Source organism: Pituophis catenifer, unplaced genomic scaffold (assembly GCF_029215685.1).
Source record: "Pituophis catenifer annectens isolate HBS135680 unplaced genomic scaffold, rPitCat1.0.hap2 SCAF_3, whole genome shotgun sequence".
Classification (NCBI taxonomy): domain Eukaryota; kingdom Metazoa; phylum Chordata; class Lepidosauria; order Squamata; family Colubridae; genus Pituophis; species Pituophis catenifer.
In genome coordinates, this window is record NW_027256883.1 from 39,863,280 (window position 1) to 40,007,458 (window position 144,179).

The 144,179-nt window shown below is 37.7% G+C and overlaps 2 protein-coding genes across 2 annotated transcripts; one reads left to right on the plus strand and one right to left on the minus strand.

Annotated features, from left to right (window-relative positions):
* Window positions 1-2,865: 2,865 nt before the first annotated feature.
* On the minus strand, window positions 2,866-53,643 carry RAB2A (RAB2A, member RAS oncogene family). The gene is made up of 8 exons (XM_070940529.1): window positions 53,182-53,643; window positions 32,154-32,225; window positions 30,189-30,256; window positions 25,933-26,015; window positions 23,643-23,735; window positions 21,849-21,960; window positions 16,651-16,719; window positions 2,866-5,403 (listed from the first exon to the last, which is right to left on the minus strand). The coding sequence occupies exons 1-8, from the start codon at window positions 53,225-53,227 to the stop codon at window positions 5,308-5,310; spliced, it is 639 nt and encodes a 212-aa protein (XP_070796630.1). The 5' UTR covers window positions 53,228-53,643; the 3' UTR covers window positions 2,866-5,307.
* A 17,597-nt stretch (window positions 53,644-71,240) lies between these two features.
* CA8 (carbonic anhydrase 8) lies at window positions 71,241-118,400 on the plus strand. Its single transcript, XM_070942262.1, has 8 exons — window positions 71,241-71,358; window positions 74,345-74,536; window positions 77,787-77,911; window positions 100,047-100,142; window positions 111,249-111,311; window positions 112,982-113,030; window positions 117,693-117,805; window positions 118,149-118,400. Exons 1-8 carry the CDS (start codon window positions 71,298-71,300, stop codon window positions 118,398-118,400), a joined length of 951 nt encoding a protein of 316 aa, XP_070798363.1. The 5' UTR covers window positions 71,241-71,297.
* The last annotated feature ends 25,779 nt before the right edge of the window (window positions 118,401-144,179 follow it).

The window sequence follows — 144,179 nt, forward strand, 5'->3', positions numbered from 1 at the left end:
TAACAGGCCGTGGACCAATATTGGTCCACAGCCCGGTGTTGGGGACCTGCTTTACACCATGGAAAAAACGTTGGTTCATGAAAGTTTATTGGTTTCACACACTTGTGCTTTTTGCTGAACGAAACAAAAATACCTTGCTTTATACACTTACCAATACAGCAGGGATGGGAATAGATTAGTATGTACCATTACTGTTCTAATTTGTATCTGATCACTGACTTGAAAATGGTGTATCATTTCCCATGGCTTATGCCCAGAGTCATTTGCAGAATCATTATAGAATTTGTGAACATGATCCAAAGTTTAAGTCCAGCAGGTCAAACTTTTGAAAAATTTCAGAAACTATAAAGAACAAGCTAATTCAGAACACAACAAAACACTTTATACAAAGATGAATCTAAAAAGAAGTAATTCCTCAGAATATGAAATTAGAAATCAAATCTGAGATAGAGGACAAAAACGTATTCCTTTAACCCATTTGTTTTAACAGAAGCACATTTCAGAGAAAGATGGAACAGGTGTGCCCCAACAAACCAACCCACTTAAATCCTAAACCTTTTTTACCCTCTTAAACATTGATTCCTAAAAAAAAAGTATTTATTATATATTAATGTAAGTTGTTACATTCATGGAAATATAACAGCAGTAATTATTGTAGGCTATAATCTGATGTGAATCTTCTATTTTATAAATATAACAATGAAAATGATAAGTATTAGTTGAACAGCTGGGGAAGAATCTGATATTCCCATCTCAAAAATCTGTTCATTCTAATCTGACAGTCCATGAAGATTGTAATGCATCTGATGAGTTTCAGTGCAAGCCTTCCCCTTTGTGCAAAGGGAGAATAATACCAGATTCAGAAACTAACAGAAAAATGCATTTCAATTGTCTTGAAGTATTGATTCTTATCAGCCCAGGATACTTATGAATATTGAAAGGTGGAAAAGAAACCCGATCTCAGACACCTGAAACAGAATTTATATTGCTTTGTCTGGTACACTTAAAATACACCCTAATTATGTTTGTTTCATTGCCTCCTGATGTATTTTCTTGGGAAAATCATAGGCTAAAATAGCAAGATGGTTTAATGGAAGGAAACAACCTGTCCATAATTCATAAATACTTGTACAATTTTTATTTACATTTATGTTATGCAACTGACAGTAATATATGGGAATGCATAATGTGAAAATTGCTTACAGAAATTCATGTTTTGTCTGCTAGGACAAAATATCTATTTCCAGTATTTAAAGGCTTTAAAAATCTGCTTAAGGCCCATTTTCAATTATTAAATTGAAAAAACTAAAATGTAATTGAACCTTTCAGCCTGATCTTAATGAGATTTTATCTTTCAAAATCTGTTATCTGAAATGTTTTTAGAAATACATCATTGCTTAACAGAACCACTTCCCCACATAATTATTTTATTGTCTATGGCCAAGTGTTAGCAAGAATATTTTTTATGTTTTGACTCAAGGCAATCTTATAATTTTTTTTTTTAAACTCAACTGATAGAGAAAATAAATCTGACTTGGGCACTCCCACTGTAGTTAAAGTAGGATAATATAGTGTTTCTTGCATTTGCCAAGAGTCTGTTCCTTCTTATCCACAATATTTAACAGTGTTTGTAAGAAGTCCAAAAATAATAAAATCCATCCCAAGAACAGAAGTGATAGATCCATTACATACTACTTTTTGTCATGGTCTTGGCTTTGTTAAGAGTATTTTAGTAGTTTTTATTAGCAACAATTTGGTTTCTTTCATGCATAGCAAACCTAGTACTGTAGACAGTTCATCAGCTGCTTGCATAGTACAGTATCAACGTGGATTATTTACAAACTATACTTCAATATCACAATAGAACAAAATATATTAACAAGGCTGCAAGGAAATTCTACACCTTAGAAAGAAAACCTTTACTGTATTGTCTGAGTAAAATATCAATAATTTCCATTCAAAATGAAAATGTATTTCCATAAATGTAATTTAGCTTTCATATTTGGCAATTTTTGAATTTTTCCAAGTGCCTCATTTTTAAAAATAAAAACATAAAACAAGTAAGTGATGAAGTTTAAACTAAATACCATGCCAGGCACCATCCTTAAAGGATATCTCTATTGTATTTAAAATAAATACGATAAATAAATGGAAAAAAGCACTGTCAAAACAACTTTTTTCAACATTTTATCCAGTTTTCCTAGTGATAGTCCAAATTGCTGTACCAATTTCTATAGAGATTAAACTTTAGAAAAGTTCCATACAATTAAAATGGAGCAGATTGCTAAGTATATACTGAAATACCTTATTCTAGGAATGATCAACAGTAAGCAAATAGGGTACTTCCAATGCCTTATCAAAGTTTCTTTAATGTAAAGGTATTTTCAACACCTGTAACACTATGGCTGCTAAAGCATCATTTTCAATATAATTCTGTATTGTTTTTGAAATGGAACAGGGAGAAAGGGAGGGAAAAGGGAAAAACGTTTGCTTGTAACAAAGGCAGAATGAGAATGAGAGAGATGAAGCAAATATAAATTTTGAACATATAAACATTACTTCAGGTTTTAAGTAGCTTCCAAATGTTGATAATGGTATAAGTAACATGTATTGGTCATTTCTCTCACTTTTGTGAAACACTGCATTAAGCAGCTAGATCTGTTACATCTGAAATTTGTACCATACAAATCCAGTGATTAGAAACAACTAATACACAATACATTGCAATATAATAGAAAATTCAGAGATTTCTATTTCAAATATGTATGTGTACTGTATATATTATACATACACAGAGAGAGCATATTAGATGTGATGTACAATACTAAAATGCCATATCGAATGAAAACGTCACAAAACAATGTGTGTAGTAGGGCTCAGAAACTGTATTAGCCTACCATATACAGTTGCTTAAAATGTTTGATGAAAGAACAAGATTCAAAAGGTACAAATTCTCTATTTCAAATTATTCATCTTCATAACTGTTCAAATTTTGCAAGGGAACACTGTACCTTAAGAGAAGTAAGAAAAACATCACACAAAATATTTCAGTATGGAACATCTGATTCATCACATACAGATTAAGAAACTCAATTTTCATGGCCAACAAACTCAGATCTTTTAAAGTATGAGCTTGTTATTACATTTATAGAAAATGTACATTGAATAGTAGAGTTGAGATGACAGGAGACGGCATCAAAGAAAAAACAGCACTAGTATTCCTATCATGAACAGTAGCCCCAAATCATGCATGCATGTTCAACCTATAAAATCCTTGTATTCTGCATGCTGCTTTTAGGTCTTGGGTCAATTCCACATATACTGGTGAATTAACCCTATTATCCCTAACCCAGCATGGCAGATGAAGGGATTTGCAGTTGAACTAAATGTGTATATGTCACACATTTCTATCATTGCCATACCCAGCCCTTTATAGACCAATGTTAAGGAGAATGGAACATTCCCTAATGAATAAAAGCATGTAATCGTATCTCCAAGAAATCTGTTTCATGATTGTCATGAAGCTAAAAGGCTTCTCTGGGCACCTTAGAACAGGTGGGCATCCTGTGGGCAGCATAAAGCCAATTCAGTATTTTTATTGCAGCTTCTAAAATCCCTCAGATCATATCACTAAAATTTGATGGTAAGGTGCTGCACTTCCCATTACTGGTTAAAAGAAACATCAAAATCCAAGAAAAAGAGGTAAATTAAGGCTTGTGTAGAAAAGCTTTTTAGAAAAATCCACCGTATTAGCATACACATGTACACAAAACTCACCTTCACGCAGCCTGGACTGTGGCCCATCCAGTTACACTGGTACTGTCCTAACACCTACACTTGTGACTATCAAAAATGTGCAACCTTTGGACACAAATACTATTTGCTATATCTTTGTGATATGATAAAAATGTAATAATATATTGTTTGGTTATTGAATGTCTATCAAGAAGTTGTAACATTAAATTAGAAATTATTTTCAATTCCATTTGAATATGTCCATCATGTCATATTCTCTCTCTGGTTCTAAATTGGAAATGTTAGTTGGGTGATTTTTAAAAAAACAATTAGCAACACTGTTGGCTAAAGAAAAGGCATTCTCACTTAATACAAAAGTCCTATCCATCTTTCCTTGTTTAATATATGATTACCAGAAACTTATTTTGCACAGAGGAAAATAAATGAAAACTATGGAGAAAATGAAAATAAAATCACCATGTGGAGTGCAGCACTAAAGTATTTTCAATTTTGTCTTCAATCAAGTATTTGCAATCTGGCAATTTTATTGTCACACCTCCTTCACAATAGACAAGATGTTTACCATATTAAGATTACATGTTGCCACAAAAAAATTAAAAAAAGCCCAAACCAAAAGAAAACCAACTTTACACAGTTACTGTACATCTAAGCTGAAAAACTGTCCTTGATGAAAAACATTTACCTGTAAGTGAAAATGGAAATAAATTTAAGATCAAACTCTTCATAATGTACCATTTGGAGTTTCAATGTTTTCTCTATTTTCATTCATAATATGTTTAACCTACACATTTAAGGCAAACAGCTAATCCATTTCTGAAGAGGTGTTATGGAAGTTGTGAGCAAATAGCAAACATTTGGCATTAAAATAGGTAACACATATGTAGCTTCTAATAATATACATAAAGCATTTTTGGGGAGGTGGGGACTCTAGAATGACAAGACAACAAACATGCTAACATATCAATAAAGTTTAAAATTCAATATCTAAGCAATTTCTAATAATGCTTTGCACTTCCAAGCTCTAAATGTATTGAATTTATGCAAATGCATTAAAGAATTATAGCTTGGCAAATACATCCAAGCAGGTTGTTAAACTATATATACAGAAAGTAAATGATAAATACAGGATTAAGAATCCCTTTTTTTCCAGAGCTGAAAATGGACAAAATTGAGGACAGTTCTACAATAGTAAACATTAGGTAACCACAGTAGCTGGGCCACCTAACTACATAAACTGAATAAAGTACTCAGATGACTTTGTAGTGTTTAATACAGTTCGTAGTCAAGGGCACAAGACAATATTTGACAAAAATAATCACAACAATGGACTTCAAAATTAAATGGAAATATAGATATGAATACAATCTCCAAAACCTGTATTTTAAGGGAACGTTAACCATTTATTCAAAGTTGTACAAGATTTGAAGAATAAAGTCTTCCGCAACATGATGCCATCTTACAATAATTTCGTGTCATAGTTGAAACTGAGTGGAGAGAGGGGAGGATGAAAGTTAGTAGGTCTCATCAGGCAGCTAGGAAGTAAAAATAGGTTCAACAGCAGCCTCCTCCAGCTTGTTGTCCTCCTTGATTGCCTGCAAGTGTTGCATTAGTAGCAGCATGCTGAGGGCCGATTTTAATGCCATTTGCCTGAAATAAAAGTGGAATGCACATTACTGATTTGAAACACTGACATGGAGTTTGAAAACATTCTATTTGTGATTTATGAACAAGTAAGTTGTTCTTTCGTTTTCATGTTAAACAAGCTGTAATTATAAATTTTAACAAAGGAAATGATACGATTTATTACATTACTTCTATTTTTAAAACAATTTTAACTGAATTTTAATAAATTCAGTACCAAAACACAACAGTCTTGCTATTATAAATTCATTTAATATATACAAGCATTTACACATGAAACAGTTTCAAACTGCTTTATACCTAGAATTCCTCAACATTTCTAATAAACTCTTATTCACATCAAAAGAAAGTTCCTAGTTCCATTGCTCTCACACAAATGCTTTCTTCTTCTGAATGCATTTCTTTCTATGTTGAGTCAGCTGTTCAGGCTAAGGGCATACAAGTGTTCTGTGTCATCAATAATTTCTATGATCCCCAAAGACGTGGCAACTTGCCAAGAACCACACAGAGAGTAGTTCTTTCATTCATCAAACTCACACTTATATCTTAACCCTCACTCCCTCAAGTGGATTGTACCTAAAATACAGCACTTTAAGAAAAGTAATACAGTAGCTTCAGAAATTAAGCTCTTAAGGAAACTTTGCGTCACAGTAAATCTCAGATTTATAGTGCTTGGCAGTTGTTCTGCAACAGTAGTAGCCTTGGGGTTTCTGGCACTAGCTTAGTATTGACAGCAGCTGATGTGGTTTCTTTTTGCTCTTTGACTCCTCTTTAATAAAAAGCATGCCCTATGGCTCATTGGTTTTGCCCCCTCTGGGTGGTAGCAACTTTTTGAGGAATCAAGTAGCCAGAGGTGGCACTGAGCCAAGTAAATAGCATGCACTGTTGGCTCCTGACAGCATATTGTAATCAAATCTTCATAAGGCATCGTAAAGCAGTCAGATGCTGTATGAAACTTGACAGATACAACAAGCATTCTTTTTCAAGAGCCATGATTGCTGTCCAATATATATGCTATCAACTATAAGCTAAAGAACATCTGGTATAAAGTTAAGAGAAATCTGGGGAATGAGTAAACAAATAGAAAAAGATGCTATATTGTAAATTTTCCTTCCCATTTTAATTTGTTCATTCAATTTAAGCTATACTCACCATTTTAGTGAGTATCATGGAAGCCTTAATTTTACTGGGCACAATGGCCCACTTGATAATATATTTGGACCCTGAATTAACATACATTCAAAGCCTTCATAAATAAGCACAGGTTTTTTTATTTTATTCATTCATTCAAATGTGTCATATCAAACAATGATACTCTTATGAGGAGGTTCTTTTGTGTTGTACACTATCTTCCACAAAACATTGTACCTTAATAGACAAAATATGCTATGAGCTTCAAATATTTATAAATTATGAATTATTAGAAATTGCTTATATATTAATATTTTCACAAGTATTTATTTTATTATGAACTTCATATTTTGTGAATATTTATTCGTATTTAGATATATGAGTATATTCAAAAAAACTATCACTGTAAGCTATAAGCTATCTTGCAAAAACACAAAACTTTAAAAAAAGATGTACAACAGATGATAGACTAATACAGGTAGTCTTTGACTTACAATAGTTCATCTAGTGACTGTTTAAAGTTACAACAGCACTGAAAAAAAGGACTTATAATTATTTTTCAGTTACAACCTTTGCAGCATCCCCGTGATCATATGATCAAAATTCAGGTGCTTGGCAACTGGTTCATACTTATGACTGTTGCTGTGTCCCAAAGTCATATGATCACTTTTTCTGATCTGAGAAGCAAAGTCAGCGGGGAAGCCAGATTCACTTAACAACCAGGTTACTAACCTATCTATTGCAATGATTCACTTAACAACTGTGGCAAGAAAGGTCGTAAAATGGGGCAAAACTCACTTAACAAATGTCTTACTTAACAACGGAAATTTTGGGCTCAATTGTGGTCATAAGTTGAGGACTACCTGTAGAGGGGAAATACAGATTCCTGTCAAATATATACCCCAAAAGCTCACTCAATGAATTTGGGCCAATCTCTTTCTCATACCCATCTGCAGCACAGAGGTGATGTGGAGAAAAACAGAAGGAAGGACCATTATGTATGCCAAACTGAGTTACTGAACCAAAAGTAGTATAATTACAAATAATGAAAATAATAAAGAACTACAGGCTAGGTAAAAGTCACATCTTATTAATGTTTTTGCCTTAACAATTAATCCTCACATTCTACTGTATCTCACAATATTTATTCAATAAAAGGGAAAACAGGAAAACATACCTTCTTACTTATTATTTCATTTAATGAATAGAATTAATAGGACATACCCTCCACTCTACAGATAAAATCCCTAGTATTTCTGGGTATAGAAAAAAGGATTTAAAAAAACTATACTTTTTAAAACACTTAAAACTACTAAAGAAATACATTAGGCAAATTCAGGTTTTCCTTCCTTCCTTCCTTCCTTCCTTCCTTCCTTCCTTCCTTCCTTCCTTCCTTCCTTCCTTCCTTCCTCCCTCCCTCCCTCCCTCCCTCCCTCCCTCCCTCCTCATTGCTTTAAGTACAACTTTCCATGCTATAGAAAAGTTATAGTTTGGGACAAGATGCGATGTTCTCAAAACATATGTTCAAAACCTTAGATATATGAGATAAATTGTGTGGTTCTTTGAATTCTAGCAACTAATTAATCAGCTGAGCCCACAGAGCTATACACAAAAACCACAGTCCATGGCATTTGCAGCCCATGGCAATCTGTCATTTTCAATTATAGAAATAGATTGAGATATTATGGTATGTCTTTTAGAGAACACAGTAGGCAACAATGCAACATTCATTCATTAAAATAGCTAGACAAAACTAATGTATATACTTATTATCTTATATAGGTATTAAGGATGCATTCCTAACCATATTTATTTGGAAATAAATTCCATCATCATGTCTTCTAATACTAGAAAGATTTCAATTTAACATCTTATTTCAATAGTATTAAACAAATTTCAACTGGGTTCCCATACAGATAAGTAAAAGTGATTTTGAAAGATGTTTGCCTTAAAAAAAAGTAACTATAACTTAAAAAATTTTCTTTGGATGAATTATGTTGATTCATGAATAAGGAGTCAGTTTATAATCCATTTAAATTACAGGACAATGCCATCCTGTTTTATCACCTAAGGCTGTCAAAAGATACTGTTCAGGAGCTGTGTAGCTAAACAAAATTAATTCTCAGAAGGGAGCCATTTTCAGAGCCAGAGGTTGAGAAACCAGGAAAACAAAACAAATCTGGCCACCAAGCCAAAGAGATTAAACAGGCTGATATCCGGAGTAGTCTGTGAAGTGGGAAATTTCAGAAATCTAGATTTACACCAAGCTAGGGCAAGATAATAGAACCAAAACATTAACTGTTTATAGTTCTCATGAATTAGAAAACAAACTTTATATCCCCTGAGTAATGGCTACTTCTATGCTCTCACAAGAGTTTGTGAATCTGAGTGTCTCTAGTTCCACAAAGTCTCTATAGTAAACTTCATTTTATTTCACTGTCCTGTATTTTCTGAACCTGCACTCTCAGAAGCATTCTCTTTGGGCTGCAAGAGAAACTCAAGAAAAGGAGGAATCTACCAAGATAGAATGCTCCACTCCTCAGGGACCCACAGAATTCAATTTAGGTATGTACCCAGTGGTGGGATTCTGCCAGTTCTAGGCGGTTCGGCCGAACTGTTTGTTAAATTGCTGGCTCGCCCCGCCCCTTGGCACCACTATTTTTTGCCAATAAATAGTGGTGGGCGAGGGGCGGGCGAGCCAGCAATTTAACAAACTGTTCGGTGTTTTTTTGTAATTTTATTGGCCCGCGGAGCTTCAGCATAGGCTAATTAGCCCGTTGATTAGGGCCTCCCGACTCTCAGCTGATTTGCTCTCAGCTGTTTTGTGGAGGGCTCTGCTGCTTGCTTGCAAAGAGTGCTGGAGCAAATTTTTTTTCCCCTAACTATGCTGAAAAACGAAACTGAAAGTAAAGCAGGCTGTTGGCTTTGCTGTTGCTGCAACGTTGGAAAATTAGGCAGGCAGATTTCTTTTCTTTTTCCTCACCAAAAAAGGTAGGTGCAAACAATGGGAAATTTAGGGAAAAAGAGGAGAGTTCAAGTTTTTAAAACACAAAACAAAAAAAGCTCTATTTAACTAGGGATTTGTAATAATTGAGATACTATTAATTGTATATTGTGCTGAAAGCAGAAATGGTTAAGTTGTGGTTTGGAGGAATATACGGGGGAAATTATTTGGTTTATTATTATTGGTAAATATAATTAATTGATTTGTAAGAAATTGGATTGCATGGAAATAATTGGAATATTCATGTTCATATTGATTAATATACAAAAAAGATAGTTATATAACTAATTGATTTATATTAAAATGTTGAATTTATATTAAACAACTGTAATATTACATAATTAACCAATGTGAAGATGGATATAAAAATAGATGACAATGGGAAGGGGTATAATATAGAATAGAAGGGAAAAAATGAATTTGATTAAGATTAGAGATGAGGATGAAGGGTAATATTGGTTTTTTTAAAAAATAGATAAGGAATAAATATGGCAAAAAGGAAATATAGAAATTGTAAATTTAATTGAAATGACTGAACACTGTTTAAATTTGTGAACCGGCCAAATACTCTGTTCAAAGAAAATACATTGTATGTTTGTATGTGTGTTTCTAATTATTGCTATTTATTCATATTTGTTCTCTTTTATTCTTTAAAGTTTAACAATTCATTCTTTATCTTAATATCTTTATATTTGTTTGGGGTTGCCTTTCTTCCATTTCATCTTTTTTACTGTACAGCAATCTTTCTCCTCAAACCTACCACCTCTCTCTTTTCTTTCCTTTTTACTTTCTTTCCCCCCCTTCTTCTCCTCCCTACTTCCTCTTCCTTTCTCCTTCTCCCCTCTTCCTTCCTCTCTTCCCCTCACTCCTCCTCTAATTTCCCTTCCCTTCCTTCCTCCCTTCTCTTCCTTCCCTCTCTCTCCTTCTTTCTTCCATCTCTCTTCTCCTTCCTTCATCCCTCTCTATTGCTGTATCCTTTTGTGTATATGGATTACTCAGAGGGCTGAAAAAGTTATTTTTGACTGGTCCTCGCACTTTTGACCACTCCTCGAACTTATGACTGTCCTCACATTTTACGTTTCTCGCCCTATCTTGTCACCATGGTGAAGAGAAGCAGTTGTGAAATGAGTGACACGGTTAAGAATGCTACAATGGGCATAAATGATGATCAGTCATAAGTGTGAGGACCGGTCAAAAGTGCGAAGACCTGTCAGAAATCCCTTTTTTCAGCCCTCTGGGTAATCCTTTTGTGCATATGGACTACTCAGAGGGCTGAAAAAGTTATTTTTGACTGGTCCTCGCACTTTTGACCAGTCCTCGAACTTATGACTGTCCTCACATTTTACGCTTTACGTTCTTGTCACCGTGGTGAAGAGAAGTAGTGGTGAAATGACTGACACGGTTGTTAAGAATGCCGCAACGGGCATAAATGTGAGGATGGTCATAAGTGCGAGGACCAGTCAGAAATGACTTTTTTCAGCCCTCTGAGTAGTCCCATGCACATAGCCACGCCACCCGGTCATGACCACTAAGCCACACCCCAACTAAGCCACGCCCACATAACCGGTTGTTAAAAAAATTGAATCCCACTACTGTATGTACCCAAGTTAGATTCTGTGGGCAACATACAGCTAGTTCTTGATTTATGACAATAGGGACCAGAAAATTCATTATGTGGTGCAGTCATTAAGTGAAGCATCATGTGACCATACCCAATTTAATGACCTTCTTGCTTCAGCTGTTAATTGAATCATCATAGTTGGTAGTTGAGACACAATGTGACTGTGATTTTCCCTGCTGGCTTCCCCCTTGACTTCGCTTGTTGGAAACCAGCTGGGAAGATCACAAACGGTGTTCATATGACCATGAAATGCTGTGAGCATCATAAATGCATGACAATTGTGGATGGCTAGGATGTAGACCAGAAGTCCCCAATGTTTCCGGCCTTGGGTCCTGGTGGGAGAGAAGGGATGGTTCCATGCAAGCGGCTGGCAAGCACACGCATGCAGCTCCATTTGTGTGAGCAGTGTACTCACATGCCTGCTGCTCACTTAAATGGAGCACATGAACACACGCTCGTCCACTGCTTGCTCAAGTGAGGATGTGTGCACGCACATGCTCACCAGCAGTTACTGCGGCCCGGTTGCAAACACTTCACAGCCCACTAGTAGGCTCCAGCCCACAGGGTGAGGACCCCTGATGTAGACCATTTAAGCATTCTAATGGGTCAGGTATTGATTCCCTCTTCAGAAGATGCTTTAAAAGTTCTTTTGATGGCAAGGAACTTGTTTCCACTAAATAATCTATTTCTACTCAGAGCAATTGAGCTTCTTTAATTTGTAGGCAATATTTGCCACTCACCAAAAAACTATTGGGATCTCCACCATAAAGCCTGTTTCAAGTGAAACCTTTTGTAATGACTTCATCCGCTCCTTCACTTGGACTTTCCAGCCGCTTCCCCCCGCCGCAGGGAAATGGAACTGACCAAATGGTTCCATCCCAGGCGCCTGAGCTTGGGCCGTTTCCTGAGACCCTGGCACACGACTTGACCGAAGACCTGGTGGCCGCCTGGGAGAGTGCGGCCGCCAGAGCTTTGGACCACGTCGTGCCTTTGCGGCTCTGACCCGATGCCGATCTCAATTGGCTCCTTGGTTCTCCGAGGAGCTGAGAGAGATGAAGCGTCGGAAAAGACGCCTAGAGAGCATCTGGAGGACTAGTCAATCCGATTCTGACCGGACACTGGTGAGGTCTTACATCAAGACCTACTTAGTGGCGATAAAAGTGGCGAAATCTAACCATTTTTCCGCTCTTATCGCATCTGCAGAGAACCGCCCAGCTGCTCTGTTTAGGGTGACCCACTCCCTTCTTCGGGGTGGGGGGGAGTGCAGGAAGATCCGTTGCAGGGTCAAGCTGAGGATTTTGTGCAATTCCTGCATGATAAAGTTGCTCGGATTCGGGAAGGCTTGGACTCCGACTGGATGAGTCCAGGGGAGGAGACAAGGGTAGATCTTGAGAATATTATCTGGGAGTTTGATCCTGTGGCTCCTGAGGATGTGGACAGGGTTCTGGGTAAGATTGGTGCCCCCACATGTTTATTGGACCCGTGTCCCTCCTGGTTGGTACTGGCTTCCCGGGAGGTTATACGAGGCTGGCTCCAGGGGATTATAAGTGCTTCTTTGAGTCAGGGTGCCTTTCCTGCCGCCTTGAAAGAGGCGGTGGTGAGGCCCCTCCTCAAGAAGCCTTCCCTGGACCCGGCTGAATTAGCTAACTACCGTCCTGTCTCCAACCTTCGTTTTGTGGCGAAGGTTGTTGAGAGTGTGGTGGCACGACAGCTTCCCTGGCACCTGGATGAAGCTATCTATCTGGACCCGTACCAGTTGGGCTTCAGGCAGGGGTACAGCACAGAAACGGCATTGGTCGCGTTGGTGGATGATCTCTGGAGGGCTCGGGACAGGGATTGCTCCTCTGTCCTGGTCCTATTAGATCTCTCAGCGGCTTTTGATACCATCGACCATGGTATCATGCTGCAATGGTTGAGCGGGTTAGGAATAGGGGGCACCATCCTGCGGTGGCTCTACTCCTTCCTCTCCGACCGTTCAGTTTGTGTTGGCAGGGGGGCAGAGGTCGACCTCGAGGCGCCTCGCATGGGGAGTGTCACAAGGGTCGGTTCTCTCACCCCTTCTTTTCAACATTTATGTGAAGCCGCTGGATGAGATCATCCGTGGTTTTGGGGTGAGAGTCCATCAGTATGCTGATGACACTCAGCTGTACATCTCCACCCCAGACCACCCCAACGATGCCCTTGATGTGATGTCTCGCTGCCTGGAGGCCATGCGGATCTGGGTGGGGAAAAATAGGCTCAGATTCAACCCTTTCAAGACCGAGTGGCTGTGGCTTCCAGCATCCCAATATAGTCAGTTGGTGCCATTTCTGACTATTGGGGCTGAATCTCTGCCCCCCCCCCCACAGAGAGGGCTCGCAATCTGGGTGTCCTCCTGGACGCACAGTGGTCTTTAGAAGAGCATATGACGGCCGTGGCCAGGGGGGCTTTTTATCAGGTTTGCCTGATTCGCCAGTTGCAACCCTTTCTGGACCGGGACGACTTGCGCACGGTCACTCACACCCTTGTCACCTCCCGGCTGGACTACTGTAATGCTCTCTACATGGGGCTCCCCTTGAAGAGCACTCGGAGGCTCCAACTGTCCAGAATGTGGTCGCGCGGGTGGTTATGGGCGCAACTCGTTGTGCCCACGTGACACCCCTCCTGCACAAGCTGCACTGGCTCCCAGTGGTCCTCCGGGTGCGATTCAAAGTGCTGGTTACCACCTTTAAAGCGCTCCATGGCATAGGACCCGGGTACCTTCGAGACCGACTTCTGGCACAAATAGCCTCCCACTGGCCAGTCCGCTCCCACAGAGAGGGTCTCTTCAAGGTGCCATCAGCCAAGTTATGTCGGCTGGTGACACCCAGGGGGAGGGCCTTCTCTGTGGGAGCCCCTGCCCTGTGGAATGAACTGCCCCCGGAAATGCGTAAGAACTCCGACCTCTGTGTATTTCGCTGTGCCCTCAAGACCCTGCTGTTCCGCCAGGCCGGACTATCAATGTAATTATTTTAAATTGGGTATTTTAAATTTTTGGGGTTTTAAATCTGAGCCGAAATTATGTAATAATTTTAATTATTTTTAATTGATGTCTGTCTTTGTGCTTTTAATAGGCTGTACACCACCCTGAGTCCTTCAGGAGAAGGGCGGTATAGAAATAAATTATTATTATTATTATTATTATTATTATTATTATTATTATTATTATTATTATTATTATTATTATTATTATCATCCCATTGACAACTTCATCTGAGATCAAAGGAAACAAGAGATTGGTTCTACCGGTCTGGAGAATTCAAGACTGAAATGTCAATAATAACCGGTGCAGCCTAACAATCATTGCACACCTCTACTGCACCAAAATCCCTGCCAAATAAAATAGCTTCTACTTTGGTAGTGTTCTACATTTCGGATGATGAAATGTAGTTTCTAGGAAACTGACTGACAGTAGGTGTAGTTTATATTTCTAAGTTTGGCAAAGTATGTTTTCTAAAATACTATAAAGATGTCTGTGTAAGCTGCTTATAGTTTTGATAACTACAATAAATTAGGATATTTCTCAGAGGCTGATCTTATTAAAAAGGTTTGAGCGTTGAACTTTGAAAAAAATTACATCAAGAGGAAATTGTACAATTTTTAAAATAAAAATTCTATTGAGGGCTCTACTGTACTATCTGTGATTAGGAGGTGGAGCAGTGGATAAAGTCTTTGTTCAGAATTTTGTTGAGAAAGCATTTTAACATCACCAAATTGGGCTCGCACAAAAAGTAACTTTGTCCTACTGGAAACATTTCGCAGGATCAAGAAACATGATGAGGTCATAAGGACGCTGAAGTAGAAATTGGTCAGCTCTTTGGATTCCAAACATGCAGTGGAAAATCCTGTATTTTTTGGCAATAACTTTACAACCCTTCATCCTGGGTATTCAATAGTCCTCCTGACTGGCAATGTTGCTGATAATGGGAGGAATGGAAAACCACCTGACCAAGAGATGCTACGAAGTGGGAATCATGCAGTTTCAGCTATGATCATGGAAAAAGTGGGAACAACCAGATGTAACTGAATCTTTTCCCTATGGCTGAGAGTTGAGGCCTGGTTTCCTGAACAGTAGAATCAGAAATTAGTAGACAAACATCTGTAGTCTCTTCCTGTGACCCATTTCCTGTTATACCTGTGGAGATATGATGGATCTTAGCAAAAGTAGTATCCATTTTACTAGCAGTCTCTACATCAATAATAGCTTTTGTTTTTACAGGAGCCTCTCTAGAGATCTGTATGGTAAATTGAAACAAGACTTTTCCTTATTTATTATCATACATTGGTCTCTTTCAACTCTTTTACCTTAAGACAGAAACCTCAAATGTGCTAGTTCTGCAGCACAATAACTGATGTTAGAAATCCCTCTGAATGGTACTACTCACGGAACAACTTAACAGGGCATGACATATAGAGAGATCTTACATCTAAGTCAATTAGGTATCATCGGTCAGTATATTTTAAGGGGCATTTAAAGTGGCAGCTAAGTTTAAAAATATTCATTCTCCTGTTTGGAGACTTCCATGGTTGGTGGAATTTTTTAACAAACAGAATCCATGATCTTAAAACCATAGGAAGAGGGACATTTTCAGATTCAGGGTCAAGATTAAGAAAGCAAAAAATGAACCCATAAGAATTATGCAAGCAGATATGTGGATGAATTCAAAATCATCAGAGAATTCAGATCACTGCAAGGAAGGAAGGCTGAAGAAAAGGTTCAAAATGGTGTTTGTCTAAGATGTACGTAAGGTAGAAATGCAATCTTTCTATATGGTGAGTCTTGGAAATTCCCATGTTGTCATAGGTCTTTGTGTTGATGAATCTGTGAAAGTGTCCCTGGTCCTGTGAATCCTGTTGCAAGATGATATTGCATCTACAAGATTTCATCTCAGGAAACATCTATGAAACGTGGGGGAAGTCACTCTGTCCATCAAGATCAGTTATTATATTCTTTGCAAAATAGCCTCTGCTTGACACTATGTTCTACTGAAACTCAAAATCTGCAGGTGGTTTCTGTACCTGATTTTCAAAATCCATCAGGATAGGCATGACAGCTATATAAAATACAGGTTCAAAAACCAGGGACTTCAGTGTATTTTCCATGGTTGTACTCAGCCCAAAGTAAGATGTTTCTTAATCTAAGAAATGCATATGGTTAATTTTTCACTTGCACCTCTATTTTTCTTAAATGTAACAGGGAAACGCCTGCTCGCGCCTCTGTCAATTAAAGCACAGATCGTAGCCCTCAGCCTACCACTCCTTAAAATTAACAATTTTAACTAAATAGTCGCTAAATTACACAAGACACAAGGCACTCAAGTCTAGTCACCAGCGACTGAGTGAAAAGACTGACCATGCGTAGAAGGAGGAGGCGGAACCAAGCTGTGGAAGAAAATTTGATTGGCACTCAGTCTGTCTAATGGCGAAAAGGAAATCCCAATGAGTGGAGTGTCGGAACAACGAGGAGGAAAAAACCTACCTCATTATTAATGTCAAAAACTCCTTCCTGTATTTTTTCATAGATTTCCTTTGCTGTGTTAATAAATGCCTGAAAGAAAATAGAAACATTTGAAATAAATACAAAATATATTTCATTTACTTCTTCAATGGCCTATTGTGTGTTTGTTAACCTTAGAAATCTTTTTGCTTAACTTTTGGTTAAGTTGCCGCTAAACAAGGATTACCTGTTCTGTTAGACTGTGATAACCTTTCACTTGGTCACTGTATGTCTTCTTCTGGTTTTTTGATGAAAGTGGAATTCTTCATTTGGAGGTTCTTTGAATCACGAGAAATTTCAACACTGCTAGTTCCAATGGACTAGTTTGACAGTAATTCCCAGGTTACTAATGAAATCTAGCGATAATCTTAAAATCTTTTCAAATGTTTAACTGTTTAACGTACAAAAAATGTAGCATCAGCAGGCAAAGCAAATTAATCTGTCCAACCAGCAGAGAATCAAGCATTAATTTCAAACAAAAAAAATTTGCTGTGAACCATGCTACTTATTTACAAACAAAGGAATAGTAAGAGTCTAGAATGCATAATATTGATAACCCAGTTGAGGAGAGGAAGAGGAAAGATTCTGCAATATATATATACAAATCTGAGGAGGACTTGATGGGTAGATTATTAGACCAATGTGACCAATGCTGCTCTACTTTATTCCAGGTGATATCCTTTGACCATCTAGCCTATTATGATATGACTTGGCAGCAGTTCTACAGGAACTCAAGCAGAAATCTTTCATGTCTATCCTTTTGTAGCACAGCAGGGAAAGACAAATTAGTTGTTCGAAAGGGGAGTAGGGGATAATTTTTGCTTTCTTGCCTTAATACATTTTCAAAATATAAATAACAACATGATCTTTGTTGTAGATCCAGTATTTGGATGCTTCATCTGGAAATCCAGTATCAGGCAAACAAATGTATATACTAAAAATATTGTTTCTCTCTCTCTCTCTCTCTCTCTCTCTTTTATAGTCACTAAATTCTAGTATATATTCAGGTGTGCTATACCTGATTGCAAATCTAATTTAAATACTAAAAAATAAACAGGGTTCATGATGGAGAACAAATCATACCTTTCCTAATTTCTACTCTAGAAGCATTTGACTGCTGAACTTGCCACCAGAGCTTTGTTTCCTAATTAACAGGACTGATATGTTTTCACCTTTAAAGGCCTTACAGCTCCCTAGAGTAATCAATCTACTGCAGCTCAATTACTGCACCAAGTGCATACTACAGCCAGTGAAGGAGATTCAAATATTTTCAGCCATGAGTAGAAAGATATGAATATGCATAAACTGTAAGTGGATGATCGAATCATCACAGAGGGTCATGAAAATTTGCAGCAACATAATGAGAAGAATTAATCACTACAGCTTCAGAGGACATGTAGGAAGCAAGATAGTTTTCAGACATGAACTCGGAAATGAATTGTTTGATGACCGTGAACTGATCTATAGTCTATAGAAATAATTGTTTTCAATATTAGAAGGGGGGTTGCAATAATTAAATTAACTATTATGGGGGCATAAATGTTCAAATAATTTAAAACTACAGCTCAAACTTTTAATTTTCTCACAGCTATAATCTCTTAAGAGATTTTCTATTTTCTAAAACAGAACAGAACAGAACTTTATATCAAAGCTCACATATATATACACATCAATCCGTTGCTTATTTAAAAATACACTGCTGACAAATAATCGGCAGTCCACTATCTAACATGGTTGTTCCTCCCAAAGGTGCTTTTTCAGGAGGCAACTGGACTTTCTTGTTTTTTCTTTGAAGTCATTTTGCTTCTCATCCAAGAAGCTTCTTCAGCTCTGACAGGATAGTGGGGAATGGATTTATATTTCTTGCAATTGGAATGGATTTCCAGAGGAAAAATTGCAGACTACAGGAACCAGGAGCACTACTCAGGTGACCCTGAGGACACAGATAAACCTCCAAGTGCTTCAACGACTCTCCTCCAGTTGCCTCCTGAAAAAAGCATCTTTGGGACAATCATGACCTGGATGACTGAGAATCTCTAGACTTTTAGCTGTGTAATTTGTAATAAGCATCCTTTGAATGGTGTGTGAGTAGAAATGGATTTCCAGAGAAAAAAAATGCAAACAGCAAGAGTCAGGAGCACTACTCAGATGACTTTGAGGACACAGATAAACCTCCAAGCACTTCAACAACCCTCTAAAAGGATGCAAATGACCAGCTGTCTGCAAGGAGCTGGGTCCTTCCATTCCCCACTATCCTGTCAGAGCTGAAGAGGCTTCTTGGATGAAAAGCGAAATGTCTTTAAAGAAAAAACAAGCAAGTCCAGTTGCTTCCTGAAAAAACACCTTTGGGAGAACCATGACCGAGATGACTGAGAATCTCTACAGACTTTTAGCTAACATGGTACGTTTGTCATTCTGGAATATGAGGATTTCCTATATTTTTCTGCAGCAAGAAAGTAATTTGAAAATAATCTATGAACTGGATGACCCTGAGATTCCCCTTTCCATTCTGTTCTGACTACTTCTAAAATAGGCAAAATGTAAATTGCATAGAGAACGATAAATTGGCCTAAACGACAGGGAGGGTGTATTAGATACTGGTCCTTTTTGTTTGCAGAGAATCAACTTTGAGATTCCTGAATTTTCAAAGGTCTGAATCAAGGCACTGGAATATACTATGTGTTTATTTTATTTAAGTAAGTCTAGATTTTGGTCAATGTACTGAGAAATAGTCCTGTTGAAAAATAATGTTCCTTCCAATTTATTTTCCTTTAAATTGGTTTATCATGCAAGTCATAATTAACATGCATGGTGAAGATACTGTTAGCTTTCATTGAGTTACCCTATCAAGAATTGTAGGATACAAATTGCTAAGCAATTTCTATTGCTAAGCAAAACCGTTTATAACATTTCTTGCTACAGTTGTTAAGCGAATCACTGCAATTGTTAAGTGAATCTGGCTTCCCCATTGACTTTGCTTGTCAGAAGATGACAACAGGTGATCACATGACCTTGGGACACTGCAATTGTCTTAAATATGAACCAATTGCCAAGCATATAAATTTTTATCACATGATCAAAATTCTGATCATGTTGTAACTTCAAACGGTTACTAAACAAATGGTTGTAAGTCAAGGATTTCCTGTACATAGACTGAGAAAGACACTGATCTCTTGACAGTAGGATTATATATTAATCCTAGTCAACATGCACTAAAGAACCCTTTTAACATAAGGGAGAATTGTATACTCAAGATTGTATCAGTGTATCAAATTACTTTGAAAATGCAGAACAATAATTCAAAATATGTGAATTTTACAAATTTTAATGTGGGAATAATATTTGCCTAATTTTTAAAGGCAATACCTGCTGAAGTTTATTTATTTAAAACATTTGCATAGTTGCCCATTTTAAATACAACTCTGGGCAGCTTACAACCAATAAAACAATAAACTTGAAAACTTGGGAAAATAAACAAAGATATAATTTAGGATACTATTAAGTTTTAAAAAATACATCTGTCTGATACTGAAAAAGACAGATTCCTTAAGCTTTTTATGTAACATGCTGCCATCTGGTGGCAATATATAGTTGATTAGATTTATAGTACCAAATCAATCATAAAGTAACAAAAAAAAACTTAATAGTTTATTTTTGAAATGAAAAAGTTTCATTTTACAAATATTACTTTGCATCAAAACTCCAAAATTTCACCCAACATTTTAAATTAAACTGGATAGGTTTTCCTGGATACAAAATAGATTTAAGACAGCAATGTTACGTTGTTTTTTTTAATGTTACATAATGTTCTGCTATGGATTGCACCAGAGGGTAAACAAATTTTGTTGTAAATATGATGTACAATGACAATAAAGGCTATACTACTATACTAATTTCAAAATCAGAACAAGCCATTTTGTTTGGGGTCTGCCATATTATTTTGAATCAGCCACCTCTAAGATGAACCTAATTGTGGAAGTTTTTGGTAATTCCTGATTCAATGAAGTAAAATCCAGAGCAAGGGCAAGATCAGCACATCAGCTCTTTCCTTAACATTGTAGTTCTCAGTGTGTGGCATATTTTGCCAGTCAGCTAATGCATCTTCCTAGCATAATCCATTCGGTCCCTCCCCAGAAAAATGTTTTAGCCAAGACTGTTTTTGTATATTTTATAGGAGAAAAATAAGGGATTGCATATAAGAATGCAAAGTGACATCCATATTTCTCCCTTCTTTGGATAAGTGGTTTATTTACAAATGGTTATCTGCTGTTGACCTGAATACTGTACAAATCTCAATGTTTGCCTCCTGACTGTCATCCAATTTTGATCAAAGTCTTTTGTAAACAACAGATCAATGGACTCTTAATGCAACTTGTGATTTACATTGGAGATTCTGTTGAAAATCATTCCTCCACTCCTTGGTGAAATATAACTCAGTAAATTTTGATTTAATGTGCCATCTAAACAATAGAAAAGAATAGCTTTTGTAGTTTGATTTCTGGCTTTTCTATTCTCTCTCTTTAGGTTTTATTTTTAATCACCAGCATTTATTCTACTTCCTCTGAGTAAAAAACCTGAAGAGGTTTTTTAACTGTTCTGAGGAAACCTATGGCTCTGTGAGAACTTGATGGTGTTGCATGACACACTAAATGTAAAAAAAGGAAAAGAAAAAATAATTCACACTTGTCAATTGGCAAATTTTCTAAGGTACAGTAGAAAAAGCAGGGCTTTTCAGCTGACATTCAGATCCTCTCCCTACCCCTAGAGCACTTGGCAGAATAAAGTTTGAAGTAGCATGGAAGATAGCATGCTATAAACAGCTATTCAGGTCCAAAGTAGGGAAAGTGCTTTTAAATTTGGCATGATCATGTTCACTATATCACTCAATGCTCCTTAAAAAAAACCACACTGTTTTGTGTATTCACAAATTAGCTATGTGGTCTCAGGGTACACATTTGAGGTAAGTAGGCATTAAGGTATCAGCGAAAGGATTGAGACATGGCCAACAGCTGCACAATCTTACAATCTGCAGAGAATGCTTCATTTCCTTCTGTGGCTTTCAATAGGATCCTGGTATGATTCAATAGTTCAGGAAAAATATTTTATCTTTATTTCAAAGATATTTTTCAATATTTTTCTAAACTTAGAATTTTCATCTATAAAAAAATACTCAAAATTACCTCTTCTACATTTGAAGCAGTTTTGGCAGATGTCTCCATAAAGATAAGGCCATGCTCTCTTGCAAATGCTTCACCTTCTTCTTTTTTCACTTCTCTTCTAGACTCTAAATCACTAAGGGAAAAAAATTAATAGAGAAAGATCAGAATTACTTAGCTGTATCTGTTTATAATATTTAGGTAAGATTACAATTATGTCAAATTGTCTTATCTCAGATAGTATTATTTTTCTGAAGTCCAGAATTATTAAATTGCAAATATATTCACTACTGTTATTAAAAAATCCAAGTGGAAAGCTTTAAAATTTGCCAGAATTGCCAGTATTGATACTTAACAAAAGACATGCCTCTTCAAACAAACTAATGGTTGTTCATTATTTTAGCTAACTATTTCCAAACAATTGCCTTTGCCAGGGTATGAGATACAAGTAGCAATAATAAAACAAATCCTGTCTACAAGTTTAGCCTTCAGATGTAGTTATGAAATTCTAATTTTAATGGAAAATTATAGACATTTAGCATACCTATATTTAGCTGAATTAAATGTTAAGTGAAATTAGATCAAATTTAATTATCTTACTACTTTTCAAGGTTTGGTTATTTTAAATTTGGTATGTAGAATTGCCCACATCACCAAAGTTTAAGGAACTATTTTAGCTGCAACAATACTGCTTACATATTTGAAGTAAGATTAAAATCAACATTATGGAATTTTCTGCTCCCTGTCATTTTGTGCCATTAAGGATATTTATGGATATCCTTAAACTAGTAGGTTCACATTTCAGGTGTCATGCTTAATAATTTAGGATCTAAAATACTTCCTTACTATTGCCCAACCAAGTACTCTGACTCCTCCTTAAAACAGCAAAAATGGCACCGCTTTCATTAATTGTCTCCTAAAATATTTATAGGATATAGTACAAAGGCAATCCAATGTTTCTTTCATCCTGGCTTATTAACCATGAATTATTATAAACTATGGACACACTACAGAGTCTGTGATCTCTCTAACAGGCTACATTTTAAGAGAGTAGTTTGGCTATACGGAAGAAGTAAAATCTACTCACTCTGTCAATAGATTTGTTTTAATCAGAAAAAAGTATTTATTATTAAAGCAGGCCAGATTTTGGCAATTGCTAAAGTTATAAAACAATGTTTTAAAACAAAAACAATGAAGAATGATAGTAGAAGCCAGAGCAAGTTATAGAAACAAATTCAGCCTACTGAACTGCCAGCAACAAAAAAGTCATGTTAATGTTTCAAAATTCAAATAGCAAATCAACTAGCATAAGGAAGAAGATTAGGAATATGATGATTTTATTTAGTTGCAAGAACTGTTGAGGCAGGAAGCTAGCTAGCTAACTATAAAATAAAGGGCAGTTAATATTTTGCATAGAGAAAATGTAAAATATTTTAATTAAACCACTTTTAATAGCCTCCAGATGAGAGTTAAGTTTTTTAATTTTATCATTGTATTTGTTCCATACTTTCTGCAACCGAGAACCAGTTTGATCTAATGGTTAAGGCACCGAGCTAGAAACTTGAAGACTGTGAATTCTGGTTCCACCTTAGACACAAAAGCTGGCTGGGTCACTTTGTGCAAGTCACTCTCTTTCAGTCCAATTCACCTCAGAGGTTGTTGTGGGGGGAAAATAGGATGGGGAAGGAGTATTAGGCATCTTCTCAGCCTTAATTTATTTATAAAATTGGAATAAAAAAAATCTAAACTATAAATTTATATATCTATACAATAGAATTACAATTATCCTAATGTACACCATTTCAGAAAACAAAGTACCTTTTGTTTCCAATTAGCATAATAACCATATTGGAATTAGAATGCTGGCGGGCATCTTCTAACCATGTTGTCAAATGGTTGAAAGTATCCCTCCTGAAAAGAAACTAAAATGTAAATGAACGCCAAAAAAAAAAAAAAAAAGACCCAATAAAATATCTCAAAAGATTAATATTTAGAGTTTATATTCCATATAATTGATATCAATCCTAAGGAACTTACAAATCAAAACTAATTACCATATTTTTCGGTGTATAAGATGCACTTACCCTTCCCCAAAAGTGGGTGGAAATGTCTGTGTATCTTATACAGAAAATGTTGTTGAAGCCCCCCAACCCACCTGCAAGCCCCCTCTCCCCCTTTGGCCTCTGCCTCCCAGCAATTTGCCTCCTCGCAGCAAAGAGCAAATAGCCAGGTCAGCTTCAGCACAGCCTGATATAGCAAGAGCAGCTGATTGGCGGTTAGATCTGCCTCCGGCTGATACGGCCTATCAGCTGTTCCAGGCTGCGGGGATTGCCACCGCCCATCGCCATTGCCACCTATCGCCGCCACTGCGCGCCCCATTTTTTGCTTCCACATGTCCCATTTTCAGCCTCTGCGCACACCATTTTTGGCCCATTCCATGCGGTGGGGATCCCCGCCTGGCACGGGCCGAAAATGGCTTGCGCAGAGGTCAAAAATGGGGTGCATGGAGACGGCAATAGGTGGCAGTGGCAATGAGCGGCGACAGTGGCGATGGGCAGTGGCCATCCCCGCAGCCTGGAACAGCTGATAGATGGTATTCCAGGAGGGAGATCCAATCACCAATCAGCTGCTCGTGCTAAATCAGGCTGTGCTGAAGCTGACCTGGCTATTTGCTCTTTGCTGCAAGGAGGCAAACTGCTGGGAGGCAGAGGCAGATTTTTTTTTCTTGTTTTCCAAAAGCTAGGTGCGTCTTATAGTCCAGAGCATCTTATAGTCTGAAACATATGGTAATAACTTGGGAAAAACCAAACACTCTTCACCCTTCTTAAAAAGGCCTTACATTTTGAATTTATATAAAATGCAACCAAATAACACAACTAGAATCAGCACAAACTACCATATTTTTTGGACTATAAGACACACCGGAGTATAAGAAATACCTTAGTTTTTGGGGAGAAAAATAAGAAAAAAACTGATTGGGGGTGGATCCGCTTCCTGGAATACCCCCAATCAGCTGTTGTTCCCAGACGTGAACTTTAGCAACAGGTTCGTTGGTTGTGAGCTCTGTGCCTTGCTTTTTTTTTTCAGCCTTTCAAACCTCTGTTTCAGAGGCCCTTTTATCAGCTTCTCAAACCTTCCTTTCAGAGGCTTTTTTTCAGCCTCTCAAACCTCCCTTTCAGAGGCCTTTTTTCAGCCTATCAACGGAGGTTTCAGAGGCTTTTTTTCAGCCTATCAACGGAGGTTTCAGAAGCTTTTTTCAGCCTATCAACAGAGGTTTCAGAGGCTTTTTTCAGCCTATCAACGGAGGTTTCAGAGGCTTTTTTCAGCCTCTCAAACGGAGTTTTCAGAAGCTTTTTTCAGCCTATCAACGGAGGTTTCAGAGGCTTTTTTCAACCTCTGAAGTCTCCATTTGAGAGGCTGGGCGGGGCTACATTTGGTCTATAAGACGCACCCAAATTTTCACCCTCTTTTAGGGGGGGAAAGGTACGTCTTATACTCCGAAAAATACAGTATTTAGAAATCATTCTTGCTTTGACTGATATGATAAAGGAACAAGACTCAATATTTAAAATTCTTTTCATTCTGGTGCTTTATAATCTGAATAACATAAAAACTCTCAGCACAATATGATATTAAAATATAACCTAATCTAGACAGAAAAGTAATCTACTACGTGATACACACACACACACACACACACTCCCTCCCTCCCCACAGTGTCTATGTAATCTTTAACCAAAAAACACCTAGCATTCATCTGGTTGGGAATTCTGAAAAGTATAAATGCTTAAGAATGTAACAGCAGAACACTGTGAAATCATGTCTCGAATTACAAGCTTTATCAGCTACACAGAAAATCCACTTCAGAATTAAGTATTCGCCTTAGCCACATTAAATATTGTCTCTAAAACTCAACATGAATATACAGATTCAGTCCTGCAAAATTTGAGTGTACTTTGACAATAGATATAATCCATCTTAATAAAGCTTAAAATAGGTCCACTGATAGCAATAAAATTTAAATAAAGCATGAACTAGTAGACCACCAACCCAGTATACTTTACAAGAGTACAAGAGTCTAAATCACACTAAACTGCAAGATTCTCACCTTGTAATGTCATACACTAGTAAAGCACCTGCTGCCCCTCTGTAGTATGACCTTGTGATGGAACGGAAGGACTCCTGCCCAGCCTGTAGTAAAACAAGAGCAACAGTTCCTTATTCCTCATGTGTGAGAAGTATCAGTTTACTTAACTATACTATGAAATTTATTTTACTGAGATTGGGAACAAAATAAACAGCCACTATTTCTTGAAAATAAGACTTACATATTTTAAAAAATCTACAGCATCATTAGGGGAAAAATCAAGAACAAGACCTCTAAACCTTTTTTGGCAATCCCTGACAACCCAATTTACTGAATGGCTTCACAATACATGAATCATTATTAGAGTACAGAATGGACTCCTAGCAACTAAGCTCTGAAGACAAATTTGAAAGGAAGCAAATAGCCCAGCGCTTCACATTTGAATTCAATATCTCCCTCCCTGGGGCAGCTGTTGACACTAGAATAAATAAAGCCCATTGTAAATAAATGATGAATGACATCTTTACGCCCACCATCTGCTGGAGTAAAAGTTGTATGAAGGCCAAGGATGCAGATTTTATCCATTATATCATACATTGCAACCAGATTTCAACAATCTTCAGATGGGTTTTTTTCTCCATCATTTTATTATGAAAAGCAACAGTTTTGAATTTGATTTTATATATGTCTGTTATCATTTAAATAACATCCTGTACTTCTGAAACAAAGCTTATCCAGAGAATAAACACACACATATACACACTGGAAGAATGGCAAGCACAGAAAACGTACAAAACATCTTGTGTATAAATTGATCTTTCAAATAAATGATCCAGAGGTCTATATAAACTAATTATCAGTATAGCTTGGCACAGCTATGCAAAATATGTAACAGATGTTTAACCCATAATGTAATTTATAGAGTATTTATAAATACTGTAAATATAGAGATGAAAAAATGAACAGAATCCACATCAATATCAGAAACTGCTTGTTGTCTGTTAGCAATACTAAATCATGTAGTGATGTAAACAACATATAGAAGAAAATATATTTCTAACATCATCTGTAGAAAAGATATGACAGTTTGCTTTTTAACCCTAGATAAATTATAGTGAAATAAATTAAGGACATTTAGCAATCAATATTAAATATGCCAAGTTTATGTAGCTTGTGAAGTCTCAGGCTAGTCAGAGCAGGGCAGTTACTTCATAAGGTCTGTTATATAATATTAGGCAATTGGTGCGTATTATAGAAACTTGTATGATATTAGGTCTGCATACAGCTCTGATATGACATGAAGATATTTACATAAAACATGCAATGTCAGAAGTCAATGATCATATATGAACCATACTTCATGATTTATATCCAGGTCAACTCTATGTTACAATTTATTGCACTTCTCTGTTTTGCTGTTTTAATTGTAAGTTTGATATTGTTAAGATTTCTAATTGCAAATTATAAGACTTAGGACAGGAATAATGCTGTAGTCTTGACTACATAACAGCAGTTTTGTACTTGAAACAGAGTTGCATGGAGCTTTGTACACAAAATAGCTAAAAACAAAATATTATGAATATCCTTATTCCTAAAAATAGTAATCTCTAGCAATAGCAATTAGACTTATATACCGCTTCACAGTGCTTTACAGCTCTCTCTAAGTGATTTACAGAGTCAGCATTTAGTCCCCAACAACTTGGCTCCTCAATTTACCCTCCTTGGAAGGATGGAAGGCTGAGTCAACCTTGAGCCTGGTGAGATTTGAACTGCCAAATTGTAGGCAGCCGGCAATCAGCAGAAGTAGCCTAAAGTACTGCACTCTAACTACTGCACCACTGTGCATTTTACATGGTAAAATTTTAAAGAGACCTTCTAGGTAAATAGAGGGACCTAGATACAGATAAGCCCTGACTTATGACAACAATAGGAATCAGAAAATTCATCATTATGCAGTGCAGTAATTAGGTGAGGCATGTTTTTACTACCTTTTTGCCATGATTGTTCAACAAATCACTTGCAGACATTAGGACATCACATGACTGTAACTTGAAACCTCCTGTCACTAAGCTTGCTGGGAAGGTCACAAGGTAGCAATCATATGACTACAGGACACTGTAACCGTCATATGTGCAAGATAGTTAGCAAGTGCCTAGATTGTGATCACATGACTGCAGGGACCCTGCAAAGGCCAAGTGGGAGGACGTAAGTCCGTTTTTCAGTGCCACTGTAACTCTGAACAGTCACTAAATGAATGTTCGTAAAGTAGTTGTAAATGGTCGTAAACCTATATGTATGAAATAAAATACAATTTTGAAAACTTGAAAGATAAAGGCAATATCTTAAAAAACCAGAAATGAAATCAAATATACCCTCTTTCCCCTCCAGGTGTAGGATTTTTAAATAACTGAACAAGGCAGAGTGAATCTGTTAATTTAATGTTTCTTAAAGCAAAATGTTAGTCCTGTTAAAAATTGTCATTTTCTCATTTCTTGTTGAATTTGATACATCTATGAACAGAAACTTCACACTAAATCTTACTTTTGTATTACTTGATATTGTGAAATTATTAGAAACTGAACTATTAATGCAGGATCCACATGGTCAGTCATAAGGACAAGAGAATTAGCTTTCTGAGCTTTAGGACTCATGCTGGAGCCCATCCTCATGGAACTTCTCTCTACTGGAATGTGTCTTTGGACTACTCTATACATCATATTTATGAGGTGCCTGACTGGGTGTGGCTTCCTATTGGCTGGCTATTGGCTGTTATTTCTTTGTGCTATCAAGTCCTCCTAAGTATCTGATAAACTGGTGGTAAATTAGCCCTGCTGTTGACTGACAAGGGACCTATTTCTCAGGCTTCAATCATTTCCCTGGCTATCTTTTTAGCTGCTCGGCCAAAAATCTTAGTAGCTGAGAAATTAAATGTATGTCTTTGTTCACTGCAATGTCAGGCTACTAATGAGTTCAGGTCTCCTGATCTGACACTCGCTTCTGTTCTTGCAGTCTGGTGGTTAGCTTCCTGCCCATCTATCCTACATAGTCACAGGGGCAATCCATGCAGGGGATCTGATAGATTACATTAGAAGTATTGCCCATCTCCAAGTGATCTTTGCAAAGCATGATTTGTCCTCAAATAGCAGCTTCTGAGCAATATGCAATGCCCACTTGCAGATTTCGAAAGCTGCTTTGTACTGCTTCCGACCCATATTGGATCCTGCAACATTATCCTGGGATATGTATATTTGCCTTCATTCATGAAGTATTGCTCTAATATTAATATAGAAGATACATTAATAAATGTGAGCAATTTAGTAGCTTTCCACTACAGCAATGGACAATCTGTAATCTTTACCTACTTACTCGATCTTTTTTTATGCATCTCTCATATCCATCCAGGTTATATTGTAAAAGCTACAATTTAATTCTGTTTGGAAATAGTCTTCCAATATTGGTGGAAATTGTGACCCTTGCTCACTTTCACAACAACCCTGCCTTGCTAATTCCAAAGCCCAATAGCTAAAGGGAAATCTAAGGCTTGGTCCTGTTTTCTCTTCCAGCAATTCTAAGCAGTTATTTGATGGAAAGAGGAAGCAACAAGATTTCTATGCTCTTCCCAATGTCCTGCTGTAAACTTCCAGTTTCTTGTTATTAGAAGAGTTTCTTGTTATTAGGTGCAGAAAGCAACACACAAATACTTTTTCTGTTTCTTTTTATAGCTAAGAACCGTGAGTTGACCATTATGTATTTATTTTTTTAAAAAATCAGAATGGAAAAAAAAATCAAAACAATTTTTAAAGTATTGTTTTAAAGTGAAAGCCTTTTTGCCAACTGCACTGAAGTAAATGATGCAATACTACTGAATAAACTAATTCTATAATGTAGCTGCTTAAAACCTCTTCATTCCAGTAAATATGTTTAACTTACTACAGCCCCTAAAACAAAACATGCTAATTCAGACCATAGGTAGACAAGACAAAAATTGAACAATCATTTCCTACTCTTTTTAAAGCCTAGAAGTAGCAAGTTAAAAATAATTTCACAATCATCATCATTACCACCACCAACACTCCAAGTATAAAATGAAGCCACTGTCTATCCTGACAGTGGATAGATAGAAACTATTGATTCATAATGTTTCCAGCTTAACAAGTGCAAAATCAAGGACCAGTTTTGCTAATCTGGAGGACCATATTATTTTTGGTAACTTCTATTTTTTTAAAATAACAATCTGAATTTGTCTAAAAAATTCTTGCAGGAAGATTTTTACTTACTGTATCCCATATCTGAAGTTTTATCTGCTTCCCATCAATGGTTATCATTCGAGCACCAAATTCTACACCTGAATAATGAAACAAAATAAATGAAACCCATCGTTTCTTAGTTTTGACTAACTATATACAAAAACAATCAGAAAAATACACAAAATTGTAAAAGAAAATGAAATAAAGATCTACATTAGTCTTTCAAAAACATTGCAATACTGTTCTCCAGTTGCTTCAGTATTCCAGTTCCTTTACACTATTTGATACAGATTTGCTAAGTTTCCATTCATGCCAGACATTGTAGTCTAGTTTTTAGCACTAAGATGGCTCACACTCAAACCCACTACTATAGCATGAAGAGGCCTTACTAATCATTTCTACTATTTTCTATTTCTAGTATTTTACTTGAATTTCATTTTAAATTGTGTTTTACTCCTATTCAAATTTCATTTTAAATTGTTTCTACCAAACTTTTGTAATAATTGTTTCTGGAGCGCTGCATTTTGATATGGCCCAAGGGCTAATCAATAAATAAAGATTAGATCATTTCTAAAGGACATATAATTATGACTTTGCCTTTATCTCTGCAGGCTACTGTAGAGGCAACTTATATTCATTTTAGCATTAGACTGACATGCAAATGAATGAAGATGCCTTACTGATGATGTTAGTGATAACATGAATTGGGATCTGTCTAGTTCTAGCTTACAGCTTGAAGCTGTAGCATGTATGCTCTCCCTCAGGAGAATGAGCACAGCCTACCATGACATTTTGGGATTGGACTCCAAGACAGAAAAAGTAACTGGCTTCCACAGAAGGATCTCTCTTCATAATACCTTCCTGGCTCATTCTGAAACTCTTGTCAAAGCTTATGTATGGCCATAGTTCCTATTATTTTTATTACTCCCTGAGTATGTGCCACATTCAATTCCTCTTCTGAGAGGCAAAATGCAGCTAGGAGAGTTCACTAATTGTGAGCAACAATGAGACAGTATAGGACTCAGTCATTGCGACAATACAATAGTTTAAAATAATTTTCACTGTTTACAAGCTTAACTGTTATGTATTTATGTGTGCCTATGTATGTGTGTGGGGGGGAGAAGGACTCTCTGAGTGATTACAAGTAGTCCCAGAGAGACTTATGACAACAATTGAGCCCAAAATTTATGTTGTTAAGTGAGACATGTGTTAAGTGAGTTTTGCCCCATCCTACAACCTTTCTTGCCACAGTTATTAAGTGAATCATTGCAGTTGATTAGTTAGTAACCCGGTTGTTAAGTAAATCTGGCTTTCCGATTGACTTTGCTTGTCAGAAGGTCGCCAAAGCTGATCATATTGACCTTGGGACATAGCAACGGTTGTAAATATGAACCAGTTGCCAAGCACCTGAATTTTGATTACATGATCATGGGGATGTTGCAAAGGTCATAACTGTGAAAAATGGTCATACATCACTTTTTTCAGTGCTGTTGTAACTTTGAACAGTCACTAAACGAAATGTTGTAAGTCAAGGACTCCAGCAAGTCTCCTCCAAGTACAAGTCTCCAGCAGACAGCAACATATTCAATTGCCATCTTCCTATTTTTCTGGTCATTTTAGTTAAGAATAAAAAGAGTTCCCCAGATTTACCATAACTTGGAAAGATTATCCTGGCTTGTTATTTTCTCACATACCATAGTTTTGGTTCTCAAAGGAAATGATAAGCTATCATTTCCAGTTTATTTGCTAAGCACATGCTTCCTGGCTCAAGCAAAAATCACACAGTAGAGCAGATGAATCAACAGTTTGCCCACAGTAAACTAAAATTCCCTAGAATTCTCATACAACTATGAAAAACAGTAGCTATATACAAATGTAATTATAATTGTGGAAATAATAATTGTTCAGTATATACCTAAATTACATATCAAATGGATTAGGAACCATTTATGTACAAATGTTTCATCTTTCATCATTTACCTACTAAGGACTTACCTATAGTAAGGTCATGAACTGGTTGAAACCTTTTGTCTGTAAACTGCAACAATAAACATGATTTTCCAACACCTGAAAAACAGGAATTTCAAGAATCTGCAGTTATACAATATTTGCAGAGATGAACGTATTTAAAGATACACACCCATTAAAGCATCTGTTTCTGAAGTTTAGAAAGGCTATTGCTAAATCTTAATCTCAAGCAAATCATTTTAATGATTTAAACATATTAACAAAAAAAAAGTGACTTAGAACTCATTATTCCCATGATACTACGATAGTTAGAATCCACATATATACAGGTATACCTTAAGTTACGACCATAATGGAGACTGCCCATTACGGCCGGAAGCCAGGACAAATATTAAATGAACTGCCTCACATTAAAACCAACCATCCCTACTCTCCCTAGTGCAGTTGTTAGTGCAATGAATGTGCAGGTGATTAAAATGAGCATGGGGTGCCTTGGATATGCGGAGATCCTGGAAGGCCTAGTACAGACATAAGCCCACCTGCTTTGGGCCTCCCCACCTCAATTGCCAATCGCTCACTTACTTTTTACCATAGGCCTCCATCTAGAAATTTTGTCACATTAGGAATGAAAGCAAGCTGCTCCGTCCCCAGTGTCCCTAGACACCATGGCTGTGGCCCAGAAGCAAGTGCCAGGCTGAAGTGTAAAGGAAAGGAATGAAGCAAGTAAAGAAAACCTTTCTGCAGCTGTTTGTTGGGAGAAGTTGAAGAGAAAAATCAGCTCAAAAAATTTAGCTGGCTAGAGCAGATCATATGCAGCAATAGAAGTAGGTCCTTGGAAATATTTTTGCTATTTGTATGACTGCCTGTAGGACCCAGTTAGGACTTGGCTTTAGAGTCCTAGCTAGGTTTTAAAGGCAGTTAGACAAACAGCAAAAAGTTTTTAGGGGAGTTCTAACTGGCTCCTCAAGGAAAAAAGTTGCAGAAAATTTTTCTTTGCTTGCTTCATTCCTTTACTCTACTCTTCAGCATGGAGTCAAGATAAGTAATTTATAGATTTTGTCACCCTCTTTCCAGGCATGCAGGAAGTTTAGTAAATTAAATTGTTAGAGGGGATAGAGATTGGAGGACAGAGGTGGGGAATTTAGTTTCAACACCTAAGGGGATTGGGGGAGAAAAAGATGAACAAGTTTGCCTCTCTCAGCCTTTTTTGTTTTATGTTTTTGTTTTCTTCAAGAAATGTCAATGGGGGGGGGGATAGAGGGTGTTTAAAACAAGAGCAAGATTTTGGAAAGTTCATCCTGAAGCCACTGCTTTAGTATGCAGGTTCTGGTTTCCCAAATCCTAGCAAGAGGCAGAAGAACCTTGCAGTTTTCCAACAGCCAGCTGTATGGGGCAGAAAGCTTTGAAAGCAGCCACCATTTCTGCAAGGAATTGGAGAGTGTTCGTGAGGCATGGGAACAAGCCCAAGTCCTGTGGAATCCCTTTGGGATGGGATTGGGAGAGAGGTGAGGAGCTTGGCTTTGCAGCAGGACTACTGAGTGTACTTTCTATTTGCTGGTAAGGGTGCAAAAGGTGTTCTTCATTTACTTTTCTTTGGATTTAGCAGGTTTTTTTTTTTAAAAAAAGAATAACTTAACTTTAGAAACTCCACATTACCCTTTTGTATCTGGTAAGATTATTATCCATTTTTTGAATGGTAAAGCTAAATAATGGAAAAAAAAACCCATAAATCAAACAGAACCACTGTTTCCAATTTTTAAAGACTCTCCTTGTAAACAAAAAACCCTAAACTCTTACACCTGTTAACCAGTCTTGACCCCAATTCTTTTATAAATAATACTGAATTATATACAACAATCAAATAAATTATATTTTCGTTTTAAAAAACGAAAGGTGGAATTAACCTTCGGCACAAAGGTTGGGTCCAGGCAGAGAACAACACAGTCCGCATGGAACACACAGAGGTCCTCCCGGATGGAGAGGGCCGCCATCTCCGAGATGCGGCGAGCCAAAGTAATTGCTACCAAAAAGGCAACTTTGCACGTTAAAAGCCGAAGACTTATTGACCGCAAAGGCTCGTATGGAGAGGTCGTGAGCGAGTTAAGGACAACAGAGAGGTCACAAGTCGGGTATCTATGTAGAACAGGAGGGCGGAGATTCGTAGCACCTCGCAGGAAACGGTGGATCAAAGGGTGCTGGGCCAGAGAGGAGAGCGATCCAAAGGACAGAATCGACGAGATTGCCGCTACTTGCCGTCGCAATGTATTGGGTGAAAGCCCCTTGGCAAGGCCCTCCTGTAAGAAAACTAGGATATTGATGATCGAGGCTTGAAGCGGTGGAACCCTGTTTCGCTGACACCATGCACAAAAGGCCCACCAGGTGGCCGAGTAAATTCGGTTCGTAGACGGTCTTCTGGAGGACTGAATAGTATGAATCACATCTATAGGAATGTTGACCTCCCCTAGGACACACCGCTCAACCACCAAGCGGTCAGACGTAGCCACTGCAAGTCCGGGTGTTTCACGGCCCCCTGAGTCAGTGCGTCCTCCGGTTGAGGAAGCTGCCAAGATGGGGCTATTGACAGAGACACCAGGTCCGCAAACCAGGGTCTGCGTGGCCAATGCGGGGCCACAAGTATGATCTCCGCCCGTTCCAGCAACAATTTGCGGATCACCCGGGGAATCAGAGAGACCGGGGGGAAGGCATATAGAAGCCCCGGGGGCCACGGGGAGCGGAGAGTGTCGATGGCCTCTGCATGGGACGACGGGTACCGCGAGATGAAATGCGGCAGTTGAGCATTGTCCGCTGTGGCAAAAAGGTCGATCACCGGAGTCCCGAAGCGTGTTGTGACCTGGCGAAAGATGAGCGGGTGGAGACGCCATTCCACATGGTCCAGTCGCTGACGGCTTAGCCAGTCCGCTTGAATATTGGTGACGCCAGCAATGTGTTCCGCACGTAACGAGGCGAGGTGAAGCTCCGACCAGAGACCCAATTGTAACGCCTCCGACATCAGGGAGAGGGACCGTGTACCCCCTTGTCGATTTACATGGGCCTTCGCTGTGACATTGTCCGTCAGGACCAAGACGTGGGAGCTGGCTACGAGGTGATGGAAGGCTCGAAGTGCCAGGTAGATCGCCCGCAGTTCCAGCCAGTTGATGGGATGACGGGATTCTGCGCTGGTCCAGATGCCCTGAGCGACTTGGCCCAGACAATGAGCCCCCCATCCTTGAAGGCTGGCGTCTGTCATTACCACTATTCTCTGTGGGTCAAAAAAGAGACAACCTCGAGAAAGAGCCCGAGACCGCCACCATTTCAACGACCTGACTACCTTCCTGGGGACGGGAAAGGCCACGCAGGAAGTGCCCCTGCCCGCCTTCTGTAAGGGCAAAAGGAACCACTGAAGTTCCCTTGAGTGCAGCTGGGCCCAGGGAACAATGGAGATGGCGGATATCATTTTCCCAGGAGCCGTGACAGGACAAGGGGAGACACCGTCTGAGACCGTTCAACTAAAGAAACCAGGGATCTCAAACTATCCTGCCGCTCACTTGATAGGTAGACCCGTCCCGCCACCGAATCTATTAGAGCCCCCAGATGTAGTAAACGAGTAGAGGGGACTAAGTGGCTCTTCTCCAAATTAATGGAGAAGCCATAAGCAGCCAGAATCTGGAGTGTCAGTTGTAGGTCAGAAGAAGCCTGCTGCTGGGTGGAAGACAATATTAAAATATCGTCTAAATAGCAGAGTAGACGAACAGATTTAGACCTAAGAGAAGCTGCCAAGGCAGCCAGTACCTTGGTAAAGGTACGAGGGGCCGACGACAGGCCAAAGGGTAGAGCCCGATACCGGTAATGGTGCCCCCCGTAGCAAAACCTAAGGAACCTCTTATGGGAAGGGAGGATGGGGATATGTAGATAGGCCTCGGTGAGGTCTATAGAAGAGAGGAGATCGCCCCTCCTAACACCGTCAAGGATGGATTTCAACGACTGCATCTTAAACTTACGGTACGCGACATACCGGTTGAGACATTTAAGGTCCAGAATAGGTCTCCACCCCCCCGAAGACTTTGGAACAAGAAAGACTGTGCCTTGCTCAATCTCGGGCACCGGTTGAATGGCCCGGATTGAAAGAAGATGCTGAACCGCCAAGTCCATAAGGGACCGTTTTTGGATGTCATTCGAAAGCGGGCAGCGCACAAAGAACCTCGGAGGGGGGGAGAGAAATTCAATGGCCAAACCAGATCGAAGAGTGGCCAGGACCCATTTATCCGAAGTGGTACCTTCCCAAACAGGGGCGAAAAGGGCCAATCTGCCCCCAATGGGAGGACCCGGGATGCAGTTAGCGACGGCGTCTGGAGAAACGACCCTCTCCCCCTCGTTTGGAAACAAAGGTCCTACCTCTGGGCGCCCTGTCTTGAATGCCCCGCTGCCTAGGCTGAAAACCCCCGTGCGGCTGAGCAGAAGGAACAGAAAAAGAGGACCCCTCGTAGGGACGAGCCGGTGGACGGTACAAGTAAGGATGGAACCTTGCATCACCCCTACGGAAGACCGCCGGAAGGACTTTCTTTTTTGTCCTTGGTCTCTGTAAGGAAGGCGTCGAGAAGGTCCCCGAAGAGCTTGGAACCAGAAAAGGGGACTGACGCCAGACGCCATTTATGCCTGGCATCAGCTTGCCAGTAGCGAAGCCATACTAGATGCCGGGTGGTAACAGAAGAGGCGAGGGACTTGGCTGCAAAGCGGGCGGCATTAAGGGAGGCATCTGTCGAGAACTGAGTGGCAGCGATGATCTTATTCAGTTCCTGTCGGACCCGAACATCCTCAGTGGCCAAAGTGTCTTGCAAATGACGAAGCCAAAGAAGCGTCGTCCGGTTGAAGAACCACGCTGTAGATGCCGCACGGATGGCCCAGGCGGCCCCTTGATGTGCTCGTTGCAAAACCTGCTCCGCCCGACGCTCTTCAGGACGGAGGCCTTCATCCGAAGTTCCAGGAACCGGGGCGTGCGGCAAGAGGGCGGCCACTGGAGCATCGACGGATGGAACCTGGAGAAGGTCCGCCAGATCCGGAGCCACGCAGTAGTTCCGTCGGTCCATAGAGGTGGGTGTTGGGACCGATGCAGGAGAGGACCACTGCTTCCGGATGACCTCAAGCAACAAAGGGGGGGGGTAGGAATGATGTCCACAGGCCTGGATGGTTCGGCAAAGAGTGAATTCAGAGCCCCTTGAGAGGTCGTAGGGGCAGGCTGTGCCGAGGCAGGGGATCCCAGTTGAGCCGTGAGAACGGCCTTGTGCAGTAAAGATTTGAATAAAGCTTGGGGAAAAAGGCCCGTAAAGGCAGGCTGATCTGGAGGAAGACCCTCATCCTCTGACAGATCCAATTCATGAGAAACTTCCTCGGCCAGTGACGAAGCATGACTCGAGACAGACGCAACGGGTGAATCCGGGGCATCTATGGAAAGAACATCGTCTTGTAAGACATCCACCTGAGAGGTAGAGAGGCCGGAGCGGATAGAGGCAGCTCTGCTGACGGGCCCAACCTGGGATGCCAAGGATTGTTGCACCGCTGTGGCAATCCATTGATGAATTTGTTCTGGTGAGATGGAATCATGCTGTTGTGCTGCACCAGGGTTGGATACGGTTGGGGGAGGGGCTGAAACTGTCCCAGATGAAACGGGCAACGCAGGAGGAGGCGTGCCAGAAGACGTTGCCGGAACAGGATCCGAAACAGCGGCGGCACCCCACAGAGCGTCGGGTTGAATCACTGCAGGGCAGTCCTGGAGGGAAAGTTGATCCACTTGAACCCCAGGGGCAGCTGCTAATGTAGCCTGTGGAGAGACCGTAGTCATCTCCTTGAGTGATTGCTGATGCCCGCTGGCCTTGGCACATAGTTTTTGTAGTACTTTATCCCGGCGAACCTCTGCACGAGAAGAGCGGGTGTGAGAGGAGGACTTGTGATGGGGCCTAGCAAGGGAACCAGAAGACGCCCCCTTATTGGCAGAAGAGGCCCCTAAATGCGGTGGATCCTCCGGGCGCCCTGCTTTGTGGCAGTGCTTCGATTTATGCGAAGCCTTGGGCATGGCTGTGGGCAGAGAGCAGAAAGTTATTAAGCAGCCCAGAAGGCACAGGGTAACCTGGAGGCCTCAAACAATAATACCCTGGCAAAGGTGAGAAGGCTTAGGTGCTGAAAACAAGCCAAATCCGCCCAAAAACGGGAGCGCTGAAAAACTCCACTTGAAATAAGCAGGCACAGGGCTGTAGCAATGGAAAATTGCCTTTTGACAGCAGCGGTGTGAAGCGCGATTAAAGGTGGGGGGGCGCGAAGCTCCACCGATGCAAACCACCGAGATAGAAGAAACGGCTGTGCTAACAAGACAAGGGGGCATTGAAAAACCCCTCCAAGCCGTATATAATGCTGCTGATTGGATTCGAGGCTACAAGAAATGGGGCGCTGCCAGGAATTTCAAATGACAGCCGACAAGTGGCTCAGCAGTTTTCGCGCCCTTTTCGGGCAACGCAGCAGCCGAGGGGAACGGCTAGACAGATTCTACCCCAAAGCTGATGTTTCCGAAGGGCAGCTGAAAGGCTCTCTTCACAAACAATTAGTTGGGGGCGCGAGGCTCCACTAGACGGCTCCGAAAGGCCAGGGAGAAAAAGAGAAGCCGAAAATCAAGCCGATTAAACGGGCTGCAAATGGCCGCCGGGCGAAAGTGAGGGGAGCGCGAAAAACTCCGCAATTGCCAAACTGCCCCAGAAACTCGAGAAAAAACGGGAGCGAGAAACTCCACCAGCCCCTCAAAGATACTAGGTCAAAAAAAAAAAAAAGGAAAAAAAGGGGAAATCCCAGGAAAGGGCAACAGCCCCCCCCCCCATATAACCAGAGGCTAGTTACAGGGGGAAGACTTACTGTAAGCTGAGAGTCACGGAAATCCAATAACAATCCAGAGTCAAGCCAATAAAATCCACAATAGTAAGATGAAATCTAAGTCCAAAGAGGTCCAGTAACAATCCAAGTCAAAACCAACAGAGCCAACCATAAAATGCGATCAGAAAGGATAGAAATAGCAAGAGAAGCAGTCCCACACGCCTGTCTAGGCTGACAGACTGAGCCAAAAGCTGGGTCTGCCCAGTAACAAGGGCGGGACTTAACAACTTTGACAGGCTCAGTCTATCGGCTTAGTAGACGACCAAACCTCATCCTGGCTGCTGTCTCCACCCACAATGGAGAACAACAAAACCTGCCATATTGAAAAGTGGCTTTTGTCAGCACCAAGGCTACATTTTTTGGTTGAAAGTGAAGGTACTCTGTTTCTACATAATTCCCTCTAGAGTTCAAGACCCACATTTGGAAACAACATCCTAGCTTGAGCTTGAAAAGAAAAATATAAAATTTCGTATCTTTTCCCAAACACTGACTGGTGTGTCATGATAATTACAAAATGTACTTTTCAGCTTCTAAGCTACTCTCTCTGATGTTTTCCTTATGCAGGAGAAAAAAATGATAAAAAACGTAGATCTCTTTCTCCCTCGCTTTCTCTCTCTCACACACATATGGATACAGACCAAAATGATGATTCACTTTCAGAATGTCAAATTGGTATATTTGGTCTTGATTGCTTCATAATAAATAGTGTCCTGAAATAATAAAAATGCTCTCCAAAATAGTCCAATTATATTTAGAAGTTAGTAAATCCACTGCACATGCTTTCCTATCATTGCTTCCAGTATTATAATTACAATTATTTTAAATGTTTCTGGCATGGTTTTGTATATTATTTTTTAGAACATGGCCTCTAGAATGACTAAAAAGCAAGTATGGGAGGCAGCCTACAGTACCTATGTATTTTATTTCATGCAAGATCTAGTGCTACTATATACAAACAACTGAACCACCCCGTGATACATAATACATTTATTCTTAATTATAAAATGTGTACAAATAATTCCAAAAGAGAGCGATAAATGATACTTATAAAAATGTTTCAATTTATAATTTTGTTAAATTGCAATACACAAAACAGCAATGAAGTAGGTCACCTATTTAAATAAATTTAATTTAAAAAGAACAAACAAACTCTCTAGAGTATACCTTACAGGTGCCATAGTCAAATTTTTACTTAGTAGAGGAATTTAGTAAACTATTCCCAAACAAGCAACCATCTCATCACTGTTTGCAAAAAAACCTTAGCAGGAAGAATCCATTACTGCTCTAATCAGACTGTTAATAGCTCTTACCATCAAAAAAATTCTCATACTATTAAGTTTGAATCTTCTTTTAATTTTGAAGAGTATTTTATCTTCTTTAAGTCTTATGTTTTGCAAGTTGAACATGTGTTGCTTCTTTAAGCCCGTGGTTCCCAAATCATGTGCCATAGTAGTCCAGCGAACTCACCAGGATGCCATAAGGTATTTTAGTACTTAATAAACAGAAGAGCTCCATGAGAATGTTTGGGAACCTCTGCTTTAAGCCATTCTTCATGAGGATAAATTTCCAACCTCATAATCCCCCTTAAAAGTCCATTCCAGCTTTACTATGTCCATTTCAAGTGGACACAGTACTCCAAGTACTCTAACCAACCCAGAGTATAACACAGCTATTACCTCATATAATTTTGCTATAATACTTTTGTTAACGCAGACCAAAATTGTACTAGCTGTTTTACTGCAGCATCACACTGGCTGTTCACGTTCAACTGACCATTCATACAGATATTGCCACAAAACTAAGACTCCACAGTTGTAAACCTATACAATTATTTTTTTTCCTAACTAAATGCAGCACTTTATTACTTTTGAACACTATTATGTTAGTTGTGACCTCACTCAATACTTTCTTTTAAATCAATGCAGAACCATTTACAAGTCCATCAAATCTCACAATCCTCTAGCCCAGGGATTCCTAAACTTTTTACCATCATACTTTCCTTTAGTGTAATTTTAATATACACACCTCCCCCCAAAATTCAAACTGCAAAATAAACACAAAGGAACAATGACAATACAATGAAACTGGGAAAAGAAGATTTATTATAGCAATGTAATTAAAAGATTCCTCATACTTCCCCTGGACACTGTCTGTGTCTTCCCAAGGGGGTATATCTCACAGTTTGGGAAAGCCTGCTCTAGCATTATGTTACACTGTTTGCAAGGTTATGATGAAAGTCTTGTTATATGGTTTATTACACAGCATTCCCTTGGTTAACAAACTCCATCATAAAAATAGATAAGGCTATTCTGGCACAAGTTATTCTTTAGAAACCATGCTGCCTCTTGATAACAGTAGCATTCTCTCTTAATGCTTCAAGACATACTGCTGGACAAAGTATTTTAATTCCCTTTCTAGAACAAATTCTAAACTAACTGGTTTGTGGTTCTGAAATTACTTCAGCCTGTATTTATTTAATTATCAAACTTGTATGCCATCCTTCTTGTCAAAGGCAACTGTAACAACCTGGAATGTAATTTGTCTCTCCATAGAGATCTAAATTCATTTAAAATAGCAAGACAGACTCTTACTATAACATGAACAATCCAGAGACTTTTTTCTCTCTGTCCTGACATTAGGAAAGGCTTTTTGTCTTCTGAGACATCCCAGAAGGAAGATATTAAGAAGTTCCATTTTCTCTTTATCTCCATCATTATGACTTCCCTGCTTTCCTGATGCAACAGATTAACAGCTTTGAATTCTTCTAAAATTTAATATACTATTATTATTGGAATTTCTCAGCAGCCTGGTCTTAGTGTGAGCTTTATTTTTTCTATTCTATCTATTCAAATTTCAGATAATCCTTTTACTCCTCCCTTACTACCCTCCTTTTCCATTTTCTATGTATTTCTTTTTCTGCTTCAGTCAATAGGTATTGCTATTCATCCATGTGGGCCTGCTAAAATTTGTCTCACTTTAAACTGTTTTAGAAACAATTTGTGCCTATTCCTTCAGTATCTTGTTTCGGGAGATTTCCCAACCTTTTTTGACTTATCTTTAAGATTTCAAGTCATGGCATGATGTCCACCTTTTTAAATCTTAAAATCTCTCTTCTTGAAGGCCAAGGTATATGACTGACTTTGCTCAGCTTTTCATTAGTTATCTTGAACTCCAATATGACATGATTGCTTTCCCATGAGTACCACACACCTCAAGTCCATTGACTAATTCCTCTCTGTTGGTCAGGATTAGATCCAGGATAGCTGAAACCCTTGTTTCGTCTTGCAATTCTGAGAAATGAAATTGTCAGGAAGAGAAATCAGAAATTTGCTGGGCTTCCCATTACTAGTTATATTAATTTTTCAGCAGATATTAACACTGTAGTCTGCCTCTTTGAAAACTTGGGACGTGATTTAAAAATCTAAATCCTTTAAATTTATTATTATAAAATTTATAAAATTTATTATTATAAATTTAAATTTATAATAAAATTCCCAAGTAGATATGTCTTTGTTTTTTAGGATTTTTAATCTTATTCAGAAGTTTTCAACAAAAGTTCCATGTTTTAAGCCTTATTTTTGGACACATAGCTTATTTACATACAAAATTACTCCACCACCATTTTATTGTGCCTGTCTCCTGAATAAACGTCATTTAAGTTTTAATCATATCCCACCAGATTCCTCTGATGTTATCAGGTCATATTTGTTTTAAGATTTCTAGTTTTGTTTCTTTTTCTTTTTTTGCTTCATATCCATATTATGCATACTGAATACAAACACTGGAGACTTGAGGGTGTCACTATTTCTTGATGTCCCTACTACAAAGTACTCTTTCCTGCTTTCTGATTCCCCCATCACCATGTGCAATCACATTTCTAATATCTAAGACTTCTCTGAATGCAATTTTGTCTCCCTTTCCATTTGGGGCTTAATTCAAGACTACCCTAATTTTCAAAGCTTCTGTCAAACATACTTTTCCCTTAGCTTATTTTTGCCTAAGAATCCCTTCTACAATTCTGACATCATCCTCTCCATATCTAGTTTTTCATTTTCAGAACACCACTTCCCTTCCTGTTCCTTGAACCTTAACAGGAAAAACAAATGAACAATCACTTCAAGAAAGAATTTTGTCATCTTCCTATGCAGGATTTTATAATAACTTGTAATCAAGAGTGTTCACTTTTTTCTAGCCTTGTTACTTGTCTGCAAATGATTACGTGGTAATCCTGTCACCAAAAAATATCAGGGAGAAGCAAAAAGGTATCAGAAAGTGAACAGTGGCCCTATTACATTATTGCATCCACACTGCCCTCATCTGACATGTAGCTCTGAACAAGTATCTTCAAATGAATGTTGCCCTTGATAAGGAAAAAAATTAGCCAGACCTGTTTTGGGACTTGATACTGTGTAAACCAGTATAGCATATGCATATTTAACAAGCTATGACTTTGTACAACATTTGAAACCAACTCATGCAATATCTTCTATTAATAATGTCTTACTTAAAGAGGATTTGTCTTGGAACATAGTAGCATCAGAGCTAGAATAGTGTGGGCACTAATAGCACTTGCTAACACAACCTTTCTAAGGTACATTACAATGGGGAAAAGAAACATAGGCAACTAAATCAATTACAAAATTTGAATCAAGGTTTATTTGTTTGTGAAAGAGAGCAAACATTGCATGTAAAACTTCTGCACCAGAGACAAATTCATTGTGGGTTAATCACACTTGGCCAAATAAAGTATTCTGTCCTGCTCTTCTCTCCTCTATACTATATGATACTTTGAACAGAGCTTCTTTATACCTTAGTCCTTTTAACAGATAAGGAAATTCTAATTAGGCAAACAAGTTACAAAACAGTGAACGATATAATGCTTTTAGCGGACACAGTTGACATTTACTATACTTGCTAGAATAAGTTTATAAAGTCATAGGAAATCAGCACTCTTACAGAATAATATAGATGTTCCAATAAACAGGATGACAATTGGGTGTAAATGGTGGGTCTTTTTCTATAAAAACATCATCATTGTAGACTGCTCTTCATGACAGAGATTTCTGGAAGTGAATGATGCCCTGATCAAAAACAATCTGTGAACTTCAGAAAAAGTATTACTTTTATGAAGATTGAAAGGACTACAAAATCATCACAAAGTAGGTTTTTCTCTAACAACCCATCATAAAAGACAGAATGCATACAAGTGCAGAAAATGCAGTACTATTGCTACTCTTCCCAAGAGTGATTGACCAATGAAATTTTCTCCAAGAGCAAGTCATACAATACCTTGGGAGGTGGTAAACGACCTCAGGTACCAATAAAGGAGTTGAAGATTACTCTTGCTCTGCCTAATGCCGGCATCTCCCAAAAGGAAAGCACTGAACAAGAATGATGCACATGGGAAGGTATTAAAATCACTGCTCTCTAGAAAACATACTGCCCCCTTTCTCAAGTTTGTTAAAATTCACCTGAATGATTTAGAACAGGGGTGTCAAACACACAGCCTGTGGGCCAGATCTGGCCTCCGATATACCCAGAGTTGTCCCGTGGGGCCGTTCCAGAGACGGCAAGGGACTGGCCCATGCTGCCCCAGCAACAGCCCACCACAGCCCCATGCACCCAGTCGGCCGCGACAACCGGCTGTGCCCACCCTGGGTTCCCAAGGGCAAACAAAATCCTGATATGGCCCACAATGGGATCGAGTTTGACACCCCTGATTTAGATGTTCTGTAGTGGATGACACAAGACTAGAACTTTCTAGCAGTAATAAAGATTGCTGGGGGGAAAACCCCCCGAAGACTGCATTGCAACAAAAGGATTTAATCCAAATATGAATAAGATGGGAGTTGGAGTGGGCCTGGATAGAGTGCTACCATTCTGAGAGCAATTGATTTCAGATTCTGTCAGCAACTTTTATAAGACAGTGTCAGCAAATATGTCCGTGAAATAAAGCTTAAGCAAATGAGTCATGCTACAGTACTACAATGATCACAAGTAAATCACAAGTAAATGTACACAAGTAAAACTACAATAAAATAACATATAAAAGAATTCACGTTTGGAAGTGGCCAAGTCAAAACCTTGACCATAACTCAACAGAAATTCAAAAATAATGAGTTGAAACTGTTCTATATGGAGTGATGTGTCATTTGCAGAAACAATCAACAGGGACAGGAAAAGTTTGGTTGAAATTATGGCTGCTAAAGAAGATTCCATAATTTACTAAATCAAAAGCTACATATTTTTCCCTAACAAAATTAGAGAATGTTAATAATTTAATTTAATTTAATTAATAATTTAATAATTCCATGCTATTATTAGTATTTTTCAAATAGTACAAACTATTGGAATGCTTTCATCTTTATCTTCCTCTCTTACTTATTATTTATTTATTTATTATATTTCTATACCGCCTTTCTCCCGTAGGACTCAAGGCGGTGTACAGTCAAGAAAAATATAGACACACAAACATCATAAAATTGCTAATTAAAATTATTACTTAGTTTGGTCAATTAAATAAAACCCAGAATTAGATAACATTTAAAAATTCATTCACATGTTCGTATGTTTAGCCCCGCCTGTTGGAACATCAGGGTCTTGAGGGCACGGCGGAAAGCACGGAGATCAGGGATATTCCGTATCTCCGGGGGCAGTTCATTCCAAAGGGTTGGAGCTCCCACAGAGAAGGCCCTCCCCCTGGGAGTCGCCAGTCGACATAATTTGACTGACGGTACCCTGAGTAGTCCCTCCCTGTGAGAACGAACTGGTCGGTGGGAGGCTATTGGTGGCAAAAGACGGTCTCGTAGGTACCCAGGTCCTAAGCCATGGAGCGCTTTAAAGGTGATAACTAACACCTTGAATCTTCCCTCTGGAGTACTGAAGCTTGAAGTTAGAGCTTACAAGTTTCTATGAAGGTAGAACTTGGAAAATTCCAAGTCCATTTATATTTTTATTTATGCTTTAAAAAACTGTTACTTGAAAAAATGTGGATGCACAGTAAAACAATTGCCTGCTATACAGGATATATAATATTGCATTTGATGTTCAATTTTAGTTTGTAGGTTACATGAACCCAAGCAATTTGGATTACTTAATAATGATAGGAAAACCCAGTTAATAACTCACTAAGTACGGTTTCTAGTAAATATGCCTCATAGTTCCTTTTACTTCCTTCCTATCAAATGGTACAAGTATAAAACACACACACATACTCATACATTAAAAAAAAACATGTTACAGAATTTCCAGTGTTCTAATATTTTATTTACTTGTTTGATAGTTATATCCTGCCTTTATTATTTTTATAAATAACTCAAGACAGTGACAACATATCCAACCATCCCTCCTCCTATTTTCCCCACAACAACCCTGTTAGATGAGTTGGACAGAGTGACAGGCCCAAGGTCACTCAGCTGACTTCCATGGCTATATTTGTAAATTGCCTATATGCACTAGGATTGAGACAGCAGATAAAGTACACAAATAACTAAAAAATAAAATCTATGAAGATGACTGTTGCTTATTGCCACCTGGAAGTATTCTAAAAATGAGTTTCAAATGAACCAGGGATGTTTTCTAAGCCAGTGAGAACAAGTAGAAATGTACATTGATAAATTATACAAATAGACTTCAAGTTACTATTTGTTCAGTGACCCTATGAAGTTAAGGTGGTGCAGAACAAATGGTAGTTATACCTAGTTCCTGAAATTACGGTTGCTGCAGCGCCCCACTGTCACATAATCAAAATTCAGGGGCTTGGCAACCACAGGGGCAGTTCAACCCCACCTCCACCTGCTTATCTCCCTCTCTCTTTGCCCCTTTGGTTACCCTGCACTCTGATGGCTCAGCCAACTAGCTTGTGCCCTGAGTGCCCTCTGTTAACTGGCCCTACAGCCCAGAGGTGAAATCTAATTTTTTTTGCTACCGGTTCTGTGGGTGTGGCTTAATTAGTGGGCAGGGCTTGGTGGTAAGGTGACTGGGTGGGCGTGGCCAAGTCAATGTCACTTCTTTGCCCTTTTTAAACCTACAAAACACAACACAACACAACAGGCTCACCCACAATGAGGTGGCCCCTGCAAGAAGCAGGAACCTCAAACAGCCACAAAAAGCCCCCCAAAAAACAACTTTCACACTTTACACACACAAAATTCCACATACAGCTTTGTGAGATTTTGTGTGTTTGTGTAGTTAGAGTGAAACACTACAGAAACACACTAAATCTCAGAAAGCTGCACAAATATTATTTTATTTTATTTTATTTTTATTTTTATATAAAAGCAGCTAAATTTAAAACTTCCTAAACTTTAAATGGCTAGGTCTAAAAAAAGAACAACTAAAAAAAAACCCAATTAACTTTTTTTTTTAAAGCTCCCAAAGGGGAAAAAAACTTACCCAATAGAACAGGGGTCTCCAACCTTGGCAACTTGTGGACTTCAACTCCCAGAATTCCTCAGCCAGCTTTGCTGGGAGTTGAAGTCCACAAGTCTTAAAGTTGCCAAGGCAGGAAGGCAGGCAGGCAGGCAGGCAGATAGAGCTGCTCACCGATGAGCTTGATTGCAGGCAGGGAGATTCAGTTGCTTGCTGATGCAATGGATTGCAGGTATTACAGCAAGCGAAGCAAGGCAGGCATTGCAACCAGCAGCTAAGGTAAGCAAGCTGGAGGCTGGGGGGCGGGGGGGGGGGAGAGGGATTTTTGCTAGTTAGTAGGCAACTCAGATGGGATCGTCAGAGCCATTTAAAGGGGAAAAAAAGGCTCTGATGATCGCATGGCTCAGCTGGGCATAGGGGGCGGGGGCAGGGATTTTTGCTACCAGTTCTCCGAACTGCCCCCCGCCATCGCTACCTACTCGCCCGAGCCGGTCCGAACCGGGAGCATTTCACCCCTGCTACAGCCCCTGCCAAATAAAACCGCAATAAAAATCCAAATCCAAATAAAATCACCATATCCAAATTAAAGCCACAATCATAATATTAAAATAATATAGCATGCACCATGCAGTAGAGCTTATCTAACATCCCAGGCCAAAGCCAAATTTTAAATCCTTGTTGAAACAGCAACAAGGTTGTGGCCATCTGAATCATATAAGGGATGATCTTCTATATGGCGGGTGCTGCAACACCTTTAAAAAAAGTTTTCCCCACTTTCTTGATTTATACTTTTCAAAATTACTTAAAAGCTTTTATGATTGTTCCCTCTTCCCATCCTTCCATTACTGATTTGCCATGTTAAGATTCTGTGTATTTTCATTATGATTTTCAGTTAACCACTGAAACAGAATTATAATAAAAAGAAAATTTTAATATAATACTAATTAATCAATATGAGGCACACTATATAAGAGACTGTAAGATAATTCCATTGTAGATCTATTAATAGTTGGAAGAAATTAAGGGCATCTAAGAAAACAGATTCCCTTGTGGGAATTTGCTTTGCTTCTCCAGATTAATACCTGAAATGATATGCTGTTAGCATACAGATCACACACAAAGAAATCTACCAACGCACATATACTAAAAATGGTGTGAATTATGTGAAATCTCTCAGATTTACAATGGTGGTATACAAATAAATACATCTGACACTATAATATGAATATGTCATCATTTTTGAACCTAACATAACATCAGAAAGATCATAAAGAAATGAACAGAACAGAACAGGAAAAGACATAGGTCACCCACTATCCAGTAAGAACTTCACATGGCCCACTAGAGTCTACAAAAAATGAGAGGGGCAGATCAGGCAGCAGATTCCTTGTGCGGCCAGGCACACTTGGCCAATAAATAATTCTACTCAAGAATGTATTTTGAAATTCATTTCCAAAGTTCAAGCAGCTCCTTGCCTCCTATTATTTCATAAAACTGTTAAAAAACATTATTTCATCATACTTTTAAGCAGGGTTGAATATTTTGGATAGCTGTTGCTTTTATTCAGCATTTTTAGTCTATTATACAGTATTTGCTGGAGCAGGAAACCAGAATTGTGGAAAATCCTTCATATTACTTTAGTTTTTGTGCCGATTGGTTTAAAAGAGTTTCCCAAGTTCATCTGCCGAGCTACATATGGATTTGAATCTGGATTTCTGTAGTCTTTGTTTAATATCTTAACAGCTATCCCATACTGGTTCTATCCCCTATTTTAACTTTGTTTTCTAAAGTAAGCATGCCCTATAATAATAATAATAATAATAATAATTATTATTATTATTATTATTATTATTATTAATAATAATAATAATAATAATAATAATAATAATAATAATAATAATAATAATTTTATTTCTATACCGCCCTTCTCCCGAAGGACTCAGGGCGGTGTACAGCCTATTTAAAAACACAAGACAAAACAGCAATTAAAATTTAAAATGATTAAATAATTTGGCTCAATTAAAACCCCAGAAATTTAAAATACCCCAATTTAAAACTATTATGTTGATAGCCCGGCCTGGCGGAACAACAGGGTCTTCAGTGCGCAGCGAAACACGCGGAGGTCAGAGATCTTATGTATTTCCGGGGGCAGTTCATTCCACAGGGCTGGGGCTCCCACAGAGAAGGCCCTCCCCCTGGGTGTCGCCAGCCGACATAACTTGGCCGATGGCACCCTGAGGAGACCCTCTCTGTGGGAGCGGACTGGTCGGTGGGAGGCTATTGGTGGCAGAAGACGGTCTCGAAGGTACCCGGGTCCTATGCCATGGAGCACTTTAAAGGTGGTAACCAACACCTTGAATCGCACCTGGAAGACCACCGGGAGCCAGTGCAGCTCGCGCAGGAGGGGTGTCACATAGGCACAATGAGTTGCGCCCATAACCACCCGTGCGGCCGCATTCTGGACCAGCTGGAGCCTCCGAGTGCTCTTCAAGGGGAGCCCCATGTAGAGAGCATTACAATAGTCCAACCGGGAGGTAACAAGGGCGTGAGTGACCGTGCGCAGGGCGTCCCAGTCCAGAAAGGGCTGCAACTGGCGGATCAGGCGAACCTGATAAAAGGCCCTCCTGGCCACGGCCGTCATATGCTCTTCTAAAGACAGCCGTGCATCCAGGAGGACACCCAGATTGCGAGCCCTCTCCGTGGGGGGCAAAGATTCACCCCCAATAGTCAACGATGGCACCTGTTGACTATATCGGGGCGCCGGAAGCCACAGCCACTCGGTCTTGGAGGGGTTGAGTCTGAGCCTGTTCCTCCCCATCCAGACCCGCACGGCCTCCAGGCAGCAAGACATCACATCAAGAGCATCGTTGGGGTGGTCTGGGGTGGAGGATTTATTGTAAGATGTAGCAGTAAAAGTACAGGTAGTCCTCACTTACCAACCACAAACGAGACAGCAACTCCATCACTATGCAACATGTTTATAAAGCAGGAGTGGGTTCTAAAAAATTTTACTACCGGTTCTGTGGGCATGGCTTGATGGTCATGTGACAATTCTTTAGGATTTAGCAGAGATACTGCTAAATATCATCACTGCTACTGGCTCGGTGGAACCGGGCAGAACCGGGAGGAACCCAACATTGTTATAAAGTGAAAAATCACACGGATATGCCCAACTTATGTCACTTGTGGCTGCGAACCATTTAGGTCAAGTGCAACAATATGTAAATGCAACTTGCAACTTCCTGTTTCCCTACTGATTTTACTTGTTGAAAGCTGGCTGTGAAGGTCACAAATGGCAAACATGTGACCCAGAGGTGGGTTCTACTTACCTTTACTACCAGTTCGCAACGGGATTGCGTGTGCATGTGCCTTGCTTCTGCGCATGCGCAGATCACTTCTGGTGATGTCAGGGTCAGTGGGTGAAGCCTCCCGCCGGTTTTACTACTGGTTCTATAGAACCAGTCCAAACCGGGGGCAACCCACCACTGGTGTGACCACACAAAGCTTCAACTCTTGTAAATGTGCACTGGTTACCAAGCATCTGAATTGTGATCAAGCAAATGTTCTTTTTCAGTACCATCATAACTTTGAAAGGTTGCTGAATGAGCAATCAATAAATGAGTAATATGTATAAATTAGTATTTTGTGTTATTTTGTACCACTATTTAAGAAATACATGAACTATCATCAAAGTCAAATATGGTCCAACTACACTCCCAAATGTCAATTTCCTACTATTAAAAAGGAAAAAAAAGAACCCTGCATAAAATTATCATATATAATACCAAAATAGTACTTTTTCTATTTTAGATCATTTCAAGTTTGGAAATAAAAATATTCTGTGCATTCTTTAAAAACTATACAGAAGATCTGCATAGCACTGCTCTAATATTAAGGAAGCTTGGCTATTTTTTTGAGCCTCAACATATGTGTGTCTGTGTGTGTTGTTCCATGAAAGAGCTGACTTATTAAAGTTAAAGCAATTGTTAATGAAACAGTTGTTTAATGAAAAGAGATGTGTGCTATGTTCAGATGAGATCCAAAGGATTTCTTCCAAATCAAAGTTTGTAGCTATGTAAATATGTGCCTATTTGCTTTTTGTTTCCTTTTTCCCAATCTTAATTTATTTTGTTACAATTTATTATTGACAAGGGAGTCCCTAGGTTTATCAACTTTTATAAACCATTCTGAGAAGTTTATACTGAACAGTATGGAAGATGCTTTGTATAAACCAAACATTCATTTTTAGTAAGCTCAGAATGAAAAATAAGGATCAAAATCACCATTGCTCCTCAATTACTAGTGAAGGCAGGATTACATAATTGCACCATTTAAGTTGCCAAATTTAGTTTAATGCCTCTTTCATGAATAACTATAGCTGCTATACATAAGCAATATGATTATATTTGGACATCCTGTCTACCCCAAAGCAAATTACATTATGCATGAACCAGGCCTAAAAATCAGCCTTCTACCAGCTACAATGTGCCTTATACTCTGGAGTTCTCTTATAATTCTTTATCTGGCCTGCTTGGGGAAAGTTGGCTAATTCCATAAATCACTACAAAAAATTACATTTCACAAGAAAATACAAAAACCTAGAATACAGAACTGCCAAGAATATATTAGCCATCCCCTTCACGTGGTATTTTTTTTAGTTTGCAGGAACTATTTGGCTTTAGCTTTGTACGTATTTGATAAATGTCAGCCTTTATTAAATCTCTTTCTGATATTAACAAAATGAGTAATGCCTCGTTTGGGGATATGTACACCTTCAAGTACAGCTACTTTAATAAGCAACCACTCCTTCTTACGAAACAAATACATGGAATCCAGAGGATTTAATTACCACATTGCTATATCTGTATAAACAGATCAGATGACAAGTTATTCCAAGAAGAAATGATAACAAACGAGACTAATCTCAACCCGGGCAATATAAACTAACAGCACAAATAGGTATAGCAATAAGAAAAAAAATCAAGCCTAGAAATGCTGAAACAAGAGACTGCATATTCTCCATATTATATAGCTAAGATGCTGAGACCAAAAGAAAGTAGATTCCCTAAAATCATCAATTAATGTTAAAAACTATATTAAAAAGGGCTACCCATTCAGTTCAATTTCCCAGCAACTCTATTCTAAACCTTTGTGTTTTTCCATTAACTCGCCATTCTCCAAGGAATGGCACTTTTATTGGAGCAGCTTCAACTCAAATTCCGCAAGAGAAGTGTTTTAGCCTCACTGTACGTAATGGGAGATTTAGACAGGAACTTTTCAAGCGTGGCAGGTTTGAGGTCTAGAATGGTAAACTATCGGGGCGTTGTCACTCTCCGTCACCATTTTTTTTTTTTATCTCACCGAAGCATTCGCTTAACAGCGCCCTTTGAGGCCTAAAAAACCCACCCCTTCATTAACCCACCCCAACCGCTCTTCTTGTGCTTCACATCTACCGGGTTGGTAGTGGCGTTGCCACTCAACGAAATTGGGGTAGCATTGGACGGGTAGTAACACCCAGAAGCTTGACAGGAACCCCGGCGCAGCTAAAGCCACCGGTGTAGGCCTTAGTAGGTCGGCGTCAAGCTGCGGGCGGTCCCTAAATCGAGAACCTCCCCCTCTTGAGCAGTCAGTACCACGTCGGCGCAGCCAACACTGCGGAAATGGAGCGGCTGAGGCGGGCGTTGCGCAGGCGGCTTGGCCCTCAGGCCGGGCTTCCCAATTCCGCAGCGGCTCTTTCCCTTCCCCCCCCCCCCTTTTTTTTTTGCTTTCTCACCTGTGTCCCCGATTATGATATACTTGAAGAGATACGCGTAGGCCATGTCTTCCCGATCCCCGCCGCTTCAACCCTCCTGCCTTCTCCGGTAGAACTGTCGCTCCTCTGTGGCGCGGCGTGACGTGACGCCCCCTCCGCCCTTTTATGTCAGAGCTCGCGCTACGTAAGATTTGAAGCCGTTAGGGACTTCCCCCCCCCCCTCCGCGCGCGCGCCGCACGAATTCCAACTGTACCCCCTTTTCCCCTTTTGAGAAGCGGAATCTCTCACGACGGCCCTTCGGCTGTGCCGGCGCGCGCGCCCCCTTCCTTGTCTTTCCCCTGATGTTTCGCCGCGTCTCCGAAGAGGCTCGTAAAACGTCCCGAGGCGAGAGATGGGAGCGACGGAAGGGGGAGGGAGGGAGGGGGGCAGGAACAATAACAGGCAGTAAGGCTCCTACACGGTTCGGCAACGTCACGAAGCGCTCTTCGCTGACCCGGAAGTATTCGAACCCTCCGCTGCCTCTTCTTGGCGTCTGGGCGGGGCAGAGGGGGGAGGGAGAGGAGCCTTGGCAGTGACATACGGGCGAAGGCTTAAGAGCTTGGGACGGAGAAGGGAGGGGTCCTGATGGTGGCCCTGAGTCACGTGAGAAGGGAGGTCACGGAATGGCCGTAAGAAATGTTTCGGATCTCTCCGTAGGAAATGAAGGGGAGATAAGACAGACTCTTGACGAGGCTCCTCTCTGTTGAAATCCGTGCAAAGCTGAAAGTTGAACTGGCGGGAATGCCTTACGAAAACAAGTGGAATGGGCCAATAGAAATAACCGACTTGTGATAGATCGTATTGCTTTGTGAATTATAAACCGTGATAAATGATACGGTTTGAATTGAAGGGCAGAAACGGGACTGAAATAAAAGCTTCCGCGTTGAAAAGCATGGCCAGGAACAACGGGCTTCTTGTGGGGAAAACAGGAGGATGGTGTGTTGGATACGTTTGCTTAAGTTATTTGTAAAGTAATAAAGGCAGGATATAAATAAGCAAAGAAACTACGAAAGCGACTGGAGTAGCAACAGGAGTCTACTTAGGTAGAAAACAGTGATACAAGACTGGAATAGTAGCTCCTGTAAGTACTGTTAGGGTAGGTTAATGGCAGGAATGAAGGATCCTGGGGAAAAAGGGTCAGCCCAAAGGCTAGAAAGATGGCTCTTAAAGACAAAAAAGATCAGGCACTGGAATTACTGTCCCCAGAAGTACGAGGAACTGTCAAAATTCCTGGGATTGATCATAGTCAAGATCATAGAACAGGCCAAGAATTAGAAAAACCTTCGTAATTTAATTTAATATGGGCCTGGAGTGTAACTGAAGAGTAAACTTTTGGAAATGGGCGAAACTTCTTATTCACAAGCATTTCTATTTAACCTTTCTGGGACTGTTACTCCAGTCATGCAACTCATACTTTCAAGGCTCAGCACTATCCCATTCCCCACCTTTCTATTCTCTCAATTTTAACTTTGCCCTTTCAGATGCAAGAATGTTGTTCCATTGTATGCTACGGTATCATTGTATTTCAGTTACCTGGGATGGTCATTTGAGACTTTGGCCTGATGCATTATGATATTTTAGACCTTTGATCAGGCATAAACATCTCTTTGGGAACAGGTTTAACTCTTGAATTTTAGACAGATATATATATATATATATATATATATATATATATATATATATATATATATATATATATATATATATATATATATATATACTTAGAGTAGAAAAACTGTTTGCCAATATATCTTTAATTCTTTATTCAAAAACATATGTTAATGTAAGTGAATTAAATAGCTGTAATTCTCCCCCCCCCCATTAAACTTTATAAAAAACAAAACTATGGTACTTAATTCCTGAGACAAATACTAGCAGTCTTTGTATCACCCTTATATGTTAAGGAATGACCTTGGAGGTGGGGGGACTGGCTTGGATTAGGGTGGGCATTTGCTTAACCTGTGATTCCCAGTTAGTGACAAATAAATGCTGCACTAGATAAACTCTTGACCTAATCCAGTAAAACTGCTTAAGAGCATCATGTTGTTGGTACTGCATAAATAAATTCTGTGCTACTGGCTACTACACTATTTCTCCAAATCTGAGTTGCAAATCTCACAGTATGATGACACAGTGACTAGAAGGTTGTCAGAGTGTCTTCCTGAGCACTCTTTGAGCTGTTTTTTCCAGAGAGAATTCCAAAAGCAATTCACAATATTTCAGTGTTTTTCAAGTTGCAGTATTGTAAAAGCAGTTTAAGAAAATATGTTTTAAACTAAAAAGCACCTTTTTCCCTCTTTCTAATTCCTTTAAATAAGTGTGGCTGTCTTCAAAGAGAAATACAAATTTCAGTATGTCTGCAAAAGCAAGGAAATTTCATCCTTCCCATTAAAAATATGTTTTAAAATTAATTTAGCTTTTGTAAAGTTGTATTTTACTTTATAAAGTCATAAGGTTATATCACTGTTTTATCTGATAACCATTTACTACTAACTTTCTCACTATATTTGTCTGTTTGTATCCTCATATTAGTTCAAATGGTCCATTGTATGTTAAATTAAAAAAATCTGGGACTCATTACTCCTGTGAAATTGATATTTCTATGAATATCACACCAGTTTGATTTCAAAGTTGTGTTGTGGCTGCTGCAGCATCCCTACAGTCATATAATCGTGATTTCCTATGCTCCCTGCTAGCTTCCCACACGCCAAGTCAACGGGAAAACCAGCAGGAAATTGGAAGTTGCTCCCACTCCCACATCATTCTGTTTTTCTGTTTAGGTAATTAAAGTTGACTAATCGTTCACGTTACTTGTCCCAGCTTCTGCCAACGTAGCAGTTCGAAAGCATGTAAAAAATACAAGTAGAAAAATAGGGACCACTTTAGTGGGAAGGTGACAGCGCTCCGTGCTTAGTCATGCCAACCACATGACCACAGAGAAAGTCTTCGGACAGCACTGGCTCTTCTCTTAGAAACAGAGATGAGCACCGCCCCTAGAGCCAGAAACGACTAGCACGCATGTGGGGTGGAAACCTTTACCTTTACCTTAATTATTGTAGATTGTTTGCCAGTACAATTATTTTTCTATTTATGATATACACTCTTCTTAAATGAGCATGGGACAATACAGCATTGGGGTAAAGGATACTGTCAGCCTAAAATTTAATATTTAGTCTTAATCACATCAGACTTCACTACCTTTATTTCAAAGAAGGACCCAATGGCTCACAGGATTGTCTAGTATAGATTAAATTTTAACTAAAAATTAACAATTTAGGATGTAATATAATTCTTTTGCCCAAGTAAAAGGATTGAATCTAATATTAATGAAACCATTACTTTTATTGGTGGGGGAAGAATTTCATGATTTCATTTTTATATTTTATGAAATCCCAGGACTGTTTCACAAAGTTTGAGAATTTCTGGCATATGAATAAATACAATCCATACTTATTGGCAAATGTATCTATCTAAGGATTATGAAATATCAACAAGACAGAGTTTCAGAATATTTCAGTCCTGTGACACAATGATTGTATCATGTATCCATGAATATGATGTTTAAATTGTCTTTCTGACATGGTTTGATTCGTTGTAGATTTTTTTAGAGATGATAATTTGAATAGGGATTGTGTTTTCTGTAACAGTACATATGTAGCTTGAGGGTAGGTTTTTATATTGTTGGTCACATACTGGTGAACTCATGTAGGCAACTCTAGTTGAGATAAACTATTTTTATAACAGCTATTAATTCTGAATGCCATTTGCAATTTTCTTTTTAGCATAATACTATGTACAGGGCAAGAATGTAACATTTAGCAATAAGAACTGAATGGGTCTTTCTATATATTTAGTTACAAATACCTAAATCTCATTGAATTATAGAATAGAATTTTGAGAGCTTCAGTGACATCTGCAAGTTTTTACTGTCATTAAAAAGAGAAAAATGTTTTTATATAATATTTCTGAAGCTGATGCAATGAGGAACAGAGAAGGCCTTTTGACAAATACTATGCAAAATTATAAATCTGCTTCAAAAAAAGAATTCTTTACTTTTTAGCTGGATAATTGGGATGTTTGGTCATTTCTAGATGAAACCTCTGCAATAACTGCATAGTAATTATTAATGTATAATTAATTATGCCAGAAATAAATATGGATTGTTCTTTAACAGGATTAGCGTCTACAGATATTGAACTAATTATCAAAGTTATTAAGTTATTTTCCAGAATCAAAGGAGTGCAATCTCTTGATATAATACAGAGGAGTTAGATGTAATGATCTTATTTTAGAACTGAATAATATAAACAAAATCATGGCAAAATATGCATACTGCCCTTTGCACTTTAGTTCATCTACTTAACTACTGTTAAGATGGGGATTACTTGAATAAAATCTGCTTTTAATTTAGAGATATTTATCTTAGGTTCTTTTTCTATGAAAAACAAATCCAGTTAGCAAGTGTGCATGTACTAATATTTTACAAACTGTCATATTAACCAAATATTTAATTACAGAAAATATCTCAAATTTAGTGATCAGCATTTGAAGTTCATGAAACTCAAAATTTGATACCAAAGGTCACTGTAAATTAAAAAGTCCACTTTCCACAATTCCAAAATAGCAGCCCATCAGGTTCAGGCAAACATAAGAGGACTGATCCTTTGGCAAATACTGTACTGCTAATCACAGAATCATGGAACTATAGAATTGGAAGATAATTTGTCCTAACTTTCTGCAGTGTGTAGGAGAATCAGTTAAATCAGCCATGAGTGGTGACTGTTCAGTTTCTCTTATGGAGATGGAAAAATCTCTATAATATTCCCTTGTTGTACGGGTCTTATTGTCAGAATTTTTTTCTTCACATTTAAACAAAATGTAGCAGTTGCAAATTATACCCATTATTTCTGACTCCCATTTCTGTGGCCATAGTTCTTGATCATCTTCCTTGTTGCTTCCCTCATTGGATCAGAATAAAGCTATGTCTCCCTTCAGTTTTCATTTCCTCACACTGAACATCCCAAATTCCTCACGGTATGTCCTCTAGTCCAGCAGTCCCTAATCTTTCCCACTCCACAGACTGGCAGCAGTGGGAGGGAGGGGGGCAGGGATGGTTTTGTACTTAATCCTGTGCACGCACAAATGGAGCTTCTTGCACTTGACCGCCACTTGCACGGCCTGAGTCTCAATGGGCTACAGATCGGTATTGGTCCATGGAGCAGAGGTTGGGACCCTTGCTTTAATTCTTCGATTATCTGCACTGCCATCCTTGGAACCCTTGCTAAAATGTCAATAATCTTTTGAAAATGTGATGTCCAGAATTGTACATAGTACTTCAGATGTGATTTCACTAGCACCTTATGAAAAGAAATAATGAATGACTTCATGTGTCTTTCATACATGGTTTCTTCTAATCAAGACAAGAACAGCATTAGCCCTACCAGCAGCTAACTGAAATTAATGACACATGTTCAGCTTGTTGTCTACCACATCCAAAGCTGCCTCAGATGTGTGTCTCCCAAGTCACGGAGTTTTATTCCTATATGCATATCTTATATTTTGTGGCTAACCAGCCAGTTGTAAATCCATCTTACTATAATGCTATCCAAACCACACTTTAACTGCTTGTTATGTATAACTTGGTTAATATCAGCTTCAGTATTTGCTTTCTTCAGTAGAATAGTTATCCTGTCACAGAAGGAGACAAAATTTGCCTCATGTGCTCTATTTTTGACAAAGGCATGTTGACTCTTAGCAATCAGGTTATTTTTAAAATAGCGTGCTCCATTACCTGCTCTAACATCATCCCAGATATCTATATCAGGCTGACTGAGCTATAATTACTGGGATTTTTTTAATGAGGGGGTCAACATTTGCTGTTCTTCACTTGTGTGTGTTTGTTTATATACGTGTGCGTGTGTATATAAACACACACACAAACAAACAGGCATTGATGCACCTAAGGTAAAATTGCAGTTTTTTCTCAGATGTGACCATCAGCCAGAGGAAACAGGAAGGCTAAGGAATTAAGAAATTTCATTATTATTATTATTCATTTCAGTTTTAAATATGGTGAACTATGGTCCCGAAGTATTGCTGAAATACAAATTTGAGCAGAATCAATCAGCATGGCAAATAATAACAGTGGCTAAGACCTGTAATTTGGCAACATCAGGATTACCAGTCATCATTCTGGGAAATGAAGTTGCGTTTTAAAATCAATCACTTCCCTTGACTATCATCACCCCAACCACATCTCTTTCTTCTTTTTTTTTTTCCCTAAATAACTTCTTGGATTTGTTAGTTTTGATGGCTCCACCTTTCTTTATCATATGACTGGAATTATTATCTCATTCTCATGGAACTGAAAAGAAATCCTTTAAATACTGCAATGCTCTCTACATGGGGCTCCCGTCGGGGTGCACCCGGAGGCTGCAGTTGGTCCAGAATGCGGTCGCGCGGGGGATTATGGGAGCGACGGGGCGCTCACATATAATACCTCTCCTGCGCAAGCTGCACTGGCTTCCTGTGGTCTTCCGGGTGCGCTTCAAGGTGTTGGTGACCACCTTTAAAGCACTCCATGGCTTAGGGCTGGGGTATTTGCGAGACCGCCTTCTGCCGCCAATAGCCTCCCACCGACTGGTTCGCTCGCACAGAGAGGGCCTCCTCAAGGTGCTGTCGGCCAGGCAGTGCCGGCTGGCGACCCCCAGGGGGAGAGCCTTCTTTGTAGCAGCACCTGCCCTCTGGAATGACCTGCCCCCTGAGATACGCACGATATCAGACCTCCGGACTTTTCATCGGGCCCTGAAAACACACTTGTTCCATCTAGCTGGGCTGGCTTGATCCCATCCTCTCAGTTTTTTTTTTAATCGAATTTCGGTTTTAATTGGGTTGCTTTAAATTCGGGCCAAAATTATTTAATTGTTTTTTAAAATGTTTTTAACTTTTATATGCTATGTTTTATCCTGGCTGTACACCGCCCTGAGTCCCACAGGAGAAGGGCGGTATAGAAATATAATAAAATAAATAAAATAAATAAATAAATATAGTGTTCTCTCAGATGAAGCTTTTATGATAGAGTTACACTGTCTTATACACAAAATTGTGTAGGGAACTCAAAATATAACACTCCCTTGTTCCCAATTAGTACTTCTGATTTAAGATAGACTAGCTGTACAATATGTGTTAAGAGTTTTCTATCTGGAAATAACCCTTCTATTTTTATTTTTATATATTAAAAAAAAAGGAAGAAAATAATCTTTGTAAGCCAATCAGCAAAGTGTGTCATTTTAAATATTACAACATTTCCTTGGACTTCACTTACTAACCTTTTTACACAGCCTGTTTTGTTTCCCTTGGTAATTCATAGATAATATTTTTCATTCTCATGAACAATGTCTGTTTACAGGCCAGTAATTTGTGGACATGTACACAGTTAAAATTTCAGTCTAGTCTCAGTACTACCTATTCACATTGAAGTTCTAAATTGATGTTTTCAGGGCTTGCAAGCTCTTAAAGAGATGGGAGTACCAGACCATCTTATTTGTCTCTTGAGAAACCTATATGCGACAAGTGCAAGAAGCAACAGTGAGAACTGGACACGAAACCACTGATTGGTTCAAAATTGGGAAAGGAGTCTGGCAAGGCTGTATACTGTCACCCTGCCTATTTAACTAATATCCAGAGCACATCCTAAGAATGGCAGGGCTAGATGAATCAAAAGTTGGAGTTAAAATTGCTGGGAGAAATATCAACAACCTCAGATATGCAGATGACACCACTCTAATGGCAGAAAGCGAAAAGGAACTAAAGAGGCTCTTTAGGTGGGCGAAGAAGGAGAGTGCAAAAGTTGGCTTGAAACTCAACATTAAGAAAACTAAGATCATGGCATCCAACCCTCTCAATTCCTGGCAAATAGATGGGGAAGAAATGGAGGGAGTGACAAATTTTATTTTCCTGGGCGCCAAGATCACTGCAGATGGGGACTGCAGCCAAGAAATTAAAAGATGCTTGATTCTGGGGAGGAAAGCTATGGCAAATCTAGACAGCATACTAAAAAGCAGAGACATCAGCCTGCCAACAAAAGTGCGTATATTCAAGTCTATGGTTTTCCCAGTTGCAATGTATGGCTGTGAAAGTTGGACCATAAAAAGGCTAAGCGCCAAAGAATTGAGGCCTTTGAACTATGGTGCTGTAGAAGACTCCTGCGAGTCCCTTGGACTACAAGGCGATCAAACTGGTCAGTCCTAGAGGGGATCAACCCTGACTGCTCTTTAAAAGGCCAGATCCTGAAGATGAAACTCAAATATTTTGGCCACCTAATGAGAAGGAAGGCCTCACTGGAGAAGAAGCTGATGCTGAGAAAGATTGAGGGCAAAAGAAGAAAGGGACGACAGAGAATGAGGTGGCTGGATGGAGTCACTGAAGCAGTAGGCGTGAGCTTAAATGGACTCCAAAGGATAGTAGAAGACAGGAAGGCCTGGAGGAACGTTGTCCATGGGGTTGCGATGGGTCAGACACGACTTCGCAACTAACAACGACAAAAGGATTGTTAGCTGCCTGTACACAAAAATGAACAAACAAATAAACAAACTTGAGTATTGAATATGGTATATTAAATATTGAAAAACCCTTCACATATTTAAGGCACTTAAATTGACCTAATATTGTCATTGCCTCTAATGGTTTTTGGAAAGCTTATTTTTTAAATAGCTTATATTTTTAAATAGTTAATGTTCAAGGGCAGACATAATGTATCCTTTAAAAAAACCAAAATGTCACTGAAATTTGAATGGTGATATTATTTAAAATGTTGTAAATGTTGACTATTTAATTTTATCAGAATCATTTTAATAATCTGATTCTCCTGTAAATTGCAAAACCTGTAAATATACTGAATTTGGTCATATCACTATTTGTGTAACAATTAAAATTCTATTTGAAGTTATGTTTCCTAATATTACTCTTATGTAGTATTGGTTTATGTAGTTAGTAAATTATAGTAGTGAGTCATTTACATGACAGCTAAATTTTTTAACAATACACATTAAAATAGAAATCTGACTGTTTTTAGAGTTAGCAATTAGTCCACTAGGTGGAGAACTTGCATTAAGTTGCATTCAACACATGTAATATAATATTAAATAGTTTACATAACAAATGAATGTTCTCAGATATTATTTTTTATCTGTATATCACAGAGTTGTAGTGAGATTCTGATACTTGATAAACTTAATTGCTGAACACTATATTGTACATTAAAAATAACCTCTATTAACTGGAAAAAGTAAGCAGTATCCAGTCAATATAAAACTTTTTAAATATTATTGATTTAAATGAAACTTTTTAACCTATACATAACATTCACATTGTAATCTGAACTTCAAAATGCTTTGCTTTGACTGGATCATATCAGTTGTTAGTAGGTAATCAATTAACAGAATTCTAATTATGAACCATTCTTCTATTAGCCTGCTCCATTTTAATATTCAGATTTAGTACCAAATGTTTTTAAGCTTTCAGTGTTAGCAAATAACTACATGATCTTCCATATAGCATTTTTCATGTGCTAGAATCTTTGTACTCTATCAGTTAGTATATACTTGTTTCCATTTTATCCTGTTGATTATTTCAGAATCTGAATCATCTAAAAAATCATGCTAGGGCACCTAGTTTGGCCCATGTCCTTAGACCAATTAGTAATAGAAGACAATACCATAGGCTTTCTCTGAAGTCGGATAGCCTTTGATGTCACACCCAGGTTCTTCCCACAATGATATTAGCATGCAACCCAGGGGATATTAGAATTATGCCCTAAAATACTAAAGCATGTAAACATCCTACATGATAAAGCAAAATGAAACAATTTTTGATCTTTTGATAAAAGCCTCTTTAAATGACATTTATGCTAATAAGGATCCCTGTCTTGGATAAGCTATGCATCATCAGCTGGGTGAATGCTTTTATCAGCTTTCTTAAATCTTGTATGTTGAAATTCCAACTTCCACAATTGGCTAATTGGTTGACAATTCTGAGAATTGTATCCTGAATCACTTGGGAAAATAGGAGAAGAAAATTGCCAAGATTTATTTTTAGTTTATAGGATTTTTGTTGTTTTAAAAGGAATACGTTTTACCAGGCAAGACTGAGACTAAATTAAATGTGGATTTAAAAATAACAGGTTATAAGAATGATTTGGAAAAATTCTACACTTAACAGTAAAAGGAATAATACAAAAAATCAAAAGAGTGACTTGGATAACTTTCCTATATTGGATTTACAAATGAAACTTGTTAAAATTTTGAAAGCTTTTGTGAACAGGGGCAAGGAAAAAATGAAAAGAAATCAAATTACAAATGAAAACAAATATAAGTGTTCCAGGATAATGATGCAAAGTCAATCTGGGTCAGTCATTGGGACCAGAGATTTACTCTTCCAAACTTTCAAATTCTGAGAAATCAAATTCTAGAATATTACTTGAAGAGATTAAAGATTAAGATTGCTAAAAGTAAAAGAAAGGAATATAAAATTGGTTTATTTGATCAAGGTTAAAATAGATATGCAATTATCTCTGGTAATCACACTCAACATTCAGTCCTTAATGGAATTATATCTAGATGGAGGGAAGTGGGTTTCCTCAAGGTCCTGTCTTGGGCCGGTATTCTTCAACATATTCATAAGTGACCTAGATCGGGGGTTGAAGGGACACTCATCAAATTTATAAATGACACAAAGCTTGAGGGGCATTGTTAATACTTCGGTAGGCTCAAGTTTTAGAAGGATCTTTTAAGATTTGAGCATTGGGCCTTATCCAACAAGATATAATTCAGTGGCAAGAAACGAAGTCCTATACCTATGGAAAACAAACAAACAAAAAACCAAAACATATGCACTGGTACAGAATAGACATTCCTGGCTCAACAATAGTGCCTATAAGAAACATATTGTAGATATTCAAGTAAACCACCGCTTAAATATGAGTCAGCAGTGTCCTGCAGTTGCCAAAAAAACCCAATGCAGTCCTGGGCTGCATTAGTGGAGGGATAATAACATTCAAGTTAAATGATAGTACTGCTACATTTGGAATATTACATCCAGTTGTGGTCATTACGATCCAAAGTGGATGCTGAAGCCTTAGAAACGGACCAGAGGAGAGCAATGAAGATAATAAAAGGTTCTATGAAAATGGGTAAAGGAATTATGTATGTTTAGTTTAATGAAGTGAGGGGAGATATGATAGCATCTAATATTTAAAGGAATATTATAGGGAAGAGGGCATCAATTTATTCTCCAAAACAACTGAGAGTAGGACTAGAAGCAATGAGTGTAAGCTTGTCAGACGGAGATCCAACCTGAAAATAAAGAAGAATTTCCTGACAGAACTATTAAGTGGAACAGCTTGCCTCTTGGAGTTGTGAGTGCTCCATCACAGGAGGTTTTCAAGACTAAACAACCCCATTGGTCCATTATGGTATGAGAACTCCTGCCTTGGTGTGGGTTGTACTAGAAGACCTCACATTCCTTCCAATCCTATGATTCTCTGATCCCTTAATGGAGGTTTGCTGACCAGGATTTAAAAGCTCCTCTTTAAGACTTTTAGGATTTCTTCATAAATGAGAAATGCAATATGGGTTGTATTTTAAGAGAAAGTGATAAGTTACTAAAATTGTTTACAGGTAGACTTATGACCTGGTTCCGAAGTGCTTATGGCAACCCTCTCATGGTCACATTTGAAGCACTTGGAAACTGGCCTGCTTTTATAGTCATTTGCCCCATGGTCATGTAACCACATTTTGCCAAAATTGCATTTCTGGTTTTCAGCAAAAGCAGCCCATAGCGAACCATTGCAGCTTACAACTATCATAATTTATGACTATGCTGAGGAAGCTTCATTATGATTGTAAGCTGAAAACTATGTAGATATGATGAACAGGGAAGTTGTTTTTTTATATATTTATTTTCTTTTTCTTACCATATTATTTTTTCTTTCTTTTCTATTTTCCTTTCTGCTTTTTTCTTTTCTGTACTATTTTTTTTTCTTTTTATTGTTTTATTTTTTAGTTTGTATTATTTTTTAAATTATAATGTTTAATAAAATTATCATACAAAAAAGATCTGCAGTTTGTTTTTGAGAATCATCCCTATACATTTTTCTTGTTAGTTTGGCAGCTTCTGAATATTCATACTAGTGCAACTTTTAGACTTTGTTCTGCATTTTAAAACTAGCTTCTCTTAGCATCACCAATTTGATTAACTTGTATTTCTGTATACAAGCTGGAGATATTTTAACATGCAGTACAATTCCTTTTCTTTTTCTACTATTTTGTAGTCTTTTGAACAAGTTATCTCATTAAAGTGCTTTATTCCAGTCATGAGAATCAGCTTACCAGTCAACCCACTTTCTTACAAAAGAATTATGGCTTAATTCCTTTCTCTCTGATACTTTGAGCATTAGGATACAGACATCGAAGGCTATAGTCTTCATTGAAGTTCTTCCTAATTTTTTGGAGTGGTTTAATAGGGCAAATTCAAGTTATTCTCTCTTGAAATGCATAAGGCTCTCTCTGAAATGTTAAATTTCTGGATTTCTGTCTTCAGCTTCCACAGGTTGTAATTTGAAGTCCTCCTGACTGAGATTAGAGTGCTGTACAGTAGTGGCCAAAATTGTGGAGACCTTTTGGGAAAAGTGTATTTTTGAGGTTTGATGGCTAATAACACGACTTTTTTTTGGAGTAGTACCATAAAATTATATATCAATGGAAAGATAACTTAATCAAGAATGTAATGCTTTTCAACCTTTGTTTGAGAGACATAAGTGACTTTTTTTGTGGAATTCTAGATTTTAGGCCTAATTCCTGTAGTCTGCGCCAAACAGTCCACGTCAAACAGTCCTTGCATTCAACGTAGGTAAATTGAGGACCCAGTTTGTGGGGGCAATAAGCTGACTTTGTATAAATATACAAAAGTATGAAGGCTATTGCTTAACGCATTGTAAGCCGCCCTGAGTCTCCGGAGAAGGGCGGCATATAAATCAAATAAAAAAAAAAAACTTTACATTGCATTGCGCCATTTCATCTTGTATACACCCAGATGATTTTCTTCTGTCACATAGGCACAGGCAAATAAACAGATGGGCTATCTTAGCAGTGGAGGGAAGGACAATCAGCCATTTTAAAGAAAGGTCAATTTTATCACAATGCATCTATGCCTATGATTTGTGCTACACTACCAATAAAGTCCAAGGAAATTGTTTTCCAAAGTCACTATGGGGAGTGGATGCAGCAGTCTTGGATGCATATGTCTATTTTTACACAAGGCCAGGAAGTGAGTTGTTTTAAATTATGGGTAGTCCTCGAGAAACACCAGGACACTTAACAATGGTTCAAAGTTACAACCGATACCTCAAAACTACATACGACCCTGTTTCAAAGTTATAACAGCTGCAGTGGTCCCACAACCTCCTAAGCAGCTCTAAGGCATCTCTCTCAATGTGGATTCCCAATTGTGTGCTTGCTTACTCTTTTGTAATCTTTCCCTCCAATGAATGTAAATACAAACACTAATTTCCCTTTATCAATAATCCCAGAATTGAGGCGGAATTCCAAAGGGTGGTGAAGTAGCAAAAAAGGGTTATAAAATTTATTCCTTTTTCCCAGCTTCTCATGAGTTGTGTTCTGGAAATCTTCCCCACCATTTGGGCTTACCTGGCTGTTTTGGAGTGGTATTCTTCCAAGTATTGTATATTCAGGGGAAATTTCTTAATAAACCTTTTTCAAAATTTAGTTCCGTACTGGCATATCACTTAATGTTCTTGTTATTTGTCCTGCAAATTCTAAATTAACCATCAATGCACAGTTTAAAGACAACATGCTCACATTCAAAACTCCTCATTACCCTCAACCATTTTCTTTTGTTTTTTTATCATAAATATTTTAGACTCGTATTCGTTCATTCTTTATTTTATTGATTCAATTTTTATGCTGCTCATCTCCCCTACAAGGTCACATGATGTTCATACAAATACACTTATACTTAAACCTCATATTCCTTTTTATAAGGAGATACTCACCAATCACATTCTTATTCATTTTTGCATCTCCAAATGGCCTAATCATTTTTTCTGTACTATCTTGTCTCAGTCCTGCCAATCCATTCATGTTACTTAATATGATAATTTCCCCCTAAAACATATTCATTTGGAATTCATGCACAATTTCCCCCACAACTAATTTATGGTTATTCCATTATCACTGTGCACTGAGGCATAACTGAAGGATTCATTTCCAGCTTTACAAGATTCAAAGAACTGTTACATAAACAACCACTTGCAAACTTCACTATCTACAATGAAGAGATAAACCCCTCAGAAGTTCATGAAAAAAATTGTTAAAAAAGAACCAGAAAAATTCTGCTGTAATGTATATAGAAATATAATAGCTCTGAACTGAAACTAGTTCCATTGCTGCAACACCTTTCATTCCTTTTCTTCATAATTAAATTTTCATTCTTCTCTCAGCTGGTACTAGGATTAGAAGCCCTGCAGGCAGTGATTCAAAGGCACAATTCTAGGTAAGCTAAGTTTACTGCAAAACAAGGAAAGCTGCAAATAAGAAATCCAGTAATTACTGAGTGTAAAATGCAAGCCATATTTATCGCGGAATCAGTACACAGACTGTGCACTCTTCCATCCTATAGTGAGCTAAATGCTTTTGAGCAGGACAGCAATTAGCACTTGTTTCTTATTATTTATTTATTCATTTATTCATTCATTTATTCATTTATTGTTATTGTCCTGTTCCAATCTGGTAGACTTGAAAATAAAAGCATGACAAAGATAACCATTATATTCACTACCTAATAATCATGTGGAATTTTGGATGTTTTTCATTATTTCTTCCTTCTCTTTCAACTAAGCTTTGCAAAGCTTTGTGTTTCTTTTAACTCACTTGTTCAGATGAAAATAATTGGACATACATTTTGTACAAAAATGCTCTTCTACTGCAATTCTGTTTGTGTGTGTGTGTGTATTCAAAAACAAGATGGTTGATAAGGTGTACAATATGAGAATTACTTTACATTTTGTATTTTGTATATCTATCCAAGGAAATCCTCTTTATATTCATATATGAACTATCTTTATGGGATGGAGAATGGCATTGCATGTAAACTATTCCTCCAAGTGTTCTCTTGACTGTACAAAGAATAGTCTTACAAAAACTCTTTCAAAGATAATCTAAAGGTAAATATGCTAAAGATATGCCTCAAATAAGGATCTAACTGTAATACAGCTTTGGGGTTATTGTGGAATAGTCATTCCTGTCAAATGGAGATAGGAAATCACAATCCTTGGATATTGGCCTTTCATCTTTCTCCTGAAGGGTCAGTTATTTTTATTTGTTCATTATCCTTTAGACTAGAGACCATTGTAGCCCTATGCAATCACACCTCCTTTAATTGGTCCTCTGCCCATTCTTCAACATGTTACAGGTTATAGTGACATCATTTATAAGAAGACTTTATGCCTTCTATTCATGACCTGTATTTGTTTGCCTATAGCACTTGCTATGCTCTGGCCAAGTTCCCTTCGCTGCCCCATTACAGTCTTGTGAGGTGAAGGATGAGTGATTCTTTTGTAATGTTGCTACAAAAAAAAAGTCTCAATGTCAACTGTGTGCAAGATGTTCCTACTCAAACAATTCTAAGCACAAATATTTAAATAAACATAAAGTGTGTTTGCATGACATTTATTGAACAATATTCCTGAATAGGAATTGTAGCTGACAGTTTACATGTGGAAATAGATGGAAAGACTGACAGATAGACAGATCTTAAATGTGCCAATCTATATCTATATATCTCAAATGTAAATGCACAAAGATATGTATGCATGCATGCACACACACAATCATATGCATGTACACAACACCAATCACACATCTTAAGTATGAGACTTAATCCTATACTTTCCGTTTTATTCCTTTCTAAATATACTGAGCTGTAATAAATCTTGTTCTAGCATTTGCATGTCTTTCTTGATTTTGCAGTTTCTCTCATGTATGTACAATTTTTCAAAGGTAACAACAATTAAAGTCAAATGAGTGAATGAGTTTCCCTAATTCTTTCAGGAATCCCATCTGGTCTTTGAATTAATTCAATTAGGTTGATGATCTTCCAATGTCTTATGATGACGGTTTCATTGCAATAAATCTTGATTTATTTATGTTTTTCCATTTTACCTTGCTCTATAATTTGTTGTCTTTCTATCTATAAAGATATTGTTTTGTAGACATTCTGTCACTTCATATCTTTCATTATTGTCCTTCATTGATTCAATATTATGAGGATCTCATCACTTTTGGTCTTTTCCTTTCTTTTCTTTTTTTTAAAAAACAGTCCTATTTCACTATACATCTCTTGCCAAAATAAATTTGCCATAGTGATGCCTTCGGGATTTGCATCCCTCTATATATATCTACCTTTTAAAAGTCTTCAACTTTTAATCTTTTAACCTAACCTTTTTAATTCAGTTTTTAACTTTGTTCTTATTTATGTTTTTACATTATATTTTTAATTGTAAACTGCCCAGAGTCACTTAGATGAGAAGGTGATGTAGAAATGTGATGACTAAATAAACAAGTACTATACTTTCTTCCTTTAAAAATCAGCTTTGGCAGGAAGAGACTGATCAGGTTCCAATATTACATGAAAGTACTGTTCCTGCTTACAATAGGAGTTATGGTTGTTATTGTGTCAACCAGATTAGCATAATTGCACTAGAGTGTGTTAGTTCAGTTTAAGTTTATGACTTTCTTGGTTTTATGCAAGTTTGAAAACATGCCTATAGTGAAATAACTGGGGAAAAAAGTCCTAAATAAAAATATTTTTTATTTAAATATAAAATATTTTTCCCAAAAGTTACTGACTCTGATTCAGATCCCTGTGTGAATTCTTTTTTTTAAAATAAAATAAAGCCTTTTACCAAATTTGTGTCTTGACAGAATGGATAGGACCATCATTAACTGGATAGAGTCATGTTAGAGAGAAAGAGAAAGAGAGAGTGTTCCAAAGCCAGAGGATTAAACCAATTGTTTTGTCTCTTTATGGGTAGCATCTGAAAATTCCAGTGAGCAGTGACTGAGAATAGATGCAATAGTAAAAGGATGGGGAATGGAGGCAGGCTATTTCATGCTGATATTGTTTTATGATAACTCAGTGATGAACAGATAGCACTTCTCTGACAGATAGGTAGTTTTTGTTTAGTGACCACAAGTAGAACAGGCACCTGGTCATTAGCAAAGCATCCACTAAGTAAAAAATCACATGACTGTGACTATGCTTAAAATTTTATTCCAGCTTTCCTTTGCTTTATAGCTTCAGAAGGCTATGACCCCCAAATAGTCTGGTGAGCCCAGATAGTGGGAAAGATCTCTGGGATTTGACTCACGAGGAAGCCAGGTAAAAGGACAATTCTAAGCCCAAAAACAAAGAAGCTGGTTGTCTGAAACAATACAGTGCAATATTAGATAATTACAGGCCCTTGGCATGAGTATTCCTGACCATGAAATTAGGATTGAAGATAGTCTGTAGTTTAAAAGACTAGTAATATTTCTGGGCTTGAAAAAACAACTTTGTTCTGTTACAATTTAAGAGTCAGCTATAAAACATTCCTGGAATAGGGAAGACCAAGGGGAAAACAAAGTTTTTTTTTTTTTTTTTTTTAAAATCTAGTTAATTCACTACTGATCCAGGCCACACTTTCCAACTTCTTTCCACCACATTTCTTAGGCTGCTTCGCTTTACCCTTTCGACCTTCTGACATGGACATTTCTTTCCTTAACGCCGTTAACCTAAGCAACGGTGCGGACACAACTAGTTGCGCACAAGCACAAACCGTGCCGTCTCAAGAGAGGCACCGCCTTCTGAACACGTGTCTCTTTGCAGCCAAGTTGCCTGTCTTCACACAGTCCCAACTTAGCAGTTCGCAAAGAAAGCGCCGGCTCCTGCTTTCAGCCCAGGCACACAACCAGGCGGAGAGCCGGCTTCCGCGCGGGGGTCTTGCTGAGAGCGCCCACGAAGCGCGGAAAAAGCTGGCAGCTTCATGGAGGAATCGGGGCAAGTCGCCGAGAGAGAGGAAAGTGTGGATTGGGGCTACGAAGAAGGTAAGCAGGCGGCGGCCGGGGGAAGAGGGCTGGGTTGAGTTTGTGATCTGCGACCAGTCGGAGGAATGGGAGGGAATGGGAGAAGACTGAAAGTAAAGTAAAACCCACGCTGGCTCTTGCCCCCCATCAATATGTGCAGGTAATACTTGCCTTCATTATCAGATGGTGTCTGGGGTGTTCATAAAGCAATTTTCTTCCGACGAAAACGAAAGGTTGGCAGGTGAAGCCAGCTGCATCCAAAAGTGAGGGATTTGTTTGGAGGTAAAACAAAAAGCTTCAGAATCGCTTTAACAACACGTTGCCGTGTGGCCTTCAAAACTCAAAATACTGAGGTGTTCGCATGACCGAGTCTCTACTTTCAACTGCTGTGGCCCCGGGAAGGGATTTTTAATCTCTCGGGTTGTTTTTTTTTTTTAATCGTCTGTGCGTTTTGAAAGGTGACAGCATTCCTTTTCAAGGCAGCATGGAGCCAGCGTTGCAGATGGGATATTGTGTACACAGTGATCTGGTGACAGAGGATTAAGAAAACAAAATTGCAGGCAATGTGGATTTGTTAGCGACTCGGATTCTTTTTCAGGCTGGATATTAAGTGAAAAATTGTGTGTGCATGCAGGGATAGGATAGGATAGGATAGGATAGAATAGGATAGGATAGGATAGGATAGGATAGGATAGGATAGAGCTGGAAGGGACCTTGGAGGTCTTCTAGTCCAGCCCCATACTCAAATCAGGAGAACCTACACCATTTATTTAGTTCAATTTATATGCCGCCTTTCTCCGAAGACTCAGGGTGGCTTACAATGTATTATTTATTTATTTATTTATTTATTTATTTATTTATTTATTTATTTATTTATTTCATGTATTTATATGCCGCCCTTCTCCAGAAGGACTCAGGGCGGCGAACACAAGTTAAAAACATGTACAACAAAATCCCATTTTAATCCAAATTAACTAATAAATAATAAATAATAAAACCCAGAATCAGAGTCAGCCTATTTGCTTGAACAGCCACTTAAAAACCATTATAAAAACATTTCAAAATTAAAACATTAAAACCCATTCACACCATTCATGGCCAGATCTCACAAGATCGCAACAGCGAGATCAATTTCAGATAAGTGACTATCCAGTCTCTTCTTTAAAACCTCCAGTGATGAAGTGCCCATGATTTCTGAAGGCAAGCAGTTCCACTTACTGTTAGGAAGTTTCTCCTTAATTCCAGGTTGCTTCTTTCTCTGAATGGATGCTGTTCTTGTGGTTGTGGTGAAAAATTAAAAATGTACATTTTCTGAGATGATGGGAAGGAAGCATTATACAAAACGAGAAAAGTTAGATTTTATTTGGTGAAATCAAGACATTAAACATCTATGGAAATCCTCAACATCCAGGTCATGGATTTCCCAAAGGTTCTTTTCAAAAGGCAACTGGACTCTCTTGGTTTTTTCTTTGAAAAACTGAAGAAGCTTCTTGAATGAGAAGCGAAATGTTTTCATGGGGGGAAAAAAATAAGAAGGTTTTCTTGTTTCAAAAGTTGCCTTTTGAAAAACACCTTTGAGAAGATGTTAAACAGGAATTTAATTCCTTTATTCTAAAAAGAGTTTTAATCAGCTTATTTATTTATTTATTTATTTATTTATTTATTTATTTATTTATTTATTATCGGATTTATATGCTGCACTTTCTCCACAAGGACTCAGGGCGGCTCACAGCAATAAACAACAAGTCCAATTAAAATTCAACAATAAAAACCAAAATTCCCATTAAAACCCCATTCAGTCCAGGCCAGCTTGGCGAAACAGCCATGTTTTAACTTAAATGTATTCCCTGCTTTGTGATATTTCATGCCTTTTACTCAGGCTAAGAAAATCTTATCTTAAAATCTTGATTTCCAGTTTTTATACCTGCACAACATTTTTATGGCTTAAAGATAGAAGGAATTCGTAGCTCATGTGTTATTACGATGTTATTTTAGGATTCTTTGGCTGGCTCCTGTTTAACATACCTGCTGGAATTTTATTTGTAGATCCTTGTCAGATTATTGCATGTCAGAAATGACATTCTTCTGTAATTAGTTTATTCTATGTTCATTAAATGATGGTCATATCAATCTAAAATAGTGTTTGACTTGTACTTAAATCAAGTTGAATATACATTTTTTAAATTTCTGATCAATGATTGTGATAATAGGAATTGAAAATGAGAACAGGAGCTGTTTTGTTATATGGTTTTATTTTCTCTAAAGAAATATTTGGCATTTTTATATTATGGTATATTTAATATTCTTAAGAAGAAATCTTTGGCTTGACCTGCTGACCCAAAGTGGATGAGAGATTAAATGCATTTTTGTACTAGACAAGCGTTTTTGAAAAAGCATCTTTGCGAATATGTGGGTATATATTGTTTATTCCTGGCATTGAGCAGGGTGGAAAAGGCAATCTTTCTAAATGTTGTAGTTCTTATGCAAACCATAACTTTGAAGCTGCTATTTGCTTATAAAGAAGCAGTCCTCTGGATAAACGTTCATTGAATAGTTAATACTCTGACCTTGTTTTGGTCTTGAAATGTGATATGTATAAATATTTTTTGTTCATTTTCCTAGGGATTGTGTCCCACTTCTCTTAATAATGTGATCTAGAAAAGGTAGAAGCTAGTGAAGCTATATAAATCCAGTGACTGCTATGCTTCAAATGCAAGCCCTGTTGATAATGAAATCAAGGTTAAATTCTTGTGTTGCTCCCTTTTGCCTTTGTGGTCTAACTAATATAACTACTCTTATTTGGATGGGAGGGACAGTTTCCACCTGCTCTTGTTTGGATTAGCCTGATGTCAGACTGTTTACTTCTAATCTTATGACAACTACCTTCAACAGACTTTTAAAAATGTATAGCAGAACAGGATAAATCTAGTCACAGTCCATTTTTCTAAGAGTGTATAGAAAAACAATTAACTTTCATTTCAATGAAATGTGTTATTCTCTTTTTCAGGTGTTGAGTGGGGGCTAATCTTTCCTGATGCAAATGGGGAATATCAATCTCCTATTAATTTGAATTCAAGAGAGGCCAAATATGACCCATTGTTACTGGAAATACACTTATCACCAAATTATTTTGTATGCCGTGATTGTGAGATTCTCAATGATGGACACTCAGTTCAGATCCTCTTAAAGACCAAATCAAGTATGCTTTCTTCATTACTTACTACTTTTGTTTACTTTAGGATAAGCTAATACCAGCACCCATTGTTTCATTTTAAAATTATGTTACTTATCACTACTATCAATAGTAGCAACATATTGAGAAATATTCTATTTGAATCAGAGAACTGAATTTAGACATTAAGTCCAATCTGCTGCTCATGGTAATAATTTAAAATAATCTGTCAGAGAGTTACCTGGGCTTTCCTTGAATCCATCCTAGGAAGTAGAGGACACTCCTGGTAATTGGTTCCAGTGTCAAATTGTTCTTAGGATTTTTTTTCCTAACATTCACTCACTATCTGTTTTCTCTAACTCAAATGAATTTCATGATCTGCATTCTGAGAGATTGGAACCTTTGTCTGTACAAAATCCCTTTATGTACATGAACAGCACCATAAAATTCTCCCTCTGTTTTCATATTGCTGTAGGTATGCATTTTTTCCTCAATTTTTCTTTATGCTCTTTAGCTTTATTGTCCTCTGAACTTGTTCCAGTTTATCAGAATCCTCCTTTCATATACATTAATTCTGTCATTAATAGTATATTTATGAGGAGACTGAACTAAGGTCTGTGATTTGAACTCTGAACTGAACTGAATCGGAACTGAAATTTTATGATTGTGCAGTACAAAGTATAAGAGTGAAGGAAAATGATGTTCCATGTATTAAATAACTGATTGGGTTACGGCTTTCATTCTTGATTATCAGGGGTCTTAATTTATTTCATTTTATTTCATTTTAATTTTCACTGTCAAACTGGGGCAAAGGAAAGGCAGTATTTCACCAAATTGATGGCCTCTAAATATATTGAACATAAGTCCTTTGATTTTTTTTAATCAGTTCAGCACTTGTACATACTTTTCAGCACCATGACAAATAGTTCAATATATTTATAGAATGCCTGTTTAGAGAATATTGAATTCCTACTTCTCTGCTTTCATGTACATAACCCAAGTGCGATCAGTATGGAGAAGGCATCCTGTGAGCCTCGTGGAGATACTAGCTATATATTGTTGTAACTCAAAGGTTGCTTGGAAAAGCAGATGATGGCTGATTGCTGGGAGTGAAAGGAATGAGAGGCCACACTCCACCAGGAAACATATGTGTAATGTGTGTACAAACAGGAGATATGAATATGCAACTCTTATATCTCTTTCAAACAGAAAAGAGCTCGGAAAATTATCCTCTCTGGTATACATTTTAAACAAACATTCCTTTGCCAGCATTCAGAGTTGATTATATACAAAAAAAAATTAGTGTTTATAATATTCTTGGCAATGTTCTGAATGGTATGAGGCAGCTGGGGTTAGACAAAAAGAAATCTCATTATGATTCGGAGAAATACTGCCCTGGTAACTTGTTACTTTGAGTCAGGAAAATTTTTAAGTCCACTTTAGATATTCTCCAAAATTACAAACAGAAATGAGGGAAAAGTTATGCCCACCAGACCTCATCCAATTACAAATTGGAGAGAGGCATATGTTGCATATGTACGGATACTAGATTTGTGTCAAAGTGGGGGGAATGTCAAATCTACTGAAGGATAGAGATGAAGGCAAATCCTTTAAAGTTTCTTCCAAAATAGACACATACTTTGGGTGGCTTGTTTGGCAGGAAAAGAACATTTGAAATTTAGAATTTCACCCCCCCCCCAATTTTTTAAAGAGTGGCCTTATTACAATATGATATATGAAGTAAATATGCAGTAAATTTGTTGATCACAAAATTCACAGATTCCCTTTTAATTTACCAGTCTGGGTTTTTTTGTTTTGTTTTGTTTTGTTTTGATATCAAGGGAAAAAGAGTCAAAACTGTAATTCCTAAAGGCAATGTTTTTATGTACCAGATCCAAGGCTGACTGATGTTTTGCTTTGTCCATGACACTTGTCTTTTGCAGGTTGAAGTAAGATTACAAAGTTCAACATTATATACATCTATCAAACATGTTTTCCTTTGAGACAGTTATTTTGTTTTTAGTTATGCAAAATGTAGTAAGCAAAACTCCACAAGCTTAAAATAAAAGAAATACTTACAAACTGTGAGCATGTGTGTGTGTACTCTCCCCCGAAAACCTCAAAATATACTGTTTTATAATGTCAGTCTCATTTTCCATCCACAATATTTATGAAAAATTGGTTTAAAAAAAATCACTTTCCAAACTTCCAATGAGAACAACATAAGAGCCGTGGTGGCGCAGTGGTTAGAATGCAGTACTGCAGGCTACTTCTGTTGATTTCCAGCAACCTACAATTTGGCAGATCAAATCTCATCAGGCTCAAGACTGATTTAGCCTTCCATGCTTCTAAGATCAGTAAAATGAGAACCCAGATTGTTGGGGAAAATATGCTGACTTTGTAAACCATTTAGAGGGTTGTAAAGCACTGTGAAGTGGTATATAAATCTAAGTGCTATTGCTATTTCTGAGTCTGGCTGGAAAGAAGTAATTGAAGACTAATGTATGTTTTGTAACATTTGCATGCATTTACAATTATATAGTTTTAACACAAAGGAGAAACACACAGCTTAAAATACTTCAAAATATCCCCCAAGTATATGAACTGTCTAGGGAGAAAGACACTATCCAAAATAGTTTCTCATTTGCTGGTGTCTTCTAAAATTTAACAAATTGTAGTTACTCAATACAACTTTATAGAATGTATGCATCTGAGATTTACTTGCCTCCTGTTGCTTCTCTCTATCGAATAGTTTTGAATAGCTGATCAGTCTTCATTGTTATATATTAGCAGGGCTGACACATGGAACTCAAGTGTGATAATATCTACAATTGGTTGAATGACCCTCAGTTGCTGAAATCAGACAATATGTGATGCTACAGCCAAACAAATCACATTGTGGGTTACAGTAATGTGTGTGTCTAGCCATTGCTTGTTCCTACTTATTTCATTCTTGTATTCAAATGGCCAAATATAGTCTCAAGGCAACCATCACATAGTACAGTATAGTTTGTTTTCATAAACATAAACATATATTTTTCACTAAGAAAAATTGTGACACTGCATAAATAAAAGAATGCAACTGGATACTATTTGCATAGTATAACCATGAAGTATATTGCTCTACCAACTGTGTTAAGTGTTAACTCCACTGCAGTTTTCACATTTGACCTTTGCCCAAAGAGAAATAATTTTCCAACTGTTTGTTGAGAGGGGTTTTAGAACATTACTAGTCATGAATATCACTTGCTATAATTTGTATTGTGCTCTTTTCCAGTGTTAGTGGGAGGCCCATTACCTCGGGGCCATGAATTTGAACTTCACAATGTTCGATTTCACTGGGGCAGAGAAAATCAGCGTGGCTCAGAACACACAGTTAATTTTAAAGCATTCCCCATGGAGGTAAGAGTGGTTTCACCTTACGTAGCCTTAGAATTTATTCTCTTAATGTTAAATCATTACCTCAATACCAGTTGGTTTCATTTTAACCCAGCATCTTATTGATTTATAGCAACAATTAAAGACAGTCAATTGAGGTGGGCACAGAGAAATTAAATTTACATGCATAGGATTATGCCTCTGGTGCAAATTCTGTATAATTAATTGGTCATAAAATTAACAAACAGTACTATAAACTTTGGCATTAATAATATACTAAAAAATACCTGCCACAATAGTAATTTCTATGTCACCTTGAGTAACAAGTTGTTTTGCTTCCTCTTCTTAAACTGCACTTGTCTCCCATCTTGTGGTTTGAGATGACTGAGCAGCTTACAATGCGATAAAACATGCAGATATCAAAATAATTATGAATATAAAACATATTTAAACTACAAATTAAAACAAGCTAAAAAAATTACAGGTTTGGACTAGAGAAGTGGTGATGCCTTCTCTGTTACTGCGCCATCCACCTCCTGCCAACAGGTCCTTCAGGACCCCATGCCAGCCAGCATAGCCAAGTTTTAAGACTTTTCCTGAAGCCTTAAAAAAGGTGGGGGCAGATCTCACCCCCTGTGGCAAGATGTCTCAAAGGATGGGGGCCATGGCAGAAATGGCTTTTCCCTTGGATCCCACCATCTGAAATTCCTTGGCTGATGGGGTCCAGACTAGGCCTTCTGCCAGCACGAGGGGGGGAGTGGGGGTCAGTCCCCATTGCAAAAAGATGGTTCCATAGATATTCTGAACCCATGCCATAGAGCAGTGTTTCTCAACCTTGGCCGCTGGACAATGTGTGGACTTCAACTCCCAGAATTCCCCAGTCAGCAGAGCTGGGGTGGGGTTAAATAGATTTAAATCTTCCTGCTCCCATTTAAAATGAGAAATATAGATTTCTTAATCTGATTTTATTTTGTCTCATATTAGCTCTTTTCTTGGCATTGCTTAGTGGTGTATAGTACGCTGACTGGGTAGATCAGTTTGTTATCAACCATTAAACTATGAGCCGGTGGTGCAGTGGTTAGAGTGCAGTTCTCCAGGCTACTTCTGTTGATCACCGGCTGCCAGCAGTTTGGCAGTTCGGGTCTCACCGGCTCAGGATTGACTCAGCTTTCCATCCTTCTGAGGTGGGTAAAATGAGGACCCAGATTGTTGGAGGCAATATGCTGACTCTGTAAACCACTTAGAGACGGATGTAAAAGCACTGTGAAGAGGATTATTATTATTATTATTATTATTATTATTATTATTATTATTATTATTAAATTTATACACTGCCCTACTCCTGAAGGACTCAGGGCGGTGAATAGCCAAGAGATAAAATACACATAATACAAACGTTAAAAAACCATTTAAAAATACATTAAATACTTTGGCCCATGAACAAATTTAAAACACCCCAATTTATAAAACAAATTTAAAACAATTTAAAAGGGAGGTTAGGCCAGACCAGCCTGCTGGAATAAGAATGTTTTGAGGGCACGGCGGAAAGTGCGCAAATCCAGGATCCTCCGTATCTCTGGGGGGGAGCTCGTTCCAGATGGCAGGTGCCCCCACAGAGAAGGCTCTCCCCCTGGGGGCTGCCAGTTGACATTGTTTGGCCAACGGCACCCTGAGAAGACCCTCTCTATGGGAGCATACTGGTCGGTGAGAGGCTACTGGTGGCTCTAAGTGCTATTGCTATTAACAATACTGTATGAATAAACTATATGAATACTATACTACATGAATAAACAATATGGAATATGAGTTTTCTGTTTAAAGGTGCAAAACTCTGCTTATCTACAGAATTTCTTATCTCAAATCCCCTTTTTTCCTGGATGCATATCCCGTTTCCTGTCAATCATCCCTCTTCTTTCTCTTCACACTTTTCTCTGTGGGTTCTCTTAGCTTTTTGTACCCAAGGAGCAACAAAAAAGAATCAAGATGGTGGGTGTGACTGAACAATCAAAGATCTGCTTATTTTGAAATATGTGACAATATGCATTAAAAAGGGGCAGGGCTTCAGTTACATGGCCATATTGGCCTTTTTGAACCCTTCTTGAATGGCTCTGTGCCAAAATATACTAATTTGGGATAAAATTCAGGCTTGCAGAATTAGTTCCACTTTATCCTTAAAAACAAATAATAGACAGGTAAGAAAAACTGAAACAGGGAAATGCCAATTAGATTCCTTTAAATTTTAAGGCCCTTCTTTCTTATTGATCAACCATATAACAAAATTATATACTATAACATTAATATTAAAGAAGCTGCTCTACAAGCACCAGTAATGTACATTCCACCATACAGTCACTATTTTTATAAAATCAGACTTCAGATAAATCTTTTTGTCTTATTTAGTGTAACAAAGAGTCTACAGTTAAGCTATTAAAACCTCTAGCTAGTTGTAGAGTCAATAGTATAGCATACTGTTACAATATATTTCTAAAATACATATTTTCTCCTTAGAACCTGGAATATGTTTTAAAGGCTTAACAATAATGTGAAAAATTTCATGGAGAAGATTAACTATATGGTTAAAAAAAAAAAGAGAGGTTAAGTAGTCCGTGAATGGCCTTAAAATGAGAATTTATAGATTCAGTTGATGAACGTTAATAGATATTTAAACCAAGAATGAATCTGTGACAATCTGGTTGGCACATTTAGCTTGCTTTTTCCATTTATTACATTTTTCAGATGTTTGCAAACATCTAAAGTATTATCTGTATAGACATTTTTACAAACAGATTTTTGATAGTGTTTTAAAACATTTTACAAAGTTCTGTTTTTTTTAAAGCCTTAGTTTTATAGAACATTTGTTCCTTTTGTTACAGGAAGAAACAACCTCCTATATTTTTAAACAAGACAATGATTAATGTACTGGTAAATCTTGAAAACCTTTGCTTGAAATTTATGATTTAGTATTTTAGAATTAGGATCTGAAAAGAACACAGAGTAGAATTACAGATAGTTCTCAGTTAATCAGTTCAGTAACCATTCAAAGTTATGATGGTACTTATGTCCTTGTAGTTGTATGATGTACCTTGTATGCAGTGGTGAAATCTAAAATTTGTTACTACCGGTTCTGTGAGCGTGGCTTGGTGGGGGGGGGGGTAATGTAACTGGGTGGGTGTGGCCATTTTTTTTTTTTTAACTTTTAAAATCATTTTTTCTATAACCTTTTCGGCGAAGAGGTTGTAAAAAAATGCTTTCAAAAGGCTCTGACTATCCCAGCTGAGTTGCCTGATCGGCAAAGGCTTTTTTTCTTTTAAATGCCTCTAACGATCAGACAACTGAGCTTGGATCGTCAGAGGCTTTTAAAAGAAAAAAAAGGGTTTTTTTTCTTTTAAATGCCTCTGACGATCCAAGCTGAGTTGCCTAATCAGCAGAGGCTTTTTTCTTTTAAAAGCCTTTGACAATCCCAGCTGAGCCGCGCAATCATCAGAGGCTTTTTTTTTTACTTTTAAAAGCATTTTTTCGGCGAAAGAGGTTGTAGAAAAAATGCTTTTAAAAGTAAAAAAAAAGGCTCTGATGATCGTGTGGCTCAGCTAGGCATTGGGGGGGGCAGGGATTTTTGCTACCGGTTCTCTGAACCACCCGCCTCCATCGCTACCGGACTCGGGCGAGCCGGTCCAAACCGGGAGCATTTCACCCCTGCTTGTATGATAATACCGGTACTTGTAGTTCCAGCCATCACAGTACCTCCAGCTTGGCAACTGACTCACATTTGCAATGATTGCAGAGTCCCATGGTCACACAGTTACATTTGCAACTTTCCCTGCCAGCTCCCCACAAGTGAAGTCAAAGGGGAAGCTCGCAGAGAAAGTTGCAAGTTGGTCTGGTAAATTATTTACCTTCCAGTGGCTTTTTCTCCTGAGGACCCTGGCTACCTATGCCATCCACTGCCCATGGCAGCCACCTTGAGCAGGGGTGAAATGCTACTGATTCAGAGCAGTTTGGGTGAACCAGTAGAAAAAAATTGCTACTGGTTTGGATGAATCAGTGTTTCTGACGATCATCTGGGCGACGATCAGCAGTGCATGCAATTTATATTAGCTAGAATCATTGGATTTCCTGCTTTCTAGCTAATCTAAATCGTGTGGCACAGCTGATTCCCCCCTTACCTTTGCAGACTTGGAAGGTTTCAAAATGTTCCTTTTTAGCGCTGTGTGGGCGCGCCTCAGGTGTGCATGTGTGCAAAGCACATACTCGATAGCAGACTCACAGAACCGGTAACAGAGGATTTCACCGCTGACCTTGAGGCACCTGGCAGCAGTCATGCCCTGGCACTTCCCCCATCCAGCAGCACCTACTTACCTACTTACCTACCTGCCAACCTGCTTGTAAACTGACAGGGTCTTGCAACTTTCCACTGGATTTCCCATTGACTGTAAATTGCACAACCCCATCAGCCAAACCTTTATTGTATTTCAGTAACAAATCAAAAGGTAGATGCTGTCCTTTCAGCCTCAATGAGCAAAATTTAAGGAAAGTGATTGGGAGATTGTCCTGGCTTTGTTTCCCTTCCCACCAAGCATCACCTATGGGATGTATTCTTCTGTATTCTGAATTATGGTAGAAAAAATTCCATATTTGTGCTCTGAATAGTGAGAGACTTATTGACTGAAATGTGTAAGAGGCCGACTGCAGGTAGGAAAGCTCTGCATACTGCATGTTCTCCAGGAAACAGCAGAAGCTGGTTCTCCAATTTAGATGAGAAATATGACAAGGGCAAGGGGAACACATTATCTCTCCAATTTATAACACGGCATGTATTCAAAAACAGACCCACAGATTTAGTAACATAATTAATGTCTTGACCCTTAGAACAATAGTGGTTGCTGAATGAAAAAGTGCCCTATAGCAGATATTTTTTCAATTTGAATTAACTGATGCTAATATAATATTTGCAGACTGTACAGATTAGTAAGATTGTTTGTTTTATAAAATTGAAGTTTACCATTAACCTTAAGCCACAGAATAAAAAGAAAAATGTCTACAGATACTGGTACATCAAAGCTTCACAATTGTGGTATTATTTTCCAATGATAAATGGTTGAGAGAAGTAGGTTTGCTTTGTCTGGCTTGTTTTACACAAATGTTCATGGGACCTTGACTGCTTTATATGATGTGCTCTTAGAGATCTCAGTTGTGATTAGCTATTTGTGCTAGCACTATTTTGCTGCCCCTGTTGTGGCAAAAAATGCTGTCCCTTCCCACTGTTAAAATAAGGTTCCATTAGCACATAAGTAGGTGGACTAGAGAGAAGCTGCCATTTTGTTCTTTGCCTCAGGCCAATACAGAATAAACTGATCTGCTTTCTGAAAAAGACAGCTGAGGAAGAGACCTAGTCCATGTAATAGGAAATATTACTAAAAGTATGCAGTAATTTATTGCTCTGTAAAACGTATTTAGAATGCCATTTTGGCGTAGTAGTTAAGGTATCATGTTAGAAATTGGGAGAATGTGAGTTTTAGTCACACTTTAGGCATAGAGTCAGATGAGTGACCTTGAGCTTCCTCTCAGCCCTAGGAAGGCTGAGGCAATGGCAAACCACTTTTGAAAAACTTTATTAAGAAAACTACAAGGATTTGTCCAAGGAGTCTTTGAGAATCAAACACAATTATAGGAGGAAAAATAAGAATTCAACATTAGTGCTAAAAAAAGGAAGGAGATACTAGCAAACGCAAGCTAAAGCTTGTTGTAATCTAATACAAAGTCCTTTATTCTGCTTATATGTAAATAAATATATCCTCCACTTTGGAAAACAATAAGCATAGCAAGCTAGAGACCTGTGCTTCTGAATTTTCTTGGATTGTCTAGCAAGAATGAAGATTGCACTTTGCACAGAACCAAATAATTGGTTATTGGACGAAGGTCAATAGCTCAGGGGCATAGTACACACTTCGCATACAAAAGTTTCCAAACTCATTATCCAGTTAAAAGGAAGTAACAAATATGAAAAACCTCTGCCGTGGAAAAGTGTTGTCAACTAGATCAGTCAATAAGAACTTAATGGACAAATTGCCTAACTTAGTGTACTTGTTCCATATAAATATCTGATCTCATGAAACATCTCCCTTTGTCATATATTCTATTCGATAATAAGGTTATTACATGTTGTTAGAATGAATCTTTTTTTTTTCTTTTTCACAACTTTTTTCCCTGAGTGATAAAATCACAGATTAGCTCTTAGCATCAACCCTTAACACAGAGCTCCGAATCAATTTAACATGGAAGGAAGATTCATTGATTTCACAGCCTGGCAGTCTGATTTAATGCTGCCATGTCAGCTGCAACAGTACAAAAAGTGCTTTGTCCCAGGGCAGTCAATTTAGCATTCTATCTTATGTGTTGGGCAGATAGCCATGCAGTTCTTTTTCACTTTTGTCTTAAAAATTCTGTGCTGTTATGTCCTTGGATTTGTAAGATTCACAAAAGTTGCCATGCAACAATTATGTATCACACCTACAAGAATAAAGAAGGCACCTGCAGAGGGCTAATTGTCTTTGTTCAGCTATAGACATTATCAGCCATTTTAATCCTCAAAAAGTACTTGTGGGGAAGTGTGGGAAACAGGCATATAGCACTGTACCAATAGGGTTGAAATTAGGGGTCCTTGTTGCTCTCTGAGCTTGCTTGTTTTCTTGCAGATGTTTCATTACCCTAACTAGGTAACACCATCAGTGCTATGGTAGTAAGTAGTGTGCAGTACACTAGCACTGATGATGTTACTAGTTAGGGTAATGAAATGTGGGCAAGAAAACAAGCAAGCTCAGAGAGAACCAAGAACCCTTCATATAGTACTGTCTGCTCATTTCAAAGCAGCCATGCCCCACTTGCATGATACCAGGAAAAGATGCAGCTGCTTTAAGATGTTGCAGAGAGGTGCTATGTTTGTACGTATGTTTGGAAATTATAATCACTACATTTGGTGGCAGTGAATTCTATAGTTGAACTATACACTGTGTCCAGGGGTGGGTTCTACCTACCTTTACTACCGGTTTGCAACGGGGCCGCGTGCACAGAAGAGTTCTGATAACGGGGTCGGTGGGTGGAGCCTCCCTCTGGTTTTCCTACCGGTTCTATAGAACTGGTCCGAACTGGGGGCAACCCACCACTGATTGTGTCCTGTCCTTGATGTTGACCCATTACAGTCAGGATAGTGCTTATAAAGGGAAGAATGGATTTTGCTAAGAATTCCAGGAGTTGGAAGGCTCACACATTTGGAAGGTTGCATTAAGACAAGACAGCTTATGAGTTAGACCGACTGTCTCATGCCATTAGCTTCCATATCCAGAAGCTGCCCTTTACCTCAGTGTTCATTTCATGAGAGGCTTTGGAGGGACTCTTGATTCTCAGAATCTGCATAGACAAGTCTCTGCAGTTTTCTTGACTAGGTATTTCAGAAGTGGTGTGCAATTGTCTCCTGCCTAGGCTGAGTGAAAGTGGCTTGCCCAAAGTCATCCAGCTGGCTTTGTGCCTAAAGATTGAGTAGAATTCGCAGTGTCTCAATTTATCACCTGATGCCTTAACTCCTGTTGGTTCTCTTTTATTTCCAATAGTGTTCTATTAAACCCCTGCTGATGAGGAGTTCAGGAGAATTTTAAAGTTTGCACATATTTCTGTTAATACTTGATAGTTGCAAAAAGATTATTGCCCACCCACATGGTGGCATTAACTAATATTGGCTTATCTAAAAAAAAAGAAAGAAAAGCCCAAGCAGGGTTAATAAGTACTTGGATTAGTGACCACTAGGAAATATTAGGGATGAAGACTAACTTGGGAAGTAAGAAATGGCAAATCTCTTCCATATCGGGGCAAATAACATCTAGGAGTCTATAAGGTCAGTGGAAAATGTGCTCAACTCAAATGAGACTTAACTTAAAATAAGAATATTAGCTATCAACTGATTTTGGATGCCTTGTTCCGATATAAGCATAGCTGTATATGCATATGTCTGATAGTCTACCTTTTAAGAGCTGTGGTGGCACAGTGGTTAGAATGCAGTACTGAAGGCTACTTCTGCTGACTGCCGGCTGCCAGCAGTTTGGCCGTTCAGTTCTCACTGGCTCAGGGTTGATTCAACCTTCCATCCTTCCAAGGTAGGTAAAATGAGTACCCAGATTGTTGGGGCTAATCTGTAATAAAAATCTATTTGATTCAGCACTACTTCAGTCTAGTATAGCAGAATTATGCCAGCACAGAGATTTCTAAAGCCTACAAAGAAAACAGAAAACAGAATAACAGAGTTGGAAGGGACATTGGAGGTCTTCTAGTCCAACCCCCTGCTTAGGCAGGAAACCCTACACCATTTCAGACAAATGGTTATCCAATATCTTCTTTAAAACTTCCAGTGTTGGAGCATTCACAACTTCTGGAGGCAAGTTGTTCCACTGATTAATTGTTCTAACTGTCAGGAAATTTCTCCTTAGTTCTAGGTTGCTTCTCTCCTTGATTAGTTTCCACCCATTGCTTCTTCTCCCACCCTCAAGTGCTTTGGAGAATAGATTGACTCCCTCTTCTTTGTGACAGCCCCTGAGATATTGGAACACTGCTATCATGTCACCCCAGTCCTTCTTTTCATTAAACTAGGCATACCCAGTTCCTGCAGCCATTCTTCATATGTTTTAGCCTCCAGTCCCCTAATCATGTGTTGCTCTTCTCTGCACTCTTTCTAGAGTCTCTACATCTTTTTTACATCGTGGCAACCAAAACTGGATGCAGTTTTCCAAGTGTGGCCTTACCAAGACATTATAAAGTGACATCACATTTCACGTGATCTTGATTCTATCCCTCTGTTTATGCAGCCTAGAACTATGTTGGATTTTTTTGGCAGCTCCTGCACACTGCTGGCTCATATTTAAATGATTGTCCACTAGGACTCCAAGATCCCTCTCAAAGTTACTACTATTGAGTGAGGTACCACATATACTGTACTTGTGCATTTTGTTTTTCTTGCCTAAATGTAGAACCTTACTTTTTGCACAATTGAATTCATTTTGTTAGATAGCGCCCTATGTTCAAGTCTTTCAAGATCCTTCTGTATCTTAAGCCTACCTTCCGGGGTGTTGGCTATTCCTGCTAGCTTGGTATCATCTGCAAACTTGATGAGTTCCCTATCTATCTCCTCATCCAAATCATTAATGAAGAGTACTGGGCCTAAAACAGATCCTTGGATACCACACTGCATACTTCCTTCCATGTAGGTGCAGTTCCATTGAATGGAGTGTGGACCAACGGTGAGTGGAGTTGGTCAACCAGTTACGAATCCATCTGGTAGTGATACTGTCTAACCCACATTTTTCTATTTTATCTAATAGTAGGTTATGGTCTACTTTATCAAATGCCTTACTGAAGTCCAAGTAAATTATATCGACAGCATTCCTCTGGTCCACTAATTTTGTCACTTTATCAAAGAATGCAATAAGAATAGTCTGGCATGATCTGCTTTTGACAAACCATGTTGGTTTTTGGTTATTACTTTGTTTGCTTCTAGGTGTTCACTGATTCATTGCTTGATTATCTTTTCCAGAATCTTCCCTGGTATTGAGGTCAGGCTGATAGGTCTGTAGTTTCCTGGATCTTTTTTCCCCTTTTTTGAAGATGGGAACTACATCAGTTCTTTTCCAGTCCTCTGGCAGTTCCCTGGTGCTCCAGGATCTTTGAAAGATATAGTTCAGTGGTTCTGAGATCTCGTTTGACAGTTCCTTCAGAACCTCAGGGTGTAATCCATCTGGTCCTGGTGATTTGAACTCGTCTAGGGTAGACAGGGGCTCACTTACCATTTTCTTCCCTATTTTAACTTGGTTCCTAATCTGTTTTTTGTGGTGCTGTTTTTGATAGGTTGGACTGTTTTTTTCCCTTTGTGTAAAGACAGTTGGAAAAAATGAGTTAAGTAGTTCTGCTTTCTCCCTGTTGCTTGTCACCTTCTTGCCACTTTCGCCCAGCAATGGACCAAGAAGGAATAGGAGTTTACATTTACCCTAGCCTGGAAGCATATTTGGTTTTATTTTACTTTGTATTTTATTTCTAAAGCTTGCTCTTTGATGGCCATTGAATGGCTAACGCCTGCCTTTATTCCTTTCCTTGGCTATTTAATGTGAAGTATCTTTGTGTTAGATATTAAGACAAATAAGGAGGTTGTTTTCTTAAGCAGCACACATACTAATTCTAGAGGTGTTTATTTTATACCTTTTTCATTTTTAGTAGTTTATAGCTGGCATAAATTATTTTAAATCACCTTAATTGACATTGAGTATTCCAGTTTCACATCATAAAGTGACTCCCCGACGTGTAGACATGTAACTTCATTATCATTTCACTGTTCTTAGCTCAGCAGTACTTACTCAATTGATTTAGAATAAATGCTCAGCTCACTACACAGACTGTAGATACCATTTTTATTTGAGAAAAGAGACTACTTCCAATTTAAACTCAAATAAATTGTTAAATAAGTTATAACTGAAGCCAATTCAAATATTTATTAAATGAAATAGCAATGTCTATTTAGCAACAGTAAAAGACTCTTCAAATCATTTTAGCTTTAGTACAGTTTTATACTTTCAGGAGGATATTAAACATTATACTCATTATATTACATGTAATTTCTATTTTACTTTCCATATTTTTTTTCTTTCTTTAGTCATGCAAGAATAATAATTATTTATTGTTTGCCTTTGTTTCTAATAAACAATGGGCCTGGAGGGAAAAAGAGCCTTGGTGGCGCAGCAGACTAAAGTACTGTTAAGTAGCACCAGCTGCCTGCAATTACTGCAAGTTCAAATCTCACCAGGCTCAAGGTTGACTCAGCCTTCCATCCTTTCGAGGTAGGTAAAATGAGGACCCGGATTGTGGGGGCAATAAGCTGACTTTGTATAAAAAAAGAACACCGCTTAGGGGGGCCCAATAGCTCTACTAAGCAGGTATATACAAAAGTATGAAGGCTATTGTTTAACGTATTATAAGCTGCCCTGAGTCTCTGGAGAAGGACGGCATATAAATCGAACCAATAAACAAACAAACAAACAAACAAATAAATGTTAGATTTGTCTCTTTTTTGCACTTAAGTGTCCCAACTCAGGTCACGCCATATACTTGCAATCAATTAAATAAAATCACAATACTCCAAGAGCAAAGGGTAAGAAATACTTAAGCATTTTGAATTGAATTAGAAGAAAAAAATCTCTTTAGGGGATGAAAACTTTGTAAAAGTTGCGAAGCAGATTTCCCCATTAGTACCAGTCATAACAGTCGTCTGAACCATGGGAAGAAATCCATAGGTTTGAAAGGCCTGCAGAATGTTCATGTCCCTGAATGTTCTTTTTGTCTCGCTTGTATAGATGATTTTTTTCCCCTTAAGCCTTTCAGAAGCTTTTCAGAAGTGTTGCAAGAGGAAGCAAGCTGTGATTTTGTCACCGGTGCATTGCTACATGTAGATTTGTCACAGCACAGGCTGTTTTGTGAGTGGCAGAAGGAAATGAGAAAGGCGTTGTGTCTGTCCCTGTTCATTAGAAGGTGTGGTCAGTAAGGCACCTTTACAGGAAGAAAAGGTTACCTGGCAATCTTGACTTTGTATAACTGGATGTCTAGGTTCACGCATGTGACCCAATACAGCATTTCCTGCTTAAATTTCTCCCTGTGTCTGGTGGTAACAAGCTAGAAAATCTGGCCCCAGGATTTAATATAATCCTTTTGTTTGATGAATTATCGCCCTTTGGAAACATGGGTGAAAAACAGTACATTGGAAAAATGTTCTTGTAAGCAAAGACTTTTCTAACTTTGTTCTTTAGTTTGTATGAGAAAACTAACTTCCAAAGACAAATAAACCTGTCTGTATTTTTGAGTATCTATAAAAAGGACTGTCACCCACTGACCTATTTTATTTAGATGTAAAAGATATTGCTTGGATAAAATATAAAGCATCTTAAGTCATCCTAGGATCTTAGGTATATAAATGGCCATAGATTGTCAGCCCTCTGTGCCCTTTTTAACGCACGTTGAAAAAATAATTTGCTTCTGTTTGACAGCAGAAATTGGACGCAACACCTAGCTCTGTAAAAAAAAACAGAGTCCCCCCGGATCCGGAGCTTCAGTGGGCTGAACGGGGAGCTCTCACCCTCCTAACCCCTGGAATTAATCCAGGGGTTTTCAGGGAGCTCTACCCTCACCCACCTGCTCTCCTCCCCTTCTTTTCCCGAAGGGGAGATTTTCAAGCCGTTTGACAGCTGATTAACGCTGTCAGAACGGCTCAACGGAATCACGGGGGCGGCGGTCTAAAAAGACCGTCAATGGTGCTGCGGAGCCAACCCGGAAGTCTGTTTTCCTCAAAATGTATACAATTGCATGTTTATTGAACATCCATGGTTCATATGTGCATCTGTGCAATATTTATTTCAGGTAACATATTCTATTCTAGTTATTGTATTTGATACCTGGAATCCATGTAAATTATCCAAAGCATCACTTGGATACATTTTCTGCTCTATATAGGGTTTCCTGCTGTATCACCTGACTTTTTATCTTTGGCTGTCTTGAATGTTCTTGATTTTTTTCCCCTTCTAACCAGTAAAAGTCTGTTTTATCCTCTGTGTGAATAATAGATCATCATAGGTATAAAAATGCATACCCAGAGCATCTCCTCTTAAAAAAACCCTCAGCACCAGTTGAAGCTTATATATAAATTAAATTTATATTTAACTTTTGAGGTGATTTAGAAGCTCCACTCTTCATTCTCCTTTGTGTTCCCAGTGCTAGATATAACATATAACATTCATTTTCTCTAGCAGTGGAAAAAAATCCGCTTTTCTGCTCTGGTGTTTATCACTTAAGCATCATAAAAACTTTCCAGAAATAAAAGGTAATGTCAATGTTTGTATGTGTGTGTGTGTGTTTAAGAGACATCATTTAGGGTTTTTTTTTAAGGTTGGGAAAAGGTTTAATACCTACGTATTTATATTTGGAAAAATAGAAATCAGCGGTAGAAGGAAATAGAAGAGCAAAATGTTTTGCAAATGCATGTTCACCTATTTGGGAGTTTAAAAACAGTGGCATTTATTTTCTAAATAACCATGAGCCAGTTCAAATTGCACAGCACTAGATTGGGCAAGTTGCATATACAAATTTTACTCAAATAAGATTTGAAGTCTATAGGAGCTGCCAAAGTCTGATTCCATGCTAATCTATTCTGTGTTGATCCACAGAGGGCCTCCTTGAAAAAATAATTTTTGTGGGGAGCTGGATCATTTATTTTCTTCCAAATCAATGTTGCTCAAGATGAATCCAAGCACAAGTGCCTACATATCTGTTTCTCTCAAATATGATTATGAAGTAATATAAAGGTTGTGTGTTCATCAAAATATAATTATCAATGAGTATAATAACTACAGGGCTTTCTATGTTTATTTTTGTTTCCTAGTAACCTCATAACGATCATACATCAAACTCTTCATATTAAACAATTTGTACACAGCCTTTAGTTGCTTTCCTGGTGCCTTTGATTTGTTTTAACAGTGTGAATGATGCATGACTGAGTGAAACATAATGGCAAAATGTGTTTTGTTCTTGGAATATGAGTTTGTTCTTTGAAAGACTATCTCAGATCAGTGAGAAATCAATATTTACTTGGTTTCACTTACTACCCATCTATATGCTCGCATTGAATGAGAGTTTTATATAAGTATACATTTCAAACAAAATTATCTTCAAATAGAGTAGAATAGAATAGAATAGAATAGAATAGAATAGAATAGAATAGAATAGAATAGAATAGAATAGAATAGAATAGAATAGAATAGAATTCTTTATTGGTCAAGTGTGATTGGAAACACAAGGAATTTGTCTTTGGTGCATATGTTCTCAGTGTACATAAAAAGACAAGATACTCAAGAATCACAGGGCACAACACCCAGTGACAGTCATACGGTACAATAAGCAATCAAATCATACTAGGAAACAATCAATATCAATATAAATCGCAAGGATACAAGCAACAAAGTTACAGTCATGCAGTCACAAATGGGAGGAGATGGGCAACAGGAATGATGAGAAGACCAATAGCAATAGTAATGCAGCCTAATGTGAATAGTTTGATAGTGTTGAGGGAATTATTTGTTTAGCAGAGTGATGGCGTTCTGGAAAAAACTGTTCGTATCTAGTTGTCTTGGTGTGCAGTGCTCTATAACGTCCTTTTGAGGGTAGGAGTTGAAACAATTTATGTCCAGGATGCGAGGGGTCTATAGATATTTTCACAGCCCTCTTTTTGACTCGTGCAGTATACCGGTCCTCAGTGGAAGGCAGGTTGGTAGCAATTGTTTTTTCTGCAGTTGTAATTATTCTCTGAAGTCTGTGTCTGTCTTGTTGGGTTGCAGACCCAAATCAGACAGTTATAGAGGTACAGATGACAGACTCAATAATTCCTCTATAGAACTGTATCAGCAGCTCCTTGGACAATTGAGCTGCTTGAGTTGGCACAGAAAGAACATTTTCTGTTGTGCTTTTCTGATGATGTTTTTGATGTTAGACGTCCATTTTAGGTCTTGAGATATGATAGAACCTAGGTGTCTAAATGACTGATAATTACATTTTTTTCTATTAAGGAACACTAAATATACAAAACAAAGTTAAATATGAATGTAAATAATTCAAGTGAGTTATGCTACTTAAACTATGAAACAGTACCGGTATTAATTTCTAATAAGAAGCATTAAGATGATAATGTTGGTTTATCTCAAGGCAATTACTTGAAATATCTCTAAATTGGATATGTATTTCAGAAATAATATGGCTTAGCTTTTTTTAATTTAGCAAATTTATACTGTTTCGCATTTCACTAGATGTGATTCTGGGCAGTGTACAACTAAATGAAATCACAACCATTAAAACACTTAAAACAGTATACATGAAAATAAATAAAAAGCATGATTGCAGGAGAAAAATTATTTAGGTACAATACAACTTACTCATAGGCTGCCCACAGGAACCCCAAGGTTTCTGGATAAACCATGTTCTGAAATTTTCTGAAAGGCTAATCTCATCTTGTGGGGGAATGATGTCCCAAAAAGCAGGAGCCACAGCCGAAAAGGCATGCCAGATAGAACTACTTGGTAGATAAGACCCATAGCATACTTGTCCTCCTCAACCTGATGTGATGTGTAGATGTCATTGGGAAGGGGTGGTCCCTTAGATAACATGGGCTTAAAGGTCAAAACCAGTACCTTGAATTGTATCCAGAAACAAACCAGCAGCCAGTGCAGCTTGTGGAACAAAGTTATTAGTGTGCCATCGTAGAATGCACATAACTGTGCATGCAGCCACACTCACTTGCAGCCACACCAGTTGATGCGTCCAGATGCTTTTCAAGGGCAGTCCCATGTGGAGCACATTATAGTAATCCAGTCAGAAGGTGACCAGAGTGACTATGAGCAGAGCCTTGTGGTCCAGGAAGGGGCGCAACTGGCATACAACACGAAACTCTGCAAAGGCCCTCCTAGCCAAGACTGCCACTTGCTCCTCTTGCAGGAGCTATGAGTTTAGAAGGGCCCCTAGATTGCACGTGGGGTCTATCTGAAGTAGTGCAAGCCCATCCATGCCAAAGATGGTAAAATCTCAGATAAAAGAGCCCCCAAATCCAGAGCCACTCAGTCTTGTTGGGTTCAGTTAAAGTCTACTGTTTCCCGTTCAGATCCCCTCAGCCTCCAGGCATTTGGACAAGACATTAATATCATTGCTTAGTTTGCCAGGGAAATGTATAATTATCAGTGTAATAACTCATACCATGACAAGAAATGACATTACCCATTAACTTCATGTAGATGATAAATAGGAGCAGAGAGACTACTGAACCTCGCAGCATCCCACATAATAGGAATTGCAAGTGGGACCTCACACCCAATCAACACCAACTGGACTGCTTCATAGGAAGGATAAGAACAGCCCAATACTGTGCTACTGACTCCCATCCCACAGAACTGATCCAGAAGCATATCATGGTTGATGCTATCAAAGGTCACTGAAAGCTCAAGGAGGGCAAAGACAGATAAGCTACCAACCAGAAATCATCTCAAAGTGACCAATTCAGTTTCCATCCCATGCCCAGACCCGAGTTCTGTCTGAAACGGGTTGCAGTAATCCATTTCATCCAGGGCCCATTGGTCATGCAATTCAGATAGATGTTCATCTGCTGATTCGTGAAGGTTTATGTAAGAGCTCAAACTGGAACTCAGTTGGATTTAAAACAGAGTCATGAACTAGAATAGTCCTATAGGATACAAGAATTATTTGGGCAACTGGGAACTTTTACTGGAACAAAGCCACAATATTTTAATACAGTATGGGGTTTAGCAGAGACATAGTTGAGGACATCTTGAACAGATAAAACCTTTTTTTCGGAATTGCTCAAGGTACTTTGTAACTTCATAGAAACCCTGTAAGTTAGGCTTGGCTAAATTCTAATGCAAAGGTTACCTAATAGGTTTTATATATAAGTGGGCATTTGAACTTAAGTCTTCCAGATCACAGTCTAATATACAAACCAACCAGGGGTGGGTTCTAAAATTTTTTACTTCTGGTTCTGTGGGCGTGGCTTATTTTGTGGGCGTGGCTTGATGGTCATGTGACAATTCTTTAGGATTTAGCAGAGGTACTGGTCTACCAGGCTTTTAACTGCTTGCAGAGCTGTACCAGTCTACCCATTTATTTTTACAGGCACTGGTCTACCCATTTATTTTTACAGGCACTGGTCTACCCATTTATTTTTGCAGGCACTGGTCTACTCATTTGTTTTGGAGGCACTGGTCTACCCATTTATTTTTGCAGGCACTGGTCTACTCATATATTTTTGCAGGCACTGGTCTACTCATTTGTTTTTGGAGGCACCGGTCTACCACCAAACTGCCTTTTACCACTGATCAGCTGTAGGGCAGCCCTTTGAAGCCCCGCGGCAAGAGTTTAAACAGGTTTTTTCCTTCTAGCCGATCAGCTGGGACTCAGGAGGCAGCAATAGAGTGGGGGTGGGGCCAAATAAAAGGTAAGAATAATGCCGGGGGTGGGCGGGGTGGGGGCAGAACCAGTTCGGTGACGTCATATCGTCATCGCTACCAGCTCGGCGGAACTGAGAGGAACCGGGAGGAACCCACCACTGAAACCAACTGACAATCATAATTGACAATTCAACCATTGTTAGTTTAGTAATGGTCCTCAGTATTATATGCTGTGGTTCGCAAGAATACAGGGGTGTCAAACTCACAATGACACATTGTCGTCATGTGATGTATCACAACTTTTCCCCCTTTTGCTAAACTGGGGGTGGGCGTGGCCAGCACATGATACATCCATCCTGTGGGCTGCGAGTTTCACACCCCTGTCTTAGAGGAAAGAATAAGCCGAGAAGGCCATGAATCCTTTGACAGTGAGATCTATCCCTAAAGAATGTGACATTGCATAGTGCCCCTTTTAGTGGCTGTAACAGTGAAGGGAGAACAATCTAGATTGGAAAGAGGATGCTGGCTCACCTATGGTCCAGAACTATAGGAACTGCTCAAACACCACACACACACACAGAAGAAAGCAGTTGCCAGAATTAGGGAAGCAACTTCTTGAATCTTGGCCAGGTACTGCAAATCCTTCCCAGGATGTAATTTAGCACCAACAGCTGTTGGAAATATACACAACTCTGTTGATTCCTGGACTCATCACATATGCTGAGGTAATTCTAGATTGAGAAGAAAGCACAGCTTTATGCCTGATCAGGATTAAAAACCATATATAATTGTATCAAAGGTTCAGCAATTCAGTTCTGTGAGCTCACACTCACATAACCAAAAGTGCATCATACAGCATTTTCGATTATGTGAGTGTGGGATCTTTGACATCTATAGAAGCAGAACATTTTAAAAGCAACAAATGACTTTTCTTATGCTTTTTCCTTATAAAGTTGAGGAAGATTTTTAAGGCACAATATGCCATTCTTCTTAGTTGGGATTTGCTGTAATTTCACAATACATTGACAATGAAGGGTTAAGGGTTAATATTATATTGCATTATATTATATTGCATGCCTATATGTAAGATGACTAATCCAACTAATCCAACCAAGCATCCATCCATCCATCCATCCATCCATCCATCCATCCATCCATGTTTAAAGAATGGTTGGTTTATCATTTGAAAATCTAGTTTCTTCAAAGGTTTCCTGATTAATCCATTGATGTTGGGCAGCTAATGAATTCAAATAAATAAATTATGAATTCTGTTTCCAACCAAATGGGAGGACACAAAGTTAAGGAAAATAGCCTAGCAAACTATTGATATTCTGTTGGTTGGATTTTTTTAAAGAGTGGTTTGTTGACTAAAGCATTATGCCTGGCTACGTACTACATTAAGTGGAAATGGCTGAGTTCATACATAACCAACCAAACAGGCCCCATTATGGCTTTCTATGATAAGTAAACCAAGACACTTCCTCAAAACGATTCTGGTTTAAAATAGAAAAGTCAAAAGGTTGAATAGACAAGGGAGGAAATGTTTTTATAAGATCAGGAGGTAAGTTCACCAGCTTGTGTTTTTCCCCCCTCTAAGAAGTAATCAGAGTGGCCTTTTCCTCTCTTTTCTCACCAATATATAATATAATATAACAATATATAATAATATATAATATAATAATATATAATATAATATAATTCCATAGATGAATCTACTGTAGTCCATGACTTCGGTTAGAACATGGACTGCAATCAGAAGGTACTTATTTTTTTTCCTGGAAGTTTCTTGCTTTAGGGAGTAAATTTCCAAAAATTTAATGGAAAAACATACTTCTTCATGGGGTTTTTTTTTAGGACAATGAATCTAGTAAAGTATATTTGGGATGATCAGGTGCCATCAGTCACAAACTGAACCTGAAAAATTAGTTATGAAATTTGTTTTAAAAATACATTGTAATTCTTGTCTCAATTTGACATAAAAAATAGCTCTTTTTTAAAATAAAAACATGAAATTTCCCTATTATTAAAAATGAGGTTCTTACTTCACTTTTCCTTTAAAATTCTTTACAAGCAGTATTTTTCTGTTTAAGAGAGAAAAAGATCCTTTGTAGCAATTTACCTCTGTGAATTTAATGCTAGTTCTCTCCATGGCTTTATCCACTAACATGTATAAAATTGCCCGTGTAAACTTGACTATTGTCTTTCATAGCATTGTTACAACTTTCTTTCTTCTATATGTTGACATTAGAAAGATAACAGTTGGAGTCACATAGAGAACACTGTTTTCACAATAGTATTTGTGTCTAGATCCTTAACTCTTTAATGCAAGGATTTCCTTTCTGTAGATCTGTCTGTAAGATCAAAAGAGAAAATAACTTTTTCTTTGTTTTGTTTTCCTTTTTACTTAATGTGATAGAGAGCATGAGTGCCCTCTAGTGGGGACAATGAGAAATGCTAATTAAAAATATGCTTAAAACAGACTGTAGGTTTTTTTGCTAGCAGAATTATTTAAATGAAATGGAGACTGAAATGTCAACACATGGTTTGCTTTTTAAATGAATCATTTAGCATTGAGAGAAGGAAAAAGATATCCATAGTTGTAAAACTGACAAATAATTGAAAAGAACAAAGTCAAACAATATATTTTGATTCTTTAAATTCACCAAACACATATTAACACATTCTGAATGCCAAGCTGACTGATAAGCACCTTCTGTCACATTTTATATTGAGTAATATGAATATTTTTCTTTTTGTTCTAAAATATGTTGATGCTATAAGAAATTGTAGAATGAATATGACTTAGTAATGTTTATTGTCCAATATCCAGCTACATAGTAGTGAAGATTTTTGAATTAAACGTTCAATTTTGAAAGGCTGTGCGGTTCATTTTTGCCTTTAGAATATACATTTGATTAAAATTCTTTTAATATTATTACTTTAGTACCTATGCTAACTTGATTCGCAAATAAGAGATTATTATACGTATCCGTTAGCAGATGGAGCAGTTAAGATGTTAGGCTTGTCAGTTGGAAAGCCAGCAGCCCAGGTTGGAGAACTGAGACCCGTGAGACAGGGTGAGCCCCCATTCTCACCCCAGCTCCTGCAAGTAGATAAATAGGCAGTACTTTGGTCAGAAGATAAGAGTGCTCCGTGATGTCATGCTGGCCACATAACTGTGGAAATATCTTCGCACAGTGCTGCCTCAATGGCCTTGAAATGGAGATGAGCAGCATCCCCTATAGTTAGCTATGACTAGGGCAGGGGTGAAATGGTCCCAGTTCGGACCAGATCGCCTGATCCGTTAGCAGTGGAGGCGGGAGGTTCGGAGAACTGGTAGCAAAAATCCCTGCCCCCCCCCCATGCCCAGCTGAGCCACACAATCATCAGAGGCTTTTTTTTTTTTTTTAACTTTTAAAAGCATTTTTTCTACAACCTCTTCGGCCGAAAAAATGCTTTTTTCAGATCCAAGCTGAGTTGCCTGATCGTCAGAGGCATTTTTTTTTTTTTATTTGATTTATATGCCGCCCTTCTCCGAAGACTCAGGGCAGCTTACAATGTGCTCAGCAATAGCCTTCATCCTTTTTGTATATTTATACAAAGTCAGCTTATTGCCCCCACAAACTGGGTCCTCATTTCACCTACCTTAGAAAGGATGGAAGGCTGAGTCAACCTTGAGCCTTGGCGAGATTCGAATCCTGCAATAATTGCAGGCAGCTGGTCTTAATAAGCTTAATAACAGGGTGCCTTAAACCCCTGTACTACCAAGGCTCTGGCCAATCTGGAACTCAGCTGGGATCGTCAGAGCCTTTTGAAAGCATTTTTGTGCAACCTCTTTGCCGAAGAGGTTGTAGAAAAAATGGTTTAAAAGTAAAAAAAAAAAATTGGCCATGCCCACCCAATCACATTACCCTCCCCAAGCCACGCCCACAGAACCAAAATTGTGGAAACCTTTTGGAAAAAGTGTATTTTTTAAAACTAGCTAATAATGCACTTTTCTTTTTGAGTAGTACCATAAAATTATATATTGATGGAAAGATATTTTAATCAAGAATGTAATGCAATAACTTTTATGAAGGATTTGCTATTAGAATAGCAGTTACAGTATAAAGAAGAAAAGTGAAACACATAGAAAAAACGAGATGTACAAAAATTATCACCATAGAAAAAACGAGATATACAAAAATTATCACCATGTCAGTTAATACTTAGTTGGGTAACTTTTAGCATGAATTATGCCCTTACAACGTCTTCCCATGGAGTGAACCAATTCTTTTAGTTCTGTAGCTGTTATAATGTGAAACCAAGATTGAATTGAACTTCTATTAACTGGGTTTTATTGCTGGGTCACTTCTGACTAACAAATTTCTTTAGTCGGCGCCATAGATTTTCAATTGCGTTAAGGTCTGGGCTATTCCCAGGCCATTCCAGCAGTGGAATATGATTATCTTGAAACTCCAAAAAAAAGTGTTGTTAGCCATCAAACCTCAAATATACACTTTTCCCAAAAAGTTTGCACAATTTTGGCCACTACTGTATCTGGTATCCCAACAGGTTTCTCTCAACTACTCTGTAAAGACATTAATAAATGCCTTTATTATGCTAAGAGTGCTACAGGTCCTAGGTTGTTGTTTTAATTGTAGTTCTCTTGCTTTTAGGATGTTTGGCAATGCTTTACAATGTTTGTTTAATTGTTTTCATTAAAATGTTAAATGACCTTAGGTCATTGTGTGGAAAGACAAAATAGAAACGCTTCAAAAACAATTTATGTTTTATTTATTCATTAAATTTTTATGCCCCCATCTCCCCTATAATGTGACTATGTGAAAACGATCTTTGCAAGGGTTTCTAATCAGCAACTGCTACAGTGGTGGGTTGCTACCAGTTCGCCCCGAATCGGACAAACTGGTAGTGACGGTGGCCGGAGGCTCCACCCACCCACCTGGACGCTTCTGCGCATGTGCAGAAGCATTGTGTGTGCGCGCAAGTTCCCCGTGAGTGAACCGCTAGCAACAGGTTTTGAAACCTGCCCCTGAACTGCTAGGAAACATCTTGTCCATGCAGTGTCTTTTTGCTACAAATGATCTCTGTGTCTCTCTCCCCTCTCCTCTTTTTGTCTGTCTGTCTATTTCTCTCTCTAGCTCCATCTGATCCACTGGAACACTACCATGTATCACAGTATTGATGAGGCAGTTGGAAAGAAGAATGGTATAGCCATTATTGCCTTATTTGTGCAGGTAATTTTCCTTCTCTGTGCCATGATCATTTATTGTCTCTTAATTGCAGTTTCATTGCAATACTGCCTGATGGGTGAAACTACGGGTGTCAATTCCTCCCTTCAACAGCTATTACAGAAACAAAAGCAGACTGTCATTTATGTCAGTTATACTCTATGTCTTTTGGCAATACAAGCCCCTTTCATTTAAGCTGCAGATGCCACTTAAGTTTATGTTTTATAAGTGAATAAATTGAACTTATAAAAGTTGAACTGTGGTGAACTGAACTCATAATTCCTCTTCAAGCTTTTGGAACAAATATATAAAGAGTCCTTCTGAGGACACTAATTATATGTTTGTTTCAAAAATATTGATGTGTTCATTGACCATACCTTAGGACAACCAGAATCTTGGTCAGTATCCTTGTGGAGGGAGCCTGAATACATACAGTTGTATTATAAGCCTAGTCGCCTTCAATTTGACATTTACCATGCATCAATCAGGATATAGCCAATCCTGGCAGTGGCCTAAAGCAGGGGTCTCCAACCTTGGCAACTTTAAGACTTGGGGATTTCAACTCCCTGAGTTCCACAGGCAGCTTTTCTGTATATCTTTGATGCCATTTTGTGGTTATTTTGATTTGTGTAGTCCATGCACAGTTGGCATAATGCATACTTTCCCCACTCCAGATAGTCTATATTACATACATATTTGTGTTAAATTTATATCCTGTATTTTATCCCGAAGCTCAGACTTGTTTACATACATAAATAAAATTAAGGAGTAATATAACTTACTTCCATTTTTCCTCACATCAATAACCTTATGCTTGTTGGGCTGAGAGAGTGACAGGTTTGAGCTTTGATGGTTGAGGATAGACTAGTTAAGGCATCAAGCTAAAAACTGGAAGACTGTGAGATGTAGTCTCACCTTAGGCATGTAAGCCTGGTTGGGTGAATTTGAGCCGTTCATTCTCTCTCAGCCCAATCCACCTCATAAGGTTGTTGCTGTAGGGAAAATAGAAGGAAAAAGGAAAATTAGATATCTTGACTTATTGATAAAAAAAAAAATAAAGATAATAAATAACTTTTGATGCTATGTAGATGAACTAGGATGCAATTTCTGAGGTTGGGGTAGGTTGGGACCTTTATTCAAGAAAGGTTTATTATGTTTTTGAATTATCCGTTTTGTTTCTTCTTCTGCCAAAAATTAAACTTCCATTTTTCAGAAGCAGTTTCATTATGGGAGTTCTCTAGGACCCCAAAAGGGTTTCTTAAAGTAGTTTTTGGGTTTTGTGTAGCTCCCCAACTTAGAAGACAAATATAATAGAAGTTTGGAAGGGTGAAGGGATCATGGAACATGTCATCTCTGGAACTGCTGTAAACTTCCAATAATAGGATATAGGTGATCGTTGACTTATGGACATTCACTTAATTATGGTTCAAAGCTATGATGGCCTTGGAAAAAGTAACTCATGATCCATATTTGCACTTTCAACCATTGCACACCCCCCGCCACAAGGTCATGTAATCACAATTCATGTTCTTGGCAATTGGCTTATATTTATGACTGTTTTGTAGAGCAATGTGGTCATGATTTGCAACATTTTATGCCAATTTTCGGCAAAGAATACCCATGAGGAAGTTGAATTTGCTTAATGACCTGGTGATTTGCTTAACGCCCATTGAAAAATTATTATAAAAATGAGTCTGATTCAACTTGACTTATGAGGAAAATTCCAGTCCCAATTGTGGTTGTAAATCAAGCATTACCTACAGCAGGGGTGCCAAACTCACATCGTCACAGTGGCATCACGGATGTATCGGGAGCTTTTCCCCCTCGCTAAATTGGGCATGGGTGTGGCCAGCACGTGACATATGTGACCCTTGGGCCGGAAGTTTGACAGCCCTGACCTACAGTGTAATAGTGGATGGCAAATAGAAATGCTTCTTTATGAACCATATTTGAATGCTTTTTTGTAGACTTCTATTTCTCATGTTCTTAAATTCTTTGGAGACTTTGACGTTTGATTGGAAAGATGTATGGTTCTAGTGCAGAGAGGACTGTTAAAAATAATGAAAATTTGGTCTCCTAAAGGACTCTATAATTGCTTTGGAAGCTGTTACCCAATTTCTTCAGATCTAACCTTGGAATTACTCAGAAAGTTAAATTAAATTGTTAAATAAATCTCTTTAATTTATTACTCCATCCCATTCTCGGTTCAATGTAATCTTTTTTTGGCAGGAGAAGTAGGTATTTTTACTTTAATTGAAAATATCTCTTCACTTGATCCTTAAGTGCTGCATGTCCTATGATTAAGAACCAGTTGGATGAATGCCAAATTCATTTCATGGAAAACACACACATTTATAAGTACATGTTATATAATTACGAGCTTCTAGCTACAAATAACAATTGACTATCTAGGATGAGGTACATATTTCCACTTCTGTCAATATATTAAGTCAGTAGTTCCCACAAAAACCACTTTCACAGCTCCAAAATAGAGCTATGTATTATCATGTCCATGATCAACAACAAAAGATAATAAGAGCACAATGATTTTGTATCTCGTTTTATTTATATGAATTGATGCAGCAGAACCATGTCTGTGAATCAGCAGGAGTGCTCTCTGCTGGTAGAACAAAAGAGTTAATTCCTATTTTCCCATGGCCCTCCTCCACATCATTAAATTTTGTTCAGATAGAACCTTCTTTTAATGGTGCTGGGGAAATTTTAAGTACTCTTCAATGAGTGGACTTTTACAGAAATCTTTGATCAACCGAAGGATATGCCTATGCAGTCTGCTGCCTAGGTGCCAATTATTAACAAGCAACTTCAAGACCCCTCCTTTCTCCTCTAAGGGCTCTGTATATTTTAATGAGGATCTGCATAGCCCTTCAAGCAAATGATAATTCACAGTCATCGCTGCCAGAATTCTACATGAACATATGGAGTTGTGCATGTTTGTGGGATATTTAACAGTTGTAGATATTTGAATAGCTTTTTATCAAGGCTTGAGTCAAAACAGCCCAATTAGATTTTATGCTGATTAATAAAAACAATAATATTAATCAAAGGTTTCTATTTATATGTTGGCCTCTCTAGTATCTATCATTTTCATATTGTGGCTTGGATTCAGAATGAAAGTTTCATTCTTATGAATGAAATGCTGTCCACGTTTTAGAGCTGCTTCTACCTCATAATCACTTGGATGTATTTGCAACTCAATTACCGGTAGTTACATGGTTCTAGTGTTTTATTCTTATGGCCAAACCAAGCAAAATCCAACTAAACTGAGCACAGCAAATGTGCAAGATGTTGGTGAAGGTTGTTTAACTTATGCAAATGTTTCCTGCCCAGTTCATGCCTTTAAATCAGCTTCCAAAGTGTGCTTATATTTTTCATTTTTTTAATATCCAAAATTTTGAGAACAACCTTAATTTTGTGTAATAATCTGATGGAGTTTTGAATGTTCTCTCATTTCCCTTCCCAGAAACTGCACACTTTAACATGAAAAGAATAGAAACTTAACTTCTGAACCTCTTAAGAGCCTTGGTAGTACAGGGGTTTAAGGCACCCTGTTATTAAGCTGGTTATTAAGACCAGCTGCCTGCAATTACTGCAGGGTTCGAATCTCGCCAAGGCTCAAGGTCGACTCAGCCTTCCATCCTTTCTAAGGTAGGTGAAATGAGGACTCAGTTTGTGGGGGCAATAAGCCGACTTTGTATAAATATACAAAAGGATGAAGGCTATTGCTGAGCACATTGTAAGCCGCCCTGAGTCTTCGGAGAAGGGCGGCATATAAATCAAATTTAAAAAAAAAACAAAAACAAAAACAAAAAACACATCCAACCAAAGAGAAGCGATCCCTATTCTGTGTAACTGATTCCATAATCAAACTGTATTCTGTAGTATAGCACAGAGGTGTCAAACTCAATTTGAGGGCAGCATCAGGGTTGTTTAACCTTGAGGGGCCAGGGTGTGTGCGGCCAGGGGGCGTGGCCAGCTCGACAGCACTCATTGAGGCTCTTTTTGGCCGTGGTGGCCTCCTACAAACCTCTGCCAGTGAAAACGGAGCTTGGGGAGGCTGCACGAAGCCTGTCTGAGCTCTGTTTTCGCTGGCAGAGGCACCGCGAGCCAGTCCTTTGCTGTTTCCAGGACGGGCTCGCGGGCCTTGAGTTTGACATCCCTGTTATAGAGGTTTTATTTTCAGTTGGATTGTGCTCTTCTGTCATTTTAATCTGCTACTTTACATCCAAACCTTTGTTTTTTTAAAAAATATTTTTATTAATTAAGTATAATAAAAATAATAAATCCAAACTTAGCACTAAGAACACTATTCACCAAGCATTCCATTTATTCTCATGTGTTCTTTATTACTGTTACACATTTCTATAGACCATCATTTATCTACACCAGTGTTTCTCAATCTTGGTAGCTTGAAGATGGGTGGACTTCAACTCCCAGAATCCCCCAGCCAGCAGCGCTGGCTAGGGGATTCTGGGAGTTGAAGTCCACCCATCTTCAAGCTTCCAAGGTTGAGAAACACTGATCTACACAGATCCAGAAGAGGTATACTTTCAGTCCCCTCTATCTTCCCATTTTTCTGATAACTCTTAGAAGGTTTTCTGTCATATACCTGATCCATATTCTTGGCATACACCACAATTCATCAGCATTTGTTTAAGTTCTTTATAACAGTGAATTATCAGTTTCTCTTTGTCTTTTATAGAACAAAGTTGTATCTGATGCTGTCTCTGATTCTGCGGTATCCGTTTTTTTCCTTGAATAGTCTGCCTTATCTTCAAGGATCTAAAACCTGTTTTTTTGGGGTTTTTTTTAGTTACAGCAGTGTAGAATGCCTTTTCTGTCCTTTGCTACTGGCTGTTACTCTAATCCGCTGTCCTTGTTTCTCTACCAGCCCCCCCCCCTTTATTGAGAGTTTCTCCTATTATGTGTTTCTGTTGTGGGGGATTCATTTTCTTTAATTGATACATCATTTTATCATTCAAAGTATGATTACCATTTGCTATCCTGAACCGTTGGTTTGTCCTCAACGACTGCTATGAACTTGCTTTTGCTTCAAATACTATTTTCAGGCAGGAAGACAATTATGCCACAAGCATTGTGGGTCTTAATAGCCTATAGTTGTTTATTAATCTTCATTTTTGCTTCTTAGGATACCATTGATATTAAAACTTTTATTTGTTCTTTTTCCCTTCTTGGTGTCTCACATTAGCTGATCGAACTTAACTTACTAGCATTCCCTTTAACTCATTCCTTGGAACCTTATATTCTTCATGTCTCTGCCAACATTTATTTATCCATTCAGTTTCATTCAATTCAATTCATTCAGTTTGTCAAGTCTGGCACACTAACAAAGGATCCTAGATCTGGAGATTTTTTAAAAATCCCATTCAAACTCAGTGTGGAATAGTTTTTTTTTTTTTTTCTAATTCATACACACGTACATGCTTGCAATTAAGACATCATGGAATAACATAATAAATATACACAAGACATGTGTTTTATATACAATTATATAAAAAGGTGGGATTAAAAAATCTAATAATACTCATGATACTCATGACCTGTATAGAATTGTGATATATATAATATCTGCATGGAATCTTCAAGTGCTGATTGTGCAGTTACTTTATAGCCTGTGTTGCATCATAGATAAGAAGTCCACGGCAGTTTATACCTTACTCAGTAAAGAATCATGCAAGGTTGTCTTGGATAATTAAATTACTCTTTCCTATTCTTCCCGACCCACTGAGTTTTATTTCCTTTTTTTCTCTGTTTTGTCTTTTCATAGCATATGTAAGTTAAATGAGGAAAGGACAAAACAGAGAAGAAAGAAATAAGACTCAGCATACCAAGAGTAGTGCAGACTAAGACCTTAAATCCAAGTACACTGTAAAATACTCTGGATAAGTCTGGTAGTTACTTCCTTGCAACCTATCAAATAGCATTCTTGTTGTGAGGATATAGTAGCGGTAAGTTCCCATGAACTCTTTAGAAGGAAGATGGTTTTTCATGTAAGAAACAATAACACGAATGTTTTGAATTTCACGTAAGAATAATAGCATATATACATAATGTATAACATTACTTGTTTTTAGTTTGATATACCAAAGTGTCAGAGAATAATGTGTTGTTTAATCTATTTCAAAGGTAGAATAACCCCTGTTAGGTTCAGCTTGCAGCGTACTCCTAACTTGTTGGTCAGGCAATATCTGTTTCTTTAAGAAACAACTGAGCCATGTAATCAGGGTTTGCTGAACCCTGTAATTAGGCTACAGTGCATAAATAAGCAGCACAGAGAAGCGTTCGTTCTTCCTGGTTCTTCCTGCTTCTTCCGGATTGATATCTGATTGTATCCTGTTGCTTACTGAGTCTGTTATATGGTACTGTATACCAATAGTTACTAAAGCCTGTTTGCTTTGGTAAGGGAAGATACTTACTGGACTGATATTACTGTTTATGACCTTGGACTGTTTTACTTACATCGAGACTGTTTGTTATCTATAAAAGTATTTTTCTCACACGCGCTGGACGTTTATCTCCTTCCCTGTGTGTTTCTGCTCTGCTCGTTGCACAAGCAACAAATACTTTTTACACACCCCCTAACATTGGTTATGGGCCCAGAACGTGCCAGGGCTCTTTAATTTGTTTTTGTGGAAGTGAGAAGTGCAGGCAGTGGGTGTAGTAGTCAAGATGATGGCTTTTGAGCAAGGTACAAGTTATTCTACTATAACCCGGTTGGATGGAACAAACTATGTTACCTGGTCCACAAAATGCTGTCTACTTTTGCGAAAAGAAGGACTGTGGGACATGGTTAATAATCCACCGGACATAACTGCATTGAATGCTGCTGACGAAGAAGATGCCAAAAAGATAGCGAAGTTTCACAGGGACAACGAGCGTGCTTTATGCATCATTGGCCTGACACTGGGAGACCAGCAACTTGTCCATTTCCGGGGCGAAGAGTCTGCTGCGAGGTGTTGGTCAAAGCTAAAGAAGCTCTACGTTCGTGACTCTGTGGGTGTCCATATCTACCTGACACGGAAATTATTTCGCTTACATCTTCAGAAAGAAGGAGACATGATGGCTCACCTGGACTCCATGACAGGGCTTTTCCAGGAGCTACATGAGAAAGACCTTGTGTTTACTGAACTGCAGCAAGTTTATATTATTCTTTCATCGTTGGATGACAATTATGACTCTTTTGTTTCATCATTAGAAGTATTGTCTAGAGATGAACTAACATTGGCCAGTATAACTGGTAGGTTACTGGATGAGGCCAAACGTAGGCAAGAACGAGACCAGTTAAGGATGCAACAGCAACCAAAAGTGGAAGCTGTATATGAGAATGTCAATATTGTTAAACGCTGTTATGCTTGTGGGGCTAAGGGGCACATTGCAAAATATTGTAATAATAAGAAAGTGTCTGCTAGAAACTCTGCTAAACCCAGGAAAGGGTGTAATTTAGCAACCAGTTCATCTAATAATATAAAAGATGATTGGTGGGTGATTGATAGCGGTGCCTCTCAATCCATAGCAAAAAACAGAAAACTGTTTCTAAACATGAAGAAAAGTACTAAAAAGGTCAAATTAGCTAATGGCTGGAATGTGACTGTAGCTGGGGAGGGACTTGTTCAATGTTCTACTAGTAAGCACCCTTTACCCATGCTTTATATCCCTAGTTTGAAATATAACCTTTTATCTATAAAGTCATTGCTACATTCTGGGTTTACAGTAACTTTTAAAAACAACAAATGTTTGCTGGAATGTGAAGGCACTGTAGTTACTGCAGAATTAGAAAACGACTTATTTGTCATTAGGGATAAGTCATTACTGTTAGTTCAGTCAAAAGCTAAATTTGGAAATGTAAAGCCTCATGATGAATGCGTACATTTATTACATAGAAGACTTGGTCATCTGAATTTCAGGTTGTTGAATTCGACTGTTAAGCAGTCTAACGGCATCAATTTAAGGGCTTGCAGCAAATACCTGAACTGTAATACTTGTAACCAGCATAAAAGCAAAGTTACACCTGCAAACCGCTGCAATGGGTTTAAAACAACTAAACCTTTGGAGGTAGTCTTTTTAGACTTAATAGGGCCAAAGAAACCCAGTTTAGGGGGAGCATGCTATATTTTGAGTATAGTTGATCACTTTACTAGATATGGTTTTTGCTACCTTATGAAGTCCAAAAGTGATACGTTCCAATGTATCACAAATTGGCTTCGTTTTGTAGAAAGGAAGCAGAGGTTTAAGGTGAAATGCATTGTTACTGACAATGGAACTGAGTTTACTAACCATCAGTTGGCTAAGTTTTTGAAGGAAGCTGGGATACAGCATAAACGTTCTGCCCCTTTCCGGCCAGAACATAATGCATATATTGAACGAAGAGGCCAGACCCTACAAGCTATGACTAGGACTATGCTGGCTGATGCTTGTTTACCTGATAAATTGTGGGGAGAAGCAATACTATGTGCCAATCATATTTTAAATAATGTGGTGCACTCCTCTACAGGAAAAATACCTTTTACTTTATGGCACGGGAGGAAGCCTGATTTAAGTTATATACATACTTTTGGTGCACCAGCCTGGGTGCATATACCGGTTAGTCAGAGAAGGAAGGACCAACAGAGAGCAAAGAGAATGATTTTTGTTGGCTATGAGGCTAACCATAGGTCCTATAGGTTCTGGGAAAAAGGAACAACAAAAGTTTTGTGTAGCACTAATGCTAAATTCCTAGAACATGAAGGCTGGGACAGGTTAGAAAAAGCAGACTATGGTTTTACAGATGTGGATGTTAAGGTAGACCATATTCCTAATGATAGTTCATCTGAGATGGATGATAAACCATCTATTAAGGTGGAAGAACAGGAACAGGAATTAGGGTTAGGGGAGGATGAACCCAATATACCTGATGTTAGTCCTGTTATGCCTAGACGATCTTCCAGGGACCGGCATCCACCAGATCGCTATAAAGCCACAGTGGTTTGCCAAGTAGATATCGAACCATCCAGTTATCATGATATAAAATTATATCCAGAAAAGGAGCAAAAAGCCTGGCAAGAGGCAATGGATAGAGAAATTGATTCTTTGAAGAGGCTTGGTGTCTATGAAGTTGTAAGAATACCACCAAATGAGAAACTTATAGGCTGTAGGTGGGTCTATAAGGTAAAGAAAAGTGTAGATGGGGTAGTAACCCATAAAGCTCGGCTTGTTGCACAAGGGTTCTCACAGACAGATAGAGACTATGACGAGGTTTTTGCTCCAAGTCTACGAGCGAGCACTTTGAGAACGATGCTTGTTTGGGCAGCTAGAAATAAATGCTCTATTACTCATATAGATGTCGAGACAGCCTACTTGAACGCTCCGTTGAGGCATCCAATATATATGAAGAAACCTCCTGGTTATGATACACAGGATAGAACTGAGTGTTGGAGGCTACAAAAAAGCCTATATGGTTTAAGGCAATCAGGTTACGAGTGGAACCAATGTATAGTGCAGGAATTACATAACATTGGGTTCTATGAGGGCGTAGCAGATAAATGTCTGTTTAAAAAAGAACAGGATGGATGTGTTTCATTCTTGTTACTCTTTACAGACGACATTGCCATAATTACCAGAACTGACGCTGAGGCCAGAGAGATTATCGGTCAGTTGCAAACAAAATTTAAACTTAGAAATCTAGGACAGATACGGCATTATCTAGGGCTGGATATCCTGAAAACATCTAGAGGATTTAAAATTTCACAATCTAATAAGATCTGCAAATTGTTGAAAAAATATGGGATGGAATTATGTAAACCTGCCAAGACTCCTATGGCACAGGAATTCCAACAGGATAGTTTGCAGAGTCCACAGTTCAGTAAAGAACTGTATCAATCATTAATAGGCAGTTTGTCGTATTTGAGCAACTGGACACGGCCTGATATAGCTTTTAGTGTTAATCAACTAGCACAATATAGTTCAGAGCCTACTGATAGGCATTGGCAGGCTGCAAAACGTATTCTTAGATATCTTAAAAGAACATTGCATTTTGCTATGTATTTAGAACCTAATGCCAATATGATGTTAAAGGCATATGCTGATGCCAGTTTTGCCAGAAAATCTACGTCTGGAATAGCAATCATGTTGGATAACTGCCTGATTGGATGGAAATCAATTCGCCAGAAACACATCAGTTTGTCTACCATGGAAGCGGAATTTTCTTGTCTATCACTTACATGTACTGAACTGATTTATTATAAACAGTTGATGGAAGATATTGGATTCAAAATGGATTATCCTATTACGGTTTATGAGGATAACCAGGCAGCCATTAAAATGGCAACGAATCTTGCTGTAAAGACAAGGACTAAATACACTGATATACGTTATCTGAATGTTCGGCAATGTGTTAAGGATAACATGATTACATTGGAATATTGCGCATCAGAGGACAATATTGCCGACAATTTTACCAAAGCGCATGGTGCCATTAAACACACCAATTGTTGTGAAAGATTTGGATTAAGAATCTGAAATGTAACTGATACCACTGTACAATGTATGATTTGGATGTGTATTTTTGTTTCTGTATCTATTGTGTATATTGTCCTGCCCAATGGGGAGAATGTTAGGTTCAGCTTGCAGCGTACTCCTAACTTGTTGGTCAGGCAATATCTGTTTCTTTAAGAAACAACTGAGCCATGTAATCAGGGTTTGCTGAACCCTGTAATTAGGCTACAGTGCATAAATAAGCAGCACAGAGAAGCGTTCGTTCTTCCTGGTTCTTCCTGCTTCTTCCGGATTGATATCTGATTGTATCCTGTTGCTTACTGAGTCTGTTATATGGTACTGTATACCAATAGTTACTAAAGCCTGTTTGCTTTGGTAAGGGAAGATACTTACTGGACTGATATTACTGTTTATGACCTTGGACTGTTTTACTTACATCGAGACTGTTTGTTATCTATAAAAGTATTTTTCTCACACGCGCTGGACGTTTATCTCCTTCCCTGTGTGTTTCTGCTCTGCTCGTTGCACAAGCAACAAATACTTTTTACACACCCCCTAACAACCCCTATTATATTTCAGTATTTATTATTGGTTTTATTTCAGATAGGAAAGGAACATTCAGGCCTAAAGGCTGTGACTGAGATTCTGCAAGACATTCAGTATAAGGTAAAATATCTTCAATATACAGTTGGGGATCAGGGACTTAATGTGATCTGAATTTGTGCATGGAATGTATAGCAGTCATTTATTTAATTTACTTATACTTCTCTTTTCTCCTCAACTAAATATTCAAAATATTGAAATATCAATTGCAATTCTATGTTAAAAATCACATTTGACATTAACATTGATTAATAAAAAAGAGAAACATCTTTATAATCAAGACAAGAGGCAGCTAAAATGTAAACTTTAATTTGATAACAATGAAAATATGCTTAATTTGCAAATATGCTTCCAGTTTAGAAGCCATAAACAACTTTAGAGATTTTAATGTTTTTAGTGTTTTAATGTTTCTACTGTTTTTATTGTTTTAAACTGTTTTTAGGATTTTAATTGTAATATATGTTTTTGAATTTTGAGCTGCCCAAAGTCATTTACTATAGAAATCAATCAATCAAACAAACAAACAAACAAACAAACAAACTAAGCTAAAAATCTATAAGCGCTCCAAAATAGGGACCTGCTTTTACAGGTGTAGTAAAAGTAAGCTATCTCACAATTCCCAATTCCAGTTTACCATGAACATGTCTATTTTATCTGGATTTAACTGTAATTTGTTCTGTGTCTTCTAGTTATTATTGAACTCCCTGAAAACCCATCTTTTTCAGCAAGCCGGGTTGGCTTAAGAAGAAATTTTTAAATTCTTTTAATTAGTCTGTGATTCTTAACTTTCGGGCCAAAATTTATATATATTTTTAAATGTTTTAATATTTGTATTCTATGTTTTTTATCTTGGCTGTACACCGCCCTGAGTCCTCAGGGAGAAGGGCGGTATATAAATTGGAAATTAAATTAAATTAAATTAAATTAAACTTAGGCAATTATATATGGTAGTAGCATTGTTGGATTTGGATTCTAAAATTCTATAGGCCTACTGTTGATACCCCTTCCAAAAGCCTGGATGACCCTACCCCCACCCCAAATAATCTTGAACAGAAGGGAAGCAAAATGAAATCATATGGCTCATCATACCTCAGTATCAACATACCTTCAGAGCTTGGCTTGAGAGAAAGGAATAGAACTCTTGCAAAATAATGACCTCAAAGATCAATCTTTCCAGACAGTCCAAAACTAGACAGTTCGTGAATAGTCTTCTACTATAGCCCTGTGTAGGAATTTTAGATACTGAACCTGCAGTAAACATTTACAGTAGGGAAGATTTTCCAGACACTTTGTAATTATATTGGTTTCCATGTTGCTAGAATTGGATTATGTGAAACATTTAATTGTACGTTTTGAAGATTCTACATTTGTAGTATCCAAACAGTCCTCTCTAGATCAAGTCATTATTTTCAATTAAGAGTATTTCAATTTTCAATCAAATTTCAATCATTTCGATATTGTCAGAGATTGATAGATATCCTAAGGGTAATCAAGTCCATCCTGAACATGTGACATTTTGAATGAACCTACCTTCCTTCCTTTCTTCCTTCCTTCCTTCCTTCCTTCCTTCCTTCCTTCCTTCCTTCCTTCCTTCCTTCCTTCCTTCTTTCCTTCCTTCCTTCCTTCCTTCCTTCCTTTTAAAGTACTGCAGAAATTACAATCCACTTTTCCCTAAATTCACAACTTTTTTTGTTTAAAAACTAAAAACAATCTGGATTCTATTAACTTTTCAGGGCAACTCCAAGACAATACCTTGCTTCAATCCCAACACATTATTACCAGGTGAGTACTTTTCTTTGTGCCACAATTTTTTGTGCACACTAAACACTTGCTTTTTAGTTTTGTTAATAGCTAGAGTCTAAAAATGGGATATGAATCAAATTAAACTGCTGTCAAGTTATCAACTTTGACCAACAGTTTTGACTTAACTGAATTGTTAACAAATATAGCTCTGAACACAAAACACTTCAGCGTTCTGTAATAACTAGTTATACTGTATATTGAGGCTGCAGCTTCAGCTAGTCATTCTCAGAGTAGCAATTCATTCTCATTAAGAGATCATCAGGATGGGAATATTGGTATAGCCCATTATAACAAAAGTCTTGAGGAAAACATTATGTGTGGAATACTCAGCAGGTAACATTTCTACTCTTCACAGAATTGAATCATAGTTTTCAAAACATTTATCCTTGTATTACATCAAAGTATAATACCAAAGAATTCAGGCAGGTAATATCACAGTTGGCAATTATATATATAATAGTTTCACAGTACATTTATTGTGTTCATATTCTGGAATTAATTTTTTTAGGTTGGAAATATAGTAAGTTACTGTTCTTTTTATAGACATATGAAATTATTATGAATGGAATGTATGACGGTTTGTTTTGTTTTGTTTTGTTTTTTGCCCAGGACTACTTAGCAGAATGTAATTGAGGGTTCTGAGTTTTACACTTATATTATCGATGCACCATAACTAAGAAATACATGCTTACAGAGAACTAACTGGACTTGCAGGACATTGTGAGGTCTTGGGACTCTTCCTTTGTCATTGTCCAACTATTGTTGATATTTAAATAAATATGTATTTCTTAACACAATAAATAGTTGAGCACACAAGGTTTCATTAATTAAAAATCATAAATCTCAAATAATATAGGTAAACCTGTTGTAATAGAAAGGTTTGCTGTTTGGAGAAATTACAAAACATCATAATATCCATAAACATTATTTACCATTATTAAAATTAAGAGAAAAAGACATAAAAGAGGTACTTAATTGAAACATAAATCTCCTTATTAGTCATCTAATACCTAGACAGTTAGTATTTTCGAGTGATTCTTTTCTTCATTTCCAAGGACACAGATTTGAGAAATCTGTGACTATAACGGCACATTCTTGGGGCAATGTATCCAGGGGTGAAATGCTACCACTTCACACCGGTTTGGGCGAACCGGTAGTAAAAAAAAGCTACCGTTTCATCTGAACTGGTATTTCCGACAATCAGCTGTGCCGCGTGATTTATATTTGCTAGAAAGTAGGAAATCCTGCTTTCTAGTAAATCTAAATGGCGCAGCACAGCTGTTCTCCTCCCCTCACTGTTCTACTTACCTTCAAAGGGCTGCTTTTTCTATGCGAAGCCCGTGTTTGGTGCACACTGCATGCGCGCACACGCAGCATGTGTTTGGCGTGCACTGTGCATGCGCAGGCAGCGAACCAGTGGCAACTCATGGAGAATTTCACCACTGAATGTATCAATAGATTTCCTTGTAATTAATCCACTTTAAGGTGATGAACATGATGGATGCCATTATGGATAGAATAGATAGAATTATGAGCAAATTCAACTGGGATAAAATAAAGAGTCGCAAAGGAATTAAATCTGATAAAGTCAATGGATTCCATCAATCTCTATATAACTCTGGATCCAGTTTGGTTCTTTTGAACTTTAATTAACTTATCGTGTATGTGTTATGGAATGTTGAGCGATAATAAAATATTGTTAGATTTTGATATTATTTCCAGGCATTTCATAGCATTTTAGAAAAGAACACAAACATTTCATGAATTTTGGTTTTTTTACAAGTTTTCAGCAGTGATGATGATGATGATGATGATGTTGATAATAATAATAATAATAATAATAATAATAATAATAATAATATCTATGCGATTATGGATGAAACGTGTAATAGTGATACCCATTGTAATCGCGGCACTTGGTACCCTGTCCAAGAATTTTATAAAATATATCAACAAATAGCAGCTTCCTGCAATAACATCAGCAGAACTGCAAAAAACTGTGCTACTCAGAACATTGTACATTTTAAGAAGATACTTGGTTGATAACGTATCAACCATTAGTGCCTGTCAATGGTATTTGTGATATCTTTTTAAACATTCAGTTAACTGTGTTTCGTGGTTAATGGATGATGATGATGATAATGATAATGATAATGATAATGATAATAATAATAATAATAATAATAATAATAATAATAATAATAATAACAACAACAACAACAATAATAATAATAATAATAATAATAATAATGGAGGTGAACAAGGGAAACCTCTTGAAAACAATGAGATTGAAAGCAGAATATCAAAAGGGAACAAAAGAAGCCTATGCACAGTCAATAGGACTGTGAAGGAAAGGCAGACACAAAATGGAGCTGGTTGAGATCAGGGAGAAAGAAGAAAGAAACTGGAGGCTTCATTTTGGCTGCTCAAGAACAAGCCTTTCAAACTAATTCCATGAAAACAAAATTCAACATGTCAGTAACAACAGCAAATATTGTTTATGCAATGAGAAAGATGAAACAGTGGTTCATCAGTTATCAGTGGCTGCAGCAAAATTTCACAGACTGATTATCTACAACGTCATGATCAAGTTGCCAAAATCATACATTGCAAGCTTTGCCAGAAGTTTGGGTTTGAATGTAGTAAAAATCACTGGGAACATCAAGTTGACAAAGTTCTTGAAAATGAACAGGTGGAAGTTCCTGTGGAACTTTTGGATCCAAACAGACAAACTTCTGGCCCAAAATATGCCTGACATCACTAAAGTGGAAAAGAAATAAAATTTATTGCTATCACAATACCAGATGATGCACAAATTGAAGAGAAACAGCTACAAAAAATTACGAAATATTGTGATTTCCACATTGAAGTTGAGTGACTGAGGAGGAAGAAATCAATGTTCCAACAGTCATAGGAGCCCTTAGAGCAGGGGTATCAAACTCGCATCGTCATGGCAGCGTCACATGATGTATTGTGATTTTTTTCCATTTGCTAAACTGGGCATGGGTGTGGCCAGCGCATCCGGCCCGCAGGCTGCGAGTTTGACAGCCATGCCTTAGAGCAATGCCCAAAGGATTGCCTTGATACATGGACATTTTGAACTTATTAGCACTGAATATTTTGACTTTGCAAAGAACTATCTATATACTCAGACGTTACCTTAAAAGCTCTTAGGTCCTTGATTGGTACTTGAACTCTTAAGTTTTTACCACTCCAGGCTGTGAATCGAATTGAAGATTAAATCTTAAATAATAATAATATTGAACAGCACCTAATGTCTGATGTTCGTTTGGATTTAAATAACATATTTTCTTCTTAAAGCTACACGATAGATGGTAAAATCGGCCAACAAATTCCAACCCTAGTTTTCATTTGACTTTAAACTTTTTAAACATCTTTTCTAATTTCTACAGTAGCACCAATATTCAGATTAATCTGCACAGTTGTTTGATCTGTAGCTTATAACAACCACCTTCCTCCTCTTTGACCTTCAGCATTATTTGTTTGTAATGGAAGAACACCCTTCATCTGTTTTTAAATTTTGTCCCTGTAGTTTAAGTACATTAGATAATTGCATGACAGTGTTTTTCAACCAAACATGGTAAAGTTTTATACATATTTACTTAGTAATAGATTTCAGTAGGAATTAGATAACTATTTACATGTGAGGAAGCTCTGTTGAACATGGTATGCAAAAGAAAAATGGTTAAGAAGAAAAGGTCAGCAACATTAAATTTGTACACTTGTTTAGGATTATTCTTAAAAGTGAAAGAAGACGATTAAAACTGAAACTGTTAGTAGAGGGTTGGAAATGAAAGCTATGTAGGCATAAAACATCATAAAATCCAATTTGCACAAATATCATACATCCATGTCTTGAGTTCAGTGCAATAGGTGAAGTTTGGATAACTGGGCTATTTCAGAGATTTTTCTTGTTAGAAGTTCATATGAGCCGAGGTGGCACAGTGGTAAGAGTGCAGTACTGCAGCTACTTCAGCTGACTGCTAGTTCAGCAGATCAGTGGATCAAATCTCACCGGCTGAAGGTTGACTCAGCCTTCCATCCTTCCAAAGTGGGTAAAATGAGGACCCAGATTGTTGGGGGCAATATGCTATTTAGTATACTGTCTTTGGTGTAAGCAGCCCAGAGTCCTCGGAGAGTGGGCGGCATAGAAATATGACAAATAAAATAAAATAAAATAAAATAAAATAAAAAAATAAAATAAAATAAAATAAAATAAAATAAAATAAAATAATAAAATAAAATAATAAAATAAAATAAAATAAAATAAAATAAAATAAACATGGATGTCCACAAATTGGAGGTACCAAACTAGAGGAAGCATTGTGGTTGCCCTGCTTTCTGTTTGAAATGTTTCTAATGGAAAGGATTGCTTTTATAAGAACTATCCTCGGAAGCATATCACCTTGTTTTCTGTTGCATTCTGCTAGAAAATCAGTCTACACCAACCTCTATGTGCTGCAAGATGATCTAGGGATCAAATCCTGTAGGTTGCCTTTTATGAGATACATCCTAGAGACTCTGTTTGAACAGCTGTAGGTTGCATGCAGTAAAATGATTTCATTTCTTCAAGTATGTTTACATTATTGCTTTCAAACCAAGGTATTCATTCAATTTCAGATCCACTGCTAAGAGATTATTGGGTGTATGAAGGCTCTCTCACGGTCCCACCCTGCAGTGAAGGTGTTACGTGGATCTTATTTAGATATCCTTTAACTGTATCCCAAATTCAGGTAATGGTTGTTCTTATGACCACAGCCTGAAATTCTCAGTGAAAGGTTACAGCATGCAAATATATTGCAAGGCATTATACTTGCTTTTTCCTGGAAATCTCATTAAATTGACCAGTTTATGGCTTTTAAAATAAAGGTTAAATCATTTGTGTTATTAAAATGGAAAGGTCAGAAACGAAGAACTGTTGTTACCATTTTGTTTGTGTATTATAAAAATAAAAACGTATTATGAAAGAAAAACAGAAAAGTAGAGGGGAAACGAGAAATAAATAAATAAATGCTCAGCAGTTTTCTTTAAAAAAAAAACCTTTATGCCTGTTTCCCTTAAAATAAACACTAGCAGAAGTTTGAACAGATGTGCAAAATAACCTTATTTGTGTACTGGGGACTTAATGCAATACTATCCAGTAGCTGCTGGCTAGTTTTGCTCTCCAGAGCCATTTCAACCAGTGCCAGCATGTTCCATAGCGGACACAGAACTCATGTGAGTCTAGGCGACAATTACATGCAATTCTCTCTTCATGAGAAACTTTGGTTTCTGCCTCTCTGGAAGGACTTTTTTTTTTCATTGACTGATATTTTCTCACTAGCATGACACAGTAATTCTAGAATAATTTTTCTCCTTTTTTTCTGATTTGCTTTTTCTCTCCCATGTTCCAAAAATAAAAGACTGAAACACACTCAAGAAGCTATCTTCATGCATTTCTGATATTTTAATATCCTTTTCCTATTTGAAATGTAACTCCCCATCTCAACTGCAGGGTGAACAATCTGGAGCCCTCCATTATGAATCGAAATAATTTCTGGCTAGAGTTCCATTAGATTTGTTTTCCAACATTTTAAAAAATCTGATCATAAAGAACTTAAATCTTTATTCAGAATGTCAGGTCCTGCTGGAAAAGAAGATACGTTTCAATAGTACACTATATCTAACATTGAATTAATAAATGTATTTTAGTCCTTTTCCTTCACTTTGGGTTTAAAAACTTCATCCATACAAAGGAAAACTACTAAACTGAAAACAAATTCCCTAAAGAAATCATTTGCTTACATTGTCCCAGTGATTCATTTTAAAAGCATATTGTTCTGTGGAAGAGAAGTTTTCCCTGCTTCTCATAAACCCTTTCTTTATTTTTCTGTTTTTAAAAGGTCAATTTTTTCCTGGTTTTTCAAAATTGGGTTATCTCCTTGTGAAATACAAGGGTCATGTTATGATTAAGCAAGAATAGGTTATCAAAGCTTAGTCTTCAGTTAGAATAGCCAGGTGGCTTTGATGTAGTTGGTTCATTTCAGCCTTGTAATCATGTCATAAAACAAAGGAATAGAAACCTGTTGAAATGTTGGCACATTGCCAAGTTCATAATGGATTTTTCCCCCATTTCTATTTTAATCCAATTTCTGTTTGAAACGATCACTAGTTTCATACAGTAAAGTCTGTAATACCTCAAAAGCCTTCCTTAGAATGTTCCAAAAGATGATAAGAAATTGTAAATTTTAATGTGAGAAGAAATTAATTAATGCATGGGAAGTATCTGATAACTTTCTTTAATTTATTTTAGATAATTTTAATTCAGTTTAAATATATTCTTGGTTACATGTTTTTTTTAAAGCTTTGTATGTCATAACAATTGAAATGGTGGGATCAGTGGTGGGTTGCCCCCGGTTCGGACCGGTTCACAAGAACCAGTAGTAAAACCGGTGAGAGGCTCCGCCTCCTGCCCCAGATGTCATCATAGGCGATCTGTGCATGCGCAGAAGCGATCCCATTGCGAACCAGTAGTCAAGGTAAGTAGAACCCAGCCCTGGGTGAGATGTATGTTAAAGAGAGGAAAAATAAATAGAATTTTAAAAAATCTATGTCTTTTAACAGCATAAGTACTAATTGAGGGAGTCAAATGTCCATTTCCTTGTTTTATTAGATAGAAGAGTTTCGAGGACTGAGGAATCATATTAAAGGAGCGGAGCTCCTAGAAGGTTGCGATGGAAATTTAGGAGATAATTTCAGACCAACACAGCCACTTAATGACAGAGTCATAAGGGCTGCTTTCCAGTAATAGAGACAAATAATTAAAAAAAGAAAAATAAATAAAATCAAAATATAGGTAAGTGAAAAATGAAAATACTGACTTGTATAAAATATGACTTCTGTGCTAACTTCAGCATAATTTCCATTAAAGATATATTCATTTCTTTTGGAGAAGTGGAAGTGTATAATATCTGTACATTGTGTTTTGACCAGATTTTTACTGTGATATGAAGTCATTTTTAGAGTCAAAGAATCACAGAGCTGAAAGGGGACATTTATGCCTTAAATCCAATCTTGCACTGTGCAAAAAGTCTTAATATAGGATTCCCTGGCAAATAACAATTTGGCCCCTTTGTTGTAACATATCCAGTGAAAAGGAGCTCATCTCCTCTTTGACTAATAGTTTCCATTTTTGTCAACAAATTGTTCTTACTATTACAGTTTTTTCCCTAATGTTTATATTTCTGAATATTTTTTCCAATACTAGGAAAATATTTCTTAATATTTCTTAATATTTTACTTTAATTTAAATCCATTATTCTGTGTTCTGTACTTTGGAATGGCAGAAAATAAACCTTAATCTTTGTTGGATGCTCTTTTCAGATATTTAAAGAATGGTGTCATGTTCCAGGACCTGCCAATAGTCTTCTCTTCTCAAATTTCTAATTATTGTTGTTGATAACTTTTAGAGCAGGTCCTTATAATGTAGCATATACAGATAATTCTTGACTTAGCAACCATCACTTAACAACTGCTGTGTTCACTTAAAAACCATGGATTCGCTTATCAGCTATTGTGATATATCCTAACAATGATGACAAAAAATGGTAAAATCAAATCTGGTCACTTGATTTATGACCGCAATGACTTAAAACAAGAAATTTACTCCCAATTGTGGTCATATGTTGAGGACTATTTGTAACTACAAATCTAAAAGTAATGAATTTTATTGTTTAACAGGATCACATAACATTAACTATCTCAGGATTTTAAGGTTTGGGGTTTGGAGAAATAAAATAATCCTTATAGCGTGTTTATCTGGAAGCTAGGAGGTTAAGAAATTTATTTTATTTTATTTTAATTTGATTTATATGCCGCCCTTCTCCAGAGACTCAGGGTGGCTTACAATGCGTTAAGCAATAGCCTTCATTCTTTTGTATATTTATACAAAGTCAGCTTATTGCCCCCACAACTGGGTCCTCAATTTACCTACCTTAGAAAGGATGGAAGGCTGAGTCAACCTTGAGCCTTGGCGAGATTCGAACCTGCAGTAATTGCAGGCAGCTGGTCTTAATAACCAGCTTAATAACAGGGTGCCTTAGACCACTGTACTACCAAGGCTCTTTTTAAACAATTTTTAAAAATTGTTTTATGGTGGCAGAGCTATCAGCTCAATGAATTGCCCTGTGCCCAATTTTATGATGGACCAAGCAGCAGAATCTCAAATTGCAATGATAATAATTAGTCTACAAAATGTTGGTCTTATAAATGGTATCATAATTCATATAGTTTTTATTCTCATAATGGGCAAAATAAAGGGGGTGGCTAAATTATTAAATTCTACAAGATCCCTTTCCTTAATCTTGTTTCTTCAGCAGTTCTGGGTGCAACAAGACAAGATGGTAGAGCTCCATTTTTTATATTCTGTTCAAAGCAACTTCAGGAAATGCATTGGGAGCACAATACTGAGAAAGATGAAAAGTAATGTTTTTCCCATTGCACCATTTTTAAATGTAAACCCTCTCAGTTGTTGCTCTTTGTTTTATTAGGGAATAAATGTTTTTCAGTGTTTCCCCTAATGAGGGAAATAGTGCTGGAAATAGGGAAAACTGCCACATAGGAAAATTTGAAGGGAAAGTTTTAAATCTTTTATTCCGGCAAAGTCAGTTCAATATGGGATGTTCAATAGTTGATTTTGAAATAAATAATAAAGCTGATTTTGGATCGCCAACATATCATTTAGCTTGTTTTTGTCTGAGAAGAAATGAAGGTTACATTGGCTGCAATTTTTAAAATAACTTGCAATTTTAGAAGCTAATAATAGAACTGAACATGGAATATATTAATATTCATGGAAGGGGATATTCAGTTAGAAATTGTAGAATATAAATGTCAAGTTTTTCATATTATTTTATCCCACACTGGTTCAAATATTTAACCTTATATCAAACTGTATTTAGTGATTATGCATTATTTTGTATTTTGGATGCACATCACAAACATGCTAGACAAAATTACAGACTAATGGGGTTTATGCTGTATTTGCCTCTATCTATGGTTGCAAATTAGTTTAAGAATTCATTTGGACATTGCACTAAGCCATAACAAAGCAGTAAAGCTAGTGCATGACATTCAAATCATGCTCTTCGCTTACTTTCCTAGAGATAGCTAATCACAAATGGATTTGCATCTGTACCTTGCTAACTGTATTGCACAAACCATGAACTCTAACTTACAACTTTGGCTTGTTCAAGTAGGAATTTTAATTGCACAATGAACACAGTGAAAAATATAATAACCATGTTATACTATGTTCTTTTTCATCTCCCAGATCCTTGATTCTGATCTGAGCCAGTTGATCTTGTCTGAAGATTTTGTGGTCTTTGGACCTGCCTAAAAGCTATTAAAAAGAGTCACCCTAGAATTCTTTCTGAATAATGGATCACATTGCTGGATACTTTCCTGAAGATACTGAACTGAATTTTCCTAGCAAGGAGTATGAACTCCTCTTTCAACTGACATATTGACTTAATATGATTTGCTTCAGTAGAGATGGCGGAAGATGTAATGTGGAGCCATTCATCAATTACACAGGACAAGGATATAATCTTGAAGACTGTTTCTTTTTATCTAAAGGCTGACAATAGTTTTGAGACTACATTGTCATTTAAGAGCTTACATAATTTTAGGTTTATATTGGAATAAAGATCTGTGATATTGCCCAAGGTTTTGTGGAGCTCACTTTTTTTTAACCTTGATTCTCATTTTACTACTTGCTTGTTGGCATCTATAGTTTTCCAACTGCTTCAAGTCAATTCCAATATTCTGCATTGATTGAATGTATATTCACTTGGTGTAGGACTGCTTGTGACTGAGTATAGTATATGTGTACATTAATGTTGTTTTATGAAAACAGAATTTAATGTCTTCCTATAAAGGAGAAGTGATTGAATCTATTTCTGTTATGAGTCCTTTTATGTTCTGTCCTAGGAAGCAAAGCACCTAACAGTGGAACTGAAGATAATTTGATGTGTCCAGTGACAAATAGCAGGGGAATGACTTCATCCTGGGAGTGCTATGATGATTGTGTTTGTCACATTGACACAAATTGTCACATAAAGGCGCAATGTGAGAAAAATATTTTGTTACTCTGTTAGTAATTGATGGTTGTAGAATCTGTTGTGTTAAATCACTCATTCTTAAAACACTTCAAAGTGTTTTAATACTTAATTCCCTTTTTACCTTCCACCCAAAATAAGATATTTAGGACACTCATATTTATGTTGTGATATGTGATATGGATAAAAGATGAAAAGGGATACTTCAAAGGACTTAAATTTACAGAGTATCTTCTTTTAAATATGTATGTATTTTCATGCTTGTATCATTCTGACACAATATAAATTATTCACAGTAATAACTTATCACAATAACACACAGAGGAGTTTGCAGATTGCAGTTACTGAACATGCACTTACACATGAGTGTTTGATATATCTTATGAAAGAAAGCATACCCGTGAAGAATTTATGAGAAAGAATGAAATATTCAATTATTTTCTGTTTGTTTTCTGGATCTAAAATAGTTCCTTCTTCTTTAAAGACTGCCCTGAAAAGAAAGACTAATTTAGCAGAGGGATTTATTCTTTAAGAAAACAATAAAAAGTTGAACTCAGAAACTTCTTGAATAAAGAAGAGTAGAGATTAATCTACGGTTCCTGATTAATTCAAAGATTGGCAGAGGAATTAAAAATTTTGTCCAATAAAGAAATGAACCTGGAAAATAGAACTAAAGATGCAAGAGAGCAGGATGGGGAGAAAAATTTCCAGAAATAAATTTGCAGTTGCAGTTAGTCCTGATTTAACAGCAGTAATGGGGACTGGAATTTAATAAGAGCCTTGGTGGTGCAGTGGACTAAAGTGCTGTTAAGTAGCACTTAGCTGCCAGCTGCCTGCAATTACTGCAAGTTCAAATCTCACCAGGCTCAAGGTTGACTCAGCCTTCCATCCTTCCGAGGTAGGTAAAATGAGGACCCGGATTGTGAGGGCAATAAGCTGTATAAAAAAGAACACTGCTTAGGAGGGGCCAAAAGCCCTACTAAGCAGGTATATACAAAAGTATGAAGGCTAGTGCTTAGCACATTGTAAGCCGCCCTGAGTCTCTGGAGAAGGGCGGCATATAAATCGAACCAATAAATAAATAAATAAATAAACAAATAAATTTCCACTGCTAAGCAATGCACTTATAATATGTGACATCATAAGACTGCATTGCTTAGTGATGGCAATTCTGACCGTCCCTATTGCTATTGTTAAATGAGGATCACGGGTGGTGAAGTGACAAGGCTGAGTGGCTCACAAGCTGGCCAGAAGGTGGCTGGTGTGGTGCATTGCAAGCATGGTCATGTAGGGCGTGGCTGCTGCCAAGTGTGGAAAACCCAGGTGATTGCCGTGGCACAACAGAAGTGTGTGTGTGTGTGGGGGGGCAACTCTTGCCTGAGACAGGACTGTGCACACTTGGCTCATACTTTGTAGCTGGGCTCTGCAGGAGAAAAAGTAGTGAGAGTGGTACTGACTTACAGGAGTGACTTATGACCATTGACTTTGCTTGTAGAAGCCGGCAGGGAAGATTGCAACTGTTTGTGTGAGCTTGCACTGCAACTGTTGTGTGAGCCAGTTGTTAGCAGCCCAAATTGTAATCACATGATGGAGAGAGGTCAACCAGAACTTTGGGGACCAGTCATAAGTACCATTTGTTCAGCACCATCGTAACTTTGAATGGTTGCTGAATGAGTAGTTGTTAATTGAAGCAACAAAAAAGTCACTGTGGAGAACTGCAATGCATTGAGACCAGAGACATTAAATGGAAAGAAATGGAAACTTCTGCAGTGAAGAGTGTTGGTATAACTGAATAAGCTTCTCCTCTATCATATTTTATTTGCTATTTGTTTGGAGAGAAATTTTGAAGCAACTTCTGAAAACCTCTGGTCTTCCCTTGCAAGTGACATTTTTAATATACTGATTCTATGGGGCAGAATAATGGGACAGATTAGCATGACAGAAACACCACCTTTTCTTGATATGTATCAATATCAGTATATGTACAAAAGTGAGGAACTTAATTATGCTGCCAGGATTTTCATCATGGATAGGTGTAGACTTCAACTCCCAGAATTCCCCAGCCAGTATGGCATTCAGAATCAGAATCAGAATCAGAATAGAACTGTAAGGGACCTTGGAGGTCTTCTAATCCAGCCTCCTGCTCTATCAGGAGATCCTCTACCATTACAGACAAGTGACTGTCCAGTCTCTTCTTAAAAACCTACAGTGAAGTATCCACAACAGGGGTGTCAAACTCACGAGGTGTTGTCACGTGATGTATCACAATTCCCCTCCCTTTGTTAAACCAGGAGAGAGTGTGGCCAGCACATGATGTATCCATCCCACAGGCCATGAGTTTGACACCCCTGATCTACAACATCTGAAGGGAAGCTGTTCCAATGGTTAATTGTCCTCACTGTTAGGAAGTTTCTCCTCAATTCCAGGTTGCTTCTCTCTTTGATTAGTTTCCATTCATCGTTTCTTGTCCTGGCCTCTGGCATTTTGGGAAATAAATTGACCCCCTCCTCTTTGTGGCAGCCGCTTAAATACAGGAATAGTGCTACCATGTCCCCCTAGTCCTTCCTTTCTCTAGACTAGCCAAACCCAAATCCTGCAACTGTTCATATGTTTTTGTCTCCAGGCCTTTAATCATCTTAGTTGTTCTTTGCACTTTTTCCAAAGTCTCAACATCTTTTTTGTAACGTGGTAACCAAACCTGGGTGTAATATTCTAGGTGTAGTCTTACTAAGGCTTTATAAAGCGGTACTAATACTGCTTTATAAATTGAAATTTAGTTATGAGTTGAAATCCAGATCTCTTAAAGTTGTGAAGTTTGAAAAACAGTGCCTTAGACTGTAAGGTAAAGTTAATGACATATTTGAATGTTATTTTACACCAGCCTAGTAGAACTGTAGGGGGCTCTCTGAAGGTGAGAAGTGGAGAGACTTCTGAAGAATTGAAGAAGCTTTTTAGATGAGAGGCGAAAACTTTTCAAAGAAAAAAAAAAACCAAGAAAATCCAGTTGCTTTTTGGAAAAATCTCCTTTGGGTGAACTTATACACTAATTTGCTCTCTGTCAGATATTTTTTACTTGGTATTGGTGTATAGATTAACTTTTTCCAACCAGCTGACAATTATGTTATAATGCAGATTTGCTGATATATTTTAGTTAGAGCCTTTACATATTCTTCTTCTGTTGCTTGCCATATTTCTGCAGAAATTCTATCTATTCCTGTAGCTTTTTGACTTGGCACTAACTGGAGTGCTGATCTTTTTTTTTTTAATTTGATTTATATGCCGCCCTTCTCCGGAGACTCAGGGCAGCTTACAATGCGCTAAGCAATAGCCTTCATTCTTTTGTATATTTATACAAAGTCAGCTTATTGCCCCCACAACTGGGTCCTCAATTTACCTACCTTAGAAAGGATGAAAGGCTGAGTCAATCTTGAGCCTTGGTGAGACTCGAACCTGCAGTAATTGCAGGCAGCTGTTCTTAATAACAGGGTGCTTTAGACCACTGTACTACCAAGGCTCTTTTTATATTTTAGTACCAGAGATTCTTTATATTTTAGTACCAGAGATTCTTGTAAAAAGAATATATCTTTTAAGGTAGCTTACATATTAATACTTCTGCCATACAGAATTTCAGCATATGCCTTCCATCTTTCTTAGATACTCTTTAATCAATTATTATCTGTCTACTGCTCTTCTTTTACATGCCAATTCAAAATTGGAGCCTCTTTCTGAGTTCAGAGATCTTTGGAAGGCTTTCCTTGTTTTTTCCTGTCTCTTTTAATTTTTGATGCCTTTACAGATGTAATTGTAATTTCTAACAGTTCTCTGAAATTCTTTGTTAAGTTCCTTTCCTAGGTGTTTGTCTTTCTTGGCCTTCGGTTTCTCTTCTAGGCAATTTCCATCATTTATTCTTGGTCTTTGGCAGTCTCTTTTCTAATTCTTCATTAACAACTTCTTTGATTTCTTTCTGGTTTTCTTCTAGTTCTTAATCAATGAGGTTCAGGAATTCCAAGTGATTCTTGGTATTTTTCTTGAAAATGGTAGGTATAAGATCAAAAATATATCATGCCCAATTCTAACCATGTATCATTCTAAGCCTCATCAAATGAAAAAGTGTATAATATAAAAATCATCAGATATGAACTGAAGAAGCAAGTTTACTAGAATAAGAATACAAAAAAAAAAAAAAGCCAATATGATTTCAAATGTAAAAGCAATATGTTACCCTGATGCAGTTATATAACTAAAAAAGAAAATGTGACTACTCCCTAAAATGTTATTTCTTATATATTAATACAGTCAGAGATTAATTTTTAAGGAAGACTAAAGGAACATACATTGATGTAATAAATTTTAAATTAGGCCAAGTAATTTGTATTACTTCATGTTCTATATATCTATACTACTTTTAATAAAATTCATTTTTTATGAATACTTTACAGGCAAGTTTCATTTCTTTAATACTGGGAATATATTTCTTATATCATTTCAATTTCATTTAGTTTTATTTTGGAAGGAGTACTCAGCTTGAACAAGTATATAATGTTTAAATACAATTATGGACTAATTAGCTACTCAATCATTCTTACATAACACCAGGGACTGGCAAGAAATAATGGAGCTATTGTACACAAGTATATAAGAGAGCTGTGTTAATTAGTTTAGTGCTAATTGAGGCCCAGAAAGTATATGCTTGTCCTAAGAGATTTTAGCAAAAGCCATTATAATTGCAGTGTTGCAGCTTAACTTTTTATATCTTGACATGGAACTTGCACACTAGGCCGTGTTCTAAATTAAGTGATATATTTCTGTTTTCTTACCATACTTAATATGGTTACTTACCATAGTTAATATTTTCTCAGAACTTTGTTCAATGCTTTCTGGCATTAAAGTTCTTCTACAATCAATAGTCAAATAATGTGCCTTTTACTCACATTAAAAAAAGTGATGATTTAAAAAGCACAATAATATAAGTGATCAGAAATTTGCAGAATAGGAATTATTACAGAAACTCAGTCATGTTTAGAAGATACAAAGGACAAATATCATCCCATCCAACTACAGGCATGGTCAAACAGACAATGAAAACATGTGTGTTGTCGAATGACAATGAAGTCTTTATAAAATCTTAATAAAATGTGTGCAGAGTTTTGCTTCACTGGACTACATTCATTTCACCAAATGGAAAACTGCTGAGACTGAAAAACTAGTAATTTGATCAAAAAACCAAATCTTTCATGGTAGAGAGAAGGCACCTGTGAGATTTTTGGTATTTTGCAGGAATTGTTTACTTCCTAATAGTCCAAGCTTTAATTTAAAAACTGTTTTGGAAATGGCTGCCCTGAAGAGTTACTGCCAAAGGGTGTATGTACATTTTAGAAAATGTTGCTTTTTAGCCTAATGGTAACCTGACTTCATGTGGGTATGTGTCAGAGACGAAAGTAAGTTCCTGCTTTTTGCAGATTTCCTTATCACACTCATCCTATTTGCCTTCTTGCTATCATCTCTATCAATCTTCTCATCCAGTTCATATAAATCTTCCTTATCTAAGTTTTAGATATGTGCACAATTTCTCTGCTGCATGCTGCCACTCTGTCTTCTTGCTGCTAGTGTTTTTCTTCATTCAGTTTCCCTGCATTATTGTTCTCCATCCTCACCTTTTTCCCATACTCTACTTCTTTCTGCATGTGTTGTTTCACCCTTCTTCATCCTCATCCCACCTTCTCTGCATTTACTTTCCTCTCTGTCCTCAGCCATAGAAATTAGTGGTTGTTCAGAGCCATAGAATTGGACCACATTGTGCTCCTGGGCAATGACTTCATGGGGCTGCTATTGATAGCAACTGGAAATTTAGAATTAAGCCCAACTGATTCTTCCCAGTAACAATAGACTGCAGAATATTTTTAGGGCTGAAATGAAAATGATCAATAGTTTGTGTTATGATAAAAAATTAGGTATTCAAAGGGAAAAATTAAATACAAGAAAAGAATACTAGAATACTAGGATCACATTCAACTTTCACTTACAGAAGTGGCTTAATGATATTAAAATTAAGACAGCCAGTCTAGAGACCAACTCCTACACTGAATTCCTATGAATATTTACTTGGATATCAATAAATACATAAAGTAGTCTGAATGTTTTCTTGGTGTGTGTATACAGAATTCCTTATTCCACATATAGTTTCTTTGAGCAAAAACAGTACAAGGAAAAATAATTATTGTTAAAATAGATCAATGTAATCTATAAAGCATAAGATTGACCTAGGAAGTTGTTGAGGAAATCTGGGTGACAATATATTAAAGATAAACTTTGAGGAATGTGGGGACCTGATGACTCTCAGCATTATTACATGAACTAAATGAATAATCTCCAGTGGAAATCTTGCACAATACTTCACTTTTTAATCCCAGGCACAGAACTTACTTTTCCAATTTTATATAAAAGATTTCAGTGATATGAACATATCCATAACAATTCTATATTCCATTCAAAATGTAGTTGTTTCACTTTTCTGTTCCTTTTCAAAATGAAGACTTGAGATTGCACTTGGAAAGATGACCTGGAATAAAAATTGCTAGCCAAAGAAGAAATTCTGTAAATTCCCAAATGAAAAGGTTCCACTACAAAAGTCAGGAATACATGAAAATCTGTTCATACGAGTTCTACTGCATTTCCATCTGTAGATTTTCTTCTGATTTACACTGTTGTGAGACAGGGCCATCAGATCTGCCATGCCACAGAAGAATCTATGTCAAACCTTCTATCCTGCTGTCATGAAACTCTTTTCAGTCTTCACTGTCTCCCTGCCTGGACATAAACAGTCTTTCAAACTCACTATGGAATTTCACTAACATAATTGTTCCATTCTCTTCTCAGAGAGGGGGAAGACAATGCTGCCACAGTGCCCTTGAATGAGAAATGGAAACGCTGGAGGCTCCTGCTTTGCTTTCCTCACAAAGCCTGCTTTGTCTGCCTTCAGCTAATTCAGGAATGATAGACAGCTGTGACAGTTGGCCTGTCCACATGGTCCAGTGAAATTCTGGGAATTAGCTTTATGTTACAAGATGAAAACACATTAAACTGTCCAACATGCTTTCTTAACTTTTTATTGCTCACGAGGCTCTGGTTTTGTCCAGGACTCCTGTGTTATGGCCTATACTTTTCAGCATGTTTGATAGGAAAATAATGAACAAAAGCAGGTATATTAGATGTATCAGTTACTTTTTTAAATAGCAGTTTTGAATGTTCAAATCACCTCTATTTCTCCAGAGTATGTAAATAAAAAATATGGCTCATGAATATCTTATGAAGAAAGTAAGTTATTATTTTTACAAATAAAAAGAGGCTACTTTACCAAAAGATAAGACATGTTCTAATGAAATATCTAGAAGACAAATATGCTATTTCAATTAATTTTGAGTATATAGTATGTGCTGAATATATATGTCAAAATATATTGCCTATTTATACTTTTCCTCATGAATAGAATGAAAATTATTTTCAGAGAAGTGAACCCAGAAAACTACAACTCTTATTCTATGAATGGAAGTTTGTTCTTTCTTTGAAAGGAGCAAAAATGTAGCATCCAAATCATCAAAACGGCTTGATTTTTACATTCCGTGAAGATTAGTATTGGATCCATAGCAGCCTGGGAAGATTCAAAATTTTGTTTAAACACAGAAACTACTATATATCAAGTCATATTGTTTATTCATTGCAGCACTCATTTAAACACCGCTTCCCAAAGTTGGGTAAATTGCCCAAAATTGGGTAAAAGCATTTTTTCTTTGGGTAACGACATATGAATCCATTACCCAATCACAGCAGGGACATATAAATAAGGACAAAACTGACTAGTGAAGAAAATGAAGAAAAAAGTTTGGAAAGCATTGCCTTAAGGCTTTTTCCTGGCAATTGCAGTTACCCAATATTGTGAACCTAAAAACCTAATGGTTGACCCTTTGGATTTCTGTAGCTGTCTTGCAAAACTCAAAAGAGAGGACTTTACAATTCAAGCTTTATCTCATTATAATTTTTCCTATATCAGGAGCTAGAAAAAAAATTGCACAGGTATCCTTCCCCATATTTCTATAAATTGACAGTCCAATCTTATGAGGCTGAGGCTGATGTTGTTGCGGCTGCCATTTTTAGAAATATGAGATCCAGAAACCATGGCTTGTACAAAAGACATACACTACAACCAAAGCAACTCAAGAACTTGGTTTGAATGTCATTGTCTCTTTGTAAGTTTTTCCTTCCCCATTAACCATCTTTTCTTCTCTTCATTTTAGCAGTATATTTATCATGAAAGCTGGGCCCTCTATCATCATTGCTATACTACTCTATTGTAAAATATGACTGAGACATAGACCATCCCTACTGAGAAGCAAGATTAATGAGAAAGAAAATGATGTATAAAGCCAAAAAACCTAGATAAAGTGATCAATCTGTTTTTCTTAAGGGAAATTCTTAAGAGAATTTACTTAGAAAAAAAGGACCCCATTACTCGTTTCATCTCAGTATGCTTTCAATAGCTTGAGAACTTTGTTGGGCTAAATGCAATATTCAAATCAAGTCTGCATTATATTCTCCCCCCCCCCAGTTTCTATAGTTATTATGAACTATAGCCCAGGACATTTAAAAAAATCTGTGCCTTCATAAATGCAAACAATATAGTGAAGGTTACTGAAGGGTTATACACAGGGGTGAAATGCTCCTGGTTCAGACCGGATCGCCTGATCCGGTAGCAATGGAGGTGGGTGGTTCGGAAAACCGGTAGCAAAAATCCCTGCCCCCTCCCCAAACCCAGCTGAGCTGCACAATCATCAGAGGCTTTTTCTTAACTTTTAAAAGCATTTTTTCTACAACCTCTTTGGCCAAAAAAAATGCTTTTAAAAGTAAAAAAAAAAAAAAGCTTCTGATGATCACGTGGCTCAGCTGGGATCCTCAAAGGCTTTTAAAAGCCTCTGAGGATCCCAGCTGAGTTGCCTGATCGGCAGAGGCTTTTTTCCTTTTAAATGCCTCTGCTGATCAGGCAACTCAGCTTGGATCGGCTTTTAAAAGAAAAAAAGCCTCTGCCGATCAGGCAACTCAGCTGGGGTCATCAGAGCCTTTTGAAAGTATTATTTTACAACCTCTTCACCAAAGAGGTTGTAGAAAAAATGGTTTTAAAAGTAAAAAATAAAATAAAATTGGCCACGCCCACCCAGTCACATTACCCCCCACCACCACCAAGCCACGCCCACAGAACCGGTAGTAACAAATTTTAGATTTCACCACTGGTTACACAGTGTCAAGGGCAGAGTAAAGGCTAAGTCCCTGCTGGTTGGGGTTATTTGGTTATATGTTGTTTTGGGAACCATTCATGATTCTGTTTCTGTTTTTCAAAAATTTTAATTGAAAGCTGCCCAGAGTTGTTGGAGTTATGCATTGTTAAATGTATATAGAATGAAAATAAAAGTAAATAAAATGAAAAGTGGCTGCATTGGTGGTGTGATCAAGGGTGGGTGGGTGGTTTATTTGATTTTCTGGGAAGTACAATGGTGACATTGGACTATTTCCTCTGGCCTCTCAAGATACTCCCTGCAATTGCAGTTTCATTTCTTTCTTTCTTTCTTTTTTCGTAGACAGATTCATTCCTAGGTAAGCCTGGCTTGTAAATACCCGCTTCTTTTCTTATCAGCAGAGATAGTACCAGCATTTAAGCCTCAAATTTATTTATTTATTTTTCAAATTAGAAGCATTTTTTTTAAAAAAAATAAAGAGATGTACGGGCATTAAGGGAAAGTCTGCAGGTCCGCTGAGACCCACAGGATGACCTTAGGGAAGTTGCTGTGGTCATTTTTAAATAAACATCCCACTTTAAAAAACACATAAAATCAGGTTTGATAGATTTATCGCAAACCTGAGGAATCTTTGTTCATTTATTTGTTCATTTATTTATATGCAGAAGAAAATTAAACACTTATTTTATAGTTTTTTTAAAAAAAAAATCTGTTATTTTAAATGAATTCTAGTATCCTGAAAAGTTTTTATTCGGTGATTGGGATATGAATGCACCGTCTGGGCCACATTAAACTGGACTAATTATGCCCCTGATTCAGAGGGAAAGATTCATAGTTATCCTGGGGCTCTTTGTGGTTGCACATGACAAAGTTGGCTCCAGAGCTGGACCAAAGAGCTCAGGGATCATGCTTGGGTAACATTTAATGATAGAAATAGTGAATTTGAAGTTTTCTGCCCCTTTAGGAATCTCAGTATCATTAAAATGCTGAAGGATAGAGCTACCACCCTTTCCCCAGTTTACTTTATAGCTTTGGAGATTACAGTGCTAAAGTAATAACAGAAACTTCAGTAAACACAGGAAAAGAGCACAGGAAAGGAAATAAATGGTTTCTTTAAAAGGGAGACATTACGTCATTTGCTCAGCAACTCATTCCCCCTTTCACAGCCAAAATACTATAGGCAGTCCTAGATAAGAAACTTGTTTTATTTGGAGAACAAATATATCTCAGATTCTAGAAGAAAACTGGCTATGCTATTGCTTGTGCCTGATTCATTGATCTATGACAACCTTTTTTAACCTGTTGTTTTCTAAGTTTATTGCCCTTGGAGCCCCTCTTATTTAGGGTAGGCATGCCTTGTCCTTTTGATATAAGAATTTGTAAGGTGAAGTAGGTGAAGAGAAGCATAATTGTCTATTTGGGTGCAAGGAATTCTAGAGAGGTATGGTTTCATGCCTTCCCCCTATATTTGACTCATTACTGTTTGCCTATCGGAAGAACCGCTCTATAGAGGATGCACTTTCCTGTGTGCTTCATCTTAGCTTGGCGCATCTGGAGGAGAAGAATACTCATGTACGAATGTTGTTTTAGATTGGTGTTCAACACAATCATTCCTCAGCATTGGTGAACAAACTGGGCCTATTAGGTTTAATACTGCTTGATGTAATTGGATCAGAAGTGAGTTTCAGGAGGTTCTGACCAGTTCTGGAGAACCGGTAGTGGAAATTTTGAGTAGTTCGGAGAACCGGTAGTAAAAATTCTGACTGGCCCTGCCCCCATCTATTCTCTGCCTCCCGAGTCCCAGCTGATTGGGAGGAAATGGGGATTTTGCAGTAACCTTCCCCTGGAGTCAGGAGGGAATGGAGATTTTACAGTATCCTTCCCCTGCCATGCCCACCAAGCCTCACCCACAGAACTGGTAGTAAAATGTTTTGAAACCTACTGGATTTCCTTATTGATAGGTCCCAGTTTGGAAGAACAGTTTCCAACTCCATCTCCTTGAATACAGATTCCCCACAGGGCTGTGTCTTGAGTCCACTACTGTTCACCTTGATGATCCACAACTGCTGTGCCAAATCTGCTATGAATCCTATTGTGAAGTATGCGGATGATATGGCAATGGTGGGTCTTATATGGGACAACAATGAACATGCTTATAGGGAAGAGGTGAAGGCTTTGGTGGGCTGGTGCAATAAATAATAAATAACCTGGTTCTAAATGTTAATAAAACAAAGGAGATCATTGTATATTTTAGAAAGAGCCAGCATAGTCATACTCAACTCAGTATCAAGGATGCAGCTGTAGAGGTGGTCAACAGTATTAAGTGTCTGGGGGTGCAGATAACTAACAACCTAAACTGGTCTCTCCACACAACATCTTTAGTGAAGCATGCAAACCAGATTCTGCATTTCCTGCGTTGGATGAGGAGAGCACATCTTTCTCCTTCTGTCCTGCCACTTTTTACAGAGACACAATTGAGAGTGTTTTAACAAACTGCATCACTGTTTGGTTTGGTGGCAGCAGTGCCTCAGATAGAAAGTCCATACAGAGAGTGGTAAGGACAGTAGAGATTATAGGACATTTGTTTCCTGTTATTCAGGATACTGCTTATAAGCGCTATGTGTTTAGAGCTCAAAGCATTGTCAGAAACCCGACTTTATGGTCTGTTTCTGTTGCTCCCCTTTGGGAGGAGATTTTAAAGTATTTCTAGCAGGACTACCAGATTCTGTAACTTTCAAAGTGACAATAAAGTTATTCTATATAGACATCAGAATATATTATGTGATTCACAGATAAATACATGGATTAATTTTAGATGTTACAGGTGATATCTAATCTTCTCTTCCTACATTTAAATTTAAACATTGAGCTGAAATATTTAAAGTCTCCTGTTCAAGCATAGGGTTGGATTAGAAGATCTCCGAGGGCCCTTCTAACTCTATTATTCTATGTTCTATGTTCTACATGCTTTGCTTGTGTTCAAGACACACATTTATTCTGCATTAGCAGTCCATGAGTACTGTTCTTTGGGGAGAATGTTTTTCAAATACTGTATAATGGAAACTATTTGAAAGGGAAGGTTAACAATCTTCCTATGCAAATATGGCAATTGTTTTGTACTGTTTGGAATCTTGTTTGTCATGAACTACTCAATTCGTTCAACCTTTTTGCCACTTTCTCTGGACTGACATCCAAATATTTTGCATTGTAGCTCCCTGCATTCTATCAGTAAAGGACATTGTAGTCCCTAAATACCTAAAGGATAGCAGGAACAGTATCTTGAACTAATAATTTGTGTTTGAGGATGTTCACAAGTTTGGAAGAGAGTTGAAGAGGAAGAAGGACTGTGAAACAGTATAATATAAATCCATTGTCTAGATCAGGGGTGTCAAACTAGCGGCCCATGAGCCGGATGGATCATGTGCAGGCCATACCCACCCCAGCTCCGCGAATGGGAAAAAGGTTGCGAAACATCACGTGATTGGCAACATGACATGGCGAGTTTGACACTCGTGGTCTAGATAATGTTGAATCCTTTATTTTTCTTTTAGAAGTGGGAAGAATAACGAAGCATACTGTAGTATATTACAAGTTACAATAGCTTTAAAAATAATTTTTGATGATGCTTTCTATACAACTCTGAAGTTCCAAAAGTGTATATTTGTAAAAGATATTTCTTTAGTTTTCTTTTCCTACATCTAATTATTCATGCCAAATTTTAAATGAATCAACTTCCAGCTGATAAGCTACTTCAAATTCACAGGAATTCTAACTCCACCCCAGCTGAAACAAAGAGATTAATGATTAGTTCCTGATTCTGTTTGGCAACTTTCATTTATGGAGCCCAAGAGACTAATCAGAGTTTAACAGGAGGTCACAAAACAATACATTTAATTACATGAACAATTAGCTATAGCTATAATTAACCGCATGAAAAATTGTGCATATCTCTGTCGGTGTTACCACATTATACAACATAAGTGATGCATTGATTGAGTGAGCCAATACTGAGGCTGGATGTGAAGACTGAGAGAGATGGGAATCTTTCTATTTGTTCCTTGGACATTTTTAAAACTGCCTTTACAAGTGTAATGTATCAGAGGAAGAATATTTATGCCAGATAAGTGTCTGATTCAAATCCCACTACTGTGCTGCAACCATGACAAAGGGAATAGAAGAGAGTGATAGCCAAGACAATCAGCTGCTTGAGATAGGAAGAGAACTTAGTGTTTTTCTTTAGCTCCTTTCTTAGGAATCAGCAGAAGTACAACACATCTTTCAGACAACTAACATCATTCCAAGAGATCCTCAGAGCAGGCACTACAGCTGGTTATATGTCTACTTGTACAAATAGCATAGCCACCTCAGTATGCATGTCTCAAAAGCCCCTCTTACACACATTTATCTGGCACTATAGAGCTATTGAGGAGGTGATATATGATATTCACTATAGAGCGAAATGAGGAAGTGATATGCTGCCTGAAAAAGCCAAGGGAAATCATCAAAACCATAAAAAAGAACAAGTTAGAATATTTTGGACATGTGATGTGACGCCCGGAAAAATACAGCATACTTCACTTAATCCTCCAAGGAAAGATTGAAGGCAAATGAGGTCCAGGCAGAAGAAGAACATCATGGCTTCAAAATCTAAGGGACTAATACTAACAGCATTTTTTCGTACGGCTGTTGATAAAAATAGGATGGCCAACATGATCACCAATGTCCGATGATGGATATGGCACAAGAAGAAGAAAATAGAGCTATTCAGTATAGATGCAACCAAACAGTGAATCAAGACGCAGAGGGTGGGGTGGAGATGGGATCCAGTTTACTATTTGTCTCTTTCACTCCCCTACAAGTCTTTACTGATCTCATTCAAAAAGGACACCAACAATGATTGTGGTCTTCAAACTTCTCATTTGCTTGAGAACTTTCAGTTTATTTTTTCCTGAAATAATATACATCATAACTCTTTGAAGTTTAGCATAAATGTTGGTTTAGAATTATTCTTACTTCTTCAAAATAATATTGTAATACTAATGTTAGAAGCCCACATATGTATTGTTGAGATATCGTCTCAATTAATGAAAAGTATTTAATTCTTTCCAAATCAATATGTGAATTAATCAAATGGAGCTCTAATTCAGTGTTCGTACATCTTCAATTTTTTTATGTAGTTTTTAAATCCAAAAATGCAGATTAAAAAAAATACATTCAGGAAAAAAATAATATTGCTTTAAATTAAGAGAAACTACATTTGCTTGTATATTTGCAGTTTTTTTGTAAGCTTCCCCCATCAATAGACTTTGGGAATTCAACAGCAAGGTAATAATAGTGCAAATATAGCGACAATCCACACAAACCAATAATCAAAAACAACCCTCAAATCCTCCCCACAAATTATCAATAGAATTTGTGTATGCTAATCAAGGCTGCATACAAAATGTGCATACGATGATAAATGGAGTCCCTGTGGATTATACTCTGCTAGTTATTGCTGACTTTAGGGGTGTGTGTGCTCATCTCCATTTCAAGGCCATTGAGCCAGTGCTGTCTGAAGACATTTCTACAGTCATGTGGCCAGTATGATGTCATGGAGTACTGTTAACTTTCCACTGAAGTGGTACCTATTTATCTACTCACATTTGCATGATTTCGAACTGCTAGGCGGGTAGGAGCAGGAGTGAGAATGGGAATTTACCAGTAGTGGGTTTCAAATTTTTTTACTACCAGTTCTGTGGGTGTGGTTTGGTGGGTATGGCATGGCTTGGTGGGTGAGGCTTGGTGGGCGTGGCAGAGGAAGGATACTGCAAAATCTTCATTCCCTCCCCAATCCAGGGGAAGGTTACTGCAAAATCCCCATTTCCTCTCAATTGGGAGGCAGAGAATCGATGGGGGCAGGGCCAGTCAGAATTTTTACTACCGGTTCTCTGAACTACTCAAAATTTCTGCTACCGGTTCTCCAGAACTGGTCAGAACCTGCTGAAACCCACCTCTGGAGCTCACCCTGTTGAGTGGTGCTCAGGTCTCAACCCTGGCCTGTATATTTTCAGGACAAATGTGATTGGAGCAAACATGAGTCATTTGAAATTAGGGTTTGGGGGAGTGAAAAGATGTTTGTATGAAAGTATTCTTAGATGAAACAAAAATGTTGCTTTGCCGCTAAAATGATTAAGATTTGTACAATCAAGAAATGATTTCAGAACAAGAATTACAAGTATATTAGTTGGAGAATTAAAAAATGAAAATCCAGGATTGATGAAACAAAAACAACAAACAATACTGCAGGATTCGATATATTTAAAGACATAGCTATATTGGTGACCTGGGAAAATTTTTATACTGAAGACAAGTTATAGATTAATAATAATGGGAAGTTTGTGCAAATTTTCCCTAATTTCTGACAAGAAATGTTTCAATATTTTCAATTACAAAAACAAAATAAGTTGGCTTATTTAGAAGAAAAAGAAAAACCAAAAATGCTTGTTTTACCTAGCCTGTATTGTATTAGACACAACTCTCACAATCATGATAAATATAAGGTGTAGAAAGCTAATGCAGTGCAGTATTATGTTTATATTATCCACACAGTAAAATGCATAACATACATAGCCTTTTCATCAAGGGCAAATTCAAAATATTATTCCTGGGTGTTTTGTGTATATGCAGAAGAATGAAAGTATGCTTAACTTCTTCTCCATAATGTTTGCTGGCCTCAGAAGGAATGAGTGTACTTATCTGAAAACAAGGCAGCGGAAATGATTAGTAGATCATTTATTCAACTGATCTTCAATCCCTATTTCTAATATAATACCAGATTATAGTGTATGTATGTATACTCACCATACTGTGAAAGATGTCAGGATGCTCCTGGACATTTACTGTGAGTAATATATGTCAGAAAAAATCCTTGTGATCATACAGAATGCCTCCAATGTACATATATGGTCAGAAGTGTGTTTAGCATGAACATAAAATAGATATCTCTGTCATTATGGATTCTCAGTCATCCAGGTCATGGTTGTCCCCAAGGTGCTTTTTCAAGAGGCAATTGGGTTTTCTTGTTTTTCTTTTAAGATGTTTTGCTTCCCATCCAAGAAGCTTCTTCAGCTCTGACTGGATGGTCGGGGATAGAAGGATTTATATTCTTTGCAGACAGCTGGTCATTTGCATTCTTTTAAAGAATTTTGAGGTCACTTGGTGGTTTATCTGTGTCCTCGAGGTCACCTGAGTAGTGCAAATAGGTGTGGGGCCTTCTTGGAACTGCTGAAAGGACTGTGTTGTAGACTGGAGATAGATGATGTCATATCCCACCCCCATTTCATTATGTAACAGTCAATATCTTTAGAGATTATTTTAAGGTTTTCTGGGTTATTTGTTCATTGGCCTTTTTTTCTGATTTGGTAAGGGAATGATTATATTGACCACAGAGCATATTTGCTGCTGAAGGTGTCTATTGTCCATGTATTCATATTTATATATATTTATTTATTATATATTTATATATAAATACATATTCATATGAGCCGAGGTGGCGCAGTGGTTAGGGTGCAGTACTGCAGCTACTTCAGCTGACTGCTAGTTCAGCAGATCAGCGGATCAAATCTCACCGGCTCAAGGTTGACTCAGCCTTCCATCCTTCTGAGGTGGGTAAAATGAGGACCCAGATTGTTGGGGGCAATATGCTAATTAGTATACTGTCTTTGGTGTAAGCCGCCCAGAGTCCTCGGAGAGTGGGCAGCATAGAAATATGAATAATAAAATGAATATTGATGCATTTATTTAATAGGACAGAAAGAGCAGTCTAGGCTTGGCATCTCCTGCAAAAGCTCTCCCATTTCCCTAAGAGCAGGATATCCAACATGATAACTCTATACAACTCTTTAGGTTTTCACATTTGCAACTTGTTTTTCAGTTTCAAAAAAGAAACAGAAACTAGGATAGTACAAACTAAGCACCAATCACCAGTATCAATTCCATTTCCAAGAATGTCTCTAAAATACTGTAGGTGTTAGAGCAAGAAGCTGGATAGGGCTTTGGGACTGCAAAGCCTGCACCCATAATTAAAATTAGATCATAGGAATAACACTTCTTTTAATCTCTCCAGTTCATCTTCTGGGAACTGGGCATTTTTGAATGTTTTGATGAACTATGGTTGCCATTTTTTTTGTAATTGATCAAACTTTCCCAGTAGCAGTTATTTTTAAAGAAAAACAATGTCCATGGTGATACAGATTAAAAATAGGAGGAATAAAGAGAGTGTCAAGAGTGGTTTTAAGAAAGCTACTTTATACCTACAGAACTTAATGATTTCTGAGTTCCAGTCATAAGAGGAAATGTATATTGCAGCTGACATACATAAGGGAAATAATAAAAAGCCGAAATGAAACCCCTAAAGCTGTAGAAGAGAATAATTATATTTCTTCCTCTAGCCTCCTAGCATAAATCTAGCTGGGTTTTAATAATGCAAACCTTCTACCTATGAACTTTCCTGCCCTATTTGAGGATTGCCTAGTTAGTCTGTTATTTAACCTGGAAAGCAGAGATAATACATGGTACAATTATTCCCTGGCAGCATTAATTTTTTCACTCATTTTGATCTTCTTGCCTTAAATCTTTTTCTTGACAAGTTTTTGAAAGTGCTTTGCTATTGCCTCTTTCCTAGAGCTGAGAGAGTGATCGGTCCAAGGTCACCCATCTGGCTTTGTGCCCAAAGTGGGACTAGACTTCAGAGTCTCCTGCTTTCTATTCTGGAACCTTAACCACCACACCAAACTGGTGTGTATGTGTGTGTGTGTGTGTGTGTGTGCGTGCTTGTGCATGTGCATGCAAGCACACGCACATAGACGCATGTGTATATATGTGTATGTGGACTCCCCATATACATCTGGTCTAGAGACATATACAAGATGGAATCAAGTGACAGGTGTAAGTATGATCAGAGATGTGTTTGGAAAAGCAGGGAGCTGTGCATAAGCCCCTTCCCTTCTAATCACTAGTCAACATGTATCTGTCTTGCAATATTTTCCCTTTCCATCTGCTTTTGGTTGCCTAAGTTCCTTTCAGACCTATAATTTCCTTTTTTTTGACAGCAGCTTCTCACCAGGCTTCCAACAGGATCGAAGACAGAAGAGCAACTCTCTATTATTTCATTTGGGGAAATAGGACTTAGATAATTGCACAATCTTTGCAGGGTCTGCCTCCCTTTACTTGGGGGCTGTTTCCATCTGAAGTTGTCTTCCTATATGTTTTTTTTTTAGTTTGACATTCATTTCACGTTATTTCACTTAACTAGGAAATAGCCCAAATGTGATGTGAGATCATGCTGCTATCTCAAAATTATTAGCAGTACTCTTCCCTAGAGTTAACACGAAAAGTTGAATCGCAGTTGACAACTTTCCTGTTAGAAAGTAGAATAATGCCATTTTATAGTTTGTAAATCAACTGCTTTCTTAGAACATGCTTCCAGCTTACCTGACTTTCATTTTGGAATAAAAACTCTTCAATTTTTGTTGAAGCAAGTGAAACGCTAAGTGGAGAATATATTCTTTTTGAAATATAAATCTTTTGGGAGCATGAATGGTATATATTGGTTCTACTAGTAAATTTTGACAATTTCACTGTAACAAATATCTGAACTTTTTTACCAAATAAAAATATAGAGAGTAGATTTGTTTATTTATTTAGTGACTCAGTTGCACCCTCTTGAAATAAAGAGACATTGATTCAGGGAAATGTTGTTCAAATAACTTGGTCAATTTTGTTCCTCTCTCTAAAATTTAAACATGTAATAGTAAACTTGTAGTATAATAGTGCCATCAGCTGGCACTTGCACATACAAGCCCTTTGGATGGTTATTAAATCTGCAGACCTTTGACTTTTTGGGATTTCCTATGAGGTCTCAGTTTTTGTTTACAACATAAAACAGTGTTAGAGAAAAGGGAGCACATATGAATCAAAAGCAGAAGATGAGGTGTTTGCTACTGATGGTAAAAATAATTTTCTACATTGTATGCCAATTTGCAAATAGGGGAGGAATACCTATAGTACTAGAAAAGAGAACAAAAATCACAATAGTCTCACAAGTTCAAAGGGCATGACTTTATCAGAAGCAATGAAAAAAGCAGAGTTTCCCTTAAAAATTTAAATAAAAAAGATTTTTTTTGGCCACAGCAGCAGTAAACTTCCAAACATTACTGTAGGTTGCTTTATTTTATTTAATCAGTTTAATCAGCTATACACCCAGATAATATGTAAAGAATAATATGTCACGATATTCAGAGCAGGCACTGTAAAAAGTATTTGGTTGCCAGATTGGTACAGACATTGCAACTGAAGTAAAAAAAAAAAAAAAAAGGTACTGAAATTATTATTGTTTAAGGAAACTGTTGGTGCAGTTCCATTTCAATGAAAAAATTCTGGTTCTGTAAAAAATGTAATATATCAGTTCTTTCCTTACTGATTAATGGAGGAAGAGGAGGAGGAGGAGGAGGAGGAGGAGGAGGAGGAGGAGAAAGAGAAGGAGAAAGAGAAAGAGAAGGAGAAGGAGAAGGAGAAGGAGAAGGAGAAGGAGAAGGAGAAGGAGAAGGAGAAGGAGAAGCAGAAGCAGAAGAAGAAGAAGAAGAAGAAGAATCACAGCACAGCCTTCATCTTGGTTCTTATTCAGATCCAGGAATTTCCCATATGTTGCCACCAGAGGATGTTCCAAGCACACATTTGCTAAACCAATACATAGAGATTCAGCGCATTTTCTCCCAGGGGTGTTTGTTTCTAAAGAGATGGAAAATGTTGAAATTTTTCATGAAAAGTAAAACGTATTGGGACATATTTACGTATTAAGTTAATTTACTAATGGACTTAAATCTACATTCCAGTTAGCCCAAGGGTAAACAAATAATTCATCTATAGTTTGATATTCGCTATTATAAGAGATTGCACAGTCTATAATGTTTTAATTTATAGGATAGATCAGGCTATAGTGAATGAGAATGATATGTGAACAGGGTGATACGAAAAGGGTACCATTTATATTCATCTGCATTCCTCCTTGCTATTTGTCTCTTGGTTCTTTTGTTGTCCCAATGCCATGGTTTAGATTTTACACTCCAGAAAGCAGGGAATTCTCCCCCCCCACTTTTAAAAAATTTGCTATTTTATGAAATGCAAGGCACACTGCATCCCTGTCTCCCTTATAATACTTCTCTTTTCTCTCTCAAATGTTCCCAGAAAAAAAATTAAGCAATCATACCTGCCCATATCCCCAATTTACTGATCCAGACAAAATTATTTTACATTTATAATCCATCTCTGTTGTCCAGTTCCTCTTTAAATTTTTCCTTATCAGAGAAAATCTATTAAAGAGAGAAAGATGGAATTTTTGCAAAATCATTCCTTTTTATTGATAAACATTTCCATTACTGCATCTAGATAGATTTTCCATACTGCAGGAATGATTTTAGTACATGGTTTCAGTATCTAGTAAAACACAATTTTAGTAGTATAAGGTGAAAAAGTGACTGCATTCTTGAAGTAACTTTCATTTGCAGTGCATATCAGACTAAGCTACTATTATTTTTCAGCCACTGATATTCTAACATAAATCTACACAGGTAGAGGATGTTTCTCTAGCCGACTTTTATGCACCTACTATTTGTGCTTGCTTCTTATTATGTGTATTTACAATTCCTATTTGAGTAAGCTTTCTCAAAAGTTATGATGAATATATA

Coding starts and splice junctions, on each gene's coding strand:
- RAB2A (XM_070940529.1), bottom strand. CDS start 53,227: ATGGCCTACGCGTATCTCTTCAAGTATATCATAATCGGGGACACAG. Junction 23,736..25,932: donor CTAGTGTATGACATTACAAG/GTGAGAATCTTG, acceptor GTTTCTTTTCAG/GAGGGATACTTTCAACCATT. Junction 5,404..16,650: donor TTTTTGACATTAATAATGAG/GTAGGTTTTTTC, acceptor CTTTTATTTCAG/GCAAATGGCATTAAAATCGG.
- CA8 (XM_070942262.1), top strand. CDS start 71,298: ATGGAGGAATCGGGGCAAGTCGCCGAGAGAGAGGAAAGTGTGGATTGG. Junction 111,312..112,981: donor TGCAAGACATTCAGTATAAG/GTAAAATATCTT, acceptor TTAACTTTTCAG/GGCAACTCCAAGACAATACC. Junction 117,806..118,148: donor TAACTGTATCCCAAATTCAG/GTAATGGTTGTT, acceptor AAACACTAGCAG/AAGTTTGAACAGATGTGCAA.